The sequence below is a fragment of the Patagioenas fasciata genome, chromosome 1, assembly GCF_037038585.1.
Source record: "Patagioenas fasciata isolate bPatFas1 chromosome 1, bPatFas1.hap1, whole genome shotgun sequence".
Taxonomy (NCBI): domain Eukaryota; kingdom Metazoa; phylum Chordata; class Aves; order Columbiformes; family Columbidae; genus Patagioenas; species Patagioenas fasciata.
In genome coordinates this window covers 147,555,862-147,700,040 of record NC_092520.1, presented here as the reverse complement: position 1 = coordinate 147,700,040, position 144,179 = coordinate 147,555,862, and the positions used below count along the sequence as shown (strand labels likewise).

Sequence of the window (144,179 nt, the reverse complement as noted above, 5' to 3'; positions counted from 1 at the left end):
ATTTTGTCACCACATTAATTTCCCATTCTTTCCCATCATTTATGAATATGTGGAGTAGCACAAGCTCTAGGAAAGTTCCCTGGGTGAAAATATAAATGATAGACCATTCCTTTACCTTTGCAGTAACTTTCTGGAAATTCATTAATTTAATTGTAATCCAATAATGTTGTATTTACCAGGACCCTTTTATGCTTTGCTTTTTCACTGCTCCAAAGGATCTAACAGATCTCTAATACATAACAACCATATAGATTTTTCAACGTTTCGTACTTACTATTACTATTCCCGTTTTATCGTAAAGTCTGTCAGTTTTCCTACTGCAGAAATCAGATTTGCTGAACTGTATTTTTCTGAAACCTCTCTTCAAAACTGGCTAAACATTCTGTATCTTCTGATACAAAGCCTGAGTTTAAAAGTTAGATATATGCTTTTATGCTTTAGTAAATCATTTCAGCCATTATGATGTATTGTAGAAGTTTGTTCTATATAACTCTTCTGATAATCTCTCATTTTGTAAAAGGTGCTCAGTCTTGTACCTGAGATGGGACCCTTTTTAAAATCTCTCCACAGTGAAAATGGGGGCATAACAGCAAAAACATAACTTTTTTATCATTTTTGGGTTTTTGTTTGATTGATTGTTTTCTTCTTCTCACTTTTACACATGGATCATTTCCACTCCTGACTCACTCTCTGATTGGGTCCCTGCTTTGATGCATTTAAAAAAATTCCTATTTTGAGTTTTTCTGCCTTCAGCAAGTGTCTTCGAAATCAAGGACATCGCTGACTTACATCACTGCCATTCTACATGTCATGTGTTGTTTTCTGTTCTTTTTTGCATTCCTTTTTGGGCAACAGAGGTAACACAAATACTTATTTTTCATCTGAACCATCAACTATTGTCTGACAGTATGGTGAAGGGAGTATACTGGCCTCTTGGAGGAAATCTCTTTATAGAAAATGTAGGGAGGCTTGGGAGAGAGAGTTCCTTTGAAGGGAAATTAGCTTCCTGGCATTATCTGGCACCCCAAAATAGTACAACTCCACGCCATTCCTGGTACTGCAACACACTGGAAAATGTAGTTTGCTTCAAACAGTAAGTTTAACCTTCGAGTAGAGATATTAAATGCTGCATGAAATATGAGCTACTGAGTGACATTTGCCTAAAATGTCACCTTCTTAAAGTTCTGGATTAGAATCAAACCTTAAAAGAGAGCATGGAAAACTCTCCATTAAACTGACAGTCATATTTGTTACTATTTTTCCTAGTTTTTCATTACAAGTGTTTTTTGTGGATGATATTTTTGGGGAAAGCATGAATTAGTCAAGAGGTAGTAGTCTCCGCACTGACTTCAGCTAGGCACATCATCATCAGAAGGAACAGACCTAAATAGAGAGGAAAAAAGGCTCGTCCTCACACTTATTGCAGCAGACAATACCTGGACCCTGTCCAATATGGCGATGGTCTTTTCAGTTTACTTTTCATTGTTGAATCTTATCATAGAATCATAAAATCATAGAATCACAGAATAATTTCTGTTGGAAGAGACCTTCACCTGGACCAATCCCCCTGCAATGAACATGGACATCTTCAACCAGATCAGGTTGCTCAGAGCCCCATCCAGCCCAGTCTTGAATGTCTCCAGGGACGGGGCATCCACCTCTTCTCTGGGCAACCTGTCCCAATGTTTTACCACACTCATAGTAAAAAATTTCTTCCTCATGTCTAGGCTGAATCTCCCATCTTTTATTTTAAAACCATTACCCCTTATCCTATGTTCTCCTTTTCAGTTTAATTTGTCTTACCTTTCTCGTTCATACTCAGCGATAAGTACCAAAACCAGAGACCAAAGACAAGTGAGAAACAAATACTGTCTTCCACCTCCAGGACTGCATGAAATTTCACTCTTTTCTCAGTTTTCAACATCATGTATATTCATATCTAACAAAATGCCAGTGTAGCACTTCATATTTCCAAAAAATTATGAGGACTTTGGTCAATTTATAAAATACATAGTTGTTTGTGGAAAATGGTTATCCTAAACAAAGAAACTCCGAGTGATCGCAGCAGGATGGCCTACAATGCATGAGGATAAACATAGGACCTTACAAGTATTCCATGTGAAGCAAGCAAGCAAGTGGGGATGGTGACTGGAACTGAGCATTTACAAGAGATACACAAAATTTCTTTGGGGTTTGAAACTAGATCTGCCACATTTCCAGTGAGTCGCCTGGCACTATAGGAATGCTGTCCTCCAGTAGATCTCTCTCCATTGCAATCACACATTCCAGCTTGATCCCTCCCAAAAGGAAAAGTTTCTTAAAGGATCCTCAACAACTCTTCAGCTTTCTTGGCAAGTGCCAGTAGTTGTCCTGACCAGGGGAACAGGAGAGGTCCACTCAGGAATACGGACTCTAGGTTTATCTCAGGAAGTCGTATAGTAGCTCATGTTAATGTCTTTACTTCAGCAAGGTATGATTTTGCACCTTCCACCCATTGCTAATGCAGCAGTCATAGTGACAGCAATATGGACTGAAAATGCATTAGGAACAACAGGTTTTAAACTGTGCATTTATGCACAGTCTCATTTCTGCTTTGTCTTCTGCTAACACAACTACGCAGTTGACATAACTAATTTGCCACTGTAAGGCTTTTCAATCTGCTATACTGATCACATTTCAGAGATATGGAATTAACTCTTCTTGCATTTGTAAGAAGCCTAAATTGATTGTAATCAAAGCACTTGACATTTTAGATCACTTGGTGATAATTATTTTATTGTACTGGGTTTTTCCCCATTTCAAAACCAGAAAACAGATACGTGCATTTTTTTTCCTCCAGAATACACAAAACTCTTCAAATGTGTGTTCTCAGAAAATCACGGGTCATATTCTTTCTTTCAACAGGATTTGCAAAGCAAATCCATACAAACAGCCTGTGTAACAAACACCTTCATTTTCTTCCCCATATATTCATTCTCTCAAGTAGATGCAAATTGCAGCATATGAGGTCATGGCCACCTTTCCAAGGCTGATGGATCACCTCCTGAGAATAACACTCAATACAAAGCTGCCTACTTAAATGATACAGGCCATCTACTATGAAGACTGGAAATGCCAGCTGCAGAGATTGATGGCTGTTCTGTGTAATCACTGCAAAACACAGATCATACTGTTAATGTGGCCAAATATTCTACTAGCTGATGAACTAGCATGATATAGGATACATCACAGGAAATGTCCAGGGGGGGTGTAATTTACAAATCTGCTCCTTTGGCAGTAAAGGAAGCCTGTGGTAGTTTAACCCTGGTACACAGCTCAGCACCACACAGCTGCTCACTCATGCCCTCCACCCACTGAGATGAGGGAGAGAATAAGAAGAGCAAGAGTGAGAAAACTTGTGGGTCGAGGTAAACACAGTGGCACACACAAGCAAATCAAAATCAGGAATTTATGCACTACTTCCCATTGGCAAACAGGTATCTAGCCATTTCCAGGAAAGCAGGGCTTCATCACTAATAATGGTTATTTGGGAAGACAAATGCCATAACCTGAATGTCCCCTGTCTCTTTCTTCCATCTTTATTGCTGAGTGTGATGTCATATGTCATGGGATATCCTTTTTGTCAGTTTGAGTTAGCTGTCCCATCTGTGTCTCCTCCCAGTTTCTTACCCACCCTCAGTCCACTTGATGTCAGAGCAGCATGAGAAACAGAGAAGGTGTTGATGCTGTGTAAGCACTGCTCAGCAATAGCTAAAACATATGTGTGTTATTAACACCGTTTTGGCCACCAATCCAAAACACAGCATCACGTGAGTTGCTATAAAGAAAATGAACTCTAACCCAGCAAAAAATAGTGCAATTCGCACCCCTTATTCCATGCCACAGGGCAGTATGGGACCTGTGCATGACATTAAGTGATCAAGAAGGATCAATTAGGATAACAGGGAGTGCAGAAAGATTATCAGCCATTCTTCTGGTAGCGCTGCTGGGCTCTGGCTTTTTCTACAATATCTCACAAATCTATTTTCAAATAATAGCTCTCACATTTAAAGAAACATCTGAAAAAGTTTTGTAAACTGTGTTGCAAGTGACTGAACCTGCTGACAGATTCAGAGCCTTTGAAGGACATCTGTTTGAATCAGGTTCCCCTCTGGTGCATTTTCATTTTGTGGCCAAAGAAGCTTCCTCCCATAGTTGCTCCTGTATGGGACGCAGTTTACAATTGTTTCCCTTTTGTAAAGAGATACAATTATTTCATTTCAGCAAGGAGACTGCACCCAGCAGTACCTTACCTGATGAAGCTGCAAGGTCTGTGACTAGTTTAGAGCATGCATCTTTTCCATGTTTACTTATTTTGTCCAATATTGGCTGTTTTGTAAACTGATGCATATAAGCTTAGTTTTTGAATCTTCATCCAGACTCACAGTTGTTGCATGCCCTAAATCCACAACAAATAGTGGGATTTGGAAGACTTAAAACTGCTGCTTCAGTCCTGGCAGTACAATGACATTGTATACAGATCACTCACTGTTAACCCTGAGGAAGGGGGAAAAAAGAAAAAAGGAAAAAAAAAATAATAAAGAAGACAACTTTAATAAAGAAAGGAACTTCCAGCAGCCCTGTGCATAAGAGGAAGTACGAAAAGTGATTCATGTGATACGGACACTGTAGAGTTTTTAACAAAATGCAAAAGAAATTAGATTTGCATCTTTCTGAAGAACAGTTAGATATCTAAGGGGAATAAACACAAGTGATGCTGTTAAATATTAATAACATGGAAATAAAAATTATTTTTCTAATATAATAGAATCAAAAATACATTGAAACAGGTTTATTTTGCAGAACATAGATTTTTAGCATAAAATACTAACAGTGACACTTCAAGAAAGAGATATATACACCTAAGAAGGGGGAAAGAGGAAAAAAAGAGGCTAAAGAATATAAAGGAAGCCTAAGACATGTAGTAACACAGACTGGCTTTTCGGTTTCATTCATGTTCCAGTATTTTGGACTATTAAACAAGAGTTCATGCATGGGGTAACTTCCTTAAAAAAGCCAAGGTACACTTTTTTTTTTTTTAATTACAGATTTCCAGTGTACAACTGTGTTTTTCTCCCAGTGAATACCTGCACAAATCCTCCGCTCTTAGCCCTCTCAGTGAGAGCTGTAAGAGGAAGCAGTACAAGTCTCAATCATGATTCAAATATCATGCTTGCTCCATATGTTAATTTCATTTTAAAAGCAGTGTTAGACCCTTTGTAGTGAGAACATTTTGAGGGATGGCCTGAATTTTACAGACAATCTGAATTTGAAGCAGAGTACAAATTCTGTACTTTTGAAAACCAAAGATTTCCAAGACAATCCTGCATATATTATTCAGAGTGCTTTGAATCTATTAGGACATGCTTCATTTTATCTAGAAGACTTAATTTGTCACTAAGTTCCTGAACTGCAAAGGAAAAAAAAAAAAAAAGCAGCATAAATGTTCAGCTTCTCTCTTATTCATATCAATGCTAGCATAATCTCTAGTCAATTAAAATTTTTTAAAATACATCCAATGAATTTTTTTAAAAATCTTCCCAGGATGTGCCAGAAACTCTTGTATGAAGATACATCTTCAAAGTTTTAAAACTTTGAGATGCAGGTACTGACAGAAGGAGAAACTGGCTAAAACTGAGTTTATCACGTGCCTCCTATAACACGCCTTAAATCAAATTTTCCAGAAAGAAAGGATGAAAAATACCTTTTTTAGAAGCAAAACTAGTTTTGCAAAATGAAATAAGGGCTCTTGGCATTTTCTCAAAGTGTTGCTAACAGTTGCTGCTCTCATTTTTGTCACACACAAACAAGCACACAACCTCCCATAATCCATTTGTACCCCAGTGACAGTCCTGGCAGCCAGACCCCCAAGAACTCATTCATCTATGTTGTTTACCTTCTGCTCAGCCTTATGCTTCTTGGTGCTTCTGGCAGTGGCTTCCACCACATCAGCTCAACCACCAAATTCAAATTTAAATGGGGCTGGATGGACCTATTGGTGACAGCTGCTCTGGCATGTGCTCTTCTGAGTCATATGGTAGAATCACTTAGTGCCTCCCATTAGAGTGAGGCTGCATCTATCCCTGGCTACCCAAATGTTTAATAGCTCCTTCAATTTACCCCAAAACAAGAGTATTTAGTTTATCCATTGGCTTTACTTAGGTCAATAATTATCAGCAATGATGAATGTGCATGAGCTGGCACTGTGCACTTGCAGCCCAGAAAGCCAACTGTATCCTGGGCTGCATCAACAGAAGTGTGACCAATAGGTCAAGGGAGGTGAGTCTGTCCCTCTACTCCACTCTGTTGAGACCCCACCCAGAGTACTGTGTTCAGCTCTAGGATCCCTAACATAGGAAGGACATGAATCTGGTGGAGTAAGTCCAGAGAAGGCCCATGAAAATGATCAGAGGGCTGAAGCACCTCTCCTGTGAGGACAGGATGAGAGAGTTGAGGTTGTTCAGCCTGGAGAAGAGAAGGCTCTGAGGACATCTTGTAACAGCCTTCCAGTACCTACAGGGGACCTACAAGAAAGCTGGAGAGGGATTTTTTATAAGGGCATATAATGATAGGACAAGGGTTAATAGCTTTAAACAGAAGGAGGGTAGATTTAGATTAGATATAAGGAAGAAATTCTTCACCATGAGGGTGGTCAGGCACTGGAACAGGTTGCCCAAAGAAGTGGTGGATGCCCCATCCCTGAAGTGTTCAAGGTCAGGTTGGAGAGGGTTTCGAGCAACCTGTTCTAGTGGACGGTGTCACTGGCCATGCCAGGGGTTTTGTTAAGAGTATAAGAAGTGAGAAATATCTCAGCAATACAGTGAAGAGGAAAAACAGATTCATCACTTCTGATTTGGATGATATGGCATTTGCTCACTGCTCAGTACATAGCTTGAAGAACCAAACAAGAGAGTTTGCATTTTCTAGTTTTACTTTTATCTTTATCTCTTTATCTTTATTTATCTGTTTTATGTGTTACCATGGATGGTGACTGCCCAGCAGTGTTTGATAGACTGAAATTTGTAGATTTAGGTACTTTGAAGTAAGCTGCAGATTTAATTCCTGAAGTATCACCTTAGCATTAAACCCTCTAATATCCCTAGAATACTAATTATACTGTGAAATCTCTTTAGTGTTAGACCCTGTCCTGGTATCTTATAAACAACAAGGCTTAAAAAATCCTTGTGAGGTAGATTTCATCATGTTTTAAATAGTTATATAAACTGGACTGCAAAGAGATCAAGTTCCTTGCCCGGTGCTGTGCTGTGAATCAATGATAGACTCAGCAATGTACCTGAAATGACCTATAGCAGTTTCTTTTCCTTTAAATGACAGGCTGTATTTTCTCAGATAAAAAATGATGAGATACACAGGTCTTTTCCCCTATGGAATAGAAATTAACAATACTTGGAGTTACACAGACGTTCTTTTCTTATGAAGCTGTATAGTGTTTCACAATTAGGCAGTTTCCTGATGGGAAATTTCTGGTTCTTTTTGCAAAGTTTGAAAATTCCATGGACCATTGGCCTATTCTGTTATTTTAGCTCTTATTCTTGTTTAAAATAAATAAATAAAACTAGAAGAACTTTTGAGCTTCTACTCATTGTTTTGCCACACTACTTTAAAGGCCTGGCCTGGAAGTTGAAAATTGAAATCTTCAAACATGTATTTTTTCAAAGGTAGTGATTATGAACAAATTGGTTTGGGAGAGGAAGAGAAATAGTGATTCATTATAAGGAATTCAGGAGAAACTGCTGCCCCAGAAAAAAAATGTAGGTAATTGTTTCTTTCAATCATTGTTAATGAAATGGAAGTACTGTTTTACAGAACAGCAAGAGAAGTAGTACTGCCAGAAATCTCTCTTTAGTTGAGACATCAATATAATGCATTAAAACAAATTCTTCATTCAGATCCCATTCTTTTCCTCCATTAGGATTAGCACTATTTTTAGACTCTGACTGCCTCAGCAAGCACTTATTTTAAGGGAAATAGCTGATACAAAATGAGATGCAAAGTCTAGAGTGGTCTTAGCAACGTATTGAACAGTGAAGAAGCCCCTTCACTTCATACAAAACAAGCAAAATTGTTGAAAACAGCCTTAGCAGTGAAGCTACTCAGCTTCTTAAACACTGAGTGTTTGTTTCATATCCCTCGACTATATTTGTCAGCCAGCTTCTGTTATGCAATGTAACAAGTGGTAGGAACCTGGTTTTGCACAACAGACTCAAGCTTTCTAAGTGACTGGGAGCTGTAAATGCAATGGCTCCTCATTTGTCTGCCACCTCGTTGCTCCTGCATGTTTCCTAACTGACCGCTAGCTTCATCAGCCCACCAGCACACCAGTGACTTCCAGTCACCATGAGAAGCAGGTTCAACACATCCATAAACACTATTAGGGTGATTGCTGGGTATGTTCTCACTGTGTGATGTCCTTCTTGACTACAAGTGCTGCCTATAAGTGCTTGCTAGTCCTCCCCTAGCCAAGAGGTATGTTGGATCAACGAATGCATGATCAGCTGCCTGAGTATCTTGTTACTACTTCATTCATAGTCAAATAGAAACCCTCAGTGAGCAAGTTAGGTCTTTCCCATGCGATACATGATGACCTCATTTAGCAGTCAGAGCAGCACGAGGTCACAGATGTGATAAAACTTGCTGTTTCCTAAGCCAGTAAAACTATCCTGCTATGCTAAAAGCAAGCCTTAACCTTCACAGTACTGCTTAGCCTTGGCCTACATCACATACTTTATTTTACTCCACTGATCAATCAGAATGCTGGCAACACAAACATCTGCATACCTGCAATGCTGTGTATTTCATAAGGACAGTGAACAAAGCCAATACCCATTACAACAGCTATGGTTTAAATTGTGTTTCAAAAATAGTGATTCCTTGAAGTGGTAATCAGACATCTTGTTGGACTACAGCACAGTTTTGTTCAGGGATATGTCATCTCCTCATAAAGCCTGCAGTTTCAACTTCGAGAAGAATATTGATTCCTGCCTCTGTAACTCCACTTTTCAAGTCCTCTGCTCCAGAAATGAATCTGGACGGAGGAAGAAGGGGATTAACTCCCTGTGTCACTGTTCTGGGCTATTTTGAAGAATTTATGTGAGTACCTAGAGAATAACTCTGCATTTTACAAAGATTTGGCTGGTTCCTCTCAGACTAGCTGCCCAGCATTGCAACATGGCACACAGCACACAAGCCGCTTACATGTATTGCGCATCTGAAGATAGATGCAGTTATGTGTAGTATAGGAGATATATCCAGGTAGGTTAGTTTTGCTGCACGTCACAGACCTTTTTTAATAGCAAATGACAATTCCATTGTCTTATTTCTAAAGGAAATCAAAGCTCCAATAAATTTAAAGTATTTCAGTAATAAATGAGAATCCCACATATTTCCCACACATACCCACTCAGTAGTTAAAAAAAATGAGGAAAGCTTTTATTGGTTTTAGGCCAACTTCATACATTTAAAAACACCCTGAATTTCAACTTAGAGTCTTAGAGGGAAAAACAGGCTCCTGAGAATTTAATAACTGTTTTTCAAAAGGCCTTAATGACTTAGGAGTCCAAGTCCCACTGACTTGCAATGAAAATTATGCTCTTGTTGGCCTTGGAGGTTTTTAAAAATTAAGACAAATGTTCCTAAATTACTGGGGCACCTTTGAAAAGTTTTCCTTAAATCACTGTTGTGAAATACTGCACATAAATCAGATCAGAATTATGTTTTACATGCTTGCTTCTCTTTGTTAAGAAAAAGATTTTACCTTTCTCTTTCCACTGCTATAAACATCACGTGTCAGTATAACTTAAAGGCTGTAGGCTTTTATTCTCATGATTTGCTTGTGGTTTAAGTGAATTATAAAGGAGAAAAATGTTGTCAACAATTCAGTTCACAGAACCCCTAGAGTTACCCTTTGCAGCATTTTAAACCTAGCATTAAAGCAAATAGTCTAGCCTTAATAAAAGAAAGATTATGGATGTTATAGTACATTAATTATTGAGGAAAAATATTCCAGCCAAGATAAGTCAGAGAAGCACTGAAAATCATCCTCTTATTCTACTTCTATCTGTTAAGTCAGCTTAGATCAAACAAGGTGATATTAGTCTTTGATCAAAGATTTGTTTCTTTTAAGATATAATTTTCACCGAAATATTAACAAAAGCCTATCTAGCCTTTCAAGCTGGGTAACGCAGAGGGCGTCGCAAACAATGAGGATTTCACACATAACTCCTGTGTAGCTGCTCTGAGGCAAACATGACAGCCCTTCTGCTCATCAGCATCTAAAGTAGAAAAGGGTCGACTTCTCAGTCATGCTGGTACCCCAGACAGAAAATTCATCTGACTGCAACAGGAAACAACAGGCTTGTCCATGGTGTTAAAATAGGAACACAAGATCCAACAAATTCAGACCTGTTTGATCTAGAAATTAAGTTACTTATTTGGATCCAAATCCTATCACTTTCATGCAGGAAGAACAGCATCTTATTCACATAATACACAAATTTCACAGACTTCCTGGGAGACACACTGCTAAGAAAGTCTGTACATGGCCAATAAGTGCTTTTGCCTCAGTTTACCCGTCTGGAAGATTCATATTAGTAACATTCACATTCCAGATCTGATTTTGTTAGTTTCGATAACAGAGATCCTGAGATGCAGAGATTCAAATAAACATGAGATATTATTAGAGTTTCCCATTTTTGCCATTTATTTAGGTGTTCTGATTACCGGTTCCCAATACTCACAAGTAGGCAGAGCACAACAGAATGGAAAAGAAGAGACACACAAAGCCATACCAAGAAGACAGGCCAGAAAGCATAAATCTCTAATATACTTGATGAAAAGACTTAGGCTTGGAGATATAATACTTCCTTTAAATCAGAATTTCCCAAGCTCTTTTTCCCTGCACTGCAATCCCAAGTGTACACTCCCATCTGTCCCTCTTGCCTCGTCAGCACAGTCACAGACCTGGTTTTTGGTGTCAGCACTTCCCCTACAACCTCCTGGCACAGGCAACACAAGCAACTGCAGCAGCTCTGCTGCAAAAGTTCAGGTGAGCTCTGGATTTTCTCCTCTTAAATAAGATACTTGTGTGACCCCTTGCTGGAAACTGCGTAACAAAGAAAAGGTTTTGCCAAACCACAAAGGATGGCTTGGTTCTCCTCCGCAATTTTCCATTTGTATTTATACATTTTGTATATATACATATATATATACACAGTGTGCATATAGAGAGAGTATTTATATATATTTGCCTTTCATCTGAATGCCAAGCTTTGACATATTTAGATAAACACATGTTTACAGTGTGTGCCCTACCTGGTCCACATACCCAGCAAAGCGATGTTCTCCTGTGCACAGCATAGTATTCCTGCCAGCTTAAGGATGAAGCTCTCTGTCTGACTGAAATGTCAGGCACTATATTAAAAAGGTAGCAGATTGTGATGATAATGAAGTGCTGCAGCCTGTCGCTATGTTACCAACTGCTCTGAACTGACATGTCAGAAGGAACAGCAAGAAAACTGCCCAGAATCCCTGTTTGGATCCATTTCCCACGCCTACCACCAACTGAAGTACTTAAAATATTTACAGATATAGACAGCATGTTTCTTTATAAACAAAGCCTAAAATGATAAATAGCTAAATATAGTACCCCAGCAAGCCTGCTGTATAAAATCATCCTCCTGCCTTTCCAGTTTGCCTCAGATTGCATCCTGCACCCTCCAACAGAGAGAGATTGATTTGAGAATGGGCACTTCTCTGCCCATTCTCTGTCCCTTAAAGAGGCCAAACTGCCCCTGGCCGATGCAGTGTGTTTGAAAGTAGATTGAAACAGGAGGGGAGATGTTTTCCTGCTGACTGAGGATGAGGGGAGAGATCTCATGCTCTTTAAAGGGAGGAAGACTTTCTCCATACCTCAACCTGCTGATTCCACCTATTATTGCCTTATTTATACACAGTCACCATCCTGGGCAAGGAGCCTCGCTAGATAATAAAGCTGGCTGCAGCTGCGCTGTAAGGGGTGGGGGCAGAAGTCAGGAGGGTGGTGCAGAAGGGCATAGCCAAAACCACTGCTTTTTTTATCCCATTCAGAGCATCTCTCAGGCTTAATCCCTTCACCTCCCTCAGCAAACCTACCTACTGTGCAAAGCAGAAAGCACTCACAAACAAACCACTTCTGCTCTCTTGGAAATTTTACATAAACAAACAGAACAAAACAAAGTCCTTATCATGATGCTAGGAGTGTACTGTGACTTGCCTGGTGATTTTGATATGAGATGGGTCTTCATCACAGGGCATGCTTGCTGAGAAGAGGTTGTGTTTGGAAAGGTACTGGGTCTGGATGCAAATCTGCGCTTATAGACACCAATGCCATTTTTAAAAGTGTCTACTCAATCAAGCAAACAAACTGGTTGTAGTCACTTGTCTCTTGTTGCACACTACACAGAAATTGAAATCTTAATTATTTTACCAGTTGTGGCTGAATTTTCAGTTACATAAAATGGCAGGTTTTCCCAACATTATGAAAAGAGATCGGTTCTCCGAAAAGCCTACAACATTTAAATTTGAAATAGGTTATTTTTCTGCAAAAAGTCTACCATATAATTATCCTAATTCAGCAGTAAAATATTTTAAACTGGTTTTGGATGACAGTAAATTTGTGCTAAAAATACACAGCAGATATACTTCCAAGAGCCAAGAACACAATTACAGAAGTAATTCCATTGTTTGTGCAAATCATACTCAAATAGCAGAGGCTGCTAGATAGTCAATTTCAACAAAGTTGTTTTTAAAGATGACGTGATGCTAGGCATCAAACGGAGAGTGTCTGAATTTGTGCAGCATGCAGCTACAAAGCCTTGGTTACCAGATGAAATGGAGGAAACAGTGTGGTATGAAGCATGTGCTGCTACTTGACAGCGTAATCCATAGCTAATGGAAAACAGAATAACAAAAACAAACAAAATAACCCCAAACAGATACACAAACAAAAACCAAACCAAACAAAAAAAACTCTACAATCTCCCCCCCAAAAACAACAACAACAACAAAATCAACAACAACAACAACAACAACAAAAATCAACCAACCAAAAAAGAAAGCAAAAAACAACAATAACAAAACCAACCAAACAAATAAAAATGTAAACCTTACTATTCCAGGTATTTCTGATTGTGTTTGAAAATGAATTGCTGAGAGCACAACTGAAGCCCTGTACACTTAGGAGTGTGCTACTCCTGTCACTGTCCTCCTAGTGGTAACGGCACATGGTGGCAACTGCTGTACTGAGGAGGAGGGGAAAACAGGCATTTAACCAAATTTCTGATTAGCAGTGCATGAAAGCTTCATGTCCTACCACACTCAATCAACTATAATCACCCTCATGCCACTTCGCATCACTTCTCATTAGTCCTGCCATGCAACACAGGGGAAAACTGGCAGAACTTATGCGGCAAATGCAAGGTCACATTAACATCTTACAGGTGTTGTCCTTGCTCCTCTCTCAGCCTCATTTTCTGTTCCTCCTTTTTGCACCCACACTTGTGAACAGGCAGAATCTAGATGTCTTTAAGACAAAAATCTGAGAAAACATCTTATTCTTTAGGTCCTGCTTAGCAACAGCTGCCAGCAGGCATATCTGACTAAGTTAATATTACATATAAATGAAAGAGAGGTATTGACAGGACTACAAGACTAACTCCAGTGGTCTACAGTGGCTTCCAGCTGCACTGTAAAAGGTTGGGTTTTGGTAGACTAGGACAGGGCTTCAGGTAAAAGTGTGTTCTTTCTCACAGGGGACTAATAATAGTGACAGTGAACAGATAGTCCAAAGAGCTGTGAGATGTTCACTGCTCAAGGTTTTCCAGATGTTTGCCAGGAATATTTTAGGCATGAGGTGCCAGCATGATCCTGATGACTGAGGTCCCTTCCAGCCCTGTTTTCTATGACTGTAGAATTCCGACAGACATTTTAATATATTTTCTGCCTCCTATGAAAGAGGAAATGCTGCTGTACAGTTTCTTTAATAACATTTGGTGGTATATTCTTACTGACAGCAGGACCCCTAGAGTGCAAGGTATCAGATGCATTGACTCAAATATAAATAATTAAATTGGTTTTTTCTTCTCCATTAATTCTGCTCAGCCTTTTACTCCCATCCTCCAGATAGATTCCTGATTAACATAATTGGAGTGGAGAGTTTTGTTTTTCACTTTTCCGTTGAAAGTTTTGTTGTTTTTTCCCCGCCATGGGAATTCAGCGCACGAGCTTGACAACTCAGTTGATTGAAATGTGCCTTTTAACATTGTCTTAAGAGAAAAGCTAGGGAAAAAACATTAAAGAAAAACAACTCTAAATGAAAAGTACAAGATACCTACTACTCCACAGCTCCTATTCTGGGTGGATCAACAAAGGCTTATAAAATAAACTTAAGGTCTGTCTGCATTGGTGAGACTTGTAATGAATTAAATTGTTTGGGCCTTCAGCAAGTTTGTTGTAATGAGGAGAAGTCTTCTGTGATCAAGTCTCTTGGCTCTAGTTGTTTTCATTCATTTACTGGTAGCGTATGTTTTATAGATGAACTATTACTGGCAGGAGGCAAGCAAGCATGTGTACACTCAGTCAGACACCTAGGAGTCTCAGTAAATACTGAGATTATCCATAAGAACAAATGAAGCATTGGCTAGATAAATTTTGACCGTAGAGAAATCTGGTAAAACATCAGTCTGTCACACCCAAAGGCTCCTGTGTACATAGGAGATTATACCTTTATGCCCTCTGTTTTTCTGAGCCTGAGATGTTATTTGCATTATTACAATTCCTGGGGGCATTCTGAGTTACCAGCAAATAAGAAGAAGCTTAATGGATGTATCCCCATTTCCACATTTCTCTTCATGCTGAGGGAGTTACAGAATTAGTTTTCTAGTTCATAATTAATAACTACAACACTATAGTGGGAAAGTATTTAAATAACTTTATAAATATAATTTCATAAATGCCATAAGTACCTCTTAGATATCAACTTATACTATGTGATTTAATTCCACAAAGCCAATGCTGTAGGATCTAGGCACTTGTGAACATTTCCTGTTGTGCAAAGGTTCTGCACAGACTTCATTCTTCTTCAGTTCTCAGAAGTGCAGCTCTTACTCTGTGCATGAAAGAGGAGAACATTTCTGCTTCTCAGTGTTTTAGCTACTCAAGTGCTTTCTTGACTAGCTTGCTGCTCTCCTACTAAGAAAAGAATTTCACTCCTATGACTAACAAATTTTCCATCTCTCCCCTCTGCTTTTTAAGCATTCAAAACATATACCAGGAGAGGCGATGAATGAGAGCTGAAATTCTGATCCATTTAAGTTGCTGGCAATACATTCATCTCTGTCTTGGGAGCCAGATATTTTCTCCTGGGTTTCCTGCATTAAACACAAGACACTTAGATGCAAATTCTTTCCTGTTGGCCACTATATGGTAATAAGGTCATTGATATGGATTGTAGCCAGACAGGTGGTCAGTGTGCAAAAGTTACTGCTTCAGAACGAAGAGGTTGTTTTTGTCTTGAAAGTACAGACAGGCACATTGCAACAAACTGAGTTGGGATTTAGCAGATCCCTAAGGAAAACAGGCTGCCAAGGAGGGCAAACTGAGTGGCTTTAAGTGCACTAAGCCTCTTACTGTCTGGCCTCCATCTATGCCCTGCCCCAGGCTTACATGTTCACCTGCTGCAGAAGGAAGAGTGCCAAATCCAACACCTCCACAGCCAGGAGTCTGCAGACTTTACTTGACTGAAAGTCCTCAATCTGCCTCTGATAGCCCAGTGGTGGCTTTAGAAATTAGTTTCTGATGATCTGACTTTGCAATATCCCCAACAGATGTTGGGATCAAATTTATCCTCTGAGCATTTCATTTCAGTGCATCTTTTTGTAACACATCATCTAGACAAGTCCCTTGAAGATTAACAGTGATCTTCTCAGGAAGAAAGAAGCTCCTGAAAAGTTACACTGCAACTGATTCCCACAGCAGCATGGAGCCATTAGACTGTCATTTCTAATGAAATCATAAACAACTATCCAAAGAAAGTAGATAAAAAGGTGATTTCACATGGAAGTACTACTAGTAAATTTCTAATAAGTTCTGCCTCTTAAAATAAAAATGGATTGGAAAAGCATCACAATAAGTATAACAGGAAAAGTTAAACAAATGTTATTTGTTACCCTCCAAATTAGTAAGCAATTTTACAGTGCTGGCACAAAACACTTGGTCCTATTGTATCATCCTTTCCACCCACCATTTCATACTTGGCTGTATTGCTGTATGACTGAAACAGATGCAATCATCTTGAAGGAAAAAAGTTAACTCAGTGGCATGCATTCAATACTTACTAAATTATTATTTCTTTATAACAGTCAATATGGCTTTAATTTTCAGGGTCTGTGATAATGGAAATGTAGTTTTTAAAGAATAATAAAAAAGAATTGATCACATCATTCCCTTGGGACAATTTTAGGCAGGTTAACTTCAGTTTACTTAAATGGGTTCACTAAAAGGGTAAGTTACAGCATTTACAAAAGTAGTCATTGTACCCATGGGCTAGTGTTGTCCTTTACTATATTAAAGTATTTTGTAAAAACATGATGAGCAGTGCTCAAACATTATTATAAAAACCATAAAAGTTGCATGTTTGTTTATAAAAAAAAAAAAAAGCCCCTTTCAGATTCTACCAGAATCCTGGCAGAAGCCTGGTTAGAACCATTTAGGAGCATATAAACAAATTAGCAATTTGGAAGACAAGCTCAGATCAATAAATGTCAAATCAGTAGGGTGTCTTGAAAAAAAAAATTAGATGGAAGGAACAACAGAGATGTGTCTTTAAATGGATTACAAAGGTGAAAGTGGTTAGAGATAAGATTATTCTGAACCCCCGTTGATAAATTGTGCTCAATGTCTTCTTGACAAGGTGATTCCTAGTATGGAATATTATGGAATTATACTTCCAAATATTTCTGGAATATATGCTAGTACATATGTTTGTGTATACGTGTGTGTGCATCTATATGTACAATTGACACACACACTTTAAGAAATATATAATGTTGCAGAAAGTGTTGGATTCGGTTTCCAGATTCCTGGATTGTATTCACTGTGGTGCTGCCAGAGAGATGAGTGAACTTGAATCAAATTCTGATACTTCTTTGTGCCTCAGTTTCCCCATTTGCAAAATGATGCCAATCATACTGACTATGTCATGAAATCTATTGACATCTACTGATGAAAAATATTTCATGTTAATGGACTGTAAATTGTTTACAGCTATTTCTCACAACTATGAGTTAGTCAAAATAACACCCATGAGCTCGATTTCAGAATAAAAGCTGTGTCAGTGGCAGTGTTTTTACCTCCTAGTCAGCAGGCTGCTTTTTGCTGTACTTATCTTTTCTTTCCATTGGCATTGTGTTACGATTTAGAAGTCTTATCAGGTCACAGCACTTGCATAGAAAACACAGAAAGGTTTCATTGCTTCGAAGATCTCAGGGATCTATAACAGGAGTTTTCAATGCATTCATGTCAGCTGCGTTTGTACCCTTCAGCATTGCTTTCTCCACAACATTTCCAATATTGCTAAATTTCCTGCTGTTAGTGTTTTTTCCTCTGAGGCTCAGAAATACGAGGGGAAAGTAAAAGGGAGAAGAGAAACTCTCCCTCCGCGTCCAAGAGCCTATTCACCAATTGCTTTTCACACTCTCACTCTAGCAGGCCCTGAACAACTTCCTGCCTGTCTGTCCTAATAATTTTCATGCTCATGAAAAGCTTTATTGCAGGACGACTATTTGGTATCTTTTAAAATGTTGCCATACATCTCTCTCAAAGCAAAAAGGAATCTGTATAATACCTGACAGCCAACATATGTGCAGTCTGCAGACACAAAATGGTTTTGAAATTCTGCTACTAACAACCTGACAACTGCATAACTTCTCTTTGTTGGAAGATATTCAATGCAAACAGAGTTTAGAACACATGCATGAAACAGACCTTCTTTTCAATGGTCAAATTTTCTGAGAAATGAAGAGCCTTTTATATCCATTACTCATCTACAGCTTGTAATTGTGGGTCTGTGGGGGGTGGAGGAACTAATCAGGCTGATTTTGTATCTTCTGCGTTTCGCCTATCCCATTATTTTACCTGAGAATCAAAGAAACAAGACATAGATTGGTTCATTTGCTGCTAAGGTTGAGAGCAACTGTGCCTAACAGTGCAGTTCCATGGTAGTTTTACGCCACTCTAAATGTGGCGCCCTCTCGCTCTTCCTCCTGGCTGCATGCTTGCACCTTTCTGATCCCATGACTTGGTTCAAGGAATGAAACCAAATGAAAACTTGCCCTGGAAGAAAAGCCTGAGTTTCCCTGGTTTAATTTTTGAATCAGGTCACTGTAGGACCAAATGGATGGTGACGTTAGATAGTGCAAATACAAACCTAAGATAAGGTATAGTGCCCCTTCAGCACCCTCACTACCTAAGCCATTTCTGACTACACAAGGAGTTGAACATCCTTCAGCACCCTGATCCATGACACTTCCACAGCATGAGAACCCTATTTCTAAAGCCAAACATTCAAATCTTGCCACTCCTCTCTCTCTGTAAAGTCACAGGCTACTGGGAAGTGGCCCCTGACTACAACAAGCTCTTGAGGTCATGTCTTAGACTCAAATGTGTTAAAGAGTTTTGCTAGACTACAGAGCTCATGACTGCAACTGTGTGTGATCCTCAGAACAGGATTTTCTGCTTTCACTTTAAGTACAATGCTACAGGGGTTGGCTTGAAAAAAAAGAAATGAAGGACCACAAAATCAATAAAAAGCATCATAGCCATTATTGTAATCTATGTGAAGAAAACCCTGTGATGGCACTTTGCCTGTGCCTAGTTTACTGTCTTCCTTTGAAGAAAAGTATTCAAATACCAGGGAAAAACATTCTCATTTTGCCTAGTCTGCAGCCTGGCTTTTGCAGCAAAGGTTATTCTCAGGGTTTCTGAGCTTTAGACTTTGACCTGTGTCAAGGAATAAAGGAGATGGAAACAGTGAGGTAGAAAGGTCTGGGCAAACTGTCTGGGGCCCTCGGGCAGAGGGACTGAAGATAATGATGGAAGAAAAATGCTTAATTAGAATGAAAGTCAAAGATAAATTATGAACAATAGCAACAAAACAGTTTCTCCAAATAAGACTTATTCTCATATTTCTCTTATTTTTCTGCTGTTTCTGTGGATCTTTTTATTTGAGGTAGAATGGGACTTTGAAAATCATTTAGCTTATCCTGAGGCATTCACATAATAAATAATATACTGCATGCAAAATAATTATATATTTCACTTAAAAATCAGAGACTACTAGGATTAAAGTGGCCTTTTCAACTGTGCTTCTTCTCTTTGTGCGATTCTGCCCCTGCATAGCCACATAAGTTTTCATTTCATGCTTACATACCGTTTTTCTCAGCAGGTGCCCTTCCCCCTGTAAAGAAGTGTCAAGGTTCTCTGAAGAATGTGTTTAAATGTTCCTGCCAGGGGTCCAGGCCATCAACTCAACAGAGCATTCAAAATGAACTTGTTTTATATGTTGCTGTACGTCAACAGCCTTAGCAGGGCCATGTGGCACGACACAGCTGTGCTCTTCTGAGTGCTATAGACAGAAGGAAAATGAAACTTTAGAAAACCTGAAAGAAGATTCTGAAAGAAAAAAAAGATACAGATCTGGTAAAATCTAAATAAGTGGATGGTGTTTAGTAAGGCTTCACTGATGCTGGGGTATACTAATGCAAAGTGCTCTGATTGGTAATACAGCTCCAGCAGATGCACTTCATACACTGCAACCTGTGACATATTGAAGTGCGGCTTTCCTATCTGTAACTGTTTCTTACCAAGGTTTCTCTGCTAGCACAGGTCTGTTGCTCAGGGATCACACTTCCTCATAAGCCTGAACAATGCCAGCACAAATCTGTAGTGTAGATTTGACTTCTGTGGAGCTCATCTGATATCAGGTCTTTCAGGGACTACTTCAAGAAGACATGAAGGGAGAGCAGTTTAATTCCCTTTCTCCCTTTATATCTTTAAGATTTGAGTTACAGGGTAGTGTGAAAAATTCCCTAAGTACAGGAACAGCTCCAACTGCAGCATAACACCGGTTCTTTCTTTGTTTCCTACTTCAAGCTTTGGCTTAATTCTCTTCATGCTTCAGCAGATGTGAGCCATAATAATTAGAGCTAGCTTTTGGAATGAGCATCGAGGATAATTCCCTGGGCATCCTGTGTATGGAGAGAGGACAGAGGGACCATTAAGTTATCTTAGGCTGTGCCTGTACTGAGAGGCTGGTGTCTGCTATGGTGTCTACTGCAGCTCCTTGTCTCCCAGCCTCCTAGACCTTATGTGACCCCTTTTGGCCTGAATGTTGGGACTTTCTTCCCTTGGAAATCCATCTGAGAGGAGAATGAGAGGAGGGGCTGTTTGTATAAAATGAAAATTGTTCCTAGTTCTACGGTCACCATCTGGAAATTTCAGAAAGGAAAAAGACATCCATGAGTTACTTACTCTCACACTAAGACTGTCCTTGCTTTTTGCCAGTTGTTACCTGCTGGTGTTTGCTAAAGGTTCCACTGAAGAAAGATGCTAAAAAGTGGAAGAGGTATATATCTAGTCATCTTTCTTAACGATTAAGTGGACTATGTGTGCAAGCAGCTACATGATGTAAATAAGGGACAGGGATGGGAAAAGAATATCATGTTTCTTTTTTACTAACCACTTTGCTAAACAGACATCAATAAGCTCAGAACAATACTTGTTTACCTGTGGGTTTCCACAGAAACCCATCCTTAGATATAAAGTGATTTTTAATGAGGCTTTTGACCCTAATGTAGGGTTCTTAAACAAATAGGGTAGGAGAAAGTGTCCTGTTCTTAGGGTATTTAACAGGTAAACGGTGAAGTCAGCCAAAGATCTGCTATGATGTTACATATAAGCTACCATTTCTTCCAGAAATTTAATTCAGGTTCTAGGAAACATTTCCATTTACTATGATAGGGAAATATCTGAATAGTTGAGGGTTAAATCTGCATTGAATATCAGGTTAAGTTAAATCCTCAGTAGGGAACTAATAGTTACTAAGGCAACAGGAGCATGCATTCAATACCTGTTATTCAAGTCTATATCCTTATGCTCATTAACTATCACATTGTTTATTATATTCACTCTAAAATGGACATTGCCACAGCCTCTTTGCTTTGACCTAAGTAGCAAGACATGAATTAATGTGAAACGAACTCATGACAACTATCAATATATTAAGATGCCTTTCGAGAGGCATAGATCTTTTTATCTGAAAAACAACTTTTGCTTCCATATAATAAAACATTTTAAAAAAAGGCATTTGTAAACAGAATTATGAACAGAGTTCTGCCTGGGAAACAGCAGGACCTACTACAAACACCTGAAACAAGCAGTACAAAACTAGCAAAAAAAGCCAGGCCAAAATACTCGAAGATCATGACCAATGCGGAGTGTTTTAGGTGAAGCTGAAGCATATGCGTCTCCTTATTTTTTTCTCCTGTGATGAATAAGAATAATATGTTCAGAAAATACAGGCTAGTTTTGGCTTATGATAGTTTGCAGAGGCCAGGAACATAATAAGGAGTTGCAAGAACTAGTACACATTGTACAACACAATAACACTTCACAAAGCTCTTAAGACACCTTTGTACAGCCTCCCACAAGAACACAGAATCAAATACACACAGCGATTCATCCCTGAGCTTACTCGTTCTTTTTCCATTCAGAAATTAAATATCAACAGTGATAGATGCTTCAACCTAAAACAAAGCAAAAAAATTTAAAATGTTTCCTTGGGAGTGAAAATTCTTCCCACTCAGAATCATCAGAGCATGTTATTTAATTTCCTTTAGATTTTTACATCACGTTAAAACATACACAATATTATATGAAGCTTACATGGCACTTATACGTGAGCATGGTGTGTCATTTTAATAGTAGACAAATGTGACAGTGTGACTAAAAATGTCTGCTTCTGGACAGCATGAGCTTGCGTTGCTGTTTCCTGAAACACTACCATAGAGAATTTAGGGTCAGCTGGATCGTCTTGGTTTGTTACTTCAGAAACCTTTAATTTGGTCCTAAATGCTCAGTGTTTTTCATAGTTTGGCATTAAGTTTTTAAGACTACCATATTTCCTCATCCACAGAGTTTACAACCTATGCAGCTGCAGTGCTCCCAAGAGTAACAGACATATCAGTCCATCTTAAAAAACAGAAGCTATTCAAGTAAAGGATCTGATTCTTCACATCTAAATGAGTCTATGAAAGCAGGAGCCCTCAGTTACCAAATCACCTATTCTACATTACATATTGCAAACAAGTATAGAGCACAGAGTTGATACTACATTGATCAATCTGGCAAAAAATATTTTTCTTAAGCTAGAGTCTTATATCCCACAATATCCTTGACTTTAGCTATCTGAAACCACAGTAATTTGTATACTCCATGCAACATCATTTTGGCTTAAACAGAAGAATCATTCAAAGGATTAACACAATCATTGTAAGAAAAATGTTGTACAAAGTATGAGTTTCCAGCTTTTTTTTTTATTTTTTAATAAACTATTGTAAATTTTCCATTCTGTAAAGGCAGCTGCCACGTGAAACTTACCACACCCTGGACAGCTATGGAAAAGAGATCAAAATATCCTCATAGTTAAAATGCTTTTGAAGATCCCATGGGATAAAAATAATAATTTTGAATCAAATATTAAAATCCGTGGGGGAAAGGTAGTTCTGACAGGGACTTAAGAAGTATCTAAGTTTTTCACTTGAAGCATTTTTTACTTTTGTTATTTTTGCTAACCTCAGATGTTGGCTTTCTCAGATATCATAGCGATAAGAAAGAGATTAGCCCTTATGCTAAATACCCAAACACCTCAGAAAGGAATCTGAAGTCTTTTGGATTTTACCAGTGATTGAAACTCTAAATCCTCCTTGGGCTCCTTTAAAATTCTTAGCTCAAATCCCAATGCCAGGAGAAGGCTTGAGATGCTATGGCATTGTAATTCCCCAGCATGAGGACTCTGAGGCTCAAAGGTGCAGCAGGCAGGGGTAGAGCCACCAAAGAGCATTCATACAAGTTGTGCTTCCAGATTTAGTTGAATGCATTGTCTTGTTCAGTGACGGAAACTTGGGAAGCGCCAAATTCTTGCTAACTTGATAACTGGAAGCATTTGAACTCTCATTGCTTGCCAGAGAGTATGACAGTCATCAAAGAAAGACAGAAAGAAAGTGAATATCAAATAACTGTAATCAAGTAAATGGGGTTTCTCAATTCTATGTGGTGTGCACAGGTTTTTCATTTCCATTGAAGACTAAAAATAAACATAAACAAGGCTCAGCAGAAAGCATCACTGTTGATTTTCTTGCATCAGAGATTAATTGAATATTTAGAGCCACAGTCCTGCAGAGGCATGACTTCTATGAGTCATCCCGTGAAGACACCTAAACTTCTCTCAGTGCAAATCTGGTTTTATTTACTTTGAGAGCACCAAGGAATGTCTTCTTGACATGACTACTGCAAGAAGAACTGGTGGTAAAATATTCTGAGCCTAGAGCTGATCTCTACATTCATTGATTATTTTAATAAACTGAAGAAATGAGGTCTAAGAAAATAACACCAGACAGCAAGTGTTTTTTATTTAAGCCAAGTATCTCTCTGTCTGTTATGAAATATAGTGAAAATATGGAGTGACTTTTGGAAGGAATAACATATTTGAAACTTAATTTTTAATAAATATTATTGGTGAGGTATAAATATCAAAATAAGTTGATAATATTTTTGATAATTTGAAAATATTTCTTAAATTCTTACTCAGGAATAGAGCACCATCTACTGATCCTCACTCTGAAATTCCAGTAAGATGTTTCATTTACACGGGTTTTACTTATGTAAATATCATAATCTTCATTCCAGAAGCTCTGGATGACTCTTGAACATGTGTGAAAGAAGGCTTATGTATCTTCAGCTACCAGCTAATATCACTATGATGTTTCATTTTTATTAGTAGCCAGCAATACTATGGCAACAGAAAGCATGCTTAAGAACTTCAGAATCTATGGTGATATCAATAAACCCCTATTACCACTAAAAGGATGGTAATGCTTTCCTAGTACAGTTTCTTATTACAGATGCCTGCTTCTTGCTGGCACAAGTAACTTTTTAGTCATGTGAAGAGCTAACCTAAGCAGGGGACAGGCTGTTTTTTTTTAAGTAAGATCTGGTTTTGAGCTGCCGCAAGAGGCAGAGGACAAGGACTGCCCTTTCCAGTCCCAGCACAGATTTATGCCAAATTACAACATCATTTAACATTGCCTTAAAAACGTGCAGCTCTTCTGCACTAAAAAGACCAGTGAGCTCTTGAGTTCACCTGTAAAGCTTTTTTTGAGCTTGCTTTTCTGCCAGAGAACCAGCTGTGACAAAGAACGTCACACCAATGAATAGTCACTGGAGAGAGAAAGACTCATCCAATGCCATAAATACCCTCCCCACTCGCACCCAGAAGATGTAGCTATACTTAAATCTCAGGTCAATACTCAGGTGTTCTGCCAGACACATTCTAATTATATTCTTTTAATTATATCACATAAGTCTTCTTTTTATAGGTGCTCTGAAGGCACTGACTTTTGCTCCACAAAGGTTGCTCGGGCAAGTTCTTTTCCTCATTTTTTTTCTCTGTCAGGATAAGTGATCGCACTCTAGCTAGTTAGAATGAAGTAGTGTTCCAGTAGCAGCGGTTTGGGCTGCCCAGCAGGTGTGGGCAGGAGGATGTTGAGCCCTGAGCGTGCTGGTCCAGCGGGCCCTAGTGGGGCATAGATCTGGTTGATCAGACAGCTGGGCTGTGATAGTGACCATGACAGTTGCAGCACTTCCTCTTGACAGAATCAAGGACTGGAGTACCTGCATACTCCCTGACCCAGGGCACGGAGGGCCCCGGGGAGGTTTCTCCCTCCCAGCTCTGTCTTACAGCCTGGCAGTGGCAGCAGAGACTGCAGAGCCTGATGGTGCACTTAGGGCCCTAACAGCAGCAAGTAAGCTTAGCTATAAATAATAGTTTTTTCTTTGCTCATTTTCCTGCACATTAGATAGAACTTGAATTCTTAAAAAGCTCTAGTGCTGTTCTGAAAAGCAATTTCAGAAAATTGGTGAGCTGGTGATTGCTGTCATCCTATGAGTGATGGGGCTATTTTCTGATGTCTCAGGTCTGATGTGATTGTGACGATTGTCTCTAAACCAGAACGTGAGGAGCTGAACCAGGAGCTTCCACAGCTACAGCTTGAAACAGCCAGCTAAATCTTCATGACTGGCACTCATGCCCTCTTCAGGTCTGGCACAGAAAGGAATTAATAGTGCATCTATTAATTATGCCTCTCTGTGACAACAGGAGCATTAAGGTCTCTCCCATGTTACTGCCCCTGTAAGGCCGTAGCCCAGCAGACAGAGCTGAAAAGTATAATTCCTCCATAATTTCTTGCTTGACTCAGCGTTTAGTGTTCTTGAATTCCTTGTCCCAGGGGCATGTGACCATGGGAACCTCTCAGCTGAGGTAGGAGTTGTTTAGAGAACATTCTAGATCTGGTAGCTTCAGGGGAAAAACTCTAAACCATGACACATTGGCACTCAAAATACTCCACCACCCTGCATAAATAGAATATTATCAGTCTTTTGGGTTTAGGGTTTTTCTTTATACACTGCAACTTTTACTGGACAGGTTTCTACTTTGCCTGGCAGGGTAAATGATTTCATGATTTTTGGATGCAAGGCTTGGCAACACTGAATAATCTGTGTCCTCCATTAAAAGGAAGAAGAAATTTATGACTGCGCATAGACAGAAAGCACAGTAAAATCATAGGATAGGATAATTCAAGTGGGAAATTATCGTAGAATGTCTCTAGTCCAACGTTCATCACTAAGAAGCAGCTCTGAGCTTAGACCAGGTTGCTCAGGGCTTTATGTAATTGAGTCCAGAAATCATTTAAAGAGATGGTATAGCCTCTCTGGGCAACTTGCTCCACTGCCTGGCTGACCTCATGGTGAAACAGGTGAAAGTTAAAATATGAGCTGCCTATACATACATAAGTACTGAAGGAATAGAGAGAAAATAATAAAGCAGAGCCATTTACATGGGGGGAGCCAGAGCTACTGAGGCATATAGTCAGATATTCAGTAGGTAAGTTAGAACTATCTGTAGGCTATGCTAATGGTATGTCAGTAGGTGACATAATTCAAAGATACATGATCTATTAATAGATAGAGCTTGCAAATGTCCTTTTGTGGAAATGCAGAATTAAATTCCAGTGCTAGGGTAGAATGAATGGCTGAACTGGTCAGGAAATGCATTTCCATACATCTACAAGAAATAAAAAGGAGGTTGAGCTTTTTCCCCAAAGTATTTCTTTGAAATTCATGTGGTTGGTTTGGCTTTGGAGCATCTCATTATTATTATTTTGCACATAAAGAACATTCAGCTGGTATTATGGTTTTGTTTTCTAGCTATTTCTCAAATCCCTCTGAGTCCCTCCCTTTGTGCCAAGCAACTTCTAGGGTTATTTTAAAGAGGGACAAGGCTTAGATAGTTAGGTTAATAGACTGAAACATGACATCCAACATCCACACCATGCCACCAGAATAAGGAGCAATTTCTCATTTTATTGGAAAATGCAGAAACAATCTTCAACGAAGCTAGGCCAGGCTCCTGTGTGGTTGTATCACCACAGGACTGCGACTGACTTCTCAGTCAGGTCTCATGCTGACCTTCAGCTCTGCTGCTCAGGGACCTTCTGTAGGTTTTATTTTCTGTGTTCCTCCTGGGGCTCACGCTTCCCATGCTCTAAAGTTTCCCTTTTACTGGAAAAGATAACTTTTAGGGCAAGAAAGAGCTCTGGAGTTCACTCTGGAGACCCCTGGGACATGGAATGTCTGATACAGTCTCCCTGTTCCAGCTGTGGCTCTGATGAGGGCCCATTGCTGCTGAGGGGAGCAAACACAGGTTGTCTGTGGGCTGACGGGAATTTCCAAGCTGCTCTCTCTGCCCTGAGAAATCAGTCATACAGAGCTGAGAAAAATCAAGTGTACAGCTAACATAAAGAGGACTTTAATATTTTCACATACATGATGAGGAAAAATTTCTAAAAATCGCTTTTCTCTCTTTTATTTTTCTCTTTTCTTTTCTTTTCTTTTCTTTTCTTTTCTTTTCTTTTCTTTTCTTTTCTTTTCTTTTCTTTTCTTTTCTTTTCTTTTCTTTTCTTTTCTTTTCTCCTCTCCTCTCCTCTCCTCTCCTCTCCTCTCCTCTCCTCTCCTCTCCTCTCCTCTCCTCTCCTCTCCTCTCCTCTCCTCTCCTCTCCTCTCCTCTCCTTTTCTCCTCTCCTTTTCTCCTCTCCTTTTCTCCTCTCCTTTTCTCCTCTCCTTTTCTCCTCTCCTTTTCTCCTCTCCTTCTCTCCTCTCCTTCTCTCCTCTCCTTCTCTCCTCTCCTTCTCTCCTCTCCTTCTCTCCTCTCCTTCTCTCCTCTCCTTCTCTCCTCTCCTTCTCTCCTCTCCTTCTCTCCTCTCCTTCTCTCCTCTCCTTCTCTCCTCTCCTTCTCTCCTCTCCTTCTCTCCTCTCCTTCTCTCCTCTCCTTCTCTCCTCTCCTTCTCTCCTCTCCTTCTCTCCTCTCCTCTCCTCTCCTCTCCTCTCCTCTCCTCTCCTCTCCTCTCCTCTCCTCTCCTCTCCTCTCCTCTCCTCTCCTCTCCTTTCTCTTTTTACTTTTTTCTGTATTGAACTAGGCCAACTGTCTGTGTTTTGCAGTGTCATGAATTATCTTTGAATCTCATAGTACTCTGTGTATAAATTAGACTTTAAAAGAGCCAATATGAACCATCATAAAACAGCCACCTCTTCTAGTCAGTAACTACATTTGAAAACTTGCCTTAAACAACTACAGAGTCACATAGTGATTCAGTCATGCCTTCTGCTTTTCTGTGAATGATATACTACACTATTGATCTGAGAACTCCCAAAGGTCTTTGGGATACAGCATCTTAGAGGAGAGAGAATGGTGTGGAGGTTATTTTGAGAAGAGTGTTTTCAACAGGTTTAAATTAACAAAAAATTGCACCTCCATGGGAAAAGATTTGAGGAGATTCAGGTTGAAAGGCTGTTTAGTGTTTCTTTTGGGTTTTTTTGGTGTTTTGGTTTTTTTGTTTGTTTTTTTTTTTTTTAAGGTAGACAACTATATTTGGTATATTTAGAGGTGCTAAGTTCTGATATTTTTTTTATGAGCTGATTGTCCTGCAATTCTGATTTCTTATTTCATATTGCTCTATATAGATTATGTATATAATATATTCTGGATCTACTGTGTACTAAAATGGTGCATGTCTCCATAGCAAGACAAAAATAGTCCTGGATAATTACAGCTCCTCAGAAACTGTTCAACCACATCACAGATTATATAAAAGATATTTTATAAAAGCAAATAGAAGAAAATGGGCAGAACTGGAACAAAAATCTAAGGATTTAACATAATAAAAAGTAAACATAAATTTTAATATATGGTTTTCTGGCTCCATCTGGTGTTTATTTTACAGAATTTCTAGCTCATGGAAATCTGATTTTCACTCCCCTTTTCAGGTATATATATGGGAAATGAAGAGTGGTATTAAAAGGACACTTAAATGTATGCATCCTCAGGGGTTATATTCAAAGTTGTATTAGCTACCATGAAGGCACAAGGAGAATTATTTTTTTAAAATCAATGTTTATATACTGTGACTTGTCATATTCAGATCTGAGAAATGGCTTCTGTGGCTAACAATTTATCATTTCCCCTCATGATATCAGTTAAGACTGCTAAAATACTCTTCCTCCCTGCCAGTGTTGCCTTGCATACATCCTCATCATGGCTAACTCATCAATACTACTACTTTGTGTAAATTAACTCTCAAGCACTTGCAACACAATTATCACAAGTATTCACATCGAAATTTTTATTATTGCTGCTTTAGGTCAGATAATGACATATTTACTGACTGTACAGAAAAAGCAAGCTGGAAAGAATAGTGAGAAGGTCATCACAGTTTGGGACATAAATCACTTTTAGTATCATAGAACCATAGAACAGCCCAGGCTGGAAGGCACCTAAAAATATCATCTGGTCCAAACGTCTGTGGGAAAGGGAGCCTCAGTGAGATTACTTTGTAACCTACCCAGTCATATTTTTAAAACCTCTGATGATGGGGATTCTACCCTTTCTCTGGGAAAGTTGTTCCAGTGACTGTTCTCAGTGTAAAAAATGTCTTTCTTGTATTGACACGAAATCTCTTCTGGTGCAACTTGTACCCATTCCACCTTGTCTTTTACATGTGGCTCCTTGTGAAGAAAGACCCTTCATCCTCCTTGTGGCTGCCCATTAAGTGCTGGAATACCACGATGAGATCTGTCCTGAGCCTTCTCTTCTCCATGGAGAAAACTCCTTCAGTCTTCCCTGCAAAACCCATTGATTAGCACCCTCTGAGGGAAGCCTGTGAGTCCATTTCCTATTCATCTCACAAACTATCCATCCAGTCTGCATTGTGGCAGTTTGTCCAGATGAGGTTCATGAGAAACAGCGGCAAATGCTTTGCTGAAGTCCAGATAAACAACATCCACTACTCTCCCCATGTCAACAGAAAATGTTATTTTGTTGCAGAAAGTGATCAGGTTTGTCAGGTACCATTTGCCTTTGGCAAATCTGTGCTGGCCTTTCCCAATCACCTGCTTCATTTGGTTTGTAATAGTTTTTAGGAGGACCCATTCCATTACTTTCCCAGGGACTGAAGTAAGACTAATGGTCTGTAGTTTCCTAGGGCCTATTTTGAGCCCTTCTTGTAGATGAGAAAGACATTTGCCCTCTTCCAGTCATCAGGGATATCCCCCGATCTCCATGACTTTTCAAGTATTACAGATAGTGGCCTTGCAACAACGTCAGCTGCTTAACACCCTAGGGTGGATTCCATGCGCACCCATTGAGTTATGTGGGCATGACAGTGTAAGCTCTTCTTTGTTAGCATGTCACATAATATAATGGCATAACATCCTTCTCTTTGTACTGGGCCTAACATACAAAACTGTCTTGTCTTGGTATATTCATACTCCAGCAAACTTATTGTAAAAACCAGGGTAAATTAAATATTATCCTTTAAGAAAGGGATTCCTATTTTCCATAAAGTGGAGTATATATATATACATATATATATACCTGCACATGCATGTTGAAACCAGTATTGAATCATCATGAATGGATTTTCAAATATGATTTAGCAATTGACAATAATGTAGCATAGCTGGTACTTCCTGACAAACAAGATTTCTGCATACCTCACGGGTTTGACTATACTTGGAGAGCACCTGAGCAAAGTAGATAACATAAGAAAGTTTTCACCAGCAGCAAATGTATTAAAAATGGTATTATGCCTTTTTGTTCCTATCTCAGTTAGAAAGATTTTTCCAACCTTACTGATTTTAAGCAGCTTATTCTTCAAGATTCTTGGTTACAAGAAACAATCTGTTTTCAAATATGTTGTTAAATATATGTATGGGCATTACTGTAGCCTTTACAACTTGACTGCACACACTTATTTTTCAAAATTATCAGACTCTCTGTATGCTTCATGACTGAAGAACTCACTGGACTTGATACTCAACATTTCACCTTTGTTTATGAATGAATGCATGCAGTAGCTCCTGAGATCTCACCGGTACTCCACGACTTTTACATTCTTCTTTATACTGCAGATATTCACACTTCAGGATTCAGACCTGCTGTTTTCCTACATAAAAAAACTCAGTTTCCTGAAATGTGTGTGGGTGTGATGGCAAGGCGGAAGGAGCTAAAGCACAAATGCTGCAAATCAGTTGTCAGTCTCACTGAGCCCAGGTTTTATTGGGGTAGTCAGCAGAGTGCAGCCAGCTTGGTATCACACAAGCTCAGTGCAACTCCCGTTGCTGCTCTTCATCCCATCTTTTTTCTCCACACACTGTTAGTAATCTCTATGGCAACAGCTGGTAGCTACAAGAGAAGAAGCTGCAAGAGCTGGCTGCCTTGAAGAAGACCCAGACAACCTTGAGGCCCTGGTCTGAGAAAGATTATGACTAGTATCATCCTCTGGCAGGACAAGCAGGGAAAGAAAAAAGCAAAGCAAATGAAAAGCAGGCTGTGTAACCAACACATCCCCAAGCAAGCAAAACAAAACTGGTGCCATGTAGCACAACGGACTCCTTCCACCCCCTGAACATTGCCCAGAATCACATCAGTGGTGTTGGAGATGTTGGAGAATCTGGTGCAACTCTTCTTAATTCCTTCTCTTTCCAAGGTTAAACAAATGCACTCCAACCAAGTCACAGCTAATGTAATGTCGAGGTTGGATTAAGTGCGGCCAGCTTAGGATACTCTCTGGCCTGAGGTGAAGGCATATTTGTAGGCTCTCAAAAAAAGACAGTGGTTTTGTTGTTGTTGTTTCCCCACCCCCTGCCCCCAGCTATAAAAGCATTTATAGTTGTCAGACTGAGTTCTTCCTTCCAATAACGTATGCGACCCACCATATCCACCGTCTACAGTCTCTAACTCAAAATGATTCAGCATTGGCTGATGTAAATGGAATGGATTTACTTTAAAGGAAAAAATTACTTTTGGCTGCCCATTAAATGTCACAGAGGAATTTCATGCCATGTAGGAAAACAACTGTGTACAGTACTGTTGAGCCAAGACTGTCTAACAGATGTTGTACTCATTCTAGTCTAAGCCTATTAACAACATTTTTAATGAGCAGAATACAGGAAAAGCCTTAACTCCCTGTGGTGGCATGGCAGAAGCATTATCATTACTAACAGACTTCTTCCCTTCTGATTTCTGATATGCGCTTGGGCTGGAGTCTGTAATATTATCTCAGCACTCTGATCCTGCACACGTGTAGAAGGCCTCAGCATCAGGAAAATATTAATAATTATTACCAAGTGATCTGTTCCTGTTTCCAGAACCAAGCTCATTTCCAAGACTCCTGGGAGTGCCATTCCAGAAAACAAGGAATCCCAACCCTGGCTCTTGTGCCACATCCATCTAAAGTGCTGGGTGTCATTTCCAGTTGTCAGCTATGGTCCACGAAGGGAAGTACACACAATACAGCAGCTTCAGGATAGCCTGAAACGCAGGACAAACTTGTCTCAAGTTGAGCTCCTTGCTACAGAATCACCTTGACCAAAAAAGAAGTTACTTAGTATCTTTCTGTGCTTCCTTTCCTAGAATGGGTAGAAGATACTTCCTACTCCAGAAAGGCAGGAGCTACATGTTTTCCATTAGAGTGAACATCTTGGTTCTCTGGGAAGAGAGGCTTATTTGGAGTTAGCTTGATTTCAGAGTAGAGTTGCCCAATAGTTCCACAGTAGCCATGTGTTTTGGTTTGGGTTTGTTTGTTTGTTTGTTTGATTGATTGATTGTAGTTTTGTGGTTTGTTTGTTTGTTTGTTTTGTTGGTTTGGTTTGTGTTTTTGTTTTGTTTTTAAATCTGAACTGGTATGTGAAAGAGAGATTTGTAACACATTGCAATAAAGTCTTCGATCTCTTACTGAATCTCTGCAGAAAACTCCCTGATATTTGCTGCTCAAATCGCCATTAAGCGTAGCCATCAAACAAAAGTAAACCCAGAGCATTTCACAAAGGACAACTATTCTTCATTTTCTAATCTTGCTAGGAAAACAAACAAACAAACAAACAAACAAACAAAAAAAAAAAAGAACCAGGGTTTTTAAAGCTCTTGTGAGATCACAGGATGATTCAGGTGGGAGGGTGCCTCAGTAAGTCCCTAATCCAACCTCCTGCCCCGGGAAGGATCAGCTCTGAGCTTAGAGCAGTTTGCTCAGGGTTTAACCCAGCTAAGTCTTGAAAACCTCTAAAGGTGGAGAAAGCACAATCGTCTGGGAAATCTGTGTCATTGCCTGCCTGCCTCCCTTAAGCGACAAAACAGCCTGTCTTTGAAATTCAGCCCAGTCCTCTCATTTCATCTTGTCCCTGCTGTCTCACCCTCCCATCTTGCACAACTATGAAGAGCTTGGCTCCACCTGACCAGGCATTGGAACAGGCTGCCTAAGGAAGTGGTGGAGTCACCATTCCTGGAGGTGTTTAAAAGACTTTTAGACGAGTTTCTAGGGACATGGCTTAGTGCTAGAGTTAGATTATGGTTGGACTTGATGATCCTGAGGGTCTCTTCCAACTGAATTGATTCTGTGATTCCAATACCCCCTCACAGGCTCTGTGGGGTTGCTGTTAGATCCCTCACATGGCTGCAAAAGTCCTGCTCTTTCAGCCTCTCCTCGCAGGGAGGTCTCCAGCCCTGACCAGTTCCTGGGCCCTGTGCTGAGCTTCTTCCAGTTTGTCCACCTCTTTTATACACTGAGACCCCATACTGGCCATGGGTACCATAGACATGGTCTAGCAAATGCGGAGTAGGAAAAACAAACAAACAAACAAACAAAAACACCTTTCTTTCAGCCCTCTCTGGCATGGGAGGCTCAGATTTCCCAAGCACGGAGACAAGGAACCCGCAAATCAAACAGGATTTCGTTTGCCCACATCTAGTCTGTTTCCCCCAAAATAAAACAGGGTCTTATACAATTTTTGCTCCAAACGATGCTTACTTTTTTTACATATATAGCTGCCTGGACACTATTTAAATTTTTTTTTTTTTAATTATTTTTTTAAATGAACTGTAACTAGGGCTTCTTTTTGTAGTAGGGTTTATATTTCAAGCATCCTCAAAAATCCTGAAAAAACCTGCTAAGGCCTATTTTCAGGGTAGGTCTTATTTTCAGGGAAACAGGGTAGGTATCTAGTTTCCTTGATCCTGCCTTGAAGACCACAATTTGAAATTACCCGTAGTGTAAAAATCTGGACCCCTATTTAACCCCTGCGGCCGCTGGGGAGCAGCAGGCCCGGTGGCTGGCACCAGCTGGGAGGGAAGCCTTAACAGACGGCCCGTCGCTCTCTTTTGCGCGGTTCCTCATCCCAAAAAGCGCCAGAGAGCGGGCGGGAGGGGCCGCCAGAGCCGTCGCCCTCCGAGGAGTTCCGGGCCCGGGGCCTGGCAGGGCAGAGGCCGCGGGGCCGCCCGGGGGCGGGCGGCGCTAGGCGGACCCCTCCCCGGGGCGGTGGTGGCGGCGGGGAGGGCCGGTCGGCACCCGGAAGAGAAGGCGCCGCCGCCCGCCTGACTTCCCCGGTAGGCAGGCAGGCAGGGGAGCAGGCAGGCGGGCGCCATGCTGCAGTTCTTGGTAAGGCTTCGCGGAGCGGCAGCGCCGCCATTTCGCGGCGGGGCGGGCGGGGGCGGTGGGGCCGCTCCTCGGCGATGGGGAGGAAAGTCGCTGTGTGCGGTCCCCGCCCGCACCGGCGTCCCGCGGGCGGTTCCGGGGAGGCCGGGCGGGTGGGCAGCCTTTCTTCCTCTGTCCGGGGGGCTGGCGACGGCCTCGCCCCTCAGCCCAGCCCTTGTTTCCGTGCTCCTGGGTGCTCCTGTCCCGTGGTGTCACACGGCCCCGTGGCTGTGAAGCTGCTTAAGCGAGGCGGCTGCGCCCAGTTTGGGCTCTGCAGCAGCGCAGCATCCTTGTGCTTCAGCCTCTCTCCCTTCTCTGGCTCCGTGGGGTCGCCTCGTCCCGCTTTTCGATCCCCGCCGAACGGTGCCTTAAAACTGCTCTGAAAATTAAGCTCCTGGTTTGTTTGCTTGCTTTTTCTCCAACGTGTGCCCTTAATTTGCCGTGAAGGTTCAGCAAATGTTGCTTGTTCACAGTGATGCTGCTCAAGTTGTTTTGTATTGGCAGATATACCTGCCTCTTTTAGGGAGAGCAGGGGTTTTTAGTCCTTGCTCTTTTGTGCACCCTCAAAACTGTATCTCTGGAGATGTGGAGTTTTATATATAGAAGTTAAGGCAAGGGATCATGTTTCATTACTGCCTTTCATTAAATCCCCTTAACAGCAGCAGAATTAATACACTGAATCATCTTGTACTTTTCTCATTTTAATAATCCTTTCTGTCTTTCTGTGTGTTCCCCTAAAGTGTTATGGTTGTCTAAAGTTAGATGCCTACCTACTCTTAATTAAATACTTAATAGATGCTGACATTTTTACCGCCAAGTGTGGAAATAAACTATCTGACCAAAAAGATGCTGGTTTCTGCTGTAGTAAAGCATGGAAGCAGCCTCTTGTTTTTCATTCTAGTGGTGTGAGGGATACTCAAGGGTTTTAGTTGTGTTCAGATATGTCCCAGTAAGGGCAGACAAAAAGAGATATTCTTTCATCTTTTGTTGAGGGAAGAGTAATTTAGCTGGCGAATAAGTTTCATGCCAAGTGTTGATACAGAGTAAGCTGGGAGAGTCTTATGTGTTTTATGAAATGAATAAATAAGGCCTGTTTCTTATCTCAACTTCATAATAACAAGTATAAAATCCTCAGTCATTTCTGTAGCTGTTTAGTCTCCACTCTGATGAAGACAATAAAGCTGTAGACACTCAGACACTCTCAAAGTTTCTGTGTTTATCAACACTACAGCTTGCTGCTAATGTTTTTTTGTTTCTAGATAAAAGCTTCTTATTTTTGGTCAGTGCCTGAAAGTTTGAAAAAAGATATGTTAATTCTGGGTTTCTTGCCTCTTGGTGTGTAGATTGGGTGTTTGACTCTTGCTTACTCTTCTTAGGGCTGTAACAGGGAGATAAAGGGATAATCTCACAAACCTTGTATTTTGCTATCCAGAGTTAAGCGTTAGATAAACATTTGTTTAAAATACAACTTGAAATGCTGGGTATAAATTGGAAGACCCTGAACTCTCATCAGCCTTGTTTTCCTTACTTAACATGCACATTTTAATTTGCTGTATGTTTTGCTTTCCGCATAATTGAATTCTAAATAGTGGTATTTTTTCCTCTGATTGAATTGTCAGCTATAAAAGTAAATGTAACTGGGTGTATTGCTCTAGAATGCAATGCTAAACTTTTCAATAAAGGAGTACACATAGAGAGAGTACTGATCTCAGTACTATCTGTACCAAATATGTCTTATCACAAAGCAGAATACGATAGTTGTCCCATCTTTGGAAATGTTATAGAGTGAAAGCCTAGAAAACCGCTAATAAACAAGGACTGGGTTTGTGTTTTCAAGTAAGTTCTCAGACAGTGCTAAAGATACAGGAAATTCTCCTCTGGTGGAATGGTGTTTTGCACTGAGAGGAGTCACAAGTCTGCTTTACCTCCGTGTGTTATTTTTTAATATCACAGAATCACAGAATGGTTTGGGTTGGAAGGGACCTCTGGAGATCATCTAGTCCAGCCCACCTGCTAACGCAGGTTTACCCAGAGCAGATCTCACAGGAATGTGTCCAGACAAGTTTTGAATGTCTCCAGAGAAGGTGACTCCACAACCTCTCTGGGCAGCCTGTTCCAGTGCTCTGGCACCCTCAAAATAAAGAAGTTTTTCCGTATATTCAGATGGAACATCTCATCCTTCAATCTCTGCCCATTGCCCCTCATCCTATCGTTGGGCACCACTGAAAGGACTCTGGTCCCATCCTCTGGACATCCACCCTTCAGATATTTATAAACATTGATGAGATCCCTTCTCAGCCTTTTCTTCTCCAGGCTGAACAGACACAGCTCTCTGTCTTTCCTCATAATAAAGGTGCTCTAGGCCCCTCATCATCTTTGTAGCATGCTGCTGAACTCCCTCCAGTAATTCCTTGTCCTTCTTAAACTCAGGAGCCCAGAACTGGACGGAGTACTCCAGAGGTGGTCTCACCTGGACAGAGTAGACGGGGAGGATAACCCGGTCACACTGTTCTTAATGCACCCCAGGATACCATCGGTCTTCTTGGCCACAAGGGCACATTGTTGACTCAAGGTCAACCTGTTGTCGACCAGAACTCCCAGGTCTTTCTCTGCAATGCTGCTTTCCAGCAGGTACCTGTACTGGTACCTGGGGTTATTCCTCCCCAGGTGCGGGACCCTACACTTACCGTTGCTGAACTTCATCAGGTTTTTCTCTGCCCAGACCTCCAGCCTGTCCAGGTCTCGCTGAATGGCAGCACAGCCTTCTGGTGTGTCAGCCCTTCCTCCCAGTTTGGTATCATCAACAAACTTGCTGAGGGTGCACTCAGTCTCTTCATCCAATTCATTGATGAACATGTTGAACAGGACTGAACCCAGTACTGACCCCTGAGGAACTCCACTAACTACAGGCCAGACTGTGCACTGTTCATCAGAACCCTCTTGACCTCTGCCATCCAACCAGTTTATGATCCATCTCACCATGCCTTTATCCAGCCCACACCTCCTGAGCTTGCCTATGGGGAGTTTGTGAGCAACGATGTCAAAAGCCTGGCTGAAATAAAGGTAGACAATGTCCACTGCTCTTCCTTCATCTTCCCAGGCAGTCATAGGACCATAATATCTTGCAGAGTACTTCTTTAACTGATAATTAAAACCACAAGAACAAATGATAACCAGTGCAGTAGCCACCAAAGGAACTCTACTTTTTCTTAAATTGTTAAAGCTAAGCTCCTTAAATAGTAATAATAAACAAAGTATAAGACCAAGAATCTGTTTAAGAAAATACTGAAGTAACTTGCAGTCATAGTTCATTTGGCAGTTTTCAGCCAGTTTTAGTTTTCTATAGCTAGCTTGTCACCATGGACAATCTGAATCACTGAAAAGATGAGCTGTACTCTATTCTGCTTTGGGCATGGAAAAGATGTCAAGTCAGTATGTGATGGCAAAGTTGCTATTGTGGACAGTGGTTTTATTTTTCTTAAAATATTTTGACAACAGTGTCCATAAGCAATAACAATTTTCTTAAATAGAACTGGCCTTAGCTGTCATATAGAGTGATTTGTCTACTGGCAATGAATAAAGGCACAATACTAAGGAGTTACTGCCTTTGAGAATGTGCAAAGAATTTAACAAAGTTCATCATAGTCTGATCCAAACAGTCTTGGAGATGTGTATTGATAACTCAATTCTGCTGTATTTTGGAAAAGATGGTATGGTTTTCCTGGTGCACCTCACTGCAAGAAAGGTGAGAAATTAAGTAGGAGTGGAATTGAAACTCTTTAGTCTTCACATGACCTGTAGTATTACTTTTTCTAAAATTTTATTTTAACCAATGGGCTTTTGATGTAAGGATGTTAACTGTCCTTTTCTCCCTTTCTTTTTAGGTTGGTTTTACTCTTGGCAATGTGGTTGGGATGTATCTGGCTCAGAACTATGATGTGAGTATCCTTGTATTCTCAGAGTTGAATCTATTCTGAACTGAAAATAAAGGGCTGTTTTCACTTAATTGGAACTGAATCATTCTTTATTTTGATGGTTTTATTTAAACAGAACGTGGATCGAACTGACTTTTGGTTCCGTTTACATTCGAGTTCATCTATAACTAAACATCTACCTCTATCATAAAGATTATGTCAATGCTTAGAGCCTTAACTGGTGTTGGGGGCCCTAGAGCACAGGTATGGTAAACAGACGTCTACACAGATAGAAGAAACAGAAAAGGCTTAGCAGCTGCTCATAGATTGTATCAGCCCTAAAATACTGGTTTCCTGTCTGCTACAGTGTTCTCCACTCAATACAACTGTTTGTTACTTAAAATTCTTCAGAGCATCTGAAATTTATATCTTCTACACAAACAATGAAAATAAGTATTGCCAGCTTTTTGGGAAAATTCAGCACCTGCTCCTACTTCAAACAATGTATTGACCTGCAATCTTTCCTTTCCTTCTTTTCTCACTGTGAGGAAGTGAACTTTCTTTCCTCAGTTCTCACAGTGAATGGAGGTTTTTCACTGTGGGAGTTAGAGCAGAAAAAAAAAAGCTGTTGATGCTCAAATCTCTAATGACATTTATGTTTTGCCTTCCTCTCATCTTCAGTATTGAAGTCATTCTGCTTGCTGAATTATTTTTTTTTTTTTGCTGCTTGCCTATGTGCAAACTTTTGTGATGCTTCCTGTCCACTTGCTCCACTAAGAGTTGTAATGAAAGGCTTGTGTTTCTTTCCAATATACGTTTTACAGTGTTATGAAAATGTAAACATCAGAATATATTTAGGTGTATTAATATGTACTGTAAGCATGATTTAGGGCTTTGCGAGGTATTGCCACAAGAGGGCGACTTCTGTTTTTGGTTTGCGGGAGATGGTTCCCCGGCAATGTAACACTGAGTTGCAGGATGAACATCGTAATTTTATTGCTGTTTTTGAAGGTGCTTTGTTTCAGATGACATCCAAAATAAACTTGTAATAATGAGGTCCTAATTCTGCGGCTGTACACACATCTGCTTAGTTATAAGCACATGGAGGGTTCTGCTGATGGCAATGGAGTTCTCTTGGTTTAGTTTAGATGTCAGGTATGTTACAGACTGGGCTCTTAATTTCATTTGCTCAAATAGAACTTAACTTTGAAAAGTAAAGAAAGAAACATATAATATTACCTGTACTATCAGCCTTAAGCCATCCAATAAGAGCACTGCAGTCTGTTTGGATTAACTTCTGCTCTATGGTCAGGTTATATATGAAGTCAAAGCCCATGGGTTTTTTCACAGCTACCAATGAGGAACTTTGCTTTTATTTTAATCAGTTAGTTTGTAAAATCCTACATTGTCAGTTCCCAGTTTTACCTAGAGTCATGAGATAATCTATTCCTTGCCCTTAAAAGTTACTTTTTTTTTAAAGTTGTCAAAATTTACTGTTTGATTACTTCATCAAAATGCTTTTGTTTGCCAGAGAAAGCTGAAGTTTTGAAGTTCACAAGCAGTAAATTGAGTTTTCATTCATGTGTGAAACCACAAAAGCTTGCCAATTTGCAATGCAATAGAATTCCCCAGTGGGGAATTTTGGTTCCCACAAAATGGACGAGGAGAAGTATTTCTTCATAAATTTCTTGATAACGTATTTGCTGCTCTTGAACACCTCTTTTCTCTTGGTTTATGACCAGTATAGTACAATCTAATTTCCGCTCCAAAGGTCGTTATTAAAGTCTGTGCGTCAGTGTTTAAATTGACTTATTCTTTGGCAGTTTGTCCTCTTTCAGTGAGAAAGCCAGACTGATCTTGCTAAATTTCCTGTGAAGTGATCTATTTTCCTCCCTCCTGTTCCCATCACCACTGGTGGACTTTTGATCTTAACAACCTGAAATATTTCATGAAGCCCCACATGAGGTGCTTTCATCTACTGTTTACTTGATATTGTTTTTTGTTTTTTGTTTTTTTTTTTAATCTCTGTGTAAGGTATCACATCCTGGAAGTAATTATCTTTTAGAAACTGATTTAAACTTCATAGGATTTCTTGCTGTGTTTATGGTATTGTTTTTCCTACTGAGACTCATGTAGCTCGGGATTTTTTGTTAATTTGTATGATTTTCATTTGTTTTTTTGGTTTTGTCTTTAAAGATTCCTAACATTGCAAAGAAGCTTGAAGAATTTAAGAAGGATGTGGAAGCTAAGAAGAAACCTCCCAGCGACAAGTCCTAAGAGAGCAGTGTTACCCAGGTCACCTCTGTGCATGCATCAAGGATGCAATTTACCTTTCAGGCAGAAAAGACCAAGTAGAGGGTTGGAATGGGAGGTTCCTCCACTTTTAGTCTCCTAGAACTGGAATGTCCTTCTTTTGAAAGAGCAGCCGTGAACTTTTCCTGGGACTGATTTTCAAGGGTTTCAGAATTTGGATTTGCAGCTAATATGTGAGTGGATAAGATCGTTTGTTTGGTTTTTTTTTTTGGTTACTGCTTTTCCTAATATTTTGTAACCTGTTTTTACCTGATCCAACTGGAGTCCTGTTAGTCCTGTTACTATGTGTACCTCACACTTTGTAATACCCTGGATCTTAGAACATCGCAAAATAAATTAAATGCATCAAGAAGTAACTTTCAGGGTTTCCTGTCATTTGTTGTGAGTAGGGGTACTTCACTGTCCTTAAGAACCACATTCCGTTGTTGGAGATGGGAAAGTTCATTTGTCAGACTGTGAACCTGGGGGGGAAGGACAGAGTTCCTGCTTTTTCCATTATGTTAAGTGATCACTTCCTGCAGTGTAGACTTTGCACAAACATGGCTGATTTCAAAAAGTGTAAAAGGCCATCGACTTTAACCTACACTTCAAATTCATTGTTTCTTCTGTTATTGTCTCTTCCTCTTCTTTCCCTTCTGCTTTGTTTCTTGAGGATGTCTCTGGAGTGATGGGGAGGATGGGAGGGAGAAGAGTTATCTTCCATAAGTGGTAACGTGAAGGTCAGCAGTTATGCTGTGAATCCAAACCATATAATCTATGTACTTAGTAATCCAGTTTGTGTAATTATTGTAAGTATTCTTTTTATTTACTACCTCCTGGTGTGGAGCAAGGACTAGAGCTCAGTATTTCTATCAAATATGTCTGGTATTCCCATTGCTTCTTCATTCATGTGTATGGTCTTCAACCCATTGCCTTTGCATGTTCAGTAGTCTATCATGCATTTTCTTGGGTTTAGAACCATTTATCTGCTGTCCCCCTTATTGTCTGTCTTGTATACTCCTCTTCAACCATTGCTGCCACTAAAAACCCCAATGAATGAGAAAATCCACATCATGCTGCAGCACTGTCGTCTTCTGTTTGAATAGAAAGCGAAGTCCGCATTCGAAAACTACTGTTTTGCACAAGTTCTGTTGTAAATTCTGAAGAAAATCCTGCAGTAATTTGAATAGATGTAAGTTTTATTTGTTAGATTGGTGAATTAAGATAATTAACTTTTTTTTTCCGTGTAAAACAGGAGGGTCCTATGAACTCTGTAATGTGACTTAAATCACTGAGTCCCCTTCACAGCCTTTTGCAGAACATGAAGGACAAATTTTGTCTTTGTGACTTAATACATCAGTCACAGTAAAATTGCTATGGACTGTCTGCTTTCATCTGATCTACTGAAATTGGGTTATTCTCCTTTCCATTGCTAATTTTGAGGATAGGAACCAGAAAGATATTCTCCTTGCTTTTAGTAACAATGCTTGGCGATGGACTGTTACAGACAGGTAGGAGGAACAAGGACAGGGAACAAACTCCTCCACTCTTTCAGACTCTGATTAAAGCATACTTAGAAACATTCTCCATCAGTGTTTTGGTTAGGATAAGGACTGTGGCTTCAAAGTGAGTTGTCCTTCTACCATGTTTTCCTTCTCATCACAGGAAAACTGTAGAGCACATGGACTGGATTCCTTTTAGAAGAAACTAAACCAGAAGATGTGCTTTGGTCTCTAATAGGTGCCTAGTCCATGAGACAGGCCTAGAGACATTTAGACGGAAAATATCCCAAGCTTTAGGCATGAACTATTTGCTTTGTATACCCAGTGGACTGTGCTGATTGAGATAAATGTAGTCTGAAAGCTTTTAAGTACAGTACTCCTAATATATCTTCTGTAATTTTCACCCTCTACCCCAAAGCCTTTAACTTGGACATATCTGGGTGGATTCCAGGCTCAGGAGCTTTCACTGAATCAGAAAAGGCACATTTACAGAATAACTTATGTCAAATTTTTGCTTCCTTTTTCAAAGTTTGATGATGGCAGAGTTCTTCTACAATGCACTCCTGCAACTGAGGAAAGTATTTCTCATCTAAAGATTCTTCTTAAAGAATTTATAAATACACAAGAAATATTTCACTTGTAATTTCCCGTCCTTTGTTTCACCATCTGCCCTGAAATGTTTAACTGACATAAAAGCTTTCAGTCTTTGCTGATAAATATTTGGCAAGTTTAAAAGACATGTCAAGTCAGACGATCCTAGTAGCTATACTTCCAGCTCTTCCTATGGTAAACACTCAAAAAATATAAACAGGGAGAAAGAATTTTGACCACTTAGCATTAGTAGTCATCTTATGGTAGCAGCCTGTGTTGATGATACAAGAATGTACTTCAGGGAAGGAAGTTCAGAAAGAAAGTACAGCCGCATTTAATTAATACTGAAGCAGTAGTCTATGGTCTGGTCTTTCAAAGGGGTTTCATCAGCTTTCACAGGCTTCAGACCAGACTGAGGGAACTGTCTTCCACACAGAAACAATTTTCCATAGACCAGGACAGCACTGCACAGCTGTTTTAATCCTTTCATGAATGTGACCAACTCAGTTTCCTTCAGCTCTCCTGTTTTTTTGTTTTTTTTTTTCTCCCTCCCCCTCATCTTTCTTTCCTATTCTTGAGCAGACTGTTGAAAAATACTGGCTCTAACCCATTCATATTTCTTTGCTTGTCATATAAAATTATGTCAGAGTTCAAAAATGGATTATTTCTTTCCTCAAACATGCTTTCACAGAATCGACTGGGTTGGGAAAGACCTCAGAGATCATCAAGTCCAACCCTTGGTCCAACTCCAGTAAATTTACTAGATCGTGGCACTAAGTGCCATGTCCAATCTCAGTTTAAAAACCTCTGGGGACGGTGAGTCCACCACCTCCCTGGGCAGGCCATTCCAATGCCTGACCACTCTCTCTGTAAAGAATTTCTTTCTAATATCCAGCTTAAATTTCCCCTGGCAGAGTTTAAGCCCATGCCCCCTTGTCCTATTGCTAACTGCCTGGGAGAAGGGACCAATCCCCACCTGGCTACAATTTCTCTTCAGGTAGTTATAGAGAGTGATGAGGTTACCTCTAAGCCTCCTCTTCTCTAGACTAAACAACCCCAGCTCCCTCAGCCTCCCCCCATAGGTCTTGTGTTCAATATTCTTCCTTTTCTTTACAGAGGCATGTGAAGGGAAACAATACTCAACATTTATGTATTTTTTGCCAAACAGGCATGTGTTACTCTAAAAGTGTAATTTGGAGCTGAAACTTTCAGCTTAGCATCCCAAGCAGATGTTAAGATTTATTTTTTTCTATCAGATTATGAAGTGAACTGCCTACAGCTGTAGTGCTGTAGAAAAAATATCTGCTCATTAATACTAAAGACAGGATTTCATAAGTATGTCACACTGTTTGCAACACCTTCCATTTTAGCTCAAGCTGTCTTTTTTGTCCTGCACAATGAGCTGGAGAGATGGATAACACTATAACACAGTTCTTATTTACTTTGCAACTACTGTATAACGTATTTTGCCTAACCGATTCAGCCTGATGCTATCCTATATGATACTAAAGGTTAACCTTGTATTTCTGAGGGCCAAAAGTTCACACGGATAATGACTGCTTGATGCAGATCTTGTATCTGAGGTCTTAGAGGAGCTTTGGATGCAGTGGTGTTGGGACAGGTCACACCAGATGAATGCACCTTCAAGATACCTTGGAGCAAGTTTCCAACTTAACATGGGTATTGTGAATTTCTGCACATTCAGAATGCCTATGTGGACGTCTGTAATTGCCAGCTAAAATATGCAGTTTTCCTTTCTTTGGTAAGAACTCTTAGGATAAATGTAGTTGTATCAGTTTCCATGTATTGATTCTTTTGAGACGTCCTAGTTGCTGAAGGCTCAAGGCAAAAGGGAAGGAAAGGAATATATGAGCTACTAACAAACTTCTAAAGTATTTACTGTGGATTACTATCTTGTGATGGAAAATGCTACCCTAATGCTCTTGTAGACCATCTTTCATTGAATACAGCAGAGTTTATACTGAAAATACACAGAATGCCATATAACAGAGCAAATTATTAGCTTATTTGGCACCAGAGCTCAAATAAAGATGGTCGATTTACCTCACAGAACTTCACTAACATGAATGTTCAGTGGTGTCATTTTATGTCACAGAACCACAGCCCCTTGTCTCATGATGTGTGCTGCATCCCTTGATCTTTGTGGCCCTTGGGTAGGGTGCGCTTCAGTATGCCTACATGCCTCTGGTACTGGGGAACCCAGAACTGAACATAGCACTGATGAAACACATCCAAACTGCTAAGAGGGAAAGGATCACATCTTCTCTCAACCTGTGGAGGGTGCTCTGCCTAATGCAGTTCAGAGTGCTCTTGGCCCTCTTTAACCTCAAGGGTGCATTGCTGACTTAGGTTCAACTTGTCTAACAGGACCTCCAGGTCCTTTTCTACAAAGTTGCTTTCCAGCTAGTTGGCTACAGCTTGTACTGGTGTATGGGACTATTCTTCCTCCAATACAGGGCTTTGCATTTCCCTTTGTTGAACTTCATGGGATTCACGTCGGTCCATTTCTCTGGCCTATGAAAGTTCTTCTAAATGAGAGGGCAGCCATCTTGTGCATCAATCACTCCTCCCAATTTTGTAGTGTCTACAGACTTGCCAAGGGTGCACTCTGTTCTATTGTTCAGGCCATTAATAAATATACCAGTGTTCAATAATTCAGTATTGGCCCTGATATTTTCCCCTGGGGTATACCAGTAGAGACTGGCCTCCAACTGAACTTTGTGGTGCTGATCACAACCATTTAAACCCAGCACTTCAGCCAGTATTTGATCCACCGTACCATTCGTTCATCTTGTCCATGCTTCCTCAACTTGTCTGTGAGGTTGTTGTGGAAGGCTGTGTCAAAAGCCTTGCCAAACTACATCTATGGGTCTTCCTTCATCTACCAAACCAGTCATTTTGTTGTACACGTGCCAGGCTGCTCAAGCATAATTTCCCCTTCATAAATTCATGCTTATTACTCTCAACCACCTTCTTGTCCTTCTTAAGTTTGCAAACAGGTTCCAAGAGGATTTGCTCCATTACCTTCCCAAGGACTGATGCATGACAGACCAGCCAGTAGTTCCTCAAATCTTCCTTCTTGAAGATAGGAGTGATATTCGCTTTCTTCCAGTCCTCGGGAGCTTTCCTGGATCACCATCACCTTTCAGAGACAATAGAGAGTGGCCTCACAGTGACATCAGCCAGCTCCCTCAGCATTTCTTTAGATTTCCTTGTGCAGCTAGTGTGCTTATAGAGGACCTTGGCTCCTGACAAGGAGGGCCTCTATAGGCCTCCCAAGTGAGGCTGGCTAGGGCCATTAAGGCACTCAGGGCTCTGGCATTGGCTTTCCTAACCCCATATGAGTCAGTTGAATCACTAGTACTTCTAGCCACCCTCTGTAAAAATGGGTTATACTGGAGAAGAATTACTTGAGGACAGGGAAAAGTTTATTGAAACCAACTCTTTTTCTTTTTGTTTTTACATTAGATAGCACCAGCAACATCACAAACTTTTATTATTTATTCAAGTAAAGACACGTGACTCCTGTTAATGAAGAGTATCACTCTTCACAGTGTTTTCTGATGAGTAAAGTAATGTAGTAGTGATCTGGCATCACAGAACATTTCCCAATGGTGATGCTGTGGGGAGCCGTGGTTTCACTCAAAAAATCTGTTTGCTTTGTGAAAATTTGTCTCCTTTACCACTGTCTTTTTTCCTTTATGGTTCTACTTTGTTTTGTGGTGCTTGCAGCTGTGTACACGAACAGCTGTTACAACTCCTCTATGGGTGCTTTCTTGGAGATATTTATTATATATGCTGAGCGTCTGGAAACGTGCTTTGAAGGGCCCAGACTACTGTCAGCCCAGATTACAAATGGCCCTTAGGTTCCTGGTGAAATTGAAATGTTGCAAAGGAAGAAATTTTCAAAATTAAGAACAGGTTCATTTCATAAGCCTAGATTATATCTGTGTTTGCAGAAACATGATTGTGCATTGGTACTTGTATGTAAAAATCAGTATCTGCTGGATGTGAAGCAGAATTATTTTGAATATAAAGAAATCATGGTGGATATCAGAGTGCAGATGTTGCCAGTAAACACCATAGAGAAATTTCCTGTACAGATCTTTTAATTTTTACCTCAGAGGGGCAGGAAAGAGATATGTAGTTCTATTTTTCACATTTCTCGGTGGTATATGCTAACCTTTATTTTACAAAGTCCTAAGCCACGGTTATTTTTATTGAATTTGTACTGAGATAAAATAGCTGTGGAGGTTATTTGCTTTATGACCTGAAACACACATTAATCACAGATGTTCAAATTTAGTTTCTCCAAAAAACCAATAAACTAAAAAACCCCAGCTTTCTTAAATTGCCTTCAGAATAGATGTTCCCGTCAAAGTCAATTCTGGATTTAGTCTTTAATATATAAGAAAAATACCTAAATGCTCCATTCCTGTAAATTGCCAGCTCAAACCATCACTACACTACTAACTTACCTACCCTGTGTGCCTACGTGCTGGAGTGGAACATACTGTTGGTTTTCAGTGTGAAAACAGAGATTCTGCAACTTTTCATCAGACTGATTAGAGCCCTTCTCTGACAACTGCACCTTTGGGTTCAAAGATGCAACTTCAGTAGTAAGATACTAATCAAAGCATGAAAAATATATATATATATATACCAAGGCTTGCTGTAAATTCTATTATTCACATTTTACGCAAGCCAGAGAGTACCGAACAACCCATATGCAAGTATTACAGTACAGTTATCATGTTCTGCATTCTTCCTGAGAAATAAAACTATGGTCTATTAGCTACAGAATGAAGAATTGCTCACCGTAAATCACCTCAGTTTACTTCAGTGAAATTATTCAGGTTTTTATATCACTGTAAAAAAAATATATATGTATCTTTAGTAGGATTCTAGTAAAAGGTAATATAAAATTAAGATAAAATAGTATACTGCTACTAGTTAATCTGATTGTAATTTTTGGATAAGTATCTTAAATTCTGGGCTGAAACAAGAAATCTTATTTTCCGGACTTGATGTATGTGGTGAATATTGAAAGCATCTGGAGATCACTTAGTTTGAAATCAAGGTTATCTCCCCACTGAAGAAAACACTTCAGCTTCGATTATTGGTAGAGACAAATCTGAAGCTAACTGACAGTATGCTATAAATTACCAGTGAAAATTTCCCACTTTTTTGTCCATTTACCATTTATTTTAAAGCAAACAAACAAACAAACCAGAAGTCAGTGCCCATTGCTGTCACACTATGAGCCATGCAACTTGTTGTTCATCTGCTGCTATTTTCCTTTGTGATATTCATATTCTGCCACTAAATACTTTCTCGTGTACTTTCTTATGTCTTCAGTCAAATGAAGGAAATCACACATGTATGTATAATGGCAGAATCTGCTTTTGGTGCCTGCACCAACTGATCTGACATGGAAAAGTGCCAGTACAGTGCCCTGCCCTTCTCCAAGTGCTTGGTGGGACATGGCAGTGACAAGTGACAGTGTCTGTGGATGTGGAAGTGTGCTGAGAGCACCAAAACAGGAGGGAAGGCAGCTGAGGAAACTTCTTGCCTGAGTCCAATCCAAATTTCTCCACACCAGTCTCGTGAGACACAAACTATGCCAGAGACTCATGGAAATGTTTCTGAGTAAATGTTGCTTGAGATGTGCAACAGAGCACCAAGCAATTTCCATTTACCTAGTGCTATTGGTGTTATTACTAGAGAGTGCTAGTGACCACCTTATTTGATTTGTGAATAATCCTAGATCTCCCAAAAACCAATTGGCCTGCTAGCTGATCGTCTCTCTTGCAAGTGAGAATATACCCAAGATCATATCCAATGGGAAAGGTGTGGGATACCAAGTCCTGATGGGAGCTGGGTTGAGCTGAGAAGTAAGTTTTATGAGGGTGGAGAGTGATCTGTTGCTGAGCAGTTACGCCATTTGAAAGTAGTGGTGGATGAAGTTTGATGGGAAAAGGATTAGAAGAAAAGTGCACAGTAAAAGGCCCAGAACAACTAAAGCCTTGGGAAGAGACCAAACTGGAAAGAGAGTTTCTTGGCAGGGGGATAACGAATAAAAGCAATTTTGAAGACTGCGAACAAAGAGACATCCTGCTTGTTCTGTGGGGGGTCAGGACCCTTGGTGCTGCAGACACCTCTACCCACTGAAGTGCTTGTTCCTAGAGAAAGTTGCCAATGTTAGTGGACAGGCGTTGCAGCCTCTCTCTTCTACTTCAGCAGCTGCAGTGGTAGGTGCAGCTTGCTGGGAGGCTGCAGCTTATGCGGGGAGGGAGGCTGAGGTGCCTCTGCTTTGAGAACCTTTTCGGGGTGTGTGCCCAGCAGCAGACGCTTGCTGGGGAGCAAAGATACCCAGGGAGGGGAGCAGGAGTGGTGTGGAGGATCTGGATCTCAGAGGTAGGCATGAGTTTTGTGTTCTGGGGCGCAACAGAACAACAAGCTCAGTATAGGGGGAACACAGGAACTGGGGAGGTGAGAAGAGTTGAAGAAGTGAGGGTGAGGTCATGGATTGGGAGTGCATGGGGATGGACTGAGCTGTTGATTCAGTGAAGTATCTTTTTCTTCAAAACCAAATTTACAGGAACTACTATGAACTACTATGTTTTGCTAAAGGATGCTGCCTCCTGCTTTGGGTACAAGGACTAAGACATGCTTTTGTGATTTTCCCATTTTGGTACCCCTCTGCCAACCTATGACCTCTTGCTGTATTTCTTTATTTCCAAGACAAGTCTGTGGGATCACTCTATTCTGACAAAAGCGGTAAAACAACATCACCTGCTGTCTCAACACTGCTTCCCTGAGGGCTTGATGGGATCTGAGGTAAAATATATCTTATTTATAGTTTCACAGAGCACCAGAATATGCAGTAATGAATAATTTATTTTATTGACATTTTATTTTTTGCAGAATAGACATTAACAGTAACATCTGTAGAGCCTAAATTATAAGTGGAAATCGTAAAAATTCACTGAAGTATAGATATCTAAGGGATTACATGGGATCAAATCATCCTAACATACAGTTTAAATGCAACAACATCAAAGAAATTATTTAAAACAGCACATAAAACAAGAGAAGGTTTACTGAGTATCACAGGGATCCAGTCAGAAAAGCAGGGCATTAACTTTTGGTTTGGTAGTTATCTGCTCTGTGTCACAGTTTCCTACGTTTGAAGTTCCCGTTCTCTGGGCTGCAAGAGAGCAGGGGGGTGTGAGGTTAAAGTGAATGTGCACAATGAGGAGACACACCAGCACCACTCCACTTCAGCCCTCTCCCTTCTTGCTCATGAAGCAGCACGAAGTGCCACCTCAGATGAGATTGTCCTTTCTCTGTCAGAGGAATCACAACTACGTAACTGTCTAAACAGCAGCCAAGGAGAGAGGAGAGCATTGGGTCTGTTGGCCTGGTAAGGTTTTGCTGGTTGCAGCTTTCCCTGCTGAAAAAGCTCCCACTGCAGTGCAATGATAAGGAAAGAAGGTGTTGAACGAATCTTTCTATCTGTTTCTGAAGTTCTCCCTTCCAAAGCAGAGATTGAAAGTACTGCAATATTGGAAACTATGCTAGCACTGTGGGAAAAAACATGCTCCTTCCCAGAAGACTTCTCCTTCCTATCTTTTTGGTGGTTTCTATTATTCCTTTGAAGTGCTATAGCTGGTAGCTGGTAGATGTATTTCTGTCCAGACCATATGGGTTAGGTGGGAAAGTATATTTTTCTAACACAGCGATGTCACCTCAAAAGAAGAAGAAGAATTTGCCTTTAAATGGAGTATGCTTATAAAACTCTGGGTTTGCGAGTAAGACTCAGCCTTCATTCGCTGTAGGAGGGAATGTTGGGACTGAATATCCTACTACTGAGTACACCACTGTATGTATATATACTTGTCTTCTGTCATTGGAGTCCTATATCCCCTGTTTTACAAGTCCTACATAACTGTTCCAGGGCATGAAAAAGTTATAGGCAGAGAATTTAGAAGAGAGATTTTTTTCAGAGGTAAACCATGCCCAACAGGGAAAGCAACAATAGAGTGAAGTTAATCTCTCCTTTTAACTTGTGCTGATTTTCAGAACTGAAAAGCTTACACAGAAGACCTCCCTGTGGATTTTCTTCATGATTTTGCTATGGATCCTGGTTCTATGTCTACACAAGTTTTCTCCTTCCTTTCATATGTGCAATGGAGGTTTAATATTTTGTCCCAACTTGCTTTGGTTTTGCACTTTTTTCTCTTTTTTTTTTTTTTTTTCTGGTTTATTTTTTCCTCTTTTTTTTTTCTCTTTTTTTTCCTTTTTTCTTCTTTTTTTTTTTTTCCATTGGAGATTATGTTTGGCGAGTGACGTTGCCAACTGCTGCCCATTCTGGAAAAGTGTTCAGCTGGAAGAGTCTAATTCCCCAAGTGTTGATTGCCACCATGACAACAGCCAGGCCAATCAGGTTTACACCAAGGCCAGCTTTTACCTACAAAAGCAAAATGCATCAGAGCAAGATCAATGACAACTTGATCAAAAATAGTTAACATGGTAAGAAAAAGAAAATAGGGTGTGTGTGTATATATGTATACTGACTTTCATATATAGTGCTAAATTATGTATACTGATTTATAAAGCCAAAAAAGCACAAAGAGTATTATATATTAGAGTATACATTGTAGAAATATTCAGAAATGATAGCTGGAAGCTGATGTATCTCATTGGAAAATTGCTCAGTTTGTCACTTAAACTTCTCAATCACATAATCAGAATGAGGTCTTATACTACATATAGCAGGGTGATAACTATATGACTTACTGTGGAGCTATGTGATAAATCTACTTTCTCATACTCTCCTGTGCTTAACAGGTCAATGCAGAGGATTGTGTAGTCCTGTTCTTTTGATACCTGTTTAGACAGTTACTTTCATGAAATTAAAGATGAGAAATGTGTGTATCCTACAACAAATGTGTGGGTGTTCTTAACCTGATAGGCTGGTCACATAACAGCAGTGCAGATCAGCATGAATTTATATTAGCATCAGTATCGTTATTATTATTGTTATTGTTGTTGTTATTATTATTATTATTATTAATATTAATATTGGCTGCTGGATGTGGGGACAAGGTATTGAAGTCTCATGAAGCATGGGAGAATATAGTTGTTCTCAGGACTCACCATATCTTTAATCTGGCAGTGCCCATAACTGAAGACGATGGCATTTGGTGGGTTACCCACTGGCAGCATCACCGCAAATGAGATACACATGGTGACAGGAATCAGGGTGTATAAAGGGTTGATAAGCAGGGTTTCTGACTGGAATGAGAGAGGGAGAGAGATGTTTCCCTTAACCAATAAAAGCCACTGCTTACAAATAGGATGCAAGGGCCCTCTCTGTTTTATTTGTTGTGGTGGTTTTCAGGTTGGTTGGTTTTTTAGGAGAATAGTGCTATAATTTGGAGCTAGTTATCCTCCATGGACTTCCCTTGAGACATTTCACACTGAGGGATGGTGGAGATTGCTACTATTGGGCCACCTTTGCTCTTTCTCACACTTGTTCTCTGTGTCATACTGTGTTGTGTCTTCTGGATCTTAATACTGACTGCAAACTTAGTCTTCAGCCAAGAGAGGTCACAACACTTCTTCCTGTTGCTGAGGATACTGAGACCATTGTGTAATGTCCTGAATGGTGGTTAAGAAAACTTGTTTCTTGTCGTCCAAACTCACATGGCAAGAAGGCAATGATGAATATTTTTTACAGTGGTCTAAGGATTTTTCTTCCACTGCAGCCTTCAGCAGTGGTGAAATTTTGCATTTTCATTTACATTGCTATGGTCTGGTTTTATGTTAGAGGGAAAGGGAAGGATATTCACAAGGCTAAGTTCCTTTTGGAGATGGAAGTGTCTCCAGGTTACTTTTACAGTCAAAAAAGAAAGTCTGCCTTAAAATGGCAGTTCAGACTACTTACTGCTCTAAATTTCTCTTTACAGGAGTCTGTTTCTGCATGGAGCAGAGGTAAATATGAACTCATAAACCATACAAACATAATTATTTCTTTTCATCTGACCATATCTTTGTATTATTTCAGAGCTGTTCACAGAGTGAAGTTTGGGACAATCCTATAGAATTGTTATAACAGGGAAACATGGTTAATGACCTGCATTCTTGGTAGTAAAAGCTTTGTATTATTCAAAAGAAAACAAATTACAGTTCTCTGTAACTGCTATTCCAATACAGAATTAAATCCGTATCTCTTTCCTCTGTCTTTGCCACCGATTTCTAGATTTTTTCCTGCCCATTACTAATATCTCTGCTTTCCTTGTTAGATGATAGTACACTTACCAGATCACCCCCTTGAACACATTTAAATCTGATGTAAAATTCACTACTACAGCCTTTTCTTACAAATAATGAGTGGGTGACTACTAACGAACACATTTAAAATAACATTTATAAGAGTATCTCAAGCTTTATGTGGATTTCACCTGTCTTCTTGATTGAACCATCATCTTTTCTTAGACTATGGATCCCTCAGCACAGAAGCTGTATTTTTACTTTGTTCAGGAGTTATTGAATAAATTTCTCGGTGCTAAAATATGCTTTTGGCTGCCCGAGTTTATTAATTTTCCTAAACCCAAGACTACAGAACAGTAGCTTGGGAACCGAGGCTGGGTTTCATGTGATCAGAGTGCCAATACCCTGACATATTTAAACATTCCCATGAGCCTGTTAGGAAACAAAAGGCTAAAAATGTCATTGTTTTTACTCACCATGCTGCATAAAATAGGCAGAAAGATGGTTATGGTTGCTGGATTACTAACAAACTCTGTTACCAGGGACACCAAAATGCAGGCCAGCAGAGTTACAGCCCAGTAGGGAAGGCTGCTCAGGGACAGCATTTGGCGTCCAATCCATGTAGAGAGGCCAGAGGTCTGGGAAAAGGATAGAAGCACAAGAGTGACTAAGTACTTAGTTTGTAAAACACATTCTTTTTGGGGCAGTGTGAGAATCCCACCAGCAAATAAACGAAGTTTAGGTCAATGCTTATTGCATTTCCTTTTGTTCAGCAAATTGAATTTCAGTGCAGTGCCTAATAAACAGTTGTCCATACTAACAAAGAGATACATTTGACAGTTAATAAAATGAATAGTCACCAAGGCTGATATTCCCTTTTTCTTTAGCATGTGTAGTATTGCAAATTGGTGATAAAGGATTGCGCAGACTGGATAGAATTAATTTTGAAATTGAAATACACAAATTTAGCTGTCTACATATAGGAGTCTATAGAAGACCTAGATGTGTATTCACAAAGTATACTGAGTGTGGATATAGTCAACAGGGCCTGGAGCATGATTTTTCCAATCAGCACAAGGAGCTTGACTCAGTTGCCTAAATAGGAGCATCCAGTGGCAGCTGAGATAGGTGTTCCCCCTCTGTCTGGTTAGCTGCTAGTAGAGAAAGTGTGGGGTCTCCGTCAGATCCTGTGTCTGCCAGGCTTGTGGAAATAACTAGATGTTCTAAAGCATCTGAAATGGCAGTAGGTGCCTATCCTTACACAATCGACTTGAGCCCTAACTATCTTCTTGTTAGCTAGATAGCTCTCCATTGGCTGTAGGGAGTAAGGGCTAGTTTATATATACAAACCTGAAAGTATCAACATTGTAATTCCAAACTGGGGAGCATACAAAGGGATAAAAGTCCAGGTTTATATATATATTTAGGAAGGAAGATAAAATCTAAATCAGTACCTTGCATCCAGCTGCTAAGGCATAACCCCCTCCAACCAACACTACAATCTCCCAGGGCATGGTCTTCTGGAAGTCCTTCCAGGTAATGATGGGATCCGGTGTGTTAATTTCTGTTGACCTTTCATTATCATCCCCTATATCAAAACAAAGCAAGTTAGTGACCCATATTGCACTGGTCTTTTTGCAAAGATCTTCATGTTTTCCACACTAATAGGAACAATGTAATATCGATGGGAGTTATTGTGAGTACCATCTGTGAGAGAGGTGAAGAAAAAGCATGTAGCCTATTTTGCTGGTTAGCTTGGCCTCAGAAAATGTAGCATATTAATACCAAATTCTCTGATTTCCCCTTGGCTGTTCTGTTGGTGGGAATAGTTATATACGTCTGTGTTTTGTTCTATAGATTTTTGAGGGATCATGGGCTCTGTTGTGTATATGCATGTGCAAATTATCTGTACACTACAAAAATGAAGTTACAACGGGATTATTTCCTCAAGGAAGAACATTTTCTTTCTCAAGTAAACTGTGAAGCTTGATTAAGTGCATTTTTGTCCCTAGGTTTTATATGCAGTCACTATTTTGTTAGATGCCTGATTTTTTTCTTGAAGTAGGAGTTACAGAGCAGCATTTTTCCTAAATGCTGCATATGCATTAGTATTAAAAAAACCTTGGTAACTGTATATGTTTGTAGTTGCTACATAAGACCCTATGCAGGCAATTGTATTTTCATATGTGACAGCTGAAAGCCTGGCACAGCAAACTGATGGATACCTCTCAGTGCTAGCCAAAAGCGAATGTGAAATGACAATGACCGTTATTATCGGGAAGACTGTGAAAGAAGCGTTGCTCAAAATTGGAACTTTGTCTGACCATTACTGACCTCTTTTATGTTTACTTGACCAGTGATTTCTGCTGTATAAGTGATGACCAAATTATTTACTAGAGTTTATCATCAAGTGATTTTGCAAACATCTGCATTATACTTCTCCATATGTAAATCCATCTCAATCTTTCCTAAAACTCAATCTTAAATTTTGATAACTCTGTAAACACAGAGGAAATGGTGGCCTCAGATACAAAATCTGTTTGTAATCTGCTGGATGAGACAATGCAAGTTAAATCAACAAAAAAAACATGGATATGATGTAGGAGGGGCTGGTATCAGAGAAGAAACTGAACCCTGACCTTCCACAGTAAAAATTTCTTCTTGCAAAGCTTTACAGATAACAGAAAAGTGTCATTAAAGGCACTGGAAAACATACCAGATCTCTTTCTTACTGCATCCTCCTTGCCTTTTTCCCTTTTTCCAAAACATGGCTTTTTTGCTGGAATGAGGAAAAGGAGAAAACCAAGAAATACAGAGACAGTGGCATCAGTCCCGTAACCTTTCCTAGGAAAGAAACAGAATGTTAAGGTATATGACTTCAAGCAAATTATTGTAGTTCAAGTTGTATTTCCACATCTGAAATCTTACTAACAATCCACTAGAGAAATGTTTGCATATCGAGGATACAGGTTTGATTTTTTCCCATTTATTAAACCAACTTCAATCACTGCTCAAAAATTGTAAACATTCCAGTGAAAAAAAGAAATCCCTTTTGGTTTACAAATCTATCAACTCAGAGGTACAGAAAAATTGTTTATTTAGTAGAAGCAAGAAACAGTAAACGCATACTGGGGAAAGCCAAACGTAAGTGGTCTTTTAGAAATGAACTGTAGATTGATTTCAAATTAAATATTTAAAACTCAGTCTATAAAACTATTTTAAGGACTGCTAGACCCCAGAGATTCTCAGGAAATCCCAGTGTTAGAAATAGTTTTTCTGTCAAAATTAGGAGGAAAAAATAAAATAATTTTATGCAGCAGAAACTTAAAAAATTTAAGTTCAAATCACTTGTACATTATGTGTCATAGTTACTTTTAATATAATCTGTTTCAACATTCTTTAAAAGAAAAATTATTTGCTTCAGTCACCATTCTGTGTAATATTTGATTGAAATAGATATTTTTTGATAAAATTTATCTTCACAAAAATACATTTTCTTGTTAAAAATTATTTCAAAATAATTTTTTTAAATTTAAATTTTAATTGTAATTGCAATCTGTTCCAGTAGTAGCTTCTCTATGAATGCATTAAAATGTTTTCACTTCAAAAATCTGACCTCCCTATTTTTTTTGCATTTGAAATATGTTGTTGGGTTTTTTTAACTTTCTCTAGTTAAATCACTCTGGTTACTGAGAAAGAATACAATTTGCCACCATGTGAACAGATGTGACTTAAAAAGCAAAAAATCCTAAATTTTTAATTAAGGCTTCATTTTTCACCACCTTTTAAAAAGTGGCCAATGATGCTTTATGGCCAAAATTATTACTGAAAGTCAGAAGATATAAGGCCATATTTCTCTGCAGTTGTTTAGGGAATTTCACTTACTTCTCAAAAAAAGAAGACCATCCTGGTACAAAGCCAGGCTCTCGAGTAAACCAAAGTAAGGTCATCAGAATGAAGAAAAATCCAGTCACCATCTCAGGATAGCTAGAAAAAGTAAAATAAAATACAATAAAATACAATAAAATAGGAATTCAATCCAAGGTGTGTCTGAAAACCCAAGAGCGAATTCCTGAAGTAAGAAAGTAGAAATTTCCTCCAACAAAAAGGATAAAAAGCAGACAAAAAACAGAAAGGAAAATTAGTTTGAATTAAAGAATTCTACATTTAGCTCCCAGCTGGGAACCATCTAAACCCAGTAAAGAACAGGCTAAAAATATCAGTCTGTATTTGCAATTCAGTCATTCCTGAGAAAGACCTGAAGGAAAATATTTATAAATGCTTGTTTTGTATTTACACTATTATCTGATTAAGTGTGGTAACAAGGTAAAGCTCATGTTACTATTCCACTGTAAACACTTTGGAAGACAGTATGAGAGGATGGTCCAGCCTAGAGAGGCATATTACTGAGGAAGGCAGGTCCTTTTTACCTAACATTTCCCAGTTTCTTATATTCTTCTTGAATTCTTCTCTCTGACAGTTCTTCACGTTTAGTCTTCTTTTTCTTGCTCACAGAACAGGTCTCCTTAAAACTGAGGTAGATAATGCAGTAAAATTAGACGAGGACACCAAGTGGAAAAAAACCAAAAAACAAAATACAAAAAACAAACCAATAAAAAATAAAAACAATAAGGGAAACTGAAAATTCCTGTTGCCAGTGGACACTGGGAGAAGAAGTGACGAGGGCAAGTCCTGATGTCAATGGAAAAGGAAATTATTGTATGTGATCTTTGCATAGTCTAATTTTCAGGTCTTCTGAGAATCAATTCGAGACACAGTAGGAAGTTCCCCAGGGTGCTCTGGCTATTCCTGATTGGCACCACTGAGCCATCCCAAGCTGCGGCTTGGCTCCCTTCATGTAGGCTTCCTCAAACAGCTGGCACTGGCCAGATTTTTCTGTGACAGAAGCCAGCTATCAATAGTTTTTTTCATGGGGGAACCGTATGCTTTTCAGTCAGATCAGGGGTATTCTAACACAAATGTGAACCAGTCTGGCTTTTGAGCCCAGGTTTGACTTAAATATTCAAGGTTCACTGTAAGTAATAGAGGAAAGCTGTAGCTTTCCAAGAGGAAAGCTACTACTAGTAACAACAGCTGTTTCTAAATCAGGCACAATCAGTGTGGCACCAAATTGCCTCTGCCACAGGGGCCAAGACAAACAGCCTAGTGTTTTGTCCTGGTGAAAAATGCTTGTGTTTCTGCTGGGGACACATAACCACAAGCACATTTCATAGCTGAATACATTTAAACCTGCTATACATTTATATGAAAATTAGGTGAAGTTCTTGCTTTATTCAGATTGCCTTCATACTAAAACAAAGCCTGGACATTCCTTATTGAAATCAAGATTTGTGCAATTCACTTTAACTGTTTCCTTTTCTTCTTTCCCGTAGCATTACTTTGCTGTACTTTGAGCCACAGATTTCTGCTTTTCTACTCCAGCTGTCCCACAGAGGTACATGGGGTGGATTGAGAAAGCTCTGCAGCTAAGCCAGCATAAAACAGGCCGCAGCAGCAGGCACTTCAGTGACTGAAGTATCATGAGAGCACAATGGCCTGCTTTTATTGTTCCTGCTATTTTAATACCTCATTTGGTACCCTGGTTAGATATCTATGCCATAGTCCTGGCCAGACCATGGACTACAATTTCTTTTTTCTCCTCCTCTGCTTAAGGCCAGTTTATCAAAGGAATTTGCTTAGCTCAAGATGCAGTCAAGCCCTGTCTGCTTTACAAAAATTCTTAAACAGGCTTTTCATTTCACTTGTAAATGGGCATCTATATGACACTTATTTTTAGCATACTTAGCACTGTTTTGCACTGATCAGTATTTAAATTTCCTTGCAAAATTTGCTGTTAGACTCCAGTAAAATCCAGCAGCACTAATGTAGCTGCTAGAAGAGAAGAGCTATTTGGCTTATAATGGCCAGTTCTGTAGCAACAATTCTAATCTTAGCTCTGCTTTGTTGGCAAAATTGCTTGGTGGGTCCATTATCCTTCCCTTTTGACTTAGTCTAGACCCTCAAAAGCAAGTCCGATGTGTTATTCCAACTGGATCAAGTAAGAACAGATTGACGACACTAGGTTTCCTAAGAAAAGAACATGAACATTACAGGAATGCAGTAAACATTTATGTACAGGCATTCGGCAGCTGTTTCAACACGTTACAAGTGTTTTTAGGCTTAGGAGGATGTGAAGGCAGAGTATTGTAGCCAAGTTCCTAAGATAATATGTTCTTTAATGAACTACAGTGAACAGGAATCAGAGATTAAGGAGACTTGGAATCAAACAGTACTTCTCAAAAAGTTGATAATGCTTCAGTCTCTGGTATTACTTAGAACAACAATAAACAGCATGAGGTCTTGGATGCAATGTGGAATTTCATTTATAAAAAAAAAAAAACAAAACAAACAAAACTATTGAGGGTCATGTTAGGGCCTGTTTCCTCTCAAGATTAAAAAAAATAGACTTATTTTAGCCTTTTAATTTGGAACTACAAGGCTGCAAGGCTCAAGAGACTGACAGAGAAGAACATGGATCTATTTACCTCTAGATTACCTCTTTACATCTAGTCAAGGTCAGCAACAAGCAAAAGTCATTATCATTTTATTCATTGTCTTAGGTGAAATAAATCAGTGATGTCACTTCAACTTACTTTTAGGAGTAAACTAAATCGAATTAAGGCCACCTTAATTCTGAGTAAATGTGTCTGCACCACAGTTTAATGCAGATTAACTAATCCGCTCTAAATGCACACATTTAGTCAATTTTCATTAACTTTGCTGAGTGCGTCTGCAAAGAGAATATGTGGTACAAATGAACTAGGAGACTGAGCCTTGTTTTTAGTTTGGGGCTAAGAGACTTACAGGTATCAAAAGGTATTTGTCTCTTAGGCTGAGAGTCCTTTCCACTTGAAATAGAAATACATAGGGAATCTGTTTACCTTCAATTTTAACTGGTCTTACATTAATTTCATTGAGCTGGGAGTGGATCTGAAAAGTAACTTGTTCACTTGCAGTTATGTTTTTATTCATCTATTAAGCTATACTTTTCCAAAATGATTTTTAACAAGACTTTCGGTCCACAACAGGATCCTCATGGTCATGAGTTTAAAACAACTGGATGCACAGTGAGGCTTTCCGTCAGCAATACCTAGGCACTTCACTCTCAGGCAGCAATACTGTACACTGCTGTCTGCCTATGCCATGCAGCTAAGCAGTAAGATTTCCCCCAGTAACTGTTCTGGCAAGAAGAAGATTGTGCCTTAGTTTTTGTCATTTGCAACTTGAAACATCTTTATGAGACATGTTCTTGATGAGCCACAGATGCCCTACTTTTGTAATTCATGTGTCTTGAACAATGTGCACTCACTTGCAGCCCAAGAACAGCCAATGCATCCAGAACCAAGTCAGGACCAACATGATGAGGGAGACAGGGAAACTGAACAAAAACCAGGTTCCAAAATTCACCACTTCAGCATTTGGGTAGTGGCTGTAAAGGGAAATTAAAAAAAAAAAAAAAAAAGCATAAGAAGTTAGAACAGTAAAAGGGCAGACACCTCTGATACACACAGAAGCGCACATGTGTATATGTACATATATTTGCCATGGCATGATAGAAAAATTGCATCAGTACGTATTTGAAACAGTTGCATTATGTGTGCATAGTGAAACCAGTTCCCAAAGAATGTCAATCACTGATTGCATCTGATGGACAGATGAACCACATAGCATTTTATACCTGTAAGACCAGATTGTCTAACCTGCTTCAAAAACCCTTGGAGTTATGAGGAGGGAAATTTTGGCCCTACCTGTTGGTTTTCTTAAAGCTCTTTCTAGTGTCAGTAGACTTAAGAATGGTTCACCCAGAATCTCTTTGCGTGTCTTATTGTGGACCACACAAATAATTACTGTAGTCTGCTGGGCTCTGACAAAGATGTCTGATATGTGCATTTGATGGAACTGTCATAAAAGTGAGATCTTTGGAATTTCTGTAAAATCCAAATTGTTGAGTGAAGGATGGTTTCTGAAATTAGTTTTCTTTCCTACCATAATTTCAGAGAAAGGAATGAAGGATACAACGGCAGCAGTGGCAGCAGTAGCTGATCAGAATCAGGTTTGACCTTGGACATACCTGTGCATGAGAAGTACCATAAGTCTTTTGACAGAGGTAACATTCATGTCTTTGAGAGCTCTAGGCATATATAATAAACACTTAGCCAATCAGAGAGTTCCTTCCCATCTTCTCTGAAGCAAAAGTGTAAGGCTGTGTTTCCAAGTTTGTTTATTTTTGCACTATACTTTGAGCAACCTAAATACCTCTAGCGATGCCTCCAGGTTCACCATAAGAAGTTGCTTTCTAAGAACCCATAGAACAACTTAAAGCTGATTTTATGAGATTTCTTCTTTTGTGAGCATTTCTCCTTGTCTTCTTTGTTCTATCTTCATGGATTTAGTTTTTACTTTTCCAGGGTGCCTGCTGCCTTCATGATTATAAGTTTGCAAAATCAAAAGAAGTTGCTGAAAAAACTTAAATTATGAGGAATTTTTGGTTTGCATGGGAAAAAGACACAGATATGTATTGACTTAAGCTCCCACTTTCAACCATTAATGATTAGTAATAACATTAGAGGAGGAGAAAAAATTGCCCTCAGAGATACTGTCTTACAAGGGTTCCTTGAGGTAGTAAATATCCCATGGGGAAAGCCGCAGAGATCATAACGACCGCACCGCCATCCCCACACAACCACAGTATCACTTACTTGTTGAAGTGCTCTAAGAATATGAGGCTTGTGGAGGTCCCTATGATGGTTGTCAGTCCCCCAATGGTTGCAGCGTAGGAGATACTCAGTGAGAGGCATTTACAGACCATGTGGTCATGTCTGGTCTGATACCGGTATTTAGTGCTCAGTTCCAGTTCTGAGGGCTTAGGAGGCAGGACCAGTATCTGAGTCTATGAGGGGATACATTGAATCAAAGAAAGCAGGTGATCAAAACAGCAGCCCACCTTGTTCTAATGCCATGGTGGTACTGGTCCCAGAGAAACAAGAAGTTTTTGTAAGAGGGGACAGTTTTTTCTTCACAGGTTTAACTGGCATCAGAATGAGAAATCTGTCCAGGGGCCTGAAAATGCCTGGACTGTGGCAGAAATGTAGGACAAACAGTAATAGGATTTCTGGCTATAGTTTGGGCCAGCTCCAGTTCTGACTGGAATCTCAGCGGCGTACTGAAAGCCTTTGTGGGCTGCAGGGGCAGGATGCCAGCTCTGCAGCAGTAGGAATCCATAATCTTTGAGGCTTATGAGCAGCCACCAGACAAATACTTGGTGGAATTTTTTTGCACGTATACTGGGTCAGGGCCTCTAACTAGGAATAGAGTGCTAGGGATCTCAGAAACAGCTTGAAAAAGTCTGTGCAATGGGAATATGGAAGAAAAAGCTGCAGGAAAATATTTCTCCAGAAGCAGTTTCTTAGTAGTGACAGCAAAGTCTGCATGTTAGAATAAAGAAAAGGACAGTAAGGGGTTCAGATTTGTTGAGTTTGTTAATTTGGATTTGGGTTTATGTAGTAAAATGAGAAATGCTATATGTTCATCATCATCCGGAGGGTACCCTGGCTAAAATCCCTGTAGGTTAAAAGTGAACTGAGTATATTTGTTAAAAAATAACCACTGAATGCCTATGGGGAATGGGTATAAGAGGAAAATAAACATTGGGAGCAGCAAATTAGCCTTTTTTGAAATTATACACTCAGATTCTTTTGAACTGCAAATGCAAATTCTTGTGTAGTGATTTTAGCCTAATCTTTCCTGGACATCAATTTATATAATTAAGATACTATGTAATTGTAGTCCAAACAGAAATCACATTCTTGGGTCCACTTAAGACAAGCAGAAATACCAGAATGGACTGATGTAATCGAGGATTTTGAGGGTGAACTTTTGGGAAAACAGAAAGGAGGTGGATACTAAGACTACCTAATGAACTGGCTGAACAATTACGTGGTCCATGCCTGATGCTAATTTAGTTCTGAGTAGGATATTGTGTGTCAGAGGTTGTTATTTTTGGGTTGAGCTATTTTCCAAGGAGGCTTTGCAAAAGCAAAGACGGTAGAACCGCCAAATAAGAAGGGAAACATGATCATATTCCTGAATGCAAAGCCAAATGAATAGTACCAGCCTTTGGGAGAGGGTCTTCTGAAAATATGTGTGCTGGGGTCATCTAAATGGGAGTAAGAACTAGCAAAGGGCCAAACCATGACTGCTGCAAGATGATGGAGCACAATTCCCTGTAACACAGCTTACAAGGAACACATATGAACCAGTGGGAAGCAGGTGATCTTCATATCTGTCTTTTCCCTCAACCACTGGGTCTAATATCTCCTTACCTGAGGTAGGTGCTGCCCATTGCTCTTAGAATTCATCGTTCCAATAGGGTTGGCTATCATGTGTACACCATTCATACTCTGTAAGAAGGCAAATGCCTTGGGATTAGCCTTTCTTGTGTTAGTAGAAGCACTTAGATAGAGTTGATGGTGCTTGGTCATGGGGTTTGGGGAAAAAAAAACAACAAAAAAAACCAACAGCAACAAAACAGGGGAAAAATCAAACACACAAAAAACCCAGCCACAAAATCAACAACAACAAAACCCACCACAACACAGGAAAACCTCAAATAAACAAAAACCCAAACACTAAAATTTCAGCTGTAAACTTTACACTGTAGCGGGGGGGGGGGGGGGGGGCGGGGCTGGAAGCGGAAAAGAAACCAACAACCTCATTTTATTTTAAAGTGATCTTAAAAGTCATATTATAATAAGGTTAGGTCTTGTCCCTCTGCCATGTAATGGAATCTAGTAGATCACTTGCTAGAAGCTATGACTTTGTGATATGTGTAGGTTGTTCTAGTAACTGAGGTGCCTCAGCTTGAAGAAGTTAGCAATACCTGGACAACAAAAGATCATATCTGAACTTGATAGAAACCATACGTAATTGTTAATTTGCTGACTGGATTTCAGGATCTCCAGCAATAAGTATAACAAACACTGCAGAGCTAATGTTCCCCAACCTGATTTGGGCTAACAGGTTAAATACAAAGCAGGACATTCTGTGATACATACTATCTGCCAACAACCACTGACATTTTTTTTTTTTTTAGATAAAGGAAACAGCAGTTCATTGTAGAGCTGTGTAGACACTGTTCTGATAGTTCCTACATTAGAAAACAGCATAGCTCAGAAGATACTACCTATGACAATACCTTTGGGTGCATCAAGGAGCTGAAGTCAGTAGTAGTGGCACTAAAAACAAAGAAAGGAAAATATACTTTAAAAATGCCTATTTACCCACCTCCCTCAAAAGGCACACATCATGGACAGGAGGGGCAGCATCTGCAGGAGAACTAGTGCCTACTGAAATGGTGAAGAATGCTATTTATTAGCACCTCTTCTATGGCGTCTTGGCCAGATATGTAAGAGTTGTCATTAAGTTTCACAGTTCAACCTCTAGATTTGTAACAATGGTGTTCCACCTCCATACAAGAAAAAATATATATTCTAGGTAGTATACACCCCATTCTAGGAGTGGACTCCATTCACAGTGGAGTGAATCATCAGACAATCCAGTGCTACCATCATCCCATTCTACTCAAGTTCTCCTCCCACCAACCTCTTCAATGCTGTTTCTGAGCACCTACCTCTACCACATTAAAACCTTTACTAAAATTTGTCCTGTTCAGCATGTGGACCATGCAAATGTACCACTGAACTTTGACATTGAATACAGATCTAATTTCAGAAGATGTGCTACTTTTATTTTACCACTAAGTTTCAATCTCTTATTCAGTAATACTATTTTAATAATAGCTCTGTTATGAAATATTCCACACATACTCTTTAAGAGGCTTAAAGGGATTAATGGCACAATGTCAAACTGAAAATTTGATTCTATATTGCATAGAAAATATGGCTGGGATGAAAAGAGATAACAACAGAGGGAATATTGGTGAACCCATTAGTCTCTAGACTTATGAGAAAAATATTTTGCAAGTTAACTTCAAGTCATCAAGATGTGCTGTTTGAATGACAATGTTTGTTTTAAAGTAAATTATTTTAAGTGTAGCAAGAAAGTGGTTCTCTTTGATTTTGAACACGGAACAATACAGAAGGAACTCAAGAAGGGACTGTGCAATTTATTCTCACACCTTGTAAGAAGATGCTACTCAGGATTTAGCCTATAACGTAGTTTTAGGACAATAACTTTAAATATTTTCCTTTGTATCTTGAACTGCTTGTTAATTTGATAATTTGGCAAAGTAGTCCTTTCCTTGACCTGTCCATTCCACCTTACTAGATTTTACCCCAAATAGAGACCTGGTTGAAACTGTTAGTGTTTCAAACTTCTGAAGAACTTTGTCTCTATCAAAATAAATATTTTAAAGGTTTGGTTTTTCTGGGGGGGAGGGTTGGGTTTTGTTTATTCTCCCTTCTCCTGCCATCCATTCTTGACTCTTGACAGTTCAGACTTTCCTCAGGAATCCTCTCTAAGTGTCTTCCCTTTGGATATGTCCTGTGGGCACTCCATATTGTGCTTGGATCCTCTTCATTACTGTGCCTTCAGAGGAACAGAAATAAAAATCTGTGGGCACCACTGTCTTATACAGCACAAACACAGGCTTCAAAAGAAGATCTTTCAAACCCTGAGAAACATTTTCCTTCTCTCTAAAATGCCCATAGTGTTAAAAAATGAATGAATTCTGGGAAGCTTTAGTGAGATCCAGATCATTACATTAATCTCATTTCTCATATAACCCTTCCTTGTCAGTCACGTTGAAAACATTCACTTATAAGCTTCTGCTTGCGTTTCCTGGCTCTACTGCTTGGTTCATCTCATTGCAACCTGTGTAGGGCTCAAATCTCCAGTCGTGATGTACAGGGTTCATTCTTACTCCTCATTGATGAAGATAAGCTCCAGTGAAGGTTGGCCATGCTTTTCGCTGAGACCTGCAACAAAAGAAGAGAAAGCAGACCTTAGGGTAACAACCACGCTGAGCCCCTGGGCTACTTCACTGAATGTGGAGAACCTACTGCAAACAAAAGCTTGTCTGAACCCTTTCAGGTACTCTGTGACCCTTATGCATCATTTTATTGTGTCATATTGTCCTAATCACATTCCTCTGGTAATTAAACAACTATCATACCTATGTATAATAGTCAAGGTTAAATGAGATCGTTTTCAGCCTGGAATCTGTCAGTTGAAAGAGAGATTATTTTCTTCCCAAATTCTTTCTTTCTAGGAAGGAATGAACAAAATGTGCCTTAGAGCTCTTAATTTTTTTTTTTTTTTTTTTTTTGGCATCTACTCTGACCTGGGCAGCCTGGAAGGGCAGGAATAGAAAGGGCAAGTGTGGGATTGTCACAGAGCACACTTTGGAGCCTCTTGTACATTTCTTCTCAGAAGTTTCTGTAAAATCCTATGATCTAAGAGTTTATGACACACAAACTCTAGTACATGCCCTAATTCAACATAAATAGTTTCCCAACCCCAGTTCTGCCACCACATATTGAAACCTTCTTTCATTTTTTTTAAGAAATATCAGAGAACAAAAAGAAAGAGTATGGACCAGCATCTTTGGCAGTACAAGTCAGACAGCTCTGACCTCAACAGAGTCTGAGTAATGTGTATCAATGAGCCTAGTCACTGACAAACAAATGAGAAAAAAAATGGCCAATATTGACAAATACCTATTGGCTCGTTTTCTTCGATAATGGTGCTGCCTGCAGTACTGATGACCTCATGCTCCTCCTCAGCATTCACTAGCTCCTGGAGCACTGCCTCCACGATTGGCATCACCATGGCTGTAGTGGATGTGTTGGAAAGCCACATGGAGAGCACTGTGGTACAACACATAAAGCAAAGAAGCAACCTGGAATACAACACAGGAAAACCTTCTTGAGGAACTTTCAGAAATATTAAAGGCCTCCTTGCCTAACATTTTTGTTAGTCAAGTGATAACTACACAGAGTATTTTTCTTTTTGTGGGTGCCAAAATACCATGCTAAGTGCAGATAAAGTGCTGCCTTGTGCTGAGAACTGTCATAAGGTCATGTACCACTGGAAGCCGTTTGCTGTGCCGTGTGGAAATCAGCATGTGATGTGAGAAACAACAATTTTCAGCATAGTCAGGATTTAGACTTCATTTTGTATTTGCTAAACAACAGGTAATGAAGGAATAGAGAGACTAAAATCAGCATCAATAAAAAGTAGAAAACCAAAGGACAACAAGCCAAAGAATAGGAGGTGGCAGAAAGAGGATGAGAAAATCTGTAAACTTTCAAACTCTGAAAGGAAAAGTGGGCAGGAAAAAGAGCCCAAACCAAGCTGGCTTCTGCCTATGGATGGGAAAATCAGAGTTGTTATTTGCTCTTTCAAGCTGCTGCTGTCAGCCAAAGTCAAAGGTTCACTCACATGCCCGGCTTTGCTCCAGCCATCATGACCATACGCAGTGCGATTCGCTTGTGGAGATTCCACTTTTCTACAGAAGCTGCCACACAAATCACACCCATGAGGAGCAAAGTTGTATTCTTGAAATATTCAGCAGCCACCTGTGTTAAGGAAAAAGGTGGAAATAATCAGTTAAAAAAGCGGTAACTACCCTACACAGAGAGCATGCTGCATGAGAAGAAATATGGTACTGTGAATTTTTTCCCCTAGAGAAAGAATGACAGGGAGCTAGAGAAAATGAAGAATTCATGAATCAAAATGTTCTATTTCATCTCTTTCGTGTTGTGTTTGCAAATAACAAGTCTCTATAGCCACCTGTTAGTAGGTTTCTCAGCTTTGAAGAGTTCAAGAGAAATTTTGCTTCTTTGAACAGAATGTTCCCTGCCTGCAGTTACTCACACAGATCTAGGCCCAGCCTGAAGTGACCACAGACAAAGCCCTGCACTGAAGACAGCTAATTCATGTGCTTCATCTGCTTCTTCATTCTGGAGATTTCATTGTCTATCTTGTTGGTAGTTCTTGTGTTGTGTTCAACTGTTGGACAAAATGTGGCATCCCTAGAACCTACAGCTTCAGGAAAAGTCCTTTGGGGCATACTCTCTGTATGCAATTAAAAAAGGTTGGGATATTGCTGTAATGATCCACAAACCCTGTGCCAAGACTTTTCACAATGGAAATTCATCTCCATTGCATCAGGAAAATGCGGTAAAGTTTCAAAAAAAGAGAACTTTTATTTAAAGGGGAGGAGAAAAAATCATCAGCTGGCTCTGGAAAAAAAATCAGAGACCACATACGGTCCTCCAAAGCAGAGTTCTTGAACATGTGGCTTGCTAAGATACAAGAAGGTGTTCTGTGAAATGACTGCAAAAATAACAACAGAAGCAAACCAAAGCATTTGCAGACACATGTATATGTGTGTGCGCTCTGTCTCATGAAAGCAAACAAAATAGTTGAAAATAAAAGTTCTAAACAGATGCTTGGAGTCTGGCTACATTTTTCATTTCATTCTGATGCAATCTTTTCCAAGCTATTGCTGGAATATCTTTCCAAAAATATAGTTTCTTCAGTTTAAAACCATCCCTTTAACCAAACGTAGGTGCCAGCATTTTAAAACAATTAAAATCAGCAGAAGCAGTATTTTTTCCATTGTCCTCATTTATATTGACGCCCCTATGTAAAAGTGGAAGAACAACACTAATGTTATTTTGTGAAAGCTCCACCAAGTGAAGACTTTATATTTATTTAACAAATCCTGTGGTGACCTAAATAGACTTGACTATAATAGTTGTGTGCCAGCACTTTTAAATATCACTTTTCTGGCTTTCTTCCACTGGTTTCTTACTCATTAACTTTCTTTATTTTCCTGCTACCCTGTTAAAAAAAGATTTTGAACTGAATGAAAGGAATCCATCAAGCCAGCGACACAAGGAATCTGTTGTTCTCCTTCATTCATTTCACAGCCATTTTCCTTCTCCAGTATGCTGCAGAATTTTTTAATGAAAGCACGTAACTACCTTTATGTTAGGAAAAAAAATTGAAAATATTTAACTGTATTGGTATGGAAATGTACCTGATTATATTACACAGTTGTTATACCACTCAGAGGATTAAGACAGGTCGTAAAATTCTTGGTTCATGCTTGACTCCATTAATTTATGGTTATGCCCAGTGTTAGATTCTGTTAGAAATTCAACAATTTTATGGTTGCTATATATTCTTCTGTATTCTTGTCTTTAATTCTAGTCTTTGTTAATCGAGAGTGATACCCTCGCATTCCAGAATTAAAAACAAAAAAAAAAAAAAAAAAGAAGCTGAAGATGACATAAAATGAATTCTTGGCATATCATGAAAGAATATAAGAAAAAAATAAACCCTCAAGTAAGCTAATTCATATCTGATCATGGAGAGATTTTTGTACAGCTACTCCTTTGCCTAGAACACATGACTACAACATGGCACTACGGTTACAGCTTGGCAAAAAGACTAGACATTCACCTGGATAACAAAATTATTTAGTCTTATACCATAAATGATAACTGGTTTTAGAATATGTAGCCTCTTGCCTTATACACAATCTAAAACAAATACAATTAGAAGGAAACTTTACATTATATCCCAAAAGTGCTGTTTACATGGTTTTGGAAGAGGAAAAGGGTGGGATTCATTGATGTAATAGGTTTTGGGAATTGTTTGCAATGGAGTAGCTGACAGAATGCACACCCCTCTTGGCTAATACAACCTTTCCTATACCTGTCTTCAGTAGAAGAAAGAGCAAAGTTACACATTACAAGATTAAAACCTCTTCCTCCCGTACCTCTTAGTCTTGCTAGTCTACTAATGTTAGCTTTATTCAAATAATTAACTGAGAATAAGAATATTAAATGATGAAGAAGTGAACACTGGTCTGACCTCACTGGATTTCATGACTCCAAAAAGTGGGTAGAGGAAAGCTGGAACCAAGGCTGCTGCCCCAAGAGGTACTGCTTCAGAGACCCAGTATACAGCAGTCACAATCAGCACATAGGCACATGAGGTTTCCTGTAGAGAGAAACCACAGAAGTTAAGCGTTGCTGCCCCACCATCTGTTGTGGAAGTCTTGTGAATATGTTCATAGGACTCACCAGACTGAGGGTGCCTGGACTTAAAAAAAAAAATAATCAACAAGGACTGCATAAGGACCTCCTAAGGTACAGCTGTTTGAGTGTGAAATCTAGGACACCACCTGAAAGACCAACTCCAGAAGATGATCCTACTGAAAGGTGTTACATATAAACTAGGGCTAGGCATTAGGATAAACATATTTATCAGCAAAACAATGATTCCAAGTGCCTTTACAGATTGGTCTGATTTCCATAATCCAGTATTTACCAAATGTTCAACCATGACTCTTTAGATTGGACCTGTAGAACTGGTATTTCTACACAGTTTTCTCTCTAATATTGGTCAAGAACAGGAATCTTTAGTTTTCATGAGCAGATAAGAATGTTCATGTTTGCCATAGCATGGACAAGGCTACATTGTGGGTCTATTAGAAAATAGTCTGAAAGATTGTTTTTTATAAACACTGTGCAAACCTACATTTTTTGTCAGTTAATTTTATTTTCTCAGGTAATTTCCACAGACCCTTGGAAGAAGACCAAAGACCTCAAGGACTTAAAGATCATTGGTTAATAGAGTTAACAAAATTTGCTGCTTTCTAAGGTCCTGGTAGAAAAAAACCATGATAACATCACGCTGAGTGCTCATGGAGAACTGGTATGTGACAGAGAAAGGTGCTACCTGACGAATATTTTTTACGGGAAAACATAGCTAGTCCATTAAGTCTTTGGGTCTATTTTTTAGATAGATATCTCTTTATTTATGGCATTCAGTGCAGTTCTCCTTAGGTTCAGTTTGTTAGGCTTAGAAATCTGAGAGTATATCCTGCTAAAAATTACAGAAATTACCCTCAACAAGTGTCTTTTTCTTTTCCTCCAATTTGAAGCTAGCTCCTGTACTGAGTCTAATTGACAGTTCTGTGGAAGCTAGTAGGTCAACATTGATTTACACCAGCTATAAATGTACCTGTTCTTCAGTATTCACTGGATGTTCCATGTGAACTTATTGAGCCATATGGACTCACAGCTCATAATGTCTATTGTTTAGAAAATTCGCTGTTCACAAATATTATTTGTGTTAAAACATAATTTCATTACTTTTGTTTCCTGATCAGATGACTCCCAAATTAAGCAGTTTCAAGAAGTCACACAAGCAATTCCCACAGATCCCTGTGCAAATTAATGAGCATGTATTACACTTTTTTTTTTTCCAATCAGTTTTGTTAACAAGGTGGTAAAGCCTAAAGTAAGGCTATACAGGGATGTGCGGTCAATTGAATGAATCAATAGCTTGTATATATATTCATGTTTATATATGTCCCTTTTACACTACCCTTAGCAAGCTGTTCCACTTTTCTAGTACAGCTAGTTGTAATAAATGGCAGTCCAAAGAAAAAGTTAAGATAGGTTGCCATGTACCATTTCCTTTACTTGCTTAAAAGTTGCAGCCAAGCTTACTCAGAAGCTTGGGTTTAAATTAGCTGCCAGACCTTGCTCTGACTTCTATTTCAGAAAAAAATGTGATATTAAACAGTTCTGATCCAAGCAAGCAGGGACACCAAAATAACTGAAAAAGTTAACAGGCAAATGCAATTTCCTTGAATCAAATAAACTCCAATTACTTTAGAGACTATAAAGGCTATCTGAAAGGCTATTGGAGAAATTTAGCTCTGGATTGTTACTATGTGAATGGTCAAGTACCCTGAACTACACGGAAATGTGTGTATTTGTTTCTCTTCATTAACTATTATAGAAGAGTGGTTTCAGTTTTAAACACTCCAGTACAGGTTTCACTAGTCCTCTATCACAGTATCACAGAATCACAGTATGTTTGGGATTGGAAAGGACCTCAAAAGATCATCTAGTCCAATCCACCTGCTGCAGCAGGAACGCCTAGGTGAGGTCGCACAGGAATGTGTCCAGGCGGGCTTTGAATGTCTCCAGGGAAGGAGACTCCACAATCTCCCTGGGCAGCCTGTTCCAGTGCTCTGGCACCCTCACTGAGAAGAAGTTTTTTCTCAAATTTAAGTGCAACCTCTTGTGTTCCAGCTTGATCCCATTACCCCTTGTCCTATCGTTGTTTGCCACTGAGAAGAGCCTGGCTCCATCCTCGTGGCACTCACCCTTCATGTATTTATAAACATTAATAAGATCACCCCTCAGTCTCCTCTTCTCCAAACTAAAGAGACCCAGCTCCCTCAGCCTTTCTTCATAAGGGAGATGCTCCACTCCCTTCATCATCTTTGTTGCCCTATGCTGGACCCTCTCCAGCAGTTCCCTGTCCTTCTTGAACTGAGGGGCCCAGAACTGGACACAATATTCCAGATGGGGTCTCATCAGGGTGGAGAGGAGGGGAAGGAGAACCTCTCTTGATCTACTAAGCACCCCCCTTGTAATACACCCAAGGATGCCATTGGCCTTCCCGGCCACAAGGGCCCAGTGCTGGCTCATGGTCATTCTGTTGTCCACAAGGACCCCCAGGTCCCTTTCCCCTACACTGCTCTCTAATATGTAATTTCCCAACCTATACTGGAACCTGGGGTTGTTCCTGCCCAGATGCAGGACTCTACACTCTATGATCAGGTCCCTCAGCAAAATATTACAATGAAAGGTTGTATTGCAGTTGTAGCTTCATTGCTACCAAGAAAAAGAAAAGTAAGAGACACTAGAGAAGTGTGGCGTAGAAAGGATGAAATGAGAGGTGTTTTGTTGTTGCTGTTGTTGGGTTTTGTTTGGTTGGTTGGTTTTTAATATTCATGGATTATAAAGCATGCATTTTATAAAATGGAATTGCTATGTGGTTTGAAACTCCAGATTGATGTTCAGTTTGTAACAACTTCAAGTCATCGCTTAAAAATTGAAATAATTGTAAAAGTTAGATGACAGTATCAGGGATTTTTAGTAATCTCTGCTAGGAAGACAAAACTATAGTAGATGAGAGTCACAAAGCTGATGGATTGGCTCATAAACATTAGCGAACTGGCTGCTCGGTCACCTTTAACTACATTATACTTCACGGTTGATATTCTGCAGAGAATAGAGCATTGGATCGTTTTTGTGACCTAGTGACTATTTGACACTTTTTTTAAAAACTGATTAGTTTCTGCTAACAAACTACTCTGTTTGCATGGGCTCTGTATGACATCTAGCAGCTGTCTGAGGAGAAAAATGCCTTTTAATGAAAAAGCATTGTTTTTTATTTTAAAGCAGTGCAGATATAAAATCCAAAAAAAGGTATTTTGCCAAAATTCATAAAATTAATTTAATCCTAGTCTGATTACAAATTATTTTCTCACTCAAAAAACATATTCTTCTCTTTAACATCATTGAGCATAGATAGTTATTTTCTATTGCTCCTCTGTGTGTAGCAAGAAAGTAGACAGATAGTGGAAATAAAATAGGACAAAGAGGAGTTGTATCTCTATCAAAACCTAGCTGGGATGGGCACTGCATCTTTATATTTCTGACAAACTATGCTGTAACCAGTTTACAAACAAAACTAAAATATAGCACATTTTAAAATAGTACTAAAGTAGGTAGTAAGTGCCAGAAAAAACAAGTTTGATAATCTCCACTAAAAACTTAATCAGCTTGTCTAGCAATTTTCATTATTTATTTTCTCACTGCTTTAAACCAACTCATTTCCAAGAGAAACCATATTAATCTCTTCTATTTAAGTGAACTGAATTTTTATATTTAATTAATAGTTACTGGAGCTACTAAGTTCTGGACTGAAGTAGTGGCTGTATAATTTTAACAGTTTAACCCTTCTCACCTCTTGTTGTACAATTCAAAATTACTGTTAAGCCCACCTCAGGGCTTGAAGTAGGTAATAGGAAAACATGATATTGGAGGGACTAGCACCTATCTTCAGTTAGTCCCTTAGGGAAAAAGAAGAGCTGAAAGGAAGCCATGGATAAATAATCAATAATAAGGGTCATGCACAAAAATGTTTTAACTAATACATCAGACGACCTCATAGTGATTAAAAATAATAAACTCTATGTTGAAACGTTACCCACTTGAGGATGTGCTTTGCATGTCTTACATGCTGGCACATGTTTAAGCTGTGTGAAGAAGAGATAGTCCAGTCTCTGGACTACCATCTTTGAGCTGATGGGTTCACACTACAGTTCTCTCCCTTAAGCTTGTGTAAATAAAAGCAAATGTGACTGGAAGTATGCCATCCGTGGCTGTTCAGAGCGCGTTCGGTGCTTTAGCGTCTATTCTGCTGATTTGGTATGTCAAGGTGTCAACATCACCTGAAGTTGCAGGTCTCACAGCTCAGAGCAACTCTTACTGACTTTTGAGGATTAATCTAGGTCTCCTTGATTTGGTTCAGTGTGGCCACAGGATCAGAGGTCATAGGAAACTGTGCCCACAACTGAATGAATTTGTGTGGCATGATTTATGGTATCACCAGTGACTTTGTTAAAAAAGGTGGATGAAAATGGAGATTAAAAAAAAAAAAAAGGGCGGGGGGGAAACGCTCACATGTTACTATTAACAATGAGAGAAATAAGAACAGAATGAAAGACCCATGGTTTGTAAAGCACAAAATATTTTTTTCTATATATGTTATGACTTGAAAGGCACTTATGCATGTCCTTAACCTGCTGTGCAAGTCATAGTTCAGGTATAAACTTCAGAAAGGGAAGAATTCAAACAAAATTTATTCTGTTTGGTTTTTACCCAACCACTTCTTGTCACAAAATAATAGCAAATAAGCTGTGAACATTATTCCCGTAAGCCATATCTACAAACAGTTCTCAGTCTTCATGCTGCCTTTGACCACTCTTGCCACTTGCTACATGTGTAATGCTCCTCTGACATTTCCAAATTTGTGCTGATAATATGAAAGTAGCTGCAAGCCGATTCCCTGAAGAAATGCAAATATAAACCATCTGGTAATTTTGATCTCTATAAGACAGAAATCTAACATAATTATCTGAGAAACGAAAGCATAAGCAAGTCAGCAGGCAACAAATTTATAGATAGATATTTATAGATAGTGAATGGGTTGTAATAAAGTAAATACTACACCAAAGCACTTGAATAGTGTATTGTCAACTGAGCTTATTTGGAGTAGATGTTTTCTCAACAGCATTACAAACATTAGTCCAACTCGGGGTCAGGTTCACAACTATACTTTTCCATCTATGGTCATTCATGTATATATAAAGTGGATGGAAAACATCCGATGGCTTTTCATATCACTATGCAGTAAAGCAACACCATGAGGTGCAGAGTAATAGTGCAGAGGAGCTTGTACTGTATTAATATAATAGCAATTCTTGCAGCAATACTGTCATTGAGCTTCTGACACTCATATTAAAGAGTTACTAAAGAGTTTCCTTATTGCTTTTTGTGCTTCTGAATCCAGTAAGGAACAAACACAAGTGACAAACTTTAGTGCAGCGAATCTCATGTTTCCTAGGAGAGGTTCTCAAGGGCCATAGAGCATGCTGAAGTTACAGTGCCATACAGGCACATCAGGGAGTATCTGTTCTTATGTTGCCATTCCAGTGTCACAAGCAAGATTAAACCCTTTTTTGAAACAAACCTCTGTGAAATGGTGAACCTTTCAGTTCTGTGAAGAAGAGCATGATTACCAGTCATTTACTCTCCTGATAGAGAAGAGATGGAAAACTGCTAAAAGAGGACAGCTGAGATATGCATTGAACTTCAGAGCAGGAAAACTCACCCAAAGTGCAACATACAATTCAGTGGTGCAGGAGCATTTCCTTTCTATGGATCCTGTTTTTCTTTCCAAGCAAAATACTACAGTTTTATTTTTGAAAACTGTTATGTGATTTCTAATCCTTTGCATTTCTATTCGATAAAGTAGTAGTATTAATAAACCCTTTGGTACCAGAAGGAAAAATTAATCTCTGACAGGGTAGAGGAAGGAATGGAAATTACTATACTATTTGGCCAGATCTATGTCTAGCATTATAGAATCACCACCTGCAGAAGTTTTGATTCATTGCAAGTTTTTATAAGTTAAACATCACCATCTCTGTAAGGTAGGAAAACATTATTATTTTATCGTTTACAACTGCAGATAAATGCATAGAGAAGAAGTAAACACGTGGCCAAGGGCACTCAGTAGCTCCAAAGTAACATCAGGAATTAATAACTGCATTCACTCACATTCCCTGGTCTGCATGTTAAGCACAAACTATTCCCTCATTTGGATTGTTGTGTATGTCTCTAAGCCATTGTTTATTGGCCACTGCCACAGCTGCAATGTTTCAGTAGAAGTGCCTATAGCTGCTTTAGAATAATGGATGCCATATATGGTCCTACATGTCTGTCACTGAGTCTTAACTCCTTCCTCACTTGAATTGCTGCTCTATAAACCCTCACTAAATTGACAGTCCCTCCATGCATAAAACTAATGACACTAAAAGTATTCTTTTAAAGACCTCTCCTTAAAGAAAATTTTAGTGGCTATGTTTATACTGTTCCCTCTTCCACACACACGTTATTGTAGAAAGAGATACAACATTTCTGCTTTAACTAGCCTTTACTAGATTCACCTAGCTCTTCGACTCTGCTTGTAATATAACTCGGGGTAGCTATGGTTCTTACTGTGCTGACTTCTCAGTGGCATTCCGAGTCCTTCAAAGTTTAAGTCCTTGATTTTTCTAAGAGCAACACTTGCTTAGGTCTTTGCATTTCTTTTGCATACTGCAGGTTTATCCAGAATGACTATGTACTGGACTCAAGGCTTTGCTATAAAGAAAATGAAAATGTACTTACACTGCTGGGGTATAAAAGTGGCAGAGGAAGCAGCAGAAGTGGAATGAGAACAACGAGCAAAAGATTTCTGGACCGGAGAATGTCCTTGATCATTGCCATACTCCTTTATTTTCTGGTGGCTTTCTTCTCCTTGGGTTGCTTCTCTGGTTCCTCAGATACTCCAACTTCCATTCCACATTTTCCTTCACCTGTGCCTGGATTTCCCTGAAAGGCCTCTCACTGCTTCATTTCCTGTCCCCACCCAGTCACCTAAAGTAGTTTTCTTTATTTGTTTATTCTTCAGTCTTTTGTTTTGAAAAGAAACCTAATGAACTTTCAATTAAAAAGATATTCAGTTTAAGTAGGGCTCACCAACACATCCAAAACCTTATCACTCCATAACATGCAGAGGTTTGCAAGTTGGATCATAGTGATCTTTTGACAGTTTTTCTTTTTAATTCAGAATCACAGGTGTAGGCATGTTGCATTCTTATCCCCATGTTTTGGAAGGCTTTTTTCTTCCATCATCCAGCAATGTTAATTCCTTTTTATGTTAACTGGGTGAGATCTGTTTAAGGCTGCTTCTTTTCCTCCTGCTTGATAGTCTGAATGTCTCAAATACAGATTTCTTTTCTGCTGTAAAATTATTAAAATCAAAATTCTATTGTTCGGTGCACAGAAACACAATTGCAGATATTCCTTCTAAAAAAACCAAAACAAACCAAAACAAAAAAACATCTGCAGTTCCTTCAGATTTTGTCTCCTTGCTGTAGCTTTGGCTTCTACTTTTTATCGACCTTTACCCTACTTTTGCCCTGAGCTTGGAATTCACAGGGTGGCAATTCCAACGCAGATTATACTTGGGCTCAAGAGAAAAACTTGTTAAAAAGCTTCATGCAACTCTAATTCACCAATGAGGACTGTGAAAGGTAGTAGTTGCTCCACCCATTATCCGAAACCCAGTCAGAACGTTTGAGAAAATCATCAGCCTCCTCTTTCTGGCATGCACACAAAGGGATAAACAGACCTTTTTTACTTACTGAACAGTCTGACATTGTTTCAGGGTCCCAGTATTGGTGATAAAAAATCATTGTCTTCTAAACAGTGTCTTTTGTCTTTCATATTTCTTCCATCCTGACCCACGAACATTACTTATTCATAAGGCATGGGCTGATCTCTATACTGATTTATGTGCCCTCAGTAACAAAAGGATTCAGACTCAAACTGAGAATTCTTTGACTTTCTATTCAAGTCTTCCAGGAGATAAACATTTCTACAACTCTGCCATTACTAATGCTCTTTTTGAGGCAGAAAGTACTGGAGATCTAGGACTGAATGCATTGTCTGGTTCCATGCAGAGCCTGTAGACATTCATTTGCCCTGTATCTTAGAAGAAGATCTAGGGTTTTCCATGCTCCCAAACCTTGTTTGTCTATCATCTCCTCACACTCTGCTAGTCAGACCCAAACTGAGCTCCCCAGACTGAACAGGGATGCTTCTGGGACACTGAGTCCTGGAGAACTGGCAAAGACAGACTTGCAGAGGAGTTTGATGTGTACAGTGAGTTCTTCCTGAATTAAGTAATTGTATCTAAGACTAATGTTTCTATACCTTGAAGCTTCCATCAAGCAACAGGACCTTGAGACCCTTCAGGCAAATTTAGTAATTAGTTCTGGAAGCAACAATATAGTTAATGTGAAGATTTTGAGTTGGCCAATACAGCTGGGGAATTTATATCTGTTTTGTCCATTGTTTCAGAGAGGCTAACAGAATGTCTATAATACTAAAAAAAAAAAAAAAAAAAAAGCTTTATTTTAAATACAAAAAAACTTTTCTTTCACTTTTTTATGATCTGTAAGGCAAAGGGTGGATAAGAGGTGGCATTTAGAGGCAATGGCTCTTTACCCTGTGAGAGAAGGGCTGCCTATAAACATGACTTAGTCTGAGGTGATGAGATACAAAATGAGCTAGGGAGAAGGCAACCAATGCCTTCATCTTAAGAAATACTGGAGGAGGGAAGCTACCATAAGCCCAAAGAGATGTCCTGAGGCAGAGTGCTCCTTCCCACTTGAACTCTGGAAAACGGAGGCACTCTCATTCTTATTTATTACCTTCTCCTGCCAGTCAGAGGGAATGGGTTATTCCCTCTCCTTTCCTGTACCATTGCTCCCATGAAGAGTTTCACAGTGTAGACATACCAAATTATTCAAGCTGTAAGTTGTAAATAGTAAATCTGCTGCTGAAATCAATGTAATGCAAAACCAATTAGTTTTATGTAGAATATTTTTATTATTACATCGACAGTCTCTGTTAAATTCACCTGGGCAGTCCAAGCGCATTCCCAAGGAAGATATCTTTTTTCTACACTACACACAGTAATGGGAGGAGGCAAACAAATTGAGAAAAACATTATTTTTTTTCCTCTGTTGAGGAGATAAAAGTTTCAATTACCAATTTGTAAGATATGTTAAGGTATGTACGGCATAAGGAATGATCAGATATTCAAAATTCTCTGTAATTCCTTTCTGTGGGATACTTACTGATGAGTAAACTCTGACTGCTGGACAGTCCTGTTGTGGGATGAGAAGAGTGGCTGGGAGGTATTTCTCTGGATGATGACTGTTAGCAATTAATATTTGCTGTGATGTTGTTTCTTCTTGTCTTTGCAGAATTGGAATCACAGACTATAAAGAATTCATGAATTGCCAGCAAGTGATGCTTCAGGGTGCCAGAAGCAGAGTTGGAAAGGCAGGAGTGTGCTCCATGACATTTCCTTTCTGTGTGTTTATTAAGCATGATGTGGGAAGAAAACACAAACAGATGATCTGGGAATGCTTAAAGGGCACGTGGGCTGTAGCGCAAGGGTACTTGATGGGTGCCAAGCTGTGTGTGCAAGTAGAGGAGATGGAGATACTTGTGGCTCATAGATTTGTGGTTGAGGTTTTCAGTTTCCTTCGCCACATGCCAGCCAGGCTTTGAAGACAGCCAACAAAGACCTTCAGGTACAAAAGTCCACCTACACACATGTGCATCTAAATGGAAACATGCACACACATACATAAACTGCTGGGAGAAACAGAACTGTGTCTGTCTTTTATAAGCTCTTTGTCCAGCTGCTTATGCTGTTCCCAGCCTGCCCCTAAGGCACATTCCCACGGGCGACTGCCAAACCCAGTGTGTTCTGACTGCTTGCACTATTCCCTGTTTGCTGCAACAGGGTGGTGCTGGGTGGATTTTTTTTTTCAGCTCCAGTCCTTAGAGTATCCCTGTTAAGGGACACAGAAGAGTTTATTCCTTTTGCTCAAGTTATTAAAAAATAGTTAAACAGAATTCAGAACTCTAGTTGGATCTTTTTTTAGAAGAATTTGGATTTTCCATTGCTAGTCAGCTGTCTGACATGTATCTCCTTTTTCTGTCCATAATTTTTTTGCAGTTTGTAGTTTATAATAATCAGTTGCACTACCTCTACAAATGATTTTTGCTGAAAACAAGTACCACTTTTCTACTGGTCCCAAATGCATGATTCCCACCACTGGCTTGGTGAATGGTCTTTTCTGCTAAATGGTTGGATGCAATTGTTCCCTGAACAAACAATTAGGATTCTTCCATATATTCAGCACTTATGTACACACACATGCATGAACATACACACACATAGAGAGAAGTGAGCATATAAATATCATCAAAAATGAGCCACAATTCTAAATTCAGCACCAGATATGTTTTAATGCACTTTCTTCCCTTGCCTCAGGAGGATTCTGAAGCACAGGTTTAGACGACCTACGTTCAAGTGATAGAACCAAGAAAAATGTCTCCTCTTTATATTAAACAGGGCTTTTGTCTTGCCTTTGACTCCACTGAGGAAAAATCCTTGTTCCCTTCAGAAAACAAGGACCAGAGGCAAAGTCATGTGCAAATGATGGAAGAATCATTGCAGACTGTTTGGGAAGATGACTCTAGGAAGTGGGAAGTATGTTCACAGGCATTGTTTGCTGCTGGTGTTCACAATGCCCTTTGTCTCCTGCAAATCTTATTGCAATTAAAAACTGGCTCAGACAAATGAAGTGAATCAGACAGTGCTTATTTACAAGAATATTTGGCATGAATAATATTTGGCATAATTTCTGAAGACTGACAGTTATGAAATCTCTTCCTTTTACAGAGGGCCTTTGCATCTCTTTACAATATTCTTTTACTGTCCAACCAAAATACAAACTTGTTTCCCCAGCTAGGAAAGCAGCATTCTCCAGCACATACACATACGTATGTGAGCATAAGCATACTATACTATGTATCACTTATAAGAAACGCACAGGAGGAAACAAAAGCATGTCTGTCTGGGGTGTACACCAGATTGTCTCCTTTGTCTGTCACAGAATACACCTCTAGGCCAGCACAAAAATTGAATTCCCAAGACCGAAGATAACATTTTTTCCCCATTTAACATGGAACTATAACGTGGATTCCACAAGAGGGAGCTAGAAGACAATCTTTCATGAAGCAGGCTAGTAAACTCTATAGAATAAAGTGGAGGACGTGCTATGTGTGTCCTTTACCAACCAGAAGAGGTGGCTGAGTTGCTGTTGCATCAAGTCTCCTGCTGTGATGGCTCTTTGCTGTATGGGAACATTAAGTCGTGCTTCAGGGCTTTGTAAAGACTGACAAAGGATTCAGCCCAAATGTCTTTCTGGTGCCCCTGCGTCTGAGCAGCCCTGTAGGCTGTGTAGACCATGGTCAGCACTGTCCTTTCAAAGTCTTCTTTCTTGAGGACCCTTGGGTAGGAAGACAGCCTGCTACTCAGCCTACGGATCTCTGTGATGCTCTTGGGGATAATCTCATTGCAGATGGTGTCAAACTCAGCAGCCTTCCTCAGTGAAGCCAGCTCCTCATCTTTGATGGAGATCCTCTGACCTTTGTCAATGTCAAGCTCAGCTAAAAGAAACTGGTACAAAATCAGAATACAGAAAGCTATTTATCTTCTCCAACAGACTCTAGGTAGAGTAAATGTAATTTAACAACATGTCCTTAGGTCTTTACTTTAGGTCAAATGGAGACAAAACTCTCATTGCAGTGGCCAGAGGTGGGGTAGACCAAAAAATCTCTATGTGATAGTTAGACTCCTGTTTTACCTACCTGGGAACATTAGAGACAGGCTGTGGGGAAAAGGGAGAGCAAAAGGAAAAATCAAATAGTTTTGTTGTCCAAAATAACCATGGGTTGCTGCTGGTGCCACATTGGGATTAGAGAGGTGGAGACAGCAGCATCTTGGGGAAAGTCCATTTACTCTGCCAGGGACAGCAGTGGTGGCCCAGCTCTGTGTGAGAGAACACATTAATGGCTTCCCAGCCCATGTCCCCTGTTTGGACATCCAATCCCAGTTTCTCAAGCTGTGAGATAGATAGATTTGACCCATTCACCTTCTTTGGGTGGGCCACTTTCCCTTAGCTAACCATATGACAATCTTCCAGAATGTGCATTACATCTGCAGTGTCCACTGCTGTGAAAGAGGGGACTGGATTAGTTTTGAAGTGAAACAGTCATGTCCTTATGATTACTTTGCAATGACTGATTCTCATGGCTTTAACGATTCGAACAAATAATTTTGGACTGAGACGAAAGAATTTAAATGCATTGTGTTTTTAATCCATAACTGTTTTGGAAAAAAGTTGCTTTCAGTGGAAAGTCATTTCCTCTGGCTTTCACTTTGCCTGTCAGTGAGCTAGAAGCCACATTTGAGGGACTGCAGGCAACTGCTGCCTGCTTAAGTGCTGTTCCCTTCCCTTCTGGTGAGCTATTACATAGCCAGCAATGGATTTACTTCTGGAATAAGTAAAAGTGATTTGGAGACACATAATGGATAACCCCACTATGGACAGTAACCCCGGTCTTGGTTAGGGCTTAAAGTACCATCTGCTTCCATATACTAAACCTCATAAAGCAGAACCACATCTTCCAGAGAGTTTTGTAGCACTGGGTTAAAGAAGGTAGCTGAGGACCTCTTGAATCGCTGAGCAGCTGGGAAAAGCATAGCTGGAAAATAATAATTGGAAAAGAGAAGAGTCAAACACTGGAAAGAGGAAGTAATTTTCAATAGTAGATTCAACCAAAGAACTGTCTGTTGCAAAGTCTCAATGTACAGTATGACTTCCCACTCAAAATAAAATGTATGGCATGGACTGCTTTGACTATAATCCACTAGGGACAGAAATTAGCTGTTTATGCTGTATCTAACAGTATCTAAAACAGAGTGGTTTATAATCCAAGCCTGGGACCCTGAGGTGCAGCCACGGCGTAAGCAATGATAATAACTGCAACATCAACACTGCCTGAAATACATGTTCTTCTCCTGACTCTACAAGTGGAAATCAACATTGACCCTCAACACCACCTACTTTCTTCACAACATTCTCCTACTGACACACTTCTAAGACCCTATATTCTGCTGGTTTCAGCTGTATAAAAGTTGAACTCTCCTTAGTTGATAGAGACAGCTTCTTCAGAAAGTAAATCACCTTGTTTGTCCTGGGCATATAGAAAGGAAGTCTGGAAGGAGTGACTCACCCTTTGGAGATCTTTTTGGAGATCTATGCATTGAGCCTGTTAGCAGCTTAGACAAGACAGGTGCATTCAGTTAGGTGAAACCCAATTTATTACAGTTTTGGTACGTCACAGTGTTATAGCTAGAAACAACAAAGACTGCTATGGTCGGTTATCTATTCACCACTGTGAGGGTGTGCTACAGATATTGTCTCAGACAAATGAGACAGAAAACCTGTCTATAGTCCCTTAAATCAGCACCCCAGTGAGGTAGAGCATTTGTGGAATCAATGACCTGTACAGCCTGGAGTACAGAAAACGTCTGATGCTACATTACAGACCACCTAAATGCTTTGAGTTACTAACTAGGTTACTAATCATGTAAACAGGTACTATTAAAAGGTGTCAGTTCCTTTCAGAGCAGAGGGGAAAACAGCTGTTGTGTTTAATGTTATGTGTGTGTGATTTAGACATTGAAGTTCAGGTAACCATGGTTTGGGTTTGTTAGATTTTTTCCTAATACTCAGGAAGTTTGTGTAATTTAGGAAAAAAAAAAAAAAAAAAAAAAAACACAACAAAAACCAACCAACCAAACAAACAAACAAAAACGGTTCTTATGTGACTGTTGTTGCATTTCCTCATAAACGTCACTTCTCAACTTTAACTGTTGTTTACCAATAAATAAATTTGGAAACTAGTTTAAAGAAAGGGGGAAAAAAGCCCACCATCTTTTCAAAGGTGTAGGCTCCGCAGCCTAAATGCAGTCCTGTTTCCTGAGCTGTTGCCAACTGTTGAGTTCATTAAAGTTCAACTTGTTAATTATATTTAGGGTCAGGTAGTGCAAGGAGAAGGAAACCAGACCCTTAGAGATTGTATCAATTAGGACCTTTACTATGTAGCAGAAGGAAAATTAATTGGGGTAATACTAGTTATAAAGTGATTCATGCTTAACACAACAAAGCATGTTTTGGCCTTGAATTACCTAAGGAACATAGTATAGGTTAAACAGTTTGTTGAATTGCAATAGACATAGTGCAGATGGATACTACTAATTGTAAATGCATCCTGCAGGGATGGACTCCAGACATTTTGGTAAGACACTTATAGAGCTCGGTGCTTCCTCTTGGATCCATGTGAGTTTAGATTAAAACTTGTTTAAATAACCATGTAGTACTTGCAGGTTATGTAACTAAAAGCCTGAAGGAATGAACATACCACATGAAAGAACACAGGTGTTGAAAAGCACTTAGTCTCTGCAGCAGCTTTTCCCCATCATCATGTCTTTACCACCCAAGCATCTTGTCTGGCCCAGATGATGAGGTGGTGAGTTTGGGAAAGGTCACAAGCTGCTTGAAGGGTCTGCTCTGCCAGAGTGCTGTCTGGCTGACCACTGGCAGCTGAGGCTATACTCATTTTCTGATGCTGCATCACTGGTGTTCACCCCTCTATCTCAGAGATTTGCTGAGACACACTGGAGCTATTCCATCTTTTGCTCTTGGCAATTCAAGTGTGCAATTGAGTGCATGTGAAGTACTTGAAACTTCAGGCACTAACTGCTGAGTAATTAAAACTTTTATTACCAGGCAACTAAAACTCTAATTACTAAGCAGCTGGTAGAAATCCAGTCCATAACGATGACAATTCATTTTTTATCTCTTTTAGATGTCCTTTCAGTGCAAACAGCCTTAGAGTGCAAAGTACCTCTACACATGCAGATGGTTTGTGTCTCAAATATGCCCTGAGCCATGGAAAAGGTGTCTGTGGCATCTTACTTCAGAGTTCTCATGCTTATTGTCATCAAACTGATCACTTTTAGCTTTCAGGCCCAGTGCAAATTCCTACCACGGAGCTGAGCTAGGAGTCATCACATTCAACCCATCACCACTCACCAGAAAAGCCTCAGTGAAGGAGTGGCACAAAAATTAGCACCATATTATCAATTTATTACTGATCCACTTGCTGAATTACAGGTAACACCACAAACAACACCTGGGTTTTTCTACCCAGTTTTTCCAGGATGAAAGGGATTAAGTTAGAAGATTCAAACGGACACGAGCCTGAGCCCCTATATTGTGAGAAAGGACTGTATATGCATCAGAAGCATGCCATCCTCTGTAGGGACCAGGACAGCAGTGGCTCCCTCATCTCATTATCTTGTTCCCAAAACATATCAAACTTCGTTACAGTTCTTAGAGACCCTACTCAGAAACTCTTTCAGAGCTCATTAGTGTTGCTCTGAGATTGTGTGAGCATTTAGAGCAAGCATCACCTAATTTTGATTTAACTGACTGACACACATGTAAGTTAAGCACAAAATCTGAGAAAGAGAAGTATTTGCAACCAGTTTCTGCATTTAGTGATTGTGACTTACTATGTCTTGACTATTTTATTCCTCAAGGAAGTTCCTTGGAAAGCTATCATGCAAGTATTTCATAGGAAGATTCAGAGAAACATGTACAATTTTATGGTGATGTTGCATCCAATTTGTTTCAATAGCAGTGGCTGTGAATGTTTGAGGAACAGAATTCTCTGATCAGTATTGACAAAGAAAGGTAAATCCAGGGATCTCTAAAGTCAGTGGAAAGACTCCTATTGATTTATTGGTTTTACTTCTCTTACAAATGTGTCAAGACATCTCCAGTGTAGATGTGGGTACTTCTATCCTAAGGTCTGAACAGTCACATAACAAAAAGCTTATGATCCACATGGGTGAGGTAGGAAAAATAAGGTTTTAATTATCCTAACTGAAAAAAAATTCTATTATGTATCTGTGTACTACCAGGCTCATCCTGTTCCAAATCCCCTCTTTAGAGGGGCCTTACAAGTGCTCCCAGATCTGACTTCCCTTGCTGCCCACTGGGGCCTTGGGGCTGGAGGTGGACAGGAGCAATGTGCCTGAGTGCAGCCACGCACTCCCAGCCCACCTGCCTGACCCCAAGCAGCCTCATCCTGTGCCCTGGAGCTCACCACTGCTCGTGCCTGAAGATGGTGGGCAAGCAACAAGTCTAGACCTAAGGGTGGCTGAAAGTACCCGTCCAAATGAGGTGCAAGCCTCCTTGTTTTGTGCACTGCTTACTGCAGGAATCCATCTAGTCTCCTACGACTTTGTTAACTCCATTTCTCCTTAAGGACTACCTGGGTTTTTCAAACAAAAACTGCAGCCATATTTGACAACCCATTGGCCTTCTTCTGCATAGGTCATGACAGCTTAGAAATTTCTTTACAGATTAAATGTAACATCACACCTGAGGATGACAACAGTTTTATTATGAAAATTCTTCCATCTTTTCTAGGAACTGTGCCAGAGTTTTCTGGACCTTGTTAGCCATGTGATAAACATTTGTGATCCTCTCTCAGGTTTTCCATGCAGTTTCACTGGTGAGGATACAGATGTTTAGTTTTGCTCCTGCTCATGATTTCCCAATTTTTCCTGTCATATGTTTGCTCAGTAAGTACAGAGAATAGCTGCAGGAGTGCTCAATTATTTGTGCATCATCAATTTTCTTCTCCTATGAAAAGATATAAAGCCAGGAGCATGAATCTGGCACTGTGTACACCATCATTCCAAAGCACATACAGCTCACTGGTGTTCCAGGACATGAACACAGTTTAACTGGGGTTACGACTCAGTAGGAATTATTTTGATTGACTTCAGTGCCATCGAAAAGGGCTATTACTTCATTACTTCGTTACTTCAGTGGGAGCCCTTTCATGAAGGACAGGAGGAGCAGAGGAGCAAGAAGGATGTGTGGGCCAAAACTCCAAACTCCCTGGAAGCAAAGCAAAGGAGAGCTTCTTGTTGGCGTAGGGAAAGGCAGTGGCCCAGCTGGAGTTGTCCTATAAGCCAAATTCAGTCAGCAGGTTGCCAGCAGCGCCCTCAACTCTTAAATTACTAGAGCCTGACTCCAAAGAAACTCATAAAAACAATTTATTTGGGCATCACCGGCTTCCTGGGACCAGACCCTTCTTTCTGGGAGTTCAAGGCAGAGACAGCTGCACAGGCAGCAGCAGTTCCTGTTCAGTGATGGACCTAAAAAGGAAAAGGGATCTCTGAAACTCCTTTATGTGTGTTTCAGCAGTTGTAACAGGGATTAATAGAGCTCTGCAAAACCATATCCTCTCAGACCACCACAACCGTCTTTTTACTGCAAGCTCTCAACCACCTCTTAGCAGGGAGAAACCACTATGAGCTCAGCAATACATCCAGCTTCATTTCTTACAGCGAAATTTTCCCTTTCCTGCTCAAAGCTTTTAAAATCAGGACTCCCAGACCTCAATAGAAAGAAGTTAATACATCCCAAATTATAATGACAGCAATTTCTCCCTGTTTGACTTCACCTTATTCGTAAGCAGAGAATGAAAATGTTTATTGCAAAATAGTTGCTCAGTGTTGTGAGTCAATTAGTGCATGAAAACATATGCACACTGAAAAGAAAGGTAAAAGTCAAACTTTATAGGTTATTCTTCATGAAGGCATGGTAAAGTATGTAAAACATATTTTTATTTATTTGTTGGATATTGTTAATTCATTCTGTCCTATGACAAGCCTAGAGAATCAGAGCATTCCAGTGGTGTGAGTTTTTTTCCTAGCCTAAACATCACAAAGCTAGAAAAAGCAAATTAAAAATCTCTCTGCCTTTTTTTTTTTTAACGCCAACTTCTGCAAGACTCAAACCAGTCATCTCCTGGGCCAGATACATCATCCTTTTAAGCTTGCTGCTAGTCAGCCTGGAGCATATGTTGGTCCACTAGTGAGCTGGAAATTTTCTTTGTGTCACAACATTTTTCTCTACCTGGCTGAAATTTGCACTAAATGGATCTCACCATATCCACAGGATCCTGTCAAGAGAAGATATTTGTTTATAACCTGTTACAGATTTTCTCAATAGCTCTGACTTCTTTGAAAGATTAAGATGATTCTTCAAGATGAAGTCTAGCATTTGACAAAGCAAATGAACTTAGTATTGTCCACAAGATGATTATACAGGCAGACACAGCAGCCATTATAATGCCATGCAAAAACTATGAGTGACCTAGGCTGGCTGAACCTATTTTGTTGCAGAGACTACTGGGCAGTTCCTAGAAGTCATTGTTGTTCTAGATCTCAGGGCAAAGGCCTGAAACACACACATGAGGATTTTCTTTAACAACATATGGGAAGCATTGTTCTGAACTCAGTATCTACATTTCTCCTTTGCCATGCACTGAAAAAGACCAGAAGACATGAATGTCAAAGTTTGTATCCCGTTGATAAAGGCTTTTTGTTTCATGTTCCTCTTTGATCATCTTGCTCATGAATGTTTACAGTCAGACCAGAGATATATTTTACACATAAAGAGTTGTATTTCTATCAGATGACTCTTTGGTCCTTAGGCTGTTACTCCATTGCTAGAGTAACAATTCACAATCCTAAATTTACTGCCTTAGGCTAATTGTAAGATACCCATCCTTACCATCCTGCAGTCAAAGTCACTAAATATTTTGTTGTCCTGAGCAACTACCTGCTTTGTGCCTGCAGCAGATCTTGGTACCAGAAGCATTGCTTCTTCCTGTATGAAGTGGTGTTGACCTATGAGAGGTGTGTGTGGTGGACAGTGAAAAGAGTAACATAAATCACAAAAATTGCAGTGTTAATAAGTGATGAACAGGTTTTATGCGTAGTAATCCCATCCTTCTTTACTTCTTGTCCTGCACTTGCCTCATCCCCAGGAGGATGCATGTTCACCATCTGCAAGGTTTTTGTACTGCCCTGGGCCTGCAATCACTGCCAGGGCACAACCTGAGGTTTGCCTACCCAGCCATACAACATAGTTCCTCTGTGCTTCCTGACTTTTTCTATATTGAAACTGCTATATTAGAAATGATTGAACTTTTTGCCATAGCACAGGAGAAACTGAAAGAGCAGGAAGCTGGAAGAAGAATAAGAGGAATAAGAGAAGTGGAACACACAGAGGAACCTAGAAAGACAAGGAAAAAACACTGCAGTACTATAGGCCAGCTTCTGAAACTTGTATCTGGAATTGCAGTTACTCACATAAGTAGCTCCCACGACAACAAGAGTAATGCAGAAGCTTGTGCATTCCAACTTTAATACATTTAAATCTCCGTTATTAGGGGATTAAAGCCCAATACCCCTTAGGAGGACATAGCAGTGAGATGGAGAAGACATTTTAATAACAAATCAACATGAACTAGCACATTTTTTAAAGCAGCTACCAAGAAAATTTGCCTTCTTTTACTTTCAGGTCCATATCCTTGCTATCTTAGCTCCTAAAACAAAAATTAATAGAAGCAGTAGTCTCTCTTTATTCCTGCTTGTTGGCTAGAAGTGAGAATAGATATTTATTTCTTTTTTACTCATAAAAAGAATGGTTGAAAGAAAAAAGCTCCATCTTGAAAGTCTAAATTTTGTCAATAAAGATGTAGGAAGTAGATATCCCTATGAAAGCTGGCAACAGAGTTCTTAGGAAAAAAAAGTCAGTTTAAAACACAATTAATAACAGATAGTATTCAATTCCTTAGTTCATCATATAGTCATTTTTTTCAAAGTTACATTTTACTAATTGATCTCATTTTTAAGAAGCACACATATTCCAAAAGGGGGTCTCAGTTCCATGAAACAAAACATTGATGATCCAATATACTTCCATTTCTCCCAGGAAGGAGCAGAGCAGGAAGGAAGTGAGAAAGATACTGGTGTTTCAGCCATGGGGAAAGACCCCAGGAGCAGACCAAAGCAGATGACTCAGTTTGAACAATGGAGTGAGAGCAACAGAAACCAGATCTCTGCTTTGCAGGAAGATACAGAGCTGCAGCAACTCCAAGAGCTCTATGCACCAGTGCTATTGCAGCTGTGCAAGGAAATCCTTTCAAACCCAAATCTTCCTCTCCAGTTTCCTGCATTTTTTATCACAGAACCCAAAGGCATGGGCTTGACCGCTGCATCAACTCCCAGGTACATATCAGAGCCGAGACACTGAGCACAGAGGAGAGGTGTCCAGTAGTTGAGAATGGCCTTATTACATTTTGTTGTACTTTGTTTTTCAGCCAGGCTTCCTTGGTTTCCTGGCAGGCAAAGGTGATTGAGTAGCTAGGGTTTTGCTGAGGCTGACCTAATCACAGCTGCAGCTGCAAGGGGCAGTCCAGCCTGCCTGATCCCCTGGTCAGTATCTCCCTCCTTCCCTTTGTGCCAACACCACCTTGTGTGGCCCCACAGTAAGCCAAGACAAGGATTTGTCTGGTCATGAATGAAGGCAAAAAGCAAACCAAACAAAGAGTGGTAGATTTTAGCTGCCTCACTCACCATCACAGCTGCTACACCAGCAGCGCTCCTACTTCTGAAAAACTCCCAGTGCAAGTGTGGTCCAACTGCTCTTAGGACATCTGGTGATAATTCCAGTTCTCAGATGACATAAAGATGGACATCAGCCATGCTTAGGAAGAGCAGAAGCCCTTCCTCATGCCTACATACCTTTGATCTACCCACCAAGTTCATGGGCTCCTATTCGTGAAGGCCACTTCAACTAGTGTAGTCATAGCTGCTGCTAGAGGTGAGTATTGGCTGCAGGACAGCTAGCTGCCAAACTCTTCTTTCCCTTCTGTGTTTACATCCTATTGAACTTTGAACAGAATAAATTTAACTAGCACAAAGAATATCTAAAGTTTATTCTGAGACTGGATGGTGAGAAAGGAAAAAAAGGTCAAATTTGAATCACATATCGAGCAGGTAGCAGTATGAATTTTATTTCATTATCACGAATGACAGCTCACATTCTTCAGTCCAGGTATTAATTGTTGTCATTGACTAGTTATATAAAATGTTTATTCAGAGAGTAGGAAAAATAACATGTGCTTTATCTAAACAACCAACACTATATAGATTTAGACTTTAAAATATATGGTCATATGGTCTGCAGACTAGGAAAAATAATGACGGTTTCTTGTTATTGCTGATTGAATTGTCCTGTGCTGAATTATCCTATGGGAACTGTCCCATGGAGATCATGGAACTGCTAGCTGAGGTGAAAAAAAAACAGAAGAAATAAGGAGGACCCTGGAATTATTCACTTAAGCCATCTGTGAATAGTTTCAACTAGCAAGGAAATTCAGGTGGTTGATGGTGGAACTAGGAATTGCTATTGAACTGATAACAAACTGTAATTCTATTTGTGTATGAACTGCTCACTCACATTTAGTAGTACACACGTAAAACAACAAGCTATTCCTCAAACTCACAAAGTATCAACATAGCAACTCAAAGCTGAGGAAGAATAAACATATTGACCATTTCTTCTCCCTCGGATTAGAAAGAACCAGAAATGTCTTCCTCTTTCCTTTAAATCCCCGTCTTATTTGACATAAATTGTTAGGAGGATAATACATAAATCTCAGGTTTTTGCTTCCACTGCTCTGACATTTCAATTGTTCTTCAAAATCAGGGGAACCCCAGCTGCCTTTCCGTGATCATTGAGCTCCAAATGTCAATGCACATGCTGCTGGTTTTCTTAATGACATGAATATGTGCTGAATGGAGAAAACATATAAACTGGCCTTGCCCAATAAACAAAAAGCAGGGGGATACTGTGTCCTTTTTGTGAGGAAATGAGTTATTTCTGGAGACAATTCCTTTTCAAAACATTGTTTTTTCTGGTAGTGATGATAAAGATATGAAGTCTGAGAAAGAAACTTAGATCTAAAGATGGATTCGGGTATGTTTCTGAACTTGACTGGTGCAGCTGTTTTACCCCCTGAGCAGAACACAAAGGGTGAAAAGCTGTGCTGTATCCCTGAGTAAGAGGCAGGAGAACCATCTGTCTCTCCTGGAGCAGTGAGGGAGGGTCACCATGGCAAGGCATCTATTTGGTTAAATTCACACCTGCATGAATGTCTGGGCCTCGTTATATTACTTTCTGCATCTGCATGAAAGTAATATTAAAAATTAATGAAACTCAAATATAATCATCCACAAAATCTAATTGATGGACTTTAATGTGTACAGATGCAATGGTGGGCCAAGACAATTATTGTGATATTGCTGGAAACAGCAAAAAGTATGATGGATGACTGCAAAATGGACTGTTTTTATAGCTGCCTTCCACACTCCACACATATATGCGATTTCTGTTTTACAAAGCTGTCATTTTTCCACTGTTCCTTGTTACTTCATGGTCTTCTAAAATCTGACTTTTCCTAGATCTTTAAGGTTTCACAGTCTGCAGAAATAAAGCTGAGACTGATGTACAACTGGATCCACCATTAAATACAGAAAGCCTTGCCAGAAACTTGAGTATTGCAAATTGCTAAAGGCAGCTGGACACTGTGGACAAGGTCCTCAGATGACCTGAGCTGGCACCACCAGCCCCGTGATGCTGCTCTGTGGGCAGCCAGATCACAGAGAGCCCTGTGCTTTGAAAGGCATGCTTGGGATCAGAGGAAAGAAAAGAAGGTTAGATTCAGGCTTACAGAAATCTTACAGCCAACAAAATAACTCAAATATCTTGGTTTTTGAAGAGTGGGACTGGGAAGGAACAAAATGTTGACAGTTACTCCTGGAATTGCAAGATCTTTTTCTGCTGCAGTTCCTGGTCCTATGGATGCCATCTCTCAATGGCTCCCAGCCCAAGAGCACCCTGTCAATTTGTCCTGTATATTTGATTCGGTGCTATTCTTCCTTACCACGCATTCTCTTCTCCTGGAGTCTTTTGAGCTGAATTTGTAAAATAGATTTTGGCTTACAGAATATATTCTAAGTAAGTGTTTAAGGAAAAAATGTTAATGATGTCATGCTCTAAACTTAGGAAGAATAAATTTGGAGAAAGGGAGGAAGACTTGATTTCCAGTGAAAACCCTTAGGATGTTGCTAACTCAAACCAGATGGGAGTTTATTCTTTGATTTAACTCCCCTGTGTGGGGGGCCTGGTAAAGAAGACTTTATTACTGTGGAGAAGCACTTTAGAAAAGCTACTGTGATACATTGTAAATTTCGACCTGTCGTTTCCTGGATGAGGGCTTTTTTTCTTACTAATTCAAACACTCTGAAGCTTGCATAATGAAATGTGCTTACTTAGGAAAGTTTTTGCTAGAATGTGTGCACTCCATGGGTTGTCATTATAGACTACTAATGAAAAATGTTTTGGTCAGTCTGGCATCTGTCCTCCTGTGACTAGAGAAGCACTCCTTGCAAAACCTAGACTTCATTGTGTGATAATTCTGCGTGATAACTCTTCCTCAGCTTGGTAGTGATGATGATCTCCCAGGTAAGCTTGTAGAGAACATTTTATATTTCCATATTTTTATATTTCCATATGATGTCCTTCATACGACTTCCTTTTGTTGTATGTGGCAGAATGCAAACCCCCCTCTCTCCCCCTCCCTTCCTTCAATATGGAAGGTGCCAACACATCTCCCTCTCCCTCTCCTGCTTGAGATTAACAGCTTCTTTAGTTTGACCCGAGAGCCTGCTGGCCAGAGTTATTAAAAGAGAGGAGAAGAGGGCGCAGAGGCACCAAGGAGTGGCTAGGCAGCACCCACAGACAGAGTGGGGGTGCAGAGAAGCTTCTGGAATGCCTACAGTCAGATCTGATCAGGCTATTAAAACGGGATTCTCGTCGAGGCTCTGCCCCTTGCGTGGACCTCTTGGAGCACGAGCCAGATGCTGCTGCCAAGAGCCCTCTTGGGACAGGGACTCCATTTTGCCTCTTCTCCATGTGTAGGTGAGTGCTTACTCTGTGCTTCAATATAAGCACATGTATTTTCTTTGATAACTCCTTGCCAGATTCAGGCAAGTGTATAGTTTACCCAATTTTAGGGACGGGTCTGGCATTGTTTTTCATGTGCCACATGTATGCATACTGTGGATCTCCAATGTTATTAGTTGCTACACCTCAGTAATTACCTCAGCTGATACCTGAACCTATATTTAAGTCACTTTGGAGAGCTAAAACCCCATTTTCCACCGACTAATCTGCTGCACTTTCTTTACCGAATAAAAGTTAGTTTTGAACCCCGTTGTCCGCCTAAAGCAACTTCGGGGTGCCTCCGTGACATCGTACTGAGGGAATTTTATTCTTGGTCTTCGGCCTATAGATAAGAAGTAATCATTGATTGAGATACTAGAGCATACTAATACAACAAAATAATTATTTATAGGGGTAGATTGACATTTAAGTTTGGCCACAAAAAAGGACTGGACTACTTGTCCCCCTATTTATACTTCTAAATGCTAGCCCAGTAAACTTTAAGTTCTGTTTTGACCTCTGAGCAGTGCACAGATATTAAGGCTGAAGCAGAATGCAAAACTAACTTGTGGCTGAGCTCCTCAGACATGCTGGATTAGTAGCTGTTATCCATTGCATTGGGTTACAGAGAGAGGCTGGCCTGAGTGCTCCAGTTTGTTGTGAAAAGGACACTCAGAAGGTGATTTATAACATTATTTAATTAATGTACATTCTACTTTTTCAATAAAAGCACCCATCACTGTGTTTTGTAAAAAGAGAAGTAAACCACAATATGTTAAAGTAGCTGCTTCCAGCTGAATTGTGGTGATGACTACCACTCTTTTCCACCTCAGTGGGCAGACGTTCAGGGGCTGCGGAGGTCCAGCTTCACGGTCAGCAGCATTCATAAACAGAGGCATCAAGGAAGAGACATTTGCTTCTTTGACAGTTTATGTCTTGTTTGGCAGCATGAATTCAACCAAGAGTGAAAAGCTCCTGGGAGACATCATAGATGAGTCTGAAAAGCCAGCTGGACATGATACACTCTTCCATCTTTGATCATGTAAATGGAAAGGAGGTAGGGGTATAGAGTATTTGATGTGACAAGTTGGTTACATTTACTTCACTGACAAATTTGTGCAAGTAGAAACTGAGCTCTTTGCCTTGATGAGGGTATTTTGTTTAAGAGTCCCCATATGTTCCTTTGGAGGATATATGTGCACACGTTGCTCAGGTTTGGAGTTCACCTCAGCTGGACCACGCTGGCTGTGAGCAGTATGCACAGAGATTAGGATTGACATAACCACATGTGTGCTGGATTGATGGTCTGTGGCACATGCAGTTAGTCATTCAGGCTTTGAAGGGCATCCAGGAATTCCCAGCAAATATCCAGCAGCCTGCTCCCTAAATACAATTGCTGGCTACGAAAGGAGTGTCTTTCTAGGGAAATACAATTTCTTATGGTATTCCTAACACTTAGCTATTTACCAGGCAGAATCTTTAAAGACAGACTTCTTCATCAGCTGGAGCCTGCAGTATTTCCCTGCTGTGAACATGGGAAATTCAGCACCATGACAAGACAAGCCCCTAGTCTGTACAATTGCCAGCCTGTGACTGACTCATTTTGCTCAGTCCCATAGCTGAGCATCTAAATCCCCCTCTCAGCTCTCTGCATTCCTGGAAATTTCCCTCCATCCACAGCATGCAGCATTGCCTAGACCTCAGCCAAGTCGCTGCTGTGTTCCCTCTGTGCAGCAGGGCTGGTTTTAGGGAGAGATGGGGCACAGAGAGGGACAGGGCCCTCATACAGGAAGGCAGGTAGGTTAGACAACACAGATGAAAACCTCAAGCCTGGGCCACAAAGCAGGTTTTGGCTGTTCTTGATTGTTAACAGAGGATACCTAGTATCTGTAGTCTGTTCATCAAAACAGGAAGCCCCTGAGCTGAGCTCAGACACTGTGCTGCCTGTTCATTTCACCCTGTCTTCTCTCAGGCATCCTGTGTAGAAGCAAGGCCACATCATTCTCCTGATGGAGACCCCAACAAGGCAATCACACACTACCCTTTGCCACTTGAGCCTAACTGGGCTTGACTGTATCTATTTTTTGTTGATTTTATCTGATTATGGGACACCTCAGTGTGGAAAAATCTTTGGGTAGTTTTCTATCCTCATATCTTTGTGAAGACCCAACTGAGCTTTAGATTTGCTAAGTACAAGTCAAGATAGGTCAGCCCCTTTGAGCTCTGTTTATTAAAAGCTCTTGTGGTAGAAATCAACAAAACAAGCACTATATAGGTTTTTATCTTTAGACTTATTACTTTCCAAAACTTTCTGACAAATTGGCATGGCAATCCAGAAAACCAGAAGTTGCTTTGACTATGACAAATTAATGGTTTCACTTAACACATGCTTTACTATATTAGGATGTCTACAAGTAATGTTTAACTGGAAATGGAGTGTGTTCGATGCTAAGCCATGAACAGTTGCAATAAATAAAAATGAGGCTTGTCTTAAATGTCTTTGATATTAGGAGGGGGTTCAAGACATGAACAGTTCTCTCAGACATAAAATCTGCACTTGATAAGCAAATGTAACAAAAAATTACTTTGTGTCTTCAGAACTAGGCATAATCAAAAATGTAATATAATGGCTGTGAGCATTATGAAAAGCAGGGAGGAAGCCTAGGGCTTGTAGAACATGATCTATTCCTCTGAGGACTGACATGGGAAAACAGGGACTTGTGCAGCTGTGGTGCTGTTACTGGCGTTAATGGGAAAGCTTGAGTGGTATTAATGGGAAAATGCCGTAGCCCCATAGCTCTATAAAAGAGTAAGTTTCTTGCCCTTTCTGGGGAATAAAATAGGCTGGTTTTTGAGCAGTGGGAAGGGTCTTTTTCATAGGTACATAGTTTAGAAAGCTCAAAGGGAAGAAAAAAAAAAAAAAAAGATGTGTAGAGACCTCGACATATTGCTGATTCAGTAGCAGTAACTTTAACCTTCATACTGTGACTGGTGGTGAATTGACCAGACTAGTGTATCCCAATATCCTGGTGTGCTGAGAGGCTGGCGGGGACCAGAAGCAAACACGAGTCCTGCTTATGTGAGAAAAAGGCGGTGCCAGCTCCAGAGAAATGCAACCATCCCACGAAATTGAGAAGCAGACGGATAAGATGAAGACCAGCTGTGACAGATGGATATCTTCTGAAAGGCAGGTTCAAATGGGGATGCATACCCTGCTGACAATGGGATGAACGCTACAGTAATCTTAAACGTATGTGTGCTTTAATCTTTTCTATCCACATTTTCACAATTTTTCTCTCTCCACGCTTTTCTCTTCCTGTTTTCCTCTCATTCATACTAGTTCTTTCCATTTGGCATTTTTACCTCCAGATTTTTATCTATTCTTTCTCAGCATCTCTTCCTTTTACCTTTGCCTCTCTTGTCTCCCTCTTTGTGGCTCAAATAAGCTCTGACAGACTGAGAAGTCTGTGCTTTTTCCAAGACAGAGAAGAAATTAGAAGTACTGGTTCCATTTGGGGCATGCCACCACCTGCCAAATAGATGGAGACAATTAAGTCCTGATGTTATGGCTCACAGCAGATATCCACATCCAGTCAGGTGCAGTTTACTCTCTTCACAATTAGGCAAAACCTAGCCAAATGTTCTGCTCCCCTAGTGCCATGCCAGGTGATAGAGGGTCACGCAGGCATTGCAGAAGACCTTGAGCATTTGGATCTCCAACACAATACTGCAGTGCAGCATTGCCTTTCCACTGTCCCATTTCATCCCAAATAACTTTTGCACTTTGAACAATTTATTTTTCCCTTTTTCAGTGATTTTTTTCAGCTACCCACCTGGCTCCTCCTGAGCAGAGAGAGATTCAGTGAGTTCAGAGCCTGGCCTCTGGCTGGTGACCTGTTTCCCTGTGGCTGGGGAGGAACTTCCAGAGGACAAGTGGTATGCGTGCTGATCTCAGGGGAACTGGGCAGCTGCCAAACCTAACCAGCAAACTGGGCCAGGAAAGGCCTCACATACGCTTTCACCAGAGGAAAGGAATGTTTGCGGTAACTGAGAATAGTGGATCTTATTTAACTCCACTCCTCTTCACATTCTTCTTAGTCTCAAGCCCAGCACTGAGCTCGTCCTGCCACAAGCACTGGATAGCAAGACAGGGGGAGATTTGTTATTGCTGCAGCCTGGACCACCTCAGGAGGGATAAAAAGGGTAGCCACTGAGTAGGCAAGGGAGCCCCTTGACTTGTGGTGCAGACTCAGGCTAGTTTAATGTCTCTGTATTAGCAAGCCTGCTGTGGGTGATATATCATAAAGCTGTCATAGCAATAGCCAAATAAAACAGGATTTTGTGGTAATGAGAGACATAGCAACAATATAGGCACACAGGATCCCTTCCTCTGCTTTCTTTCCTTCCAGTGGAAGAGAAAACTCTACAGATGACTATCGCCTTGGGCGCTTTTGTCTCCCAACAACTCTTATTTGCAGCTTATCCTCAAGTTGCTTTTTTTTTTTTTTCTTTTTATGACACTTTTATACATTTCTTTCTCTGCTCTTTACCATCAACTATTCATGTAGCTGGCCTGCATGAGATTCACCCATGCCAGTGCCATGTTGCTGAAAAACACTCTAACCAACAAATAACATATCTGGGCTGGAAGCTTTTAACAACCAAGGTTACTACAGGAAATCAAATTCCAGATAATGACCGAGATTGTGGTCTCCCTTCTGAAAGCAGCAAAACTCCCATCAATTTTAATGGTGCTGGTTTGCACATTTCAGTGCTTTTAAAGTTAAAGCAAGGAGCAGACTGGTTTGCTTACTTCAAACCAGGATGCTCACACAGCTCCCTGTTTTGCTACAGCCAGGTCCATGTACTCAGCTAGTTTCTCTGCATCTTCCGCTCCTTGGAAGGACTCAGCTCCCTTCAGCACCAGGGTGTGCAGGGAGAGTACATGGTTTGGCAGAGTTCCAGCTCGAGGTGGGTGTATGCTGTGCATGTGGGCAAGCACCAGCGTTCATTTCCAAGACCCAAAGCTGACCCTATGGATCCTGCCCTGCCTTGAACCCAAGCACAGACACTGTATGCAGAGTTAATTGCTCCACCACTCAGTTTTTTACCTCAGCAATTTACATCTTGCCTGACACTATATAAGTAATCAGAACCTCTGCAGCCTGATGATGTTCATTAAGACCTGCTGACTTTCAGTGACATTGTACTATTCAGTGCTTCTGACAGGATTTCTTTCTGCCTGAGAAGTCATTATGCTACAGCTGAATCTGGCATGATCTACCTCTCAAAAAAAAGAAAAGCACTTTATGCGTCAGAAACAGAATAAGAAAAAAAATCACCACTGTTAACAACACACAGGGCTAGACACATCCAGCCATCCTGAAGATATCTAGGGCAAGTGATTTAGTTACTCCATGCCTTACAATGAAAAGGAATGCTAACGTTTCCTCCTCTTAATTTCACTGAAAGCTCTTTGGAGAAAGATTTTTTTTATTTATTTTTTGGTTTTTTTCCTCTGTCTGTTTGTATAATGCCAGGTACCAGTGGGGTCTCTGGACCCAGCAGTTCAGTCTAAAATAATCATGAGGGGACTTATGGAGTGCTCTACAGCCTTTGCATGTACACGTGAGTTATTTTATTTGCATCAGAGCTGCTTTGCCTATGGAAGGGAACATCGACTTAACAGCATGCATTAGGAACAGTGAGATGGTTGTTAAAAGTAAGGTAAAGGGAGCGATTTCCATGTGTAAGGAGAGATTTGAACAGCAGGAGGTGCTTCTGAGCTGGACTTCATTTGGGACATTAAGACCCTTGTACAAACTGATCTGTATCTCATGACAGTTCTATCACCTGAGACTAAGGTAAATAGATGTGACACTACAGTATTCAGGAATCCTGAAAAAAATGACCAAAGTGGCAGCAAATACCTGACTGACTTTCCAGTTCTTGGTACTGGGATGGAATTGGGATCACTGAGAAGATTTTACTGGTAATACTTTCAGTTCATAGTTCTCAGTCTAACACATGTCAAAGAGAAAACAGCTTTACCTCATGTGTCTTCCTGTTGTTGCTTACTCAGATTTCCTCAAAATTGTCTAGCTCCTTTCTCTTTCCAACTTTTGATTCTATCAACCAGTTTATGACTGTATGAGCTGCAAGCTTTAGCCATTTTTTGGCTATTTCCTGTGGTGAAAAGAACGTGGAGTCACTTAAATCCTTCATTGCTAACAATATGATTGCTTTTATAGAGTACAATATCCATCTGTGATCTAAACTGAATTGTGGAAGCTTCTATAATCTATCCTCCCTCTGATCTCATCACAGTTTAGCATCATTGTCCTAGAAGGGATTATAAACATCGATTTTTTTAAAGCATACTTTGTATGTGTTTCAATTTCAGGTATCCACTATGAATTCTGATTCAGGAATCATTCTCCATGCGGGGCAAATTAATTAAGTCTTCCCCTAAACAAGTTTTTGGGGAATCAGGACATGCTAGAAAGGATTTTTACTACAGTTTCAGCCCTGTCCTATTGGATATTTATCATATGCAGGTTAAATCCATTCAGAAACTGTTATATTCTTGCTGCCTTTCACAACATCAAGCAGCTTTCCCAAGTGCTAACAAGTAATCCCTTTTCAGGCCCCTTTTCAGTCACCACTCTACTCTTCCTGCAATACCGCTTTGTTTAGTAGCTTCAGATTGCCACCACAGCTTATGCCCAAGGGATCTGCCACAATGAACAGGAGGAACACATCTGTGCACAACAGCAAAGCACTGTCAGAGCCAGAAGCAGCACGACCATGTCAGTGTGGCACTGGGTCCAAGCAGCTGATCCCTGTAGAAAGGGAGAACTCATGCCCTTGGGCACATACCATGAACATAACTGTCACCCTGCCAGGATGTCAGCTAGAGTCCCTGCACTGTCCTGTGACATGAAAAGCAGACAGCCTGCCTTGGCCCTGGATCTCTGATCCCTGCTCCACACACCATTGTGGCATGTAGATATCCTGGTTGCCTCCTTAGTCCATTAATTCTCAAATATTTTCCAGACATGCTTGAAAACGTATTTTTGTGTTTGCTTTCATCTGATCTCTGAAAGGGCAGAAAATATTCTTCTAGTGCCTCCTTCCTACTATTTACAGTGTAGTTTTTAAAATCTGGTTTTATGTCTTTGATGTACATTTATACTAATCTCTTACACAGCTCTTTGCAAAGGAATTACAGAAGTAAAAGATAGGTATATAAATTGCCTTCTTCAGGTTATCCAGCTGAGAAGCTAATTCCTCTGAATTTCAGTTCCAGACTGTTCTTCAGGCAGTGCCTCCCTCTTTTTGCAGGTACAGTTGCAATACTTGGTGCAGGAACAATTTGCATCAGACAAATAACCCCCCAGACTAGGAGAATCCAGCCTATGGATATGCATTCCCAGTAACTGGTATAAACTTATGGAACAGACTTGGAGTAGGTGGAAAAAACATCTGCAGTGGATAGATCAAGCTTTTTTCAGCTCCAGTAAGGTCACTGGAATGACTAAAACAAGCACAGAAATTGGAGCAGTTGAGGCAGTCTTACAAGCAATCATGTGGGAGCCAGAGCAAAGAGGAACGATATATTTTCTCCATAAGAAGAAACGTTCTCTACACAGACAGGCTTAGACAGAGTTGGCTCTGTTTCATAACATTTCACTTCTTCCATTTTTTTAAATGCACTACGTATTTTAAGAATTGGATAACAATGGCTTTACAGAACTTAAAGGAAGTTAGATAGATGTTGCATTTTATAAAGTTCTTTTAGTGGGTCCAGCTGGTATGATTTCTTTTTACCCTTGAACCAGACTTTCAGAAACTTCAGCACGTCTTAAATAAGCCAAGACCATAACGTGGTATACTCACTGCTTGCTGGGCATAAACGTGTATGTGTTTGACCATTTATGTTGTAATTACATGCTGTGTTCAGGCCACAGTCCCTTTGCTTGTGCTGTCCTAGCCAAAAATGTCAAACAAGTGTTACTGTCAGTGATGGAATCCCAGAAGTTGTTTCAGAAGAGAGTGACTGGCTGTGAGGATGCAATATGAGATGGGGAGCTGCCAGCCTGCTGTAGCTAAGCCCACAAGCAGAAACACCCTGAAAAAGTTGCTCATGTAGCAGCTGCTCCATCAAATTCACAAACATAGTTGCCACAATACTAAGAGCAAATACTAAAAGTTTACACTGTTGTGGGGAAATCAAGGAGAATGGGCATTCTGTTCTTCCAAGTAATTTCCTCTGCAGAAAGCCTCTAAAGAGAATAAACTGCTCCTCCAGCGTTGTAGAACAACCCTTTGACTTTCACCAAGCACTAGAGACTGGCTACAAAATAATACATGTGGACCAGCTAGATCTGGATGTGACTGCAGTGCTGCTTCTGAGGTCTGGGAGGCACAGCACAGCTGTGCCCCAAAAGCATGAAACCTCAGTGGTGCTGATATAGCTAATACATCCTTTTCATAATGATGGGTGAAAAAAAAGTTTTACCTTCTTATTTTGGGTCTTTCAACATCTTTTCCTGCCTCCACTGAGGGGTGAACTTACCATTGCAGCTGCTTGGAGGCTGTCCAAGAAGCCACAACCACAAGAAATTGTACTCTTTACTCCCTGAGCAACCATGCAGCAAGCACGCTACTGTTTGTGTGCTGTTTATTTGAATCAGGAAGCCCTTAAAGAAAATAAACTACAGCCAGCTGAGATGAAATGTGCAAATAAGGATTGCCTTAGGTTTCCTCCTCAGGGAACAAGCAATTCTCATAATGGAGATCTGAAGCTCATTTCGGCTCTCCAATGTACTGGTACTCATCAGAGCAGTCTGATGAAAGGAACTGGGTGACAAGCAGTGACACTCTCTCTGGTTACCAAAGCTGCATGGGTTCTTTTGTTTACTTTTGTTGTCCAAGAATGGGATTTGTTTCTTAGTTTCTCCAGCAAAACCTTTTCTTAAGATCTGAAATTCTTATTTGGGATCTTCAGGAATTAATTATGACCTCACCTCTACCATCGCATAAAGAATATCAGTCAGTAGAGACTTAACGTTGCCTTTTCTACCTAAACAGGTGCTTCACAAAATCTGAGAGGGTAATAATACCATACAGCTAAGCCTGCAAGAGGCTTAGGGAAACCTGAGGTGATGATGACAAGAAAATTATTTCATTACCACTCAGGATATTTTCTTTATTATTCTGAACACATCCATTCTAGGGACCAAGCTTTTCCTGTGACTTCTAGACCAATGTCCACAGCTGGATCTAGGCAGGCTGAAGAATGTGTGATGTTTTTAATGCAAATGGTTGAGGGAGTGGGGGAAAAAAACTAAAAATAATAATATATTTTTAAAAATAAAAGCTCTCAGTTTTCCTGCCAGAAATGTTGGGGTTTTGGTGTTTGGTTTGGGTTTTTTTGGTGTGTGTTTTTGGTTTGGTTTGGTTTGGTTTTTTAGTATCGTCTTGTTTTGGTTTTTGTTTTTTTGGTTGATTGGTATTTGGTTTTGGTTTTCTTTTTTGTTTTTTCCCATTAATTGATGTTCATAAAACCAAAGGGAAGAGGGAGGTGGCAGTCTGGCGTTCCCACTCACCAGTCAGCACAAGTATGCTCATCTTTCATTGTGTCTGACTTTTTTCTTGAGCCAAAGCTTAAATACTTAGTTAGAAGGGCTGGGTATCCAATGCTGCCCTAGTTCCTCCTAGTGAAGAAACAGTAAAAGCTAGAACTTGTTTTAACCAATACTGACTGTTCATTTCTATTGCAAACAGCAACTTTTGGTAATTAAATCAGGATGCTTTGTCCTACTATTTTGTAAACAATATGGACTACTAGTCAACATGGAGATGATATGCAGATCTGTTTTTCATTTCCATCAGACCAGATGCTGATCTGTCTTTGCTTTTCCATTGCAAAAGTCAAATCAGGAGCTGGATAAGACTTAAATGACTGAGGTTTAACCCAGACAAGAATCAGTTGTCATTTGTGGAGGGAGGGAAGAGCTCTGAGTGTGCAGAAGGGTGTGTCTGCCTTGATACTCAAATTTCCTCTTAGATTTCTAAGGAATTAAAAAATTAGGACAGGACTGCAGACTAGGATAGGATTGGTTGGGCTGAGAGATAGTTTAGAGGAGTGTAGGTTCTCTGAAGTAATTATTGTAGAAGGAGTCATGCCTCTTAAACATATTCGAAGCTGAATAATCCTACCAGCTGTGGAGAAGAAATCTGTTTTCCTCCTCAGCAGATGTCTGTATGCGATATTTTTGAGAACTGAATTACTTATCACAACAAGGAATGAACCTTCTCTTCTCTCTGAAGTCTCCAAAAACAAGCTCTAGAGCTTCCATCTTGAAAACAATCTGCTTTCCCAAAAGGTACATAGAGTTTTGATGTGACTTTAGTAGTTACATGGGTTCCTTTTAGGGTTGTATCATCGTTGTTTAATTAAAATAAGTGAGTTAGAAAAAGTGAAGAATATCCTTGAAGTGCATATTGATCATTCCATGGAAAGGAACCTCTTTTGTTTGGCTTTTTTCCATTTCATATGTAAGGTGGCATCACTCTTCCAAAAGGTAGGGTAATTTTTTTCATATATGCAGATTTAGTTCTAATTTCCTCACCTTTTTATGTGTCATCCCTGAAAAGACAAGCTTTTATCTACAAAATTAAGGGATTTTATTATGACAATTGGTGCCATTAACTCTATGATACAGTAAGACAAGTAACTCTATTTTACAGTAAGTACAGTACGTGCAGTAAAGATATCCAGTATCATCCAAGAGGCTGAAGGAAAAGCTGGGGAAAGAGCATGTCACTCTCAGTGCCAGGTCAATACCCTGTCAGTGAACCCCCACTAACTCTAAAGAAAAGTGAAGCATTCATTCAGCCTTAGAAGAATTGCATAGCTCTTCTTTTCTTCGTTCAGCCACTGCCTTCCCTACAAAATCAAAACCAAACCCAAATAGCAGACTAGAAAGGAACTGGCTGTACAGAGGAAGTCATGGGAAATTGAGGAAGGGGGCATCTGAATGCTTGATTTTTTTAACAGGCTCTGATTCCTTTGAATATCTGTGAATTTCGATATCAGAACCAAAGAAATCTTTTGGGAGGTGTTTCCTTTCTCCACTTCCAGCAGCTGCTGAACCCGTGCCAAATACCAGAGAAGAGAATAAAACAAAAAGGGGAAAGGACACCATCACTAGCCTCTAAGCAAGCATCTCCTATGCAATCCAATAGTCCCAAACCATTTCATATGTTGCTGTCACACACTTGAATACAAATGAGTCACAACTATATGTTGTCATATTGACAGCTGAAGCCTGATAACACCGCAGGTAGCTTTATCTATGTTGTATGTGCTAGTCTGTCAGGGTAGAGTCATAGGCATTTCCAGGCACCTTGCACAACCCAAGCATTGTTGTGTTTGCTGTTACCAGATATCTGCCTGGTGGAGCAGAATATTTTGTGCCAGCTGTGACTGCAAAGGCTTTCGCTTTAAGGTTTCATGACCTATTTTTTTTGTTAATGCAGTAGAAAAAGGGGGAGGAGAGAGAAAGGGAAAAGCGAGAAAATAATGTAGTTCTGATACTTGAGATATTTTATATTTATATATGTATATATGTATTATAACAGAATACCTACATAACTTTAGCCTTATGCACTTATTCATATGTGGTTTTATATTTGTTTATATAATTGTTTAGCTGATCCGTTTAATGGAAAAAAAGAATTCCAGAATTGGGAGGGCCAAATTTTATATATACATATAATGAAACACAATCTCAGGCAAAATATACAAACTCAAAGTTTTCTCTTAAATAGTTTATCATGTTTAAATCTTACCTCTGCTCCATCTGTGGGTCACAGTGGCATGAGCACTGTAATAGAACAGCAGCAGCAGCAAAGTCTTCCAAAGCATCCTTCTTTTTAAAATACGTATGTCTAGCTGAATAGTAGCTTTTTAACTTCCTATTTCTTTTCTTTTCAGGAATAAATAAATGGCTTTTCCTCTTCCCCTCCCCCTTTGAAGGAGAACCTGTCTGTTCTTCTGAGTACAGCTGAATCAGTGTGCAGCTCCTCTCCCAAACCAAGTCTCCTCGGGATCAGGAAACTTACTTTCACAGACAGACTTTGTTTTTATCCACATCTGGAATGACTCATGGTACATGTGAGTTTGCTGGCAGCTGTGTGAATAAATATCATTACATTTTTGTAGCTGAGTTTCATTTGTTATATGGGCCAGTTGGAATTTATTTTTGTTCAATAAACAGCCACAAGTAACTTCATTAAAGGACATTCTTGAATCCTAGCTCTGAAGCTACACCTCTGTAACACAAGGGACTATAAGCTAACCCATGTCTAAGACGAAAGCCTCCTCTGGAATGATGCACAGCTGCTCTTGGATGCTTAAGTCAGTGAGTGGGGCATGTGCTCTGCAAGAACATTTTGCTACTGTGATTCATATAATCGCTTCTTTATTAAGAGCATATAAGCCACAGTTAGACTTCAGTTCTGCAAGACAAGTCCTGGCCTTTTCCTCCATTTGGCCAGTGAAGAGAACAGGAATGTCCAAATCCTTAACTGGCTCTTTTCAACAGTACTATGGGGAACACTAAACAGCCCTAAGGACAATCTGCAATAGCCAGGCTGAATGTGGAGGGGTGATGCTGAACAAAAAGGCTACTGATAGACATCTCCCTGCTGACAGTGGCCTCAGGGAAGACAACACTGGAAGCATTTATCCCAGAGCAACCCAGCATGGAGGAAGCTGCAGGTATGTACTGTCCCTGGCAAAGCTTTATCAGCATCATCAAGGGGTGCTTGGTGGAAATACAGCCCTGGAATAACAGCAGGTTGCTGATTGCTGATGAAAAATAGGAGGGACACAAGGAAAATTTAGAAGAATCAAGGGGTAGGGGATGCTCCTTTTGGTGTCTAGAAGTGATGAGTAATTCTTTTATAGGCAAGTGTAAGCCAGGAGCAAATCCACAGACACCCATGAATTTACACTGGTGTAAAGCTGGCACATAAAAAAGGAGACTCTAGCTCAGAAGGTATAAATAGAAGAAATAAGGGAAAGGATCAAGAGCTGGCATGATGGAGGGCACTGTGGCTCAGGATTACTGGGCATTGGCAGGGAGGTATGGAGAAAACCTGTTCAGCTCCTGTCTGCCTCTTACCAAAGTCTGGCCCTAGCCTCAGTCCCCTCATTCTTCCTCTGTCCCAGCTTCAAGTAACACCAGCTGTGAAGGAAGGAGGAGGGTCAAATAAGGTTGCCTTGCTTAAAGCGACTCTACTTCTTTTCCTACATGTACAGATTTTCCTGTCCTCAGACTGCCTCAGGTTACGTCCACATGAATAGCACAGGAAGGAAAGACAGTATTTTATGTGCCAAGGATATGACAAAGGTATAATTCAAGAAGAGGATGGCTAACTAATTCTCTTGCTATATACTGCTAATATTAGGGATGGGTCTGAATGGAAGGGTAAAGTTCAGAGTGGACTCACTCAAATGTATCCATTTGGAAACTATGGAGCTGAAGTAAACTGGTTTTATGTTTCCAAGAGATGGGGAAAGAGAAAGAGACATGCTACAAAAGGATGATTGTTGCTACTTAGCTTACATAAGTCACTTAGGATAGGATAAGTTTTTCTCTGGAGGAGGTAGATCCAGTCATCGTCATGGCCAATTCTGAGATGATGTGCATCCAGATGATTTGCATCAAGAAGGTGCAAGTTGCACCATAGTAAGGGAGTAATGATCTGTCAACGGCTGTAAAAAAAAAAAACATTGTGGTGTAACTACTGCTGGAAAGACTTCAACCAGTAGGGAGGGCTTGAGGAAGTAGGCTTTAGTTAGTGAAACCCCTCTAGCAAGTGAACATAGTGGGTATAGATGGCTTCATTAATTTAACTACATCAGCCTAGCTATCCTGGCATGGTGATCTTAATGGCAGCAGGGTCTGTTTCAAACTGAGGTAGACAAGGGGGAAGCAGCACTTAGGATGTGTACTGCAGGTTTGAAAAATGAAAGAAAATTACAAGAAAACTTAAAATCCTGTGAAATAACAAAGGAATACATTTTCAGTTGTCGAAGTTCTTCTGTGGTGCTGTATTATTTCATTATGTACATCTAAAGAACAGCAGTTGCTAAGAGAGGATGAAGGAGGCCAGACAGGATCCATTCACTTCTAAACTAGAATCTGAATTATTTTGCAGGAAGATCCCTGCAGGATGGCTCTGCCTCCTGGCTGCTAGCAACAGGACACTTCCTCTGCTCCTTCACTGTCACTGCTTTATACATACATCCTAGAAAGGGAGAGGAGAAGAATCCCAGGAACTTCCTTCCCTAATCTTCCCCTCCACCTCCAGCCTCTTGAGCAAGCACCTGAGGAGTAGTAGAGGAGCAGCAGCTGAAAGAAACAGAAGAGATGTGTGATAAGACTGACATACAGCTCAAAGGGATATGAAGGAGTGAAATTATTACTGATCTCTCCTCTTTCAGACCCTGGAAGTGTTGCTCTGAAGCTACATTATACATGATTTTTTAATTATAATTTATTTCTCCTTAATCTGAGTTTGACTACAGAATCCTTTCCAGCAGTTTTCTTATTTGAGCTCAAATACAAACTTTCCTCATCTGTCGTTCAAGGCCCCACAGTACAGTATTCAGATATTCCAGCTCTGACTGCCTCTCTGTGTGTACCACAACTGTAGGGAGAATTTGACTTTAAGACTGTGAATGATGCACTCACATGTGTTTTCTTACAGGAAATGTAGCTATAAATATAACAGTTCCATGTAAAAGAAAGAATACTTTCCATGTGGCATCTCCTTAAGAAATATAAACGTCCCTTTCCCTGCTCAGAATTTAATATTTTTTTCTCTTCCATATGGATGTATAACATAGAGAGTCACATGCCCCCTATTAAAAAGCCCTCCCGATTAAGCCAGGAAATAAATATTTCAAGCATGCTCAGGGCACTTCAACTATACAGCTTCTATTCATCTCATGACTATATTTTATTATATAGTTGCTTAGTTTCAGCTCAAAGCATTTTCTGCCTGTGCTGGAGGTTGAAATCACTACAATTGTAATGAATGCTGAAGCAGGGTGGAAATCCTCACTGTTTATACTCTTAGACTGCTTTGAAAATAGCAAGCAGGGGAGCTTTATGGTAAAGAATTCATCCTGTAGGTGCATCTGGTTGAAGAGGGTACCATGCTGCTGAAGCAAGGAAACTGAGAGCTGGTCTGCCAGGTGGTCGATATTCAGGTCTTAAATCACTGTAGTGCTAGACACTGTCACAATTGTGTCGAGGTGAATATTTATGTTTTGCCAGTTCTCAAAAATTTAGATGTTGCAACTGCAAGTCCTCCAGTGCTTCCAGTATCTGTGAGACCTTTTCAGGCACAGGAAAGGTGTGACTGACTGCTGCTGGTGGCAGGCTGTTTGAGGTGAAAAGGGGCATTTATGCAGCTCCCAGACTAGACACCAGGACAACAGCCTTTCCATTTGATTGCTCCATCCTGATGCTGTCAGTGAACCTCTGCACACACTGCTACTCCCACATAGTATTTTTAAGAAGCTGAAAATAGGACAGAGAGGAAAGAAGTGGATGAAGACCAAAGAGGAAAGCTGTCAGCTGCCTTTTTGCAGCCCATGCACAGTGAAAGCAAAGAGCTAGGGGCCTCCAAAGCTTTCCTTCTTTCCCATCACAGATGCTGTCATAGTGAAAGGACAACTTCAGCAGGCTGGGAGTATAGAAAACCTGCATTTCCCAGGGAATGTTCTAGAGCTATCAGTGCTTCAGGTGAGGTACCCTTATGCGTCATCTGTAGTAGCTCATCATGGGAAATCACTTATAATCCAAAAAGATTATAGAAAGGGAAAGAAAGCAATGGGTGATCCAAGATCAGCAGCCTGTGGGTCTTTCAAGAAAAATATGATTGGAGAATATCAGCTCATTATGTCAGTTTAGCTTTGGTTTTGATGAGCTTCTGTCAAACCCAAAGTGGGGTTTCAGTCTGCCCTGACACCTCAGTCTCTGTGAGAATCCCTTGCAAATCTTCTATCAAATAGACAGATACTTTTTAGATTTGTCCTGTTAAAATTAGAAAACACAGTGTGTGCACAGAGGAAGTTCCTCTGAACCAGAAACTCCGCTCTGCAGTCAGAGCCCTGCCCTGTTCCATCAGCCATGCAGCCTGTTAGCACGCCAGCACAGTGGAACAATGTTGATGCATGACACAGACATTGGTCTCCTTTCCACCACAGAGGTGGGTACATGGAGACATACACACACACGTGACTCACATACTGAATGAACTGATGGTAGAGCTGGGGATAGAAACCAAGAGCTGATCCCATTCCTGTGCTCAAAATACAAGGCCTTGATCTGGCACTAAAGCAGCTCACACAGCATCAGTGCCATCTACTAAAAAGGGAAAGTGGCATCCACAGGAGGTTGGGGAATACCCTCATGACTAGGAGAAAAAAAAAGAGAGGAAAAAGATAGCTGTACAGATGCTCCCAGGAGAAGAAAATAAGTTATTTCAAAACTAGACTACTGGTATTTGAACCTACATAATGACCCTTGCTGGACCCTCAGGTGAGGTTGCAGCTTCCTGCAGCAACAGTTTGGAGGGTAGAATCTCACTGAACCTGAAAGCAACAGCAGCCAGAATGGACCTTACGCAGCCTACAATGCAATGGGGTTGTAAGTTGGAAGGGACTCTGAGACATCTTTCAGTTGTCCTGTCCCAGAGCTCCCTGCTACCTTGATTTAGCTGCCTGAGCCTGAGCTCACATTCACAAGAGTACTTAAATGCTGAGATGGTGCTTCACAGGTCTACATTTAAATACCAAAAATTTAAATTCTGCCCGTGCAGCTTTGTGTGACTAAGAATCCCCTGTGAGGCTCCTTAAATGCTTGTGTCACTGTATCTACCTTGGAAACACTGAGCCGCTCATATCCTATTTCATATTTCAAACAAAATATTGACAGGTGTTAATTTACAAAAAGTATATTACTTCAAATACCCCTTCTTAAGTCCAATATTGCACTTTTCAGGTTTTTTCCACAGATGAGGCACATATTTTACTCTGTGACTTGATTGATTGAGAAATTGCCTGCTTTACAAGGTGTCCTGGCTCAGATCCTTTCCCTGTCTGAGATGTGAACACATACCATAAGAGATGACTGTAAGACTTGAATTACATGATCTTCTGGGATGGAGCTTTTCAACTTTGTTGCTGAATCTGCAGGAGGTAATTATATATGCCTTATGGCAGAGAGAAGGAATGCAAGGGTGACTCTTTTGCCATGATCACTGCACTCACCCATGAGATGCAGGACTTACTACCTGCACATCTATTTTTATCTGGAAGGAGGACATATTTCATTGAGAATTCATTATTCACCAGGCTCAAATAAAATATAAGAGTTCATGTTGCCTCAGGAAGAAGAGGTATTTCAATCCATGTTCTTGGATCCTAGTCCAGTACACTAACTAATTAACTAAGAACATACCCCTTTCTTGTTTTAGATATAAAAAGTCAGGAGAAAATTCATGTTTACAATGAAAACCTGAGCAGAGACAAATAACTCCCACTAGCTTTAAGCTCCAAAGAGACACAAAATGTAATACATCTCTTTCTCCGTGGTATTTCCTCTTGACCAGCCTAGATCATTTCTGTTTCAGCCTGGATTATGTGAATAGTTCTCAGACATAAGGCTTTCTCCTCAGGCACTGTACAGATAGCCTAGAAACTGAAACTGTGGGTGTGAATACAACCCAGAGCAAAGGTAAGCATGTTTGCTGTTAAGCCCAGCAATGCTAAGCCAGGGTGTCTCCTAAATCCTAGTAAGGCTGCATTGGTTGAAAGTGTGTTCCACTACATAAAAGTTAAGGATGTCCCTTTTTTTTGCAAAAAATTTCAGGACATTATGCAAGAGGTGTTTTTGTTCAGTTCCTCAAGCATCAGTCAAGGTGGTGCTGCTCACAGTGTCCTGGCTTTGTTAAAAAACAAGTTTCTCTTTCAGTGAATTTTGCCTGTCAGCTAAAGCCTTCATATTAGCTGCATTTTCCTGGAGAACCAGACACACGTTTTGGTAAATATAGCAATGGAATGCAAACTTATTGATAAGTACGGATGGACATCTCGCGAGAGGGGCAACGAGAAACCGGTGACCAAGATACTGACCAACTGTGTATAACATTCCATTCACGTGAATACTTCATATAAAAGTGGGAGATCACGAGGATCTCGTCCCTTTTTCGCTTTTTCCTTTTTCCTTTTTCCTCATGACCGACATTAGGAGAGGACCTTGCTGGTTGTCCCTGCGAACTGCGGCCTAGTGAGAGACTGAATCCAGCTCCGGTTGGCTACAGAGTCTAATCCAGGACTTTGGGTGCTGGCTCTGCAGTTGCTGAGACTTTCAAGATTGGTTTTGTATATTTTGTATTATTTTCTCTATTCTTATTAGTAGCATTAGTAAAACATGTTTAATTTTTCCAACTTTTTTCTCTCTGTCCTTCCTTCCCTCTCGATCGCCTGTCCTGAGTGGGAAGGGGGGAGAGGGAGGGGCAAAAGGGGGAAAAAGGGGGAGGAGAGGAGGTTAACAATACATCTGCCAGGGTTTGATTGTCACTCCACAATCTTAACCCTTGACATACAGCAACCCGCAGAAGAGGAAGAAGCCTGGAGATAACAGTAGTCAGCAGAAGCTAGCACGAAAAGTCATTGATAGGAGTGTGACATCTTTCTCTTGCTGCAACTGATAAAATACAGACTGATAATTTCCTGGGGGCTTCTAGGGCAGTTGCTGATGTAAATCACTAGAGCTACACCTACCTCAGACAATATGTGCAGATTTATACAGCTTATAAGTGTGTAGTCTTTGTTGGGTAATGCACCATAATCCTTTTGGAAAATCAAACTTTTTAAAGATTCCGGCAGTCCTGCTTCTTTTGCAACCTGTTGGCCATCAATGTAAGCTCCAGTGGCACAAAGCCAACACAAACACCAAGGCCATGACTTGCAGTTAAGCAACAGAAAATCCTGTTAGCAGTGCTACTGTAGGACAAGGTCTGAAATGAAGCAGACAAGAATTCTCTGTCACAGATCACAGCTAATATAATAAATGAAGGTCAGCTATGCAGAGAATTTCCTGCTTTTCAGCCTAGAAAGTCAATAAAGACCGCAGTGAACAGTCACAATGGGAGTTTTATGTTTAAATCCTGAGAACAGCAGAAAAAATAGTCTCTTCAGTAAATACAGTCATGAAATGTTAAATATAATTTAAAAACCCAAACAAATAAACAAACAAAACAGCCTGAAAATAGGAAACCATTATAACTGAGACTGTAGCAGAGAGAAACACCAAATGATAAACATGAGCTCGTTATCACAAGTCATTACCAAGAACAGACAGACCAGAGCTTTCTACAGATTTTATGTTTTAGTTTAGAGAATAACCCTAGATTCATCAATTTGCTGAAATTATGGATGGAAATTGTCCTTAGGTAAAGAGAAAGGTGAAAGCTCTGGCTAAGAGTTATGAAACTAAAATATTAGAGACACAATAAAGATGGATTATGTGGTGATAGTATTAGAGATGAGGTGTAATTTACTGGCATTATGTAAAGAGTCAAATGGGAGTAGGATTGAAAATTAGCTCTAGATGCAGGTGAGGTTATGGCATCAGCATACAGGTACAGGAACTGATAAGAGCTGGGCTCTTTCCTAAAAGGCCTGCGATAAAACTTGAGTCAAGTACAACATGAAAGTCAGATCCCAGTTGTTCCTACTCTAGAACTGCTTCTGCTGCTTAACACACTGATACTCCCACTTGTTTACTGCAGTGTAGCACTCATGAGGCTCTTCAGGGGAGTGAGGGTGATTTAAAACAGGAGTGAAACGAGAGGATAACTCAACCCATTCCCTCCAGATGAAAGCAGAAGAATGGTCAAGCCCTTCCTCTCTTCTTGAGCAGCCATGTGGGCAAAGCAATGAGATGCAACAGGTGACCTGAAAAGCAAAGTCTGAACCTTAAAATATCCTAGTCTGTAGACTGAATATTGTCCTCTGCAAAATGAGCATTCCCTACACCATCAAGCCTTTTTATGTTGAGAAATCAAAAAGCAATTGCATTTCTGCTGCAAAACAAAATCTTGCTAATTTCTGGTTGCTTAATCAGCCCGTGACCTGGTTTGACTGAAAATAAGTTAAATAAGTTAAAATAAGTTAGAAACCGTTCTTTTTCATAGCTAGTATGGTCATTGTTTGGATTTATTTTGAGAACAGGAAGATTAAACCCTGAGAGAGAATTAATGTTTTTAAGTGCTGTTGTCTGGGAGCGAAGGCCTCTGAGCTCTGCCCACAGGTGTGAGGCATTGAGGAAGGGCGGCAGAGATGGGTAGAGCTTGACTGATCAATAAGAGTATTCCATCCCATTAACATCAGACTTCATGTTTAAGGAGAGTCAGGATCTTCTGGCTAGGTTTGGAGTCTGCATTGAGTTGGGGTGGAGATCGGTTTGGGGGAGTTCTGTTTTGGACTTTCTTTAGTTTGGCCTTTTGCCACCTTGTGTTTATCTCAATCCACAAGATGTCCCTTCCTTTTTGATTCTCTCCCCTATTCAGAGGTGGTGAGGGGAGGGTGGAGTGAGTGAGCAGTTATCACATTTATATTGCTAGCTCGGGTTAAACCATGACAGCCCTTTAAACAAGTTTTCAGGTAGGGAGGATACAGGGAGTCAAAACATCCTCAAAAAAAGCTAGGCCTGACATGTACCTGATACCTTAAATCTACTGAGAATGTGCAGATCTTCACAGATGTGTTACTTTTCTATGCTACCAGTATGCTTGGTTGTCAGACCTCCATAGAAGCAATTAATAGTTTTCTGAAGCAACAAAATTTTCAAATATGAGAATAACTTTGTGGCAAAGGTCTTCAAGAGGAATTCAGGGACCCTTTTAATTCTTTCTCTGTGTGATGCAGGCTTCATGTAAAAAGCAAATTTTGAGTAAACCATTGACTTCTCTCTGCCTTGGTTCCCTGTGTAACAAAAGGGAAAGATGATGCTAACCTTGTTCCTCATCTGTTTATCTCTTTAGACTGTAAAATATTTTGGCCAAAAACTGTGCCATACCAAGCACACATGAGCTTTCACCTCCACTGAAGTCCTGGGATGCTTCAGGTGTCCAGTCAGTCCACCATACTGTGCCTCTTGTTTTAGTGAGCCACAAAGATGAAGAGAGAAGGGAATTGTCACTTTATTTTATTCAAACAGGTCACATTTTGATTCATTCCTGAATGACCAAACCGATGTAAATATTTAGCACAGAGATTTGTTTAGCGGCCTTAGGGGGCAAACAAATTACCAGCTCCTCCAAGCTAAAAATCAAGACACCTATTTCAGTGGTGGGAGGGTGTGAGGACACACATGAGCAGTGGCAGCTACTAGCTTCTCACTTCTCCAGACCTTCCCTCACTCCCCTTTTGTGAAACAACAACTTGATCATAATGATAAAAGCTGAGACACCCAGTTTTACTGACAGTACAGAAAATAACACACTGGCTGGAGCAGAAAAAGAGGTCAGAACCAATTAAATCTCCTAGGTTGCACAGACTAAAGTAGCCATCAATACCCTGAACACATGAAGGATTGGATGGTTGTTCAAGACACCCTTTTCCCACTTGTGAACCAGGACTTTTCTTGATAAACAGTTGTAAAGCCAATAGCATCATAAACCCCCAGATTGTATCTTAGTCTTCAGGAGAAGAGACTGTTCGTTGATTTAACAACTCATGCTTATAGCTAAAATCTGTCCAGGATGGCAGATTTATTCCAGGATAAAGGAGCAAAGGTGAGTGTAAACCATGGGCAATGCCCTGGATTCAAAAGAGTTCTCACAGCTGTTTTAAACCATTGCAGCTTTCAAGAGACTTCCTTCCCAGATGCCAGCACTTTATCTGCTCAGGCTCACATGGCATCCTAACTCCTTGTGTGTACATACGTGGCAGGACAGAGGTAGATGCAAACTTCCCAGCCATCCTGCTCAGCTCAAGGAACTGCCTGTTACTGGGGTATGTCCTCATCCCTAACAGGCTGCACCCGCCCACTGCCACGTTGTTTAACAACCTAAAATAATACAGTATGGTGATGAAACTAGCCAAAAGCTTTTATAAAAACTGTTTTCAATAGTGCCAGTTTCCTAAAAAGCAAAAGAAAACCAAACAAACAGATTGTGTGAGTAATAGGCACACAACAGAGTTCCTTCTCCTCCAGAAAAATAATGGATGCATACAGCAGACTGTTCCCTCACTGGAGAAGTCAACAACCTGTGAAGTTAATGTATATTCCAGCTAATGGGAATTGTAATAATTGGCACCAGCACTACATCTAGGTCAGTACCAGCCCTAGCACAAGGGAGGCATTCAGAAGTAGCTCACATCCAAGGGCAGGAGAAATGAGCTGCCAATTCTGTCAGACATTGCCTCAGGGGAAAATCTAGCTTGCGGTGCTGCTGCATGACACGTTTCTCCGATCTCTTCCAAAACAGGCCACATCTCTTGTGCCTAGAACCCACAAACCACCAAAAGACCAAACCGCCAAAATATTTTGATTGTGCACAGAACAGTGCACAGGTGACAACACAAATTACCTTTTTTGTTAAGGGGAAGGGTGTGAGTTGGTTTCTCTCTTAAGTGCTCTCACTTCCATCCTCAGCTTGGCACAAAAGCTTGAAAGCAAATGTAATGGGGAAAAAAAAAAAGCAAAATCTCACCTCCTATTTTTTTCCTTGAAGAGCTATACATATAAGCATATATGCATGCGTGTATATGCATATGGAAGGCGAGAATGTACTGCTTAGAGCTGTTTCCTCAGTGAGAGGGAAAGCTGTCCTTCTTACCTGCCAAGCACGGTAGTACAGAATTGCTTGCACTACAGTGGCCTTACCTCTCTGATGTTTGCACTTGTATGACCAATATTAACTGGGGCATTAACCTGGCTCCTCTGCATCCCATGAGAATGTTATAACCCTAGTTAAGGCCCTCCTCACCCCTCTTCTTAACAAGTAATTACTTACAGAAAGCGGAACTGCTTTAACAAAGAAGAGTGAAGTCAAACCTCATTCTCCTTCTCTGAAAGGTATTGGATTTGTCTTAACACAGAACATTTTTGACAATGGAAAAATTTTCGCAGGACAGGAAGTTTGGTTTCCACTCAGCATTAATTGTGCCCCTGTAACAGCAGGTATGATAAGCAGAACTAGGCTTAATAAACCTCATTAAGTGAGGCTTGGGTACTAAAATCCAAACCAAGAACAGCTTGGATTTAGTACTTCTTTTAGTTGAGCTCACAAAGCCTAAAAGGATGACAGAAACAGTTGAAGAAATGCTTCCAGTTTGGCTTCTCTTGAAGCCAAATCATTATGTCAGGCTCCACAGAAAGCAGTGATATTTTTTTATCTACAGATACAGGTTTTATGAATATCCTCTTTGGAGAAACATGTAAATACCTAATGCAAAACAGGATGCATATCTGTATGTCTTCTTTCACACATCTGTGTTCACACAGCTGTGACATCCTGGCTTTAAACCAGGCTTCAGATACTAGGTTTCATCAGGAAAAATTGATGTCTCTAATAATGTGGATTTGACTGGAAGAACTCAGCATTGAGAGGGTGCAGTGGCATTGCTATCCAGAGTGCAGAAAAAACAAATGCATCAGGCCTCCAGGCTTCAGAGCCTAGGTGTCATCGACAGAATCAGAGGAAGGTATGATGGGAGCTGGGCAAAACCACATCAGACTCATCTCACTGTTTGCACTAGGTCCCCACATGTATGAGCCCACAATAGGACATCTGTGCAACACCACTGGCACGACGGGATTAACTGATGTAGCAGAGGCTGGAAAGCTCTTACAGTGCTCTCATGCAGAGATAAGGTGGTCAAGAGAGCATGCAGAGGTGTACTGGGAGATGAGGAATAACCCCACTGGTGCAGTGCTCCAGGGCAAACAGTAAAAGGGAGAAGAGAGCAGAGGAGAAGAGATGTGGAAAAGTTAACATTCTGACATGCACGCGCAGTCATAGCATGGAAGCAAAGGTTTGAACCAAACTGCAGAGCATGGCTGGAGTTGAGAAAAAAATACAGAAAAAAACATCTTAGCACACAGTACCAAGTGCAGCTCTGGGCCCCCAACTGGTCTGTCTTCCTGGCCATTCAGCTAATCAGGCTGGTGCAGCTGTGAACTCCTCAGCTTCACAGGCCTGGAGCTGGTTTCCCTCCAGGACAGATCTCATGCCTTTTGTTAACAAAGGGGTGCAAGGCTGGTTGGATACTGAAAACATGTGCGGCAAACTTTATCTGAAAACAGGTAGGTACCACTACAGTGGTAACAGTGTTGTACACTGTGTGTGCTAGCAGATTGTTTAGGAACCAAACAGCACTTTAAAAAGTAGGAAAAAATGTTCAGACACAATCCTCTTGAGACCAATTCTATTAATCTCCAAATGTAAAGTCTATATCACTATAAAGGTCATTATCAGGTATCCTGCTTTCATGACTTGTATAACTTCTTGATCATTAAACTAAACCAAAAGGACCAGGTGCATGGAGTGTTCAAAATAATGTACATTTTCTTTCTAAAACATCCTTCTGTCTCCTCACATAGTGCTGGCCATTGCCTGTAGAGCTGAGGGAAAAGTAAAATGTGACTCTGTACCTTTAACAGATGGATATAATGGTTATGCCACCTTTTAATCAAAATGTGAGAAGGAAATAGATTATGCTGAAGTAGATGCCGTTAAGTACCAAAGTGAGATTACATGTAACTGTTAACAAACTGAAGAAGCAGAAAAAAAAAGAGGGGCAGGGGTGGAGGGATTTAACATAATCCTTTTGAAAGTATATAGCAAAGACTGTTGATTCCTTTTCTTCTCTCTCTCTCTCTCTTTCAGCCACTATCTTCCTTTTTTATTTTTATTTTGACAGTAAGCCTAATGGAAAACGCCAACAGCTGAGTTAAATTTCTCAAACATTGGACAGCAAAGGGAAAAGATGAAGGCAGCTTTGCAGATTTTGTGGGTTACTGCCTCTGTGACAATAACCTCTTTTATGCCCTCCACCCCCTCCCTCAGGAGATGCGAATGTCCTGCTGTCTTTAGTTGGAAAGGTGAAAGAAACTTAGCAGATAAATGGGTTCGATCACGTGTCCCAGGGAGATAATAGCTCTGATGTTATTCTAACTTTCTCCTAGTAAAACTAGGGCTTGGTCCTGAAAAACCCTTTCAGGCAAGTGGCCAGTACATATTCCAGGAGCCCCATTTTAATCACAGTATGCTATTTGTAACAGGGCTCTTAGGTCTTTATGGATAGCTGAATGGGGAGGAACATCATGTTTGGTGTTTGAGTGCCAGAAAGGAGATAGGACATTGAGATGCCAAAGCAGAGACTGCTTCTCCCAGTGTGTTGACCCACTAGCAGCCACAAAGTCACAAGGATTTACATTCTCTCCATCAGTCGTGGTTGCTCTGCCTGTTGTTCTTACCTCTCTCTATTTCTTTGTCCCACAGTCTCCTCTTACAGTGACATAGTGACCTAGTGTCTTGCTTCCTTCTGGTATCAGCCCCTGGGGCAGGGGAATGGCAGAAGCAGAGGAGATTTGGGAGCCTAGTGCTGTATGCCAAGTTGGTGGCTTTGAGCGGTTTACCTGTGGTTGTTTGATCTGCCTCCCTCCTTGTCCAAATGCTTTCGTTAGTTTACTCCTAATTATAATATCCACAAGTGCCTACTCTCCGTGGTTTCCTGTGGCTTGCTAAATAGTCTGCTGAAGCACTGCTGAATTTCAGGAGAGGCAGAGAAATCATATGTGCCAATGCCTTCTCAATACTCACTCTCTCTCCACAGGCACATGCATCATCACAGAGGAAGGAGCTGACCCCATTGGCAGAAAGCAAAATGTTTGAGACACCACCCAAAGTTATTGAATTAATTAGGAAAACGCCCAACTGGCTGTTGGTCAGGTTCGTAATGACCACATACTTTTAAAATTAGTTTTCACCATCATAACATGGAAAGGAAAAATATGTTTTATTTAGCTTGTGATTGTATTTTAGCCTGAATCTCCTCTGCACAGTTAAAGCAGGCTTCAATATGGCACAACCTCTGACCTGCATTAGCAGATTTCTGTGCCTGGTGGTCATATCCCAGAATGAGTTTGGGCTTGGACTGGCATCCCCTCTCCTTGCTCTGAGGGGTCAGACCATCCTATGCTAGTGCAGAAGGACATCTGCAGCCCCTCAAGCCTCTTCCCAACAGTTCACTTTCCACTCCCATCCCCACAAAGGGCAAAATAGCTTTCCTGCAACCTGCTGGGAAAGCACCCTAGACTTCCTCCCCATGAGAGAACTGGAGTTAGGACCATGGGTGTGCTGAGGGGTGCTGACACCTATATTAACCTAACACAGAATTGCACACCCAGGGGTCAAAACAAACTGATCAGCACACTTCTTCCTTCCACACAGAAATTAAATTTTCAGCATCTCAAACTGGACATGAAAGTGATGAATCTCATTTAAACAAAGTGTTTGTTCTTAACAAGACAGCATTACATATATATATATATATATATACACATATATGTATATATATATTTTTTTTTTTTTTAATTAGCAGGTTGGGGTGAGAAAATGAGACCCTTGATGTTTAGTGTCTGTGCTAAATAGGAAGGTATGCTTCTGTTTGATATGAATTGCACCTGATTTAAATTGTCTTGAGAAAATTAATCTCATATTCTTTAAAGCCTTATAACCATTAGCCTGAACCTGGAGCTCTTTCTACTTAGATGGTGATTAAGCATGCTTCAAAGACATGACAAAGAAAACACTTTTGTAATACATTTGGGTATACTTTTAATCCAGCTGTTGATTTTTTTTTTTTTACATAAATATTTATTTTTGTATTTAAAATGCCTTGCCCCACAATTGCAGGCAAAGAATTCTTGTTTTCTGAAACAAAAATTTCGCCATATGACTTCTTGCAAGACTAAATTTCTGCCTGCCAGGTGAAAGCCCATCTAACAGTCTCTCTAAATATGTGAGGGCTACCTAAAATCAGAAGAAAGAAAATATTTGCTAAGTACAGATCAATATGCTGTTGTTGCTACCCAAGTACCACCTTCAATAGCTGCTTCAAAGATTTGACATCTGACCCTGGTCAGTAAAGACTTGAATCTTGTGACACTAGAGAACAAGAAAACTTCACACGGTAACCCACAGCCTTTGCAAACTCTTCACCTCCTTCCTAGGGCTTGTGTTGCCTGTATCCAAGGAGTGATATGGGGTGTGGGACTAGACCTTGTCCACGGGTGGCCAGACCTCCCAGATGGCCCAGGAGTGGCCATGGGACTGTGGTTGCTCCTGTCTCCACCAACCCAGCACAGGGCTGAGGAGTGCTGCAGAGATGGGTCTGTTCAACAAAGTCTGTGCTCTGCCAGAAAAATCTCTGAATTCAATTACCAAAAATGGAGAAAAAAAGTCATGAAAATGTTGTGGTTTTTTTCTGAAATTTTCGAAGCCTGATCAAACAGAAGAAAGAGGTTGGACTTTGAATTTGAGTGCGGAGGGAGCTGAGGTTCACATTTTATTTGAATGCTGAGTTTTCCACCTTCTGGTAGTGCCAGACTGTAAGACTTCCTTAAAGTTTGTTTCAGTTTTTGTACCAAGACTTTTTCTAGCTTTTTTCTTGAAACAGGAGGAACAAGTTGTGTTTCTCCTATGTCAAAGTTTAAGTGAGGTGTAAGACATCAGTTTGAAGCCATGGGGGAAAAAAAAAAAAAATGAAAAGAAGAAAAGTTATTTTAATTATGATTTTGGATGTCTCCATAAACACACTTTCTGAAAACAAGAAACAACTTTTTAGAAAGTATTTCTAATAAATACCAAAATCAAAATGTGAAATTGCTTAATCAGAAATACTTTCTCAGTCATAAAACATGACCTACATTCTGGACATTTGGACCACAAAAAATCTGTTCTGCTAAATTTGCAAATTCACATGATTTCTTTTATAAACACTTAAAGGAGACAAGAAATTACCCTGTGGAAAAAAAGTGTGGATTTGGCTGCAGATGAGATTTGTTAAGGCTTTTGAAGCTTTAAATCTGAAATAAAAGGAAAGAAATACCTAAAAACTAGCTAAAAGGTAAACCGTTACAAAGAAAACAAAACTTTGAATAATACTCAAAAGTTTCCATTCTTAATTGACAAGGGTTGTGCTTCCAGTTGACTCATGGTGATTTACAGCTGGATCACACATATCCATTGCTGCAACGCTAAGTATTCTAGGATGCCCTCCACACTGCTGTGCAACCATATATTGGGTGTTTGAGGTACAGCCTGCTATATGAAATGCCAGTATGCAAGCACTTTTGACACAGTCACACAACACTGCTGCTGTATTCCCCACTGCTCCCTGTACATCTCCACAGATGCTGCAAAACTACTGAGTGGTAAGAGACGACATCTTTGGACGGGGACCAGAAGTGAAAGTGCTACAGTGGCCATCTTCGTGCTTGGAATTCAGTCATTGTATCAAAATATCAAAAGGAACTGTGAAAGTCATAAAAACTGAGCTATAGCAAAACACCACTCACAAATTTGGATCAAGTCATTTCTGTGCTTGCTTCACTAAGCAAAGATGTGTTTGACCTACACCTTTGGGAGGCTTCAATGTCTTGGTGAAAGTATGCAAATTTATAGTGAATTTGCCAGGGCTCTTCTAAATTTGTTGCAAAATTTATTGTCCTCATTATTACAGATAGCCTGTACATTCTCCAGGTAATCAGAAGTTCTTGCCAAAATAAAGTAGCACTAAAGATAACAGGAACATATAATCTACTAGAATCCCTGGCAGTATCAAACTCGTGCATGCCAAACAGGTTACACAATGAAAAACCTGTCAGTATTTCTGAAAAGGAGGAAAAGCAATGCTTAGGTGGAACTTTCATAGCCCTATGAGTGTTAATTTGAAATGAACATTTAAAGAGGACACCAAGATGCAGAGCACAGTTGTATGAGCAAATGTGCACACGTAGAGTACCGTTCACATTAATACCATGAAAGGATTAACTCAGTACCATAAAAACTGCTGGGTTCACAGAAACTCATACTCTGTGTCTTTGGCTCTGCCACCGCATATGAAGAATATCTTACACCAGCTTAGTACTGCTTTTATGGCTATGCAAAGCAAAGCAGGCCTTAACCACAACTACTGTACTTTCAGATGGTGCCATTGAGATTAATTCACTTCATAAAACTGTTTCTCATTAACAAGACTGCAGTGCTTTGATCCAGGAAAGAATAAAATGATAAACAGTCACATACTTTTTTTGAAAGAGCATTCTCACTTTTGTCCGTTATCTTCAACCCAAGACTGCTAAGGTTTCCTAGAAAAAGAATGTCTAAATGTTAGGGCTGTTCTGGGAAGCAAATCTTTCAGGTTTGTCTTAAGCACAAGCTCCTGTAGGTAAGCAAAAGGCTGAATTCATGTTGGTTTTTTGGATAACTTAGCTATTGAGTGTTTTAGTGTTTGCTTTGATTGCTGACCTAGACAGAAGCAGGTTAAGCTTTGAAATGGTTCAGTACTGAAATGGCAGCAAGCATTGCATTTTATGCTTTTCTCCCTTCCACATACATGGTTTAATTTGTAAATACTTTATGTTCAAACTCTTAGGTTGATTAACTACTCTCATAATTGGGTAGCATACATACAAAAAAAACCCCTGCGTTTTCTTTTTAATTATTGCATTGTAATTACTAACACCATTTAAGCAGAGAGATAATTTACCATGCATTTCTGATATACTAGAACCTCTGTGGTAATTTAGTTTGTATTTTGCAATAAGTAAAAAGTGTAAATGAAAGCAAAAAAAATTGCTAAGGAAACTTAGTAGCAATCTATCCTCAGTTAAGGTGTACATTTAACACAAATAAACTGCACTGAGGTTATCTGCAAGTTGGGGAAATAGTTATTTTGTGGTAATCAAGGCTCTGGACTGGGACCATAGACATGATTTCAAACATGTTGCCCTGGCTTTAATACATCGTTATCCTCAGATTATTCAGCAGCACAGAATGAACACAGACACAGGGCAGAGCTACAACCGCTATGGAAAACTGCCTCAGCATGAAGATTCACAGATATGCTAGAGCATGGAAAAGGTGGCATACTGGTAGGTAAGAGGACAAGGATTAATCCTTTTGTGACTCAGCTGAACGGATGCTCCAGTATTGATCCACATCATAAGAGTCATTGTGAAACTACATTATTGCTGCCTTTGAGGCTCTGAAATACCTTTTAAGAAACAGTAAATCTGTTTATGTAAAAAAAATTAGATGGTTCGTTTCTGAGCTAGGAAGAAGGACTGTGTTGATGAGAAGAGCTTTTGTTATACTGGTCTGATGACCAAGCCTCGTGTTATGCTTCCATTTGTTATTTCATTCTTCCTGGTGAGTAGTGGCATTTTCATGCAGTTCCCAGTAAAGGAAACATCACTTATAGGCCCAAGAACACATGAAGAGAAATTTTAGCAATTAGTGACTTGTTACATTCTTTGTCTTCATCTCATCTAGCTGAGTGTGAATACTTTCACACCAGTCTTAAGGCAAATTTGATGAGGTAGTTATTCCTTTATAAAGTAATGAAAATAATTCAGCATTCATTCTTTTAGGCTGGAAAACCATTTTTTCTTCTGTGGATGCACTTTGCTTCCTTTAACTCAGTGGGGGAATCACATGTGATATCTTTCTTTAGTCCCAAGACAGTTCAGTTACTCCAAGCAAAAGCAAACCTTCAACAGAAAGAACCAACTGAATCTACTGTGCAATATGTACCTTAACAGCCGCTTGTCAGGAAACTCTTTTGGAGCTTCAAACAGTTAGCAGATCATTAGGATGTAAATTTCAGACGTAGGTGTCTAAATTTCACTTTAACGTGTCAACACTGTTTTGCAGACTTTGACATTTAAAACCTTGGTTTCTTGTTCCTAACCAGTAGAGGAGCATTCAAAAATTATCTTGGGTCTTCCTCTGCATGTTTAGATGGCTAAATTACTTAGCAAGTTCAGCCCGAAGTCATGTGAGCGGTTTTGACACTCATTCTCTTTTGTCACACAACTCATTACTGTCCCAAGTCTTTGATCCTGCAGACCAAACATCCAGCACATTGGCATTGCAACTGAAATCAGAGAATTACACATGCATGAACTCGAAGGATCATTTGTAAGACTGAGATACTTGCTTAGTAACATTTCAGGGTAAGAAGATAAAATGTCATTTCTGCATGACCAAAATAATTTTTGTCACTGCTTGTCTCATTTTTGCTGAAAGGAACAGTGAATAAGTCAATAAGCAACAGGGAAATTACTACTAGTATCATCTGTTCCTTACAACTAAAAAAAGTACATAGAAGAGCTCAAGCCAGAAAAACCTCAGAATGGCCTTTAAATGTGACCATATTCTTTAAAATACATGCTTTATATGTGGCCATGTTAGTTAACTTTAAAATGGTTATGTGAAACTGGTATTTACTGGTATTATGAGTACTGATGCCTGGAACAGGCTCTGAAATAGTGTAGTCATCATGTTTAATTTCATGAAAAACATTTAAAGAATGACTAACAGTGCTCTAGAGCCTTCTTGAAACACTAGATTCATAGAATTGCAGAAAAATTAGGGTTGGAGATCCTTGGAGATAATCTAGTTCAGCCTGCTCAAAGCAGAGCCAGATAGAAGAGCAGGTGACTCAGGTCTTGTCTAAACAAGTTGCAAATACATCCAAGAATGGACACTGCTTCTAGTGTGTGTTAGAGATTGGCTAATCAGAATCAAAATCACTGATCATTTTGATGAGAACACATCCCCAAAGTGTTTTTAACTCTCCTGTTTCCCATTAACAGGCTTCTCAGCAGAGAGAGAAAGACTTTTTGATGAAGTTGGGTTAAATCTAAAGAGATTGTCTAGCTAAAAGTTGAGAAACTGACCAGGCTGTCTTGCATCATTTAAATAGCTTGGGCCAAATCCAGATCCTCTTCCTTGGCCTAGACTCCCACTAAAGTCTATTTGAGTTTAAATATATAGCTTGTTCACAGTTTTCTGTCAGATTCTTTCCTTACCCCAGCTCCTGATTTGGACTGGCTGCTGAAGTTAGCAAGAGGATTTTTACGATGCTTCTCTCCTTCCTGAATACACAGTACCAAAGGCACAGTTGAATGCATGTGTTTTTATAATTCAGTCTGACCTGAACACTCAGGAAGCATTAGAACAGTATGAAAGTGAGGCTATAATAGGACTGGCCTCATTTTAAAGGACAGTTGTCCATCAGTGTCTGGTCACAGTTTCCCTGTTTGTGTCCCTGTTTCTAAGAGTTTCACTGAATGTGCTTTAGAGCAATGCCTCTAGCAACTTCTGAGTCGTTCCTCCAGCATCTTTCTTTGCTGGCTCCCTCAAAGTGGCTCAAGGCTTACTGATACCTGAGGTGCCAGCTCCTGGCCAAACTTGAGAGCATCCACATTCACTGAGGTGATGAGACAAAGGGAGAGAATGCTTTCCCATCAGCTTTAATCATCTCAGGGCATTGCAGGGGAACAGTTGCAGTGTTGCTGTTCAGCCTTTTTTCTTTCCTCTACTCATCTGTAGATGGATGTGACTCAAAGAACCAGCACGTGGAAGAAACATGGATCCAGAGGAAAAGGTCTAGTCAGCAAGCAAGACATTTGGCAGGAGTGTAGCTCTTGATAGAAGAACATAAAGGACATACTATAACTTATGGTCTCTGAGGAAGTCTAGGGAATGGCACAGAACAGCACTAAATAGCACAAAGGTTTAAGTATGGATATGTGGTGTTATAAAAGTGCTCAAATGACATAAAAATCCAGCATAGATTTTTCAGCACAAATCCTCCATAGATTCAGTCTTTAGAAATGCATGGACCCTGAGATTGCTTTCTTTACGGAGGGAAATAAATGCAGTGAAAAACTCCACTGATCGTGATAGTAATATCTGGCAAAACTAAAATCTCAAGGCAGTCTGGCAAACTCCAGCCAAAAAAAATACTGTGGGCTATTTCTTAAAAATGATGTGGTTTTAAGGACAGAGACAGACAACTGCCTGTGCAATTCATCCATAACACAGCCTAGCACCAACTAGATCCAGGTTCAGAAAACAGATGTTGTCACCAGTGCAGAGCAGGGAAAAGCTTTCTTACACGATGTGCTTTGGCTTGCAAAAACTTTAAGAAATTGAAATAAAGTCACCTACATTTTTCTTTCTGGAAAATAACAAAAATGAAGAAAAATTGCCAGCAATTTGGTATGCAAGCAGAACTTGTCACCAGAAAGAGGGGCGATTTTGTAGAGAGAAGGGGCATAAAGGAGAAATGATCTGCCTTATAAGTGATCCTCTTGAAAATTAAGAGCCTGGGCGTTTCCAAGGCTCCTGAGGAAGTTAAGTGATAAATCCAGCTCTAACTCAGAGGAGGCAAGTACCAGTGGAGTTATATGTCAGTTCATCTTGGGAGTTTGGGCTAGACTGAAAATACAAAGAAAAATGATTGAAATAATGTCATTTGTGGACTTGTCAGCAACATTTTCTGTATTCCAGATATTTGAAAGAAGGTTTTGTTATAAGAAGCAACCTTCTAACTACATACAGCATGAAAACCCTATCCCAAGCTTTTGGAAATTAAAATTGGATCCAATTTTGTGGTTTGGAGCAGTCTCAAGTTGAGCGGCTTGGACTGGGAAAGTGGCCAGTAGAATGTCTACTGCCAGGAGAAACAGAGAACAAGAGGTACATGGTGCAGCCAGTGCACATCACCTACTGGCCCATGACAATCCTAGTGGAAGGAAGGATAGGTTCCCATACTGTAAATACCTTTTTCCTCTAAAGAGACTTCTGGCTGTTCCCCAGCACTGCCAGATCTTGTCATGGGCTTCATAAGTTCAGAGAATGATCACAAGGACCTATTCTAGTCAGGGAATAGAGGAATTAAAAATGTTCACATGTAAGTTGTATTTTTAGAAAGGTTGAAACCAGCTTGGAGAAATTTAGAATAAATATGAAAGAATGTTATTGCTTTTTTTTTTTTTTTTTATGTCACCAGCTTAGCTGTGCATAAAAAAGAATCCAAGCAACCAGAATACAATCAAACGCCTGTGCTGAACTGACAAAGAAGCCATTCAGTAGTGGGAATTATGAAGTTGCTGCTGGCCTGATTAGACCATTATTCAAATATGGTCCCTTTTCCTTCACTTCATGCTGTCACCACAGGAAGCCCAAATTAATGTAACTAAAAACCTGAGCCTTCACAAGTGAAGTTTACCAATGGACTATGTGATGAAAATATGTTTACATAATCCATCTTTACATGCAAAAAAGCCTACAGGAATATGATGCTGATGTTAACTGTTTGCTACCTCTCTCTTCTCAGTATCATGACCAGATCGATCTGGTATCACCAGCAGAATTACTGGTAGCACCAGCAAAATTGTGGGTATTTTGATCTTGGGTTGGTTTACATGATACCTGGCTTGCTAGCAACAAATGGAGATGCACCTGTCTCAAATGGGGAAAAGGATCCTTGGGAGGGAATTAGCAGGGCTCATTGAAAGAGCTTTAAATTAGATTTGAAGGGGGAAGGAGAGAAAATCAGGCACAGCAGAGGCAAACCCAAGGGCAGCATGCCAGCGTTTGAGGAATGGATTATTAGCGAGGCCTTTCGGTCTGCTGCCTTAGTGCAGGTAAGGGATGGAGTGTCATGCGGTAGAGGAGAAACATTGTAGATGTGTTAGATACTGCAGAAATGCCTGAGAATAGCCACAAAGGAACTAGGACTTCTCACCAGAAAAAGGTGTCAGGATAAATAGCTCAGCTGAAGTGCATCTGTACAAATGCACACAGCATGGGCAATAAACAGGAGGAGCTTGAAGCCACTGTGAGGCAGAAAAACCAAAATGTAGTTGCCATCACAGAAACACAGTGGGATGACTCTCGTAACTGGAGTGCTGTGTTGGGTGGCTGTCAAATCTTCAGAAGGGTTAGGCAAGGAAGGAGAGAAGGTAGGGTATCTCTGTATGTTCAGGAGTGTTTTCTTTCTCTGGAGCTTGATGAAGGTGACAGTAGGGTTGAGTGTTTATAGGTAAGAATCAAAGGGAAGGCCAACAAGGTGGACATCCTGGTGGGAGTCTGTTACAGACAACCCAACCAGGATGAAGAGGCAGATGAAGTATTTTGCAGGCAGCTGGGAGAAGTCTCACAATGCCTAGCCCTTGTTCTTATGGGGAACTTCAACCTACCAGATGTCTGCTGGAAATACAACACAGCAGAGAGGAAGCAGTCAAGGAGGCTCCTGGAGTGCATGGAAGACAACTTCCCAACACAGCTGGTTGGTGAGCCAACCAGGGAAGGTGCCTCACTGGACTTGTTGTTTGTGAATAGAGAAGGACTTGCAGGTAAGGTGTCGGTTGGAGGTTACCTTAGGCATAGCCATTAGTTCTTTGATCTGAAGATTTCCAGGCCTGACAATCCTAAGACATGTCGCCCCCACCCCACCCCCCCAATTCCAAACAAAAGCATTTTGGCCACTTGAGCAATGGCAGAGTGACACCACAAACCACATCAGGCATTACTAAGGCACATTTATGATATGAAGTGCTTGTCCATTATTTACTCAGAGAGTGGAGAAAGACTCATAGAACTCTTTTGTTTGTTTGTTTTCTAAAGTAAGCAAACATCATAATTTATATTACATCTCTTATGCATGAGGTTACCTGGCTCAGGAAATCCAACACAGTAAGAAGTACATGCACTTTTCTGCCATAGCAGACCAAAAGCCATAAAACTAAAGTCCTACAGATCTGAAAATTTTCCTTTTACTTAAAGAAAAAAAAAAAAAAAAGACAAAAACACAGTCACCCACATCTAACAACTTACTCTTCCCTCTGTGATGGTTGCACACGCCTCTCTCTCCCCCCTCCCCTTCCTTCAGTATGGAAGGTGCAGACACATCCCCCTCTCCTTCAACACATCCTCCCCTCGCTTTCCTGCAATGGGGGTAACAGCTTCTTTTGTTTGACCCCAGAGCCCATTGGCCAGGGTAATTAAGAGAGAGGAGAAGGGGGTGCAGAGGTGCCAAGAAGTTTCTGGGTGCCCACAGCCAGAGTGGGGGTGCAGAGAAGCTTCTGGAATGGCCACAGTCAGATCTGACACAGCTGTATAAGCGGGACCCCCACCGAGGTGTGTGTTTGTCATGGTCCTCTTGGAGCACGGGCCAAATGCTGTGATCGAGAGCCCTCTCCTTAGGCAGGAGAAGAGGAGACTGAGGGGTGACCTTATTAATGTTTACAAATATATAAAGGGCAAGTGTCACGAGGATGGAGCCAGGCTCTTCTCAGTGACAACCAATGGTAGGACAAGGGGTAATGGGTACAAACTGGAAGACAAGAGGTTCCACTTAAATTTGAGAAGAAACTTCTTCTCAGAAAGGGTAACAGAGCACTGGAACAGGCTGCCCAGGGGGGTTGTGCAGTCTCCCTCCTCTGGAGGCATCCAAAACCCACCTGGACACGTTCCTGTGTAGTCTCATCTAAATGTTCCTGCTCCAGCAGGGAGATTGGACTAGATGATCTTTTGAGGTCACTTCCAATCCCTAACTTTCTGTGATTCTGTGATTGCTGCCTAAGGTAATCTCCCAGGACTGGGATTGCCTCACCGCACCGTGTGGGTAACCGATAACCTGCTTAATATTTCCTCGCAGGATTTGCAGTTGTTGTTTTTCCTCACTTAGGCAAAGTGAGAATATTCCATGCCTAAATATGAGCACATGTATTTGTTTCCTGGAGCCAGGGATGGCTCTGGCATTGTTTTTGTGAGCCATGTGTATGCACACTGTGGATTCCCATTGTTATTATTTGCTGTACCTCAATAATTTCCTCAACTGGTATTCGAACCTGTATTTATGTTATTGGAGTGCTAAACCCCTGTTTCTTACTGGTTAATTTGCTGCACCTTTTGGCCCAGAATAAACATTTGGTTTTGAACCTTGCTGTCCACCTAAAACTAACTTCAGGGTGTCTCCGTGACACCCTCCCACAAGGGGGGATAGGCATCTTTTATAGACTCATTAAGGGCAGTGGGGTCACCTGTCCCCAAGGCTGAGGCTGATAATGAAGCACAGACGCATCCTCCCCAGCTCTGCAGAAAGCCCTAGGCTGATGTTTCCCTGTGGCTTGCACTCTTGTAGCCACTCAAATCAGTGAAAGTGAGGTCAAAGCAGATGGAAAAAGACATCTTCTTTCATATGGTTTATGTGGTACCATATCACCATAAAATGTATAGGCAAGAGGGAAGACCAGCAGAAAGAGGGTTTTTTTATAGGGTTTTCCACAGGTTTCCACGGCCTCAATAGGTGGCTTTGCTGATATGCTACAGCCTCACATTTTGAACATGATCATTGTTAGTTGCCTCCTAGAAAGGGAAGTAAAATTGCCCTGAGTTTGTCTATTAGGCAAAACAGTACATCTTATTCTGTTGCACCTTCTAAGCAGATGTGTTTGAGTGAAGACCAGGGATTAGAATAATAGAATCACACAATCAAAATACAAGGTTGGAAGGGACCAGGCAAAAAAAAAATAGAAGGTGTATAATAGGAAAGAAAAACCATTGCCATTCCTCTAACCTTCTCTTATCATCACTGGAATGCCAGGAGACCTTTTAAGTAACAGCAAACATTATGAAATGGAAGAGTATATAAAAGACAATGTTAATACCTCAGGGGTACTCTAGTCCTTCCTAACTTTCCACACTAGGACAAGAACTTCATGTATACTTGAGCATCCAGAATCTTATAAAATATTTTCTTTGCATATTTCAAGACTTCATCTGTTTGTTTGAGCTTGGACCTGCAGGAATGCTTGCACACTGAAAATGGAAAAGGTGAACAAGAATGGAAACATACAGTTAAACTGTCCACTTTATTCCACCATAAGCAATTAGTTTGTAGATAAGAAGTATATAGATTACTATTGGGGGAGCAAAAAAACAAACAACCTCCCTTTCCCAAATAGTTAAATATATTTGTGGCCAAATAAATAATTTAAGTTAGTCTATACACATTATTTATCAAATGTTGTCAGTTCACATGGTCCTTGTAATCTCTAGAAGGCCTCATACTTTAAAGCTCAAACCCTGAGATGAGATCTGCTTAGGGGAAGCCCTTTCACGTATTCTGACTTCCAGCCACAGAGTTTCCTGTGTGGACATGTAGCATCACATTATGAGACAAGGACCCAACTGACATTAATGGTACCAGGTAACCACTAATTAAGTTGATACACAAACCAGGGCAAATTGCCAGACAGACTGCTTTGAGAGTAGTCCTCTGGACTGAAACCCAGAAGGCAGTGCTTTCAGCAAAGTTACCTTTCCCAGCACAATTTCTTCATTTGATAATTCTCTTTGTTATGCCAAGAGTGAGTTTGTTTGATTTCTCTGGGAAATGAGCTTGCACTTCTGAAGCAGACACTGTACTTCTCAGACATGAATTACGTTCCTGCTGCTGGCCAAGTAGGAAGATAAAATATTAATTCATGCCCAAACTGTGCATTTCAATTCTTTTATCTGAGACTTAAAAAGAAGGTCTCCCTGGATTAAATCTTTGACCTGAAATGCTTGTTGAAAGTAGCCTTACAATCTGAGGTGGTTTGCTGGCCAGACTAGCAGAATGACATAACAACTGGAATTTCGAACTAAACACTGCACTCATAAGTACAAGGTTCATCGGTGGTTTTATTAGTAACAGTATATTCTTTACAAGACAAGATAAAAATGAGTGCTGCTTGAGGAAAATGGAAGAATGGCTTCTCTAACTTAGCCAAACAGGGGTCAGTGAAAACTGACTTTTCCTAAGAATTTGTCAAAGACCAACGTCTTACAAGTATATGAATAACATCTGGTGACTACCAGTCTTTAACCTGTAGTAAAAGCTTTTCATAGTGTACAGCAATCTTTAGCCTCAAATTCTCTACTCAGTACAAGTAAGTGTAAATTATTTGCTTTATTGAAAAGAAAGAAACTTCTAAGTAACTCTGAAGTTTGAATTAATAGACCTAGTACTGAGAACCCACATTACAGGCAGTGTTATGCAGATCTGGGAGAACCTCTGTGTGGTCAGTTGGCCCAAAGATGCATGTATTACCGCAAAAATTGAGAGCTGATCTCTGCTTTCGCAAAAATTTACAGAAAGGTTTCCAAGCAGAGAGCAGGAGAGAATTAAGAGGTTCAAGGTTTCTCGTACACAGTTGCTCATCATTGTTTATGTACCCATTTTCATGTCCCATTTAACTGAATGTATTGAAATATGATGTATTACTTCAAAGCTAAATATTTAAAGGACTTGGAGTAAACACAACTATCGCATTTTGTGCCAAGTGCTAAGAATATGTTTGCTGTTCTAAGTCAAGATTCTCTTTCTCTCTGATATGTTATCAGTCTTAAAATTGCTACTTAGAACACAAACAAACATGGGTCTGAGACCATATTTTGTTTTAACTTGTATGTCTGTGTATAACTAATTTATTAATTCTGAAGTTTGCTACCATCATAACTTTAACTTGTGTTCTGTAACTCACAGATCATTCTGTTCTTTGGGTTCTTTGAAGATTACATTGTAAGACTGCTGCCATATTTTTCAGTAAGAAAATTAGATAAGCTCCACTTTGACAGATGAAGCTGTTGAAGATTATTATCTTACTGTGATATGCAATGGCTCAATGACTCTTAACTCATTTTGAAACAAACAAAAATCTGTATGAGATCCCTTCTCTGTTACGGTCCTGCAACAGACAACACCTTAGTAAGGAGTTGCCACTATGGTGGGCCACTCTCTACTGCTTTCCTATGGCACTGTATGTTCCTCAGCTGTGTATTCCAGCATGGCATGTTTTTCCCAATGGGACACATACTACCAACAAGAATGCTGAACTCCATTTAACCTTATATTTCCAAGCTTATGTTTCCATTTTTGTTACCTCTTCAACCCTGTGCTTAAAAATACCTTTTATATGTTATATATATTTGTACATGCATTTCATATATATTGCCTTTTTTTTTTTTTTTTTACCTTTTATGCTAGATATGTATCTATTATATTCTTTAAGAAGTTTTTCCTGTAAGTTTTGATGTGCCGTTAGGGATATAGATGTGAAAGTGAATTAATAATAGGATCCAGACCTGTGACTAAGTGAGGCCAAATGTAGGGCAGCAGTTCAAAGTTCCAGTTGAAATGTGAAATGAGTCCATAGGTTAATTTGATTTGTCACTAGATAGAAAGCTGTAAATCAGTGATGAGGCAAGCCAGAAGATAGGGACACACATTGTGAACTGCATTCATGACCAGGCAGACTGGCAGCCATGGGGCATGGGGCAAACTCTTTGGTCACCCGTGCTATGACTTTGGTGGGCTCTGCTTCATAAACAGTCTGGAGCTTTCCCAGTAAGCACCTATTCTACTTTAATACCCACTTCAGTGACCTCTCATTTAAGGGTGACATATTTGCACTACATAAAGGCCAGTGCCCTTATTTTTACTCCATCCTTCAAAATAAGAATTGCACCTCTCAGACTTCTCTCAGATCCACTTGACTCCATTAACACCTGAATCATAACAGGACGATTAGTAGATGTGATACTATGGTCTCAGCCTCATCCAGAAGAAACAGAACTAGTTCTTTTGGAAAAGAAGAATTCCACTGGCAATAAAGGCAAACATTGTGACATTTTTCACTGAAAATGTCATGTTCAGAAACAGAAGATGCATGCATTTGGGGAAATTTTTTCGCTTTGTGATGTACTGCGAACATAAATGGATATCAGACAGAAAAGCCAAGTGAAGTGAATGACTATCAACTGCAATCTGCCTAAAGGAAACAAATAGCACTCAAGTGGTTATGAAATGTATGTTTTCAAGTAAACTGTGTAACAGGCCAATAGAAGTGTAACATCGGGATGGACTTTACCTTTCAAGCTTTAAGTTTATAGACACTCAATTCAGCGGAAACCACAGCAATCCCTACCTTCTGATACGCTGTAACAAGGACAAGGGGGCACTGCCCAGAAGCAGGAGGAGGGGGCTTCCAGCAACTGGGACCCCTATCAGATGCTCAGTGTAAGTGCTCAAAGAGCCACATGTATCATGCGGTTGTGACGTGGACAGCAACAATCGATTGTGTGGTCGTGGTGGGAAGAGCGTACCTGCGTGACTGACTGTATACCTGGAAGGAAGATAATGTTCACACCAGAGTTCCATATATTTCTGTGTACAAGAGCACTAACAGAACTTCCTCATTTTCGTCACTTTGCTCTGATGTTTCACGCAGTGCTCACTGTGCCCTGTCACAGAAATGTCCAGAAGGAAGGACTTGCCAGGCTGTTTTTCCATGTGTCACCTTCATTGACTCAGAAAATTGTATAAAGCTTCTTAATGGAAAACACACTTCTGAGAAGCAATCAGACCAGCCCCATTTTGAGTGACTAAGAGCAGGATACATACAGCCTCTGTCCCACAATTATAGTATGGTTCAGGCCCTCAGGAGAGTTAACTGAGACCTTTTCTTCTTGGTCCCATCATTTGTATCAGTCAGCAGCACTCAAGCCATGAATATCAGGGCTTAATCAAAGACAGTCTCTGTCTTTTCCTTAGGTGTCTATCCACAAAACATCTCACTGCTGGGACTTTGGCACTTACAGCATTCTGTGGGCTCTGATGATGCACATGGAGAGAAGACATGACAGAGGGCAGCCAGGATAAGTCCTGCACTTTTTCTCCGGCTTCAAAAAGTTACATCAAGCAGATGTATTTCACAGAAAACTGTAGCACGTGCTACTGGCTCCCAGCAGTACAAGCAGACAGTGCCTGACACACGTGGCTCACACCAGACAAACCCTGGAATTTGTCTCTGGCTTCAAAAAGTTCAAGCAATCAGTTGCATTTGGCCGAAAATTGTAGCTTGTGCCAGCAGCAACCAGCATCACCCAAGCTGTGTTGCTCACCCAGGATGAGCCCTGGACTTTTTCTCCAGCTTTAAAAAGTTCCAGCAAGTAGCCACATTTGGAAGAAAATTGTAGCTCCTGCCATCAGCACGCAGGTGGATGAGCCAGCAGCACCCGAGCCATGTGGGTCACCCAGGACGAGCCCTGGAGTTTTCTCTGGCTTCAAAAATTTGTGGCAAGCAGCTGCATTTCCCTGAAAATTGTAGCCCATGCCAACAGGCACCGGTTCTTGTGCAAAGGCAAATAATTCATTTTTTCACAAGAGCTGGTAGCTGGCAGCATGAGCCAGCAACACCCGTGCCATCTGTCTCACCCAGGACGAGCACTGGAATTTTCTCTGGCTTCAAAAAGTGCTGGCAAGGAGCCGCATTTCACCAAAAATTGTAGATCACACTGCCAGGTGCCACCTCGAGCCAGCAGTGCCTGAGCCACATGTGTCACCCAGGACAAACACCAAGATTTTTCTCATGAAACAAAAAAATACAATTAACAGCAAAGTCAATTAGACTGTTAAGCAGACATGTTTTACTAGCAACGCTGCGTTAGCACTGGGGGTTCTCCACCATAAGTGCTTCAGTGACAGGACACTCTTGAATTGCTTAAATTCACACAATTATTTCATATTCTTTACAATTTTTGGAAATTTTTAACATACATCTATACTAAGAAATAGTTGCATAACCATGAGGGTAGTAGGAAGTTAGTTATTTCACGGTCTTTGCTGCCATCTAGCATCCATTTGCAGGTACCGCACCCTCTTGTACGGTCTTTTCAGGGTCTTTTCATTTGTCCGCTGATCGGTCTTTCCACGTCGGCAGCTCTTTGAGCAAGCGCAATCGATACACATATAAGTAATTAATTAGTAGGTTACTTACAATACATCTATTCATTTCTAGTTAAATATAAGCTAAGCACCGTGCTTCTAGACAATGTATTACTGAATCTTCATCTTGTCATGCAGGAGGATTTAAAACTTGAAAAACGTCCCCTCGTTTTACAGGTGGTTAAGAAGCATTTATCATGTCATTGGTTAATGATGGGTGCATTCTTTGTAACTTAATCACAATATACATTAATTTATCAGCTTCTCTTCACTCCGGCTTCAAAAAGTTCCAGCATGCAGCCGCATTTCACTGGAAATTGTAGCTTGTTCCACTGGGCACCAGCTCTCATGTAGAGACGACTCTTGCTTCTTAGGAATAGCCAGAGTATTTTCCTTTTAAATATTCTATCACCTCATCAGGGTCCTGCAGTTGTTCAAGAGTCGACAAACCATAGGAGGTGAAAAATTCTCTAGATACCTGCCCATGTTTTTTACCCACATGCTGTTCCATTAGTGACCATCCAACCTAGGGGCAAATCTATGGGTGCTATTCTTAACATATCCTTTTGTAACCCTGTATATGATCTGACATACATTCAGAAGAAAAGAGATTTGGAAAATCTTCTGCCTTTAAAGAACTGAATGGTGTCATCGGTGCCAAATGCAGCAATGAAGCATGCTGTGTCTATCTGTAACTGGAGTTTTTAATTGGAAAATTTCCTTCATACCTTCTTATCAACCACACACAGGTATTCACCCCACATCATACGCCTTATATCGCTGCACATGTATTAAAATGCAATCCACATACTAACCATGTACAATTAAAAGCCACCTCAAATGATATCCAGGAAGACGAAGATACCACAGATTGACAGTGAGCAACGTGCCAAAGAAAATGATACAGTTATAGACAACCTGACTAAAGAAGATAAAAACCACTTCTTTTAAAAAACTAAGTGCACACAAAGGAGCCAAGTGTGAGAAGAAAGAGGAGAGTCAGAACCAAAGGTACTATGGCATTTCTGAGGATCTGCCTCAGGCAGCAGCGACATAGAGAGTGAAAAGGAAAGCAGTGGTGGATGTTTCACTGTGTTTTCTCTTTGGAGATTATGATGATGTACAACAGACCCAATACATAAGAAGAATGAAAGTGTTACACCCAACACTTTTGAAATGACCCTGAAGGCTCCACTGCCGAAGCCCTTCACTGGCGGCACACACATCCCTGACATGCAGCCAACTCCAGCCCTCGTTTCTCCCCAGCTCAATAACTCCCGGTTGCAGTGCAGGGTAGGAAGCATAAGATTCCTGTTACAACCAGTGGAAGCCATGTCAGTATCTCATTTCACAATATTTGTCCTTCTGTTGAGGTTATTTAACACCTTTGCTTGTTGTTTTAGGCCAGTTTTAAACAAAACACTCAATTTTTCCAAAGAAAAGATAGTCACAGAGTCTTGTTATGGAAGCGTGGAAAGAAATGCAACCTTCTCTTCACAGAATGCAAGCTGTCAAAATGCATATTTAGTCAAAGGGATTTATTTACTTTCCCTTCATGATCAGTGGCAGAGGGAACCCAGACTAACTTAGATCAAACATTTTTAAAAATTACTTAAGTTAAAGAATGAATCTGAAGAGCAACATCTCTATACCCTTTAAATTCCTAAATTCGTTCTCTCTCTCTCTTTCTTTTTTTTTTTTTTTTTTAAGCAAAAAGCTGATCACTCATTTTGGTACATTTCGTTCTAATCCCCCCCAAACTCAAACTTAGCATGAAAACTCTCAGATTCTTGCTGAAGACTAGCTATGACACCTTTAGGGCAGGATTTAATTTGAGAGTAATTTACCTCAATATATAGAGCTCTAAACATCTACAAGTGCATTCCTATCCATAAAGTGTCAGTAAAGCCCTGAATTAGGTGACCCTCACATAGGTGTCTGGTATCATTTGAGTCACCCACTCGTATTTCAAGTGGCTTCACCTGCTGCTCCAGGAGGTCACGGGTTTCCTGCCATACACATCTCATCTCTTTCAGCTCTGTGAGTTATCTTCACTTGTAATCTTGTAATCTTCAGTTACAAGACCATCTGAAATAGCAGTTTACGGATATGTTAGGGCAACAGATTCATGTCTGTAGTGACAATAAAAAGGTCAGACAACAGATTTCTATCTCATCAAAATGAGAAAGGCAGCATGTTAAAAAGAACTGTTTCCACCAGTGTTCATGTATAAGGATACTTAAGGAAGCCTCCCTCTGGTAATTTTAACACTTCTGCTGTGATAGGTGATAGGAACAAAACTAAATATTTCTGTTTACATTACCATTCCTTTCCTTGATTTTATCCAAGTGTTAAGCATTACTGCTCTGCAGCTATGCTCAGATTAAGGTTAAAATTTAATTTTTTCTTTACTTTTTTTGTGTTTGTTTTTTTGCAGGGAAATATGGAAATTTTGGAAATATGCCATATTTTGGATTAGAGGAAAATAGTGGGAAGACTAGCCCCTGTTAGGCAATAAAGAGAACGATAGGAAAAGCAGTAGAGTTGGTCATCTGTTTTTCAAAGGAAATATTTTTCACCAAAAATGTGGATTTACAGAAGCCACAGCTTTTCACACAGATGTACCACACTGCTGACAGTTTGTCAGGGAAGACTTTCAGTTCCAAGAGGAATTAGTGACTTGGAAAAAGGGAAAAAGAAACAGCTGCCCAAATGAGCTAATAAGAAAGGACATTTGGTAGGTTGATATCCAGTTTCTAGACCACATGTTGTGGTATTTGAAGCAGGGCCTGAAGCTGAATCCTGGACCTCAAGATAATATACAGTCAACAGAGTACCTGCTATTTTAGCATTGGTTCATTACCCTGATTTAAAAGATCTTAGCTGTATTACCCAACGGAACATAAAAGGACAATGTTAACGAAAGACAAGTGAAAGGACAACAGCAAAGGGAATGCCCTGGGTAAAAATGAATGGATTGTGAGGACTGGCAAGGAGCAGGGAGCGTCAGTGAGGGAATTAATGTTTTCAAGACAGCTCAAGTCTGTGCCTCATGCACAAAACAAGGTTTGCTTGATAGAACTTGTGACAGTGTTTGCAACAATTATAACATTTTCTGTTCTCTGAACAAGGCATGTTGGTCAAGTGTCAGTGTGTAGATTCATGGTGTATTAGTTTATCTGCTGAAAAAGGCAGATTAGAAGCTGCATTAGAGAATTTACTTTGTTTCCCAGTTCTCAGCAGTTCAGGTTTCAAGTATGATGAACTCTTCTTTTTTCTCCCCAAGTCCATCCTTCCTAATGACTGTGTCCTCTAGAAGGTCTTATGACAATGCAGGACTATTTTCATTTGGGAAACGCATTATGTTGCACTATGAGCTGCTGCAGTTTAGATTGCTATGCTTTGCAGTGTGGTGCACAGTACTATATCGTCCTGAGATGTGTGATACTCCCTTAGAAGACATTGCAGGGTATTATGTTATGCTCACTATTTGGAGTAAAATTACACAGCAAGTTTAAAGATTGCTGGAGACTGATACCCAGACAGATACTATAACAGAGTGATAACTTGACCCTTTGGTAGCCAAGCTAAAAATATCCTTACATTCAGCACCACGTATTGCTGCACTTCTTGGACAGCCCTCCTTTTCCATGTTTGAGTCCATTTCAGATTTTCTAGATTTAAAAAAACTGTAGACTTTGCGAAAGATGCTGCCAAGATGACTTACTTGCTTTTTGCCACATGTCTACAGGACTGCTTCTACCAAATTGTGTGGGGAGGACACAGCAAGGATCAGAGGAGATACAGCCTCCTCATTGAGTAAAACATACAATCCTGAAGGAAGGGTGCTGGCAGAGATATTTTTTCATGAGCTGGCTTGTGGAAGAACTTCACCTTTGCTTAACATCATTTCTCGTCTCTTTCACTGCTGTTGGCTTGTTTTGCCATTCCAGTGTTGCACAAACATTCCTGTTCCTGTATTCATCCCACTGTACCTTCACAGGCTAAAAATCTTGGATGCTCTGAACAAAGATCTGAGGACAGAGAGGTGATCTTTATATTAAGTAATTGGCAAAGCGGGCTAGGAGGGCAAGAGACAGTACAGGGGAATGTGAGGGGTATTTAAAGAAGAGGGAATTGTAGGACTGTAGATCTTTTGCTTCCTTTCCCTTCCAAAGCTTCATAGGGGTGACAGAAGCACTGTTGAAGGCAGGGGCATCATAGGTTATGGATAAAGGTCTTTCAGAATAGATATAAACAATACAACGTCTACATAGCCATTTTGCTGACAGACTTGTCATTCGAAAGCTAAGAACATGGGGAAAGATACAGGGTCAAAGATGACCAGTGGTCAGGTTGACAAATTGGCTTTTGCTGTCTCATGTAAGAAACAGAAGGGTACATACTCTTCCATGGCCACAGAAATTTATACCTGCCAATACTGCCTACAGTAAAAAGACCAGGAGTAATTAGGAGGATCACTACTGGTGGAGGTCACAGACCTGGGCAAGCAGTAAAATCAGAGATTCATTTCTAGCAGAAGGATCATGAAAGGAAACTAATAGGTTGTTTGAAAATAAGTGTGAAATGGTGAGAGTGGAAAGTGTCCCCTACCACATGAATCCAGCCATGCCCCAGGAAGCAGACACCCAGCTACCTCCCACACGAACACACAGGATCCCCCTGAAGAAACTAAGAAACTCTCTATCAGTATTGCTTGTTTCTTCCTAGCAGAAGCAAGAATTCAGTCAATGGTCAACCTTTTGTATGTGAAGCACTAGCAGTTTTGATGCACTTAAATGACGAAGAGTGACTGTAACACCTTTTTTTCTTTTTTAATTTATTGTGCTATCTAATTCCACGTGTATAATCTACATTACATTCACCCCATACAGTACATTGCAATGTGGTTACCAGTGCCAACACAAAAAAGCTTCAATCAAGTAAAAGACAAAACTAGATGTTTCATTAGAAACAAATTTTAGTGCTTTGTCTGTTCAACAGTACTGTTAAACAAGTGATTGGTTCTCACAGCATGCAAGTAATATCCTTGGGGTACGAGCTTACAGAGTGCACACCTAGGAAAGATATATTTCTAAGACCTTCAATCTTCCTAGATTTTTCCCATCACAACTTACTGTAACTCTTCAATTTTTTTAGCCTATCAATAATTTTACTGCAACAATTCTGCTTTAAAAAAAAAAAAAAAAAATGGAAATAGCATGACCAGTCTCTCAACTTCTCTGTCAAGGCTCCCTGCAGACCGAAAAACTCAAATGGCATTACTCTATCCAGTCTGACAAACATCAACTGGGCTTTTTTGTTTTCTCATCAATAGAGAGCAAAGGTTTGATACACAGAGAAAAGCCAGCATCACAAATAATTTATACTTCTGGTTAGCACCTTGCCCCAGGATAGATGATCCCTACTTATTCACACAGGTGTTACAGGAGTCACACTGTGTTACATGTGCATCATGCATTGTGAAATCAAAACAATGCAAAAGCAGGCTTGGGGGAGCAAGCTGCAAAATCTCTGCCTAGGTTTCTTGTACTTTGTTCTGAGAGTTTCTTAGCTACATTGATTCAGTGAAGCAGTTGCTAAACTCATTGCTTTTTGTCCAGTGATTCTGTGATCTAGTACAGACATATTGCTGCAATCTCATGGCTCAATTGTGCCCTTGAATATCATAGGTTGCTTTTTTTGTTGTTGTTATTTGGGTTGAGACATAACCCTGAAATTCTAGGTCAAGATACAACATTCTAGATATAAAAAAAGACTCCACCGCTTTCGCACATTGTTCCGTGAGATGTATTTGGTGGACTTACTATTATTCTTTCATAGTGGGGTGGGTAAAGAAGAGCCATTAGCAATGCTTTCAAAATTGAATACAGGTAACCTGTAGTGACACTAGATGGCACTGGAACAGTAGCGAAGGAGCTGAAACCAGTGGAGACGCAACACCTCACAACCAGCTGCACCTCCGTGTTATGCAAATTGGGATTGTGGTGCTTCGAGACGGTTGCAGATGATACCTTTATCGACCCTGAATAAAAGTGCTAACTTCATGAAGCATGAAGAAGAGCATGGCACAATTGTTAGGATCCCCATGGCTTGGTATGAGCTGCAGAAGTCACTGTGCATTTGACTGATAGCAATTATAGTTAGGCAGCCTCCTAGGAGGGGAAGTGCAATTTTTACCCAATGCATTAAATTCCAGAAAGGTAGCAGGGCCTTGGAGTATGCATTATCACCAGCTTTTACAAAAAATATGTTAATAATGGGATGTTCAAAGACAGAAAAGGTATAACAGTTTGCTCAATGAGCCTTTGTGTTCTCACAGCTTGATTTCCTACAGTTTTGTACCCTGCAACCTGCAAATACTCACTGTTGCAACAGCATTTGTTCCTGCAACTTCTCTTCAACTCAATGACATGATTTCCCTCCTTGGTGTGGTGCCTCTTCTATCCTTACACCCCAAATCAGTTATTTGTGCTGTAAAATGCCCAGCTCTTTCTATGCCCTACATCTCCTGTGGGATTTTGTTTGGCCTAGCTCCTGAGCAAGGGGTAGCAAATCCTCACAATGATGCAGAAACATGAACGTACTCCCTGGGCAGCCAGTGCTAACATGCTGCTCAGTGGGTCAGCAGAGCTGACCAAAACCACGTTTTCCTGTTTTTCTTTAACCGGTAACACTGGTAGGGTCTCACTCCTCTGTCAACTGTAGCATAGAGAAGCAAATACTTTTGAGAACACTGTTCCTCTGCCTACCTCAGCTAATATGTGTTAAGATGTTGAAGAGCTAATGGCAACAGAGGACACCAACTGGAAGACAGGCAGACAAACCTGCAGAAGCAGACAAGAAAGCAGTCACCTCATTTCTTTGGCAAATGTGGCTAAACGGTGGCACTATATCAAACAGAAACAAAACGTGATGCATGCTTTGGGCTTTTCAACCAAGTAAATGACTCAGTGTCTCTTTTCCCTATGAGTCTGCTCCATTTCCTGTTTGAGAGTAGCTCAAGCAGAGCAGGAGTTAAAGGATTGCTCTCGACATTTTAAA

The 144,179-nt window shown here is 40.2% G+C and overlaps 3 protein-coding genes across 3 annotated transcripts; 1 reads left to right on the top strand and 2 right to left on the bottom strand.

The window, feature by feature from the left end:
- Window positions 1–34,238: 34,238 nt before the first annotated feature.
- On the top strand, window positions 34,239–41,031 carry STMP1 (short transmembrane mitochondrial protein 1). The gene is made up of 3 exons (XM_065851265.2): window positions 34,239–34,412; window positions 38,333–38,386; window positions 40,559–41,031. Exons 1-3 carry the CDS (start codon window positions 34,398–34,400, stop codon window positions 40,637–40,639), a joined length of 150 nt encoding a protein of 49 aa, XP_065707337.1. The 5' UTR covers window positions 34,239–34,397; the 3' UTR covers window positions 40,640–41,031.
- A 10,056-nt stretch (window positions 41,032–51,087) lies between these two features.
- Window positions 51,088–77,737, bottom strand: SLC13A4 (solute carrier family 13 member 4). Its single transcript, XM_065842186.2, has 16 exons — window positions 76,905–77,737; window positions 69,952–70,080; window positions 67,507–67,643; window positions 66,783–66,964; window positions 65,987–66,041; window positions 64,301–64,340; window positions 63,429–63,506; window positions 61,806–61,996; window positions 60,416–60,535; window positions 57,477–57,578; window positions 56,932–57,033; window positions 55,763–55,890; window positions 54,501–54,634; window positions 53,523–53,684; window positions 51,931–52,068; window positions 51,088–51,241 (listed from the first exon to the last, which is right to left on the bottom strand). The coding sequence occupies exons 1-16, from the start codon at window positions 77,001–77,003 to the stop codon at window positions 51,104–51,106; spliced, it is 1,935 nt and encodes a 644-aa protein (XP_065698258.2). The 5' UTR covers window positions 77,004–77,737; the 3' UTR covers window positions 51,088–51,103.
- A 1,411-nt stretch (window positions 77,738–79,148) lies between these two features.
- Window positions 79,149–106,265, bottom strand: FAM180A (family with sequence similarity 180 member A). Its single transcript, XM_065860417.2, has 3 exons — window positions 106,016–106,265; window positions 82,813–82,913; window positions 79,149–81,825 (listed from the first exon to the last, which is right to left on the bottom strand). Exons 1-3 carry the CDS (start codon window positions 106,089–106,091, stop codon window positions 81,472–81,474), a joined length of 531 nt encoding a protein of 176 aa, XP_065716489.2. The 5' UTR covers window positions 106,092–106,265; the 3' UTR covers window positions 79,149–81,471.
- Between the last annotated feature and the right edge of the window lie 37,914 nt (window positions 106,266–144,179).

Coding starts and splice junctions, on each gene's coding strand:
- STMP1 (XM_065851265.2), top strand. Junction 38,387..40,558: donor ATCTGGCTCAGAACTATGAT/GTGAGTATCCTT, acceptor TTGTCTTTAAAG/ATTCCTAACATTGCAAAGAA.
- SLC13A4 (XM_065842186.2), bottom strand. CDS start 77,003: ATGGCAATGATCAAGGACATTCTCCGGTCCAGAAATCTTTTGCTCGTT. Junction 63,507..64,300: donor GCTCCTTGATGCACCCAAAG/GTATTGTCATAG, acceptor GCCTTCTTACAG/AGTATGAATGGTGTACACAT. Junction 55,891..56,931: donor TGGTCTTCTTTTTTTGAGAA/GTAAGTGAAATT, acceptor TTTCTTTCCTAG/GAAAGGTTACGGGACTGATG.
- FAM180A (XM_065860417.2), bottom strand. CDS start 106,091: ATGCTTTGGAAGACTTTGCTGCTGCTGCTGTTCTATTACAGTGCTCAT. Junction 82,914..106,015: donor GACCCACAGATGGAGCAGAG/GTAAGATTTAAA, acceptor ATTATTTTCCAG/CTATGCTTTTCCCAGCTGCT. Junction 81,826..82,812: donor ATGTGGTTCTGCTTTATGAG/GTTTAGTATATG, acceptor ATTTTGTACCAG/TTTCTTTTAGCTGAGCTTGA.